This window comes from Myxine glutinosa, chromosome 4, assembly GCF_964187855.1.
Source record: "Myxine glutinosa chromosome 4, kmMyxGlut1.1, whole genome shotgun sequence".
Taxonomy (NCBI): domain Eukaryota; kingdom Metazoa; phylum Chordata; class Myxini; order Myxiniformes; family Myxinidae; genus Myxine; species Myxine glutinosa.
The window spans coordinates 98261942-98406120 of NC_136264.1; the positions used below are offsets into that span (position 1 = coordinate 98261942).

The 144179-nt window shown below is 42.4% G+C and overlaps 3 protein-coding genes across 3 annotated transcripts in view; all 3 read right to left on the minus strand.

The window, feature by feature from the left end:
* LOC144891632 (voltage-gated potassium channel subunit beta-2-like) overlaps positions 1–2718 on the minus strand; it is a 15713-nt gene extending 12995 nt beyond the window's left edge. Inside the window, 3 exon segments of the mRNA XM_078775282.1 lie at positions 2079–2266; positions 2424–2462; positions 2685–2718. Of these exon segments, the coding sequence (XP_078631408.1) occupies positions 2079–2266; positions 2424–2462; positions 2685–2718 (261 nt within the window).
* A 29459-nt stretch (positions 2719–32177) lies between these two features.
* LOC144891633 (voltage-gated potassium channel subunit beta-3-like) lies at positions 32178–73767 on the minus strand. The gene is given in 10 exon segments (XM_078775283.1): positions 32178–32267; positions 32461–32549; positions 32820–32940; positions 69555–69649; positions 69843–69963; positions 70151–70216; positions 72728–72915; positions 73077–73115; positions 73338–73440; positions 73699–73767. Coding segments are annotated over 10 exon segments (981 nt in total).
* A 35157-nt stretch (positions 73768–108924) lies between these two features.
* Positions 108925–121534, minus strand: LOC144891634 (voltage-gated potassium channel subunit beta-2-like). The gene is given in 7 exon segments (XM_078775284.1): positions 108925–109014; positions 109208–109296; positions 109567–109687; positions 120784–120878; positions 121072–121195; positions 121233–121282; positions 121471–121534. Coding segments are annotated over 7 exon segments (633 nt in total).
* Between the last annotated feature and the right edge of the window lie 22645 nt (positions 121535–144179).

Below are 144179 nucleotides of genomic sequence, written 5' to 3' on the forward strand. Positions count from 1 at the left end.
ATATATATATATATATATATATATATATATATATACTGTATATATATATATATGTATATATATATATATATATATATATATATATAATATATATATATATATACAGTATATATATATATATATATATATATATATATATATATATATATATATATATATATATATATATATATATATATATATATATATATATATATATATATATATATATATACAGACTTGGCATTTAATATGGAATTTTTTTTTCTTCTTGACTTGGGTTTAATTTCTGAACTCAGTATATCAATCTGGTGAGTTTCTTTTACGCTTCGGTGGTTTCTTTGTTGAAAGAACCATGTCACTGATTGTCTTTCGCAGCAAGAAGTCAATACAGGATTATATCACAGGTGGCGTGACAAAATGTACGGACAGGTACATTTGACGATTGGCTTCACAATCGGGTAAAAAAGGGTTGTTGTGTTCTGTATTAGTGGAAAACAACTGCTGCACGTCTACAAAAGTTATTGCCGCTTCCCCTGGAGATGGTCCGTCAACTCAACAATGCTGTTTGTCATGGAGTGGTGGCTTTACGAAATTACGGCATGAAACAGCGTGCTATTGCTTGGGGGTATGGCATCAATCAAGGTCAGGTGTCAAAGATCCTGAAACGAAATGCTCAGAGGGGTGTCCCTACTCCAATACCGAGGCCAGGACGTCCCCGCAGAAGCACAAGGAGGGATGATCGCCATCTGCACCGGTTAGTCCGCAATGGCCGTACCAAGTCAGCTAATCGGCTTGGGGCTGAGTGGCAGCAACTGACAAATGTGCCTGTATCCAGAAGGTTAGTCAACCAACGACTGGTTCAAGCAGGCTATCGTGCCAGGCGTCGCCTGAGAAAGCCACGACTGACCAGACAACACCACCAGCGCCGATTGCAGTGGGCAAGAGAGCACCGTTAATGGCAGCCAGGACACTGGAATCACGTGATCTTCAGCGACGAGTCTAGATTTCTGGTCTATCGTCAAGATGGCCGCGTCCGAGTGCGCAGACAAGTGCATGAAGCCTACAACGAAGATTGTATAGTGCCAAGAGTCAAAGCTGGAGGTGTTGGGGTGACCGTTGGGCTGCTTTTCATGCAGGAGGCAAAACTGACCTGGTTGTTCTGAATGGAAACCTGAACCAGTTCAAGTACAGGGCCATTCTGGACGAAACATTGCTTCCATTTGCTCGTGCAGCCTTTCGAGGAAACTTTGTCTTCCAAGATGACAATGCACGGCCTCATCGTGCTCGCATGATCCAACACTTTCTTGCTGACCGTGGTGTAGAGCATATGGAGTGGCCTGCCATGTCCCCGGATATGAATCCGATAGAGAACTTGTGGGCAGAATTAACGCGTCAAATCGACCACTTGGACCAGCAGCCTGCCTCTGTGCGTGAATTGCAGCAGGCTATTGTAACTGCATGGCAAGCGATTACTGTCCAAACCTTGGCAAATCTCATGAACAGCATGCCTCAACGTGTACGTGCTCTCCTGAATGCTCGTGGGGGTTACACGAAGTACTGAACTGTAATTTTACTGTCCGTAATCCCAGTCGTAATTTAACTTTTGTTTTTGTTAAAAAATATTTGGGCTAATGTGCAAAATAAAGAGATACTTCTGGAAAACGCAGAGAAGTTTAACACAGTACTGTCCGTGAATTGAGTTCGATATCAGTTTACATCACTTTCAAGGATCAATTTATTTGCTTCGAAATGTCAAATGTGGTTTTTGTTTCTTTGAAAGGTCACATTAACAAAATCTAGAATAATTTCAAGATAATTCCAATGAACTTTTGGTTCTAAGTCATCTTGAAAAAAGTAAGTTCACCCCCACAAAAAAAATATTCCATATTAAATGCCAAGTCTGTATATATATATTTGATATTGATATATATATAATATATATATATATATATATGTACATATATGGGTAAGTACACGATGTGTTCAAACCTCTTGTTTTATTTTACCTCTTGTTTACCAAAGATTTTAAAATGTTACGCGCTGCTTCCTTGCTTGACGTTCACTATTTATTAAAGGATAGAGCACTGACAAATAACCATAGGTTGGTAATTACAACGCAGGCTTTCTTCTCCCGATGGTCTCCTTCTGCGTCGAGGGTCCTTCATGTTCCTTGTTAGTCCCAGGATTAGAGTGAAGGAAGAGTGTTTCCAGGTCTCCACGACCTCCATCTCCACGACATCCATAAAGTTACGACACTCGACATGGATACCGTAGGGAAGGTGTTCTTTCAATTATACAGAAACTCATAATGTTTCATACATACTCCATCAATACACTTCAATATGAGCTCTGATTGTCGCTCGCAGGACCCCAACGCGGTGCACAACTCGGTGTCGGGAGAGACAAACGTACAAACAGATAGACGGGGCTGAAAACATAACCTCCATCCACCTTTTGTGGCAGGGCAACAATTCGGTGAACTGCAACGTATTTTGAATGTTTACAAAATGTTTAATTACGACAACGTGATTGAAAACAAATGCAGATCTACCTGTAAATCTGAAAACAAAAGGTTGACGTCTTGACGTTCCTGAGCTATTGTAGACGTTTCGTGGACCTTTTTTGTCGCTCAATTGATAAGAATATCTGTAAACAATCATTGATGCAAACGATCACGTGTAACCTTCGTGTTTAATCTGAACCGTTCAAAATACGTCGCAAGCGCCCTGAGGCCATTGGTGAACAAAGACCGTCACAGGTGGAACCGGTAAAAATAGACGCGAATCGATTAATTGACGGAAACACCTATTGATGACGTCACAAGGTGATTTCAGGCACAGGAGGCCACGTCAAATGGTCGATCACGAAGTAAGACTACTTTAACCATCAAATATTCACGACTTTAACAATAGTTCTGTAATTCAAGGCCACAGGTGTATTTTTTAATCAGATTTGTTTGCATTGGTAACCTGCATTCGTGTACAGGTAAACAGGTTATGGGCACTCATTCACAATTGTTGACAATTCATTAATTCCACTTTAACAATGTCAGGTGCACGATACCAGGTCCAAATGTTGAGAGTTTATGAAAAACTCTTTAATCGATACTTGATGTAACTGCTCAGTGAGCATCGCATTTGGTATTCGAACGAATTAAAAAAAATCAATGAAGAATTACATAAAGTGAGAGATAAGTCGGATATTATTAAATACTTTGTGGAAGAATAATGAAATTCCGCCCATTCACGTCCTCGATCAGATCGGTTGCTTTATGTGTTTGTTGGGATCAGTGAAACTAGAGGGAGAGGGAGAGGGGAGAGGGGAGGGGGAAGGGGGATGGGGGGTGAGGGGAGGGGGAGGGGGGAGGGGGAGGGGGGAGGGGGGAGAGGCGGTGGGAAGAGATGTGGTTATTCCAGAAAAGAATCAAAAATTCTGGGTTGTTTATCCACATTTATATCAACACCAGCACACCAGGATGGCCTCCATCCATTGAAGTCTGAGTAGAATCAGAATGTCAGATCAACTTGTGGTGCGGGAGTTATCGACCATTTGTCAGACAGACACACGAGCCCCGACCCTCGTGCTGCCCACACAGTCAATATTCAGGAATGCAGATGGATGTGCAGAGATTCAAACCCACGATAATCCAGATATCAAACTCACCATAATCCAGATATCAAACTCAACATAGTCCAGAGACGATAAAATATTTGAAAAGCGTTCACCTTTATTGGGCTCCACGTTATCATTATCCCGTTCTGAGTCCGTACATTGTGGACCCTCCTCTCCCCATATGATTAACACTTATAATGATCATATAAATCGAAACATCAACTCCCTTCGCTAATAACTTCCACAATCAGGTATACACAACGTCGCATTGTATTATTTCCAGGCTGTGGATTTATTGATCACCGCTCGTTTTTAATTATTTCAATTCACAGCTCGACTTGATCATCATCTCACACTTAGATGATTACGTCACAACTTCATCAACGTATCATAACGGGAGGGGTTCATTGGTTCCCTATTTGGGGGAATTACCCCTCCCAATGCACTTTGGGAAATGAAAACCTATTTAGGTGTCTACCTGTGATCATTCCACTTTATTGAAAGCCGGTATTCGGTACGAGCTGATCCAAGTGAACCCGTCTTCATGGAGAACCGAAGACCCGGTGGTGTCCCGAGATCCAGTGCCGGCGGACGCTTTCCATTCTATGACGACGACGGGGAATCCCCATCGGTCCTTCCTGACCCAGACGGCAGCGCGAGGTCATCCCATGTCCACCCTTGCCTTGCGACCATCTGGGAAGTTCCGGAGAAACGCATATGGTACGCGGACCCTGGAGGCGTCAACAATTTGGAGATCGAACGGACTCCTCAGCTCGGACTCAGAAATCGATCGAACTCAGAAAGACCTTCTGTGATAAGTGGATTCGGACCTTTCAGTGATTCTCCTTTTTACACACATTTTCTTGACGAAATGAGGTCGTATTGGAGCGAGGTCATGACCCCGTCGGGTGCACTCGGGTCAGAGGTGGCAGATTCAGAGGCAGCGCACACTCGTGGCAGATTCCCGATGGGATCAAACTCCTCGTCGCTTGTCAGAGCGGAGTCCCGTGGACCTCAAGCCGTCCCTTTCAACGCCGTGGACCCGAGAGGTCACCTGAAAACGTCGAGCTCCTCGGACCATCGGAGGTTCCACGCAAGCTACAGCAGGTCGTTGGAGAGGACCCCTCAACACAGCAGACCTCCGTGCGTCCTCTGTTTAAAGAACGGATCTGCGTACGAAACGTGCGAGGAACACGCGCTCAAGGATGTGTACGGCCGCGTCACGTGTCCCATCCTGCGTGCGTACACGTGTCCCACCTGTAACGCCACTGGGGACAACGCGCATACCGAGCATTACTGTCCGGCGCTCATGCAGATGGGAAGGTCCTCCAAACCGTTCCAGTGGTGCACCTCGTCGCGACGGTCCTCCAAACCGTTCCATGGTGCACCTCGTCGGGACGGTCCTCCAAACTGTTCCAGTGGTGCACCTCGACGTGATGGTCCTCCAAACCGTTCCAGTGGTACACATCGTCGGGAGGGTCCTCCAAACCGTTCCAGTGGTGCACCTCGTCGCGACGGTCCTCCAAACTGTTCCAGTGGTACACCTCGCTCGTCGGGACGGTCCTCCAAACCGTTCTAGTGGTACACCTCGTCGGGACATCCCCAATGAGTTTGCCATTCGTGGCAACAGGTGTGCGATCACCTGTGTTTGCAAAAAATAACTTTGTTTTACCTCTAAACGTGTTTGTTGTACCGTTTTCTATTTTACAAAAACTTTGATGAAAATGTTCTAATCGCAATTCCCCAAAATTACATTTGACTTTTCATATGTTGAAATGAACATGTTGTGATAATAAATTGTGAGAATCAATTTTTTTGGTGTTTTCAATATCGCAATCCAACTTGTAGTAACTCTTTGGGAGGTATCACGTATCGGAAAGGTGAACCAGGTACTCTCGGGATCTAAAGTATCCGTCATCATCTTACTATAATCCACCAAATGTCCGTCTGTCCGTTCGAAGGTACCGCAAAATCGGCTCAACCGATCGCGATATTTTCGGTGGATATTCCTGGGACCCCTGGGAGTAAAATAGGCTATATCGTATATTGTTTTTCCAATTTGACAGAAACTTCTCCCCCTTGTCGGGAGAGACGGACACAGAGTCCAGGAGCAGCTGGGTATGACTGGGTAAGGTGGGGTTGGGAGAGACAGGGAGAGATGGGGTTGGGACACAAGATTTTGAGGCAAACACAGAGTTGAGGCATTCGGCTTTTTCACATGCAGTATCAGCTGTGTAGCCATTTTAGACCATGGGCCAAGACTCAAAAATCCACTTTTCCGAAGTCCCCACTTGGGGGTACTGGATATTTGCAAGAGCAATAGATATTAGGTCATTAATTACTATTTTTAATGTTCCCATCACTAAAAACTGAGCATTTTTGAGAAATTTGCACGCAAAAATATACACTTCCCCAGCCAGAATCTAGCATGATGATGTCATACTGAATGCCTTGACAGACCAATCACAGATTCTGTATCTGCAAGTGTCACAGAATTGGCCAATCACAACCCTTGACCCATGCAGCTGAGCTACCTGGGCATAGCAACGGCATGTTGCATGCACATTATTACTGGTGCAAGAGAAAAGATTACTTTGTTTTCGGAAGTTAGTTGGCAAAAATTCATCACAAGTGTTCATCAGTGGAAATCTACAGATACCAGAGAAGTTGAAATTCCACAAAATGCAATCAATACTTTTGGATTGGAGCCGGTTAGAGCACCAGAAATACTCGATGCCGTTCCCTGTCAAGCCGGGTATCATCGCAAGTGCTACATGCGATACACTGACAAGTGCAAGATCGAGAGAGCGAGGAAGAAGCCTGCACTCGTGCCTCAAAGTAGTGACCAATGTAAGTAAATATATTCTGATATGTGATTGTGTTATATTTTCAATAAAATGAGCTTATCCAGCATTATATCACCACATTTTGCGTGTTGGTTTGTTTGGTCTACAAAATGCAAAAGCACAATCCACCCACATGCCCCATGTACTGAGATCTGTGTAGTGTTTATTTTGATCGTACAGTTCATATCAGTGCTACTGCTAGCCTAGATTATTTTGTTTTGCTGCCCCACTTACTTCTGTGCTAGTTTTTAAAATTCTCTTTCAGAAATATTTTGGTTCCTACCAAGATTTATGGGATATACCCTGGAGATTTTAATTTTAGTTCCTGTTACGTTTAAATTTCATGGCTAACTAGGTACGGCATAAGTTAAGCTAGAGAGTAGAGTTTACAGTTACCAGCCACCGTATCGTGAACATTCTATGGGTTACCAGCCACCTGAAAATTTGTTCAGCTTGTTCTCTTATTCCTCCATGTATGAAATCAACAATAGTCATATCAATTTGTATTTATAGAGAAGTTTATATCACATATTGTTGACATCATACATGCAGGAATAAAAGAACAAGCTGAACAAATTTTCAGGTGGCTGGTAACCCATAGAATGTTTACGGAGGCTGGTAACTGTCACCTCTATGTCTGACTGCAATGAAATATGAATTTTGTCACGAGTCATGTTAGGTAGCTCCACGGACCATCCTGTACACCTCATTATTCATACTGACAATATTATCTGGATACAGGACGCTTGTTTGCCTTAGATAATCTAGACCTGTAGATGTCAGAATTTCCTATCATACAACTAAAAATGATTTAATTATTTTTGAAGGGTGTGTAAAGTTGTAAACTGTGTATTTCTTTTTGTTTCTCATTCCTCATATTTTTCTTGTTTTCCCACTGCTCTCCCTACTGGTCCCCTTTCTTTAATGCAGCTGATGCATCTGCTGAACATGACCAGGGACAAGACGAAGTGGCTCCCAAGATCAGACTTCTGCGGTCAAAGACATCCCATTCCAGGGCGGCGGGCTCAAGATCCTCCCATCTACTGCCAGTATGCTGTCTCATTTGCAAGAAAGACAAGAACATTGTAGAACCACACAGCAGAAAAAGAAGAAAGGAACAGTTGGTTCATTGTGAGACTATAACAGCTGGTAAGCTGGTCACTGCAGCTGAGATGAGGAAAGATGAGGCCCTCCTCATTAACATCAGAGGGAAAGGCCTAGTAGCCATAGAAGCTAGGTATCATAAGAGCTGGTTTAACTCTTACACTAGATGCAAAAACAATGTGAAAAACCCCTAAGAGGTTTTTTTGTATGACAAGGGGTATAAATGTTTTTGCCAAAGAGTTGTTGAAGAGAGAATTGTCAAAAATAGAGGAATTTTGAGGTTAACAAAGTTAAATTACTTGTTCAAGAAGTGTGTAGAAGAAGAGGAGGGCATGAAAATCCCATCCTACAAGACATACAGCCTTAAAGGAAGATTACTACAGTCATATCCATTCCTCAAATTTGTCAAGTCATCAAAAAGTAATGAAAGTGATCTTGTGTTTGTTGAGGATCTTTCCACAGCAGAGATTGCAGGGGAAGCAGTGAACGACTCATCGGAAAGTGCTGACGATACAGACACTGACACTGATGTCAGAATGGGTGCTACAACCAGCAGGATTACAACTCAGATGAAATGTAGACCCCATGTACCACGCTGCTCTGGCACTGAAGAATTCCATTAAAGACAAATGTGATGCCATCCCCCTCCACTGAAGTGGCCACCAAGTTCCAAGGAATTGACTCTACAAGCAGCACACAACATAGTTCCAGATGAGCTGTTCAATATCCTGGCATGGACTACAGGCATCACAAGTGATTTCCCCCCACACGATTCGCGTGTAAATGTAGATGATTCCAGCAGTAAAAAAATTGTATCTGTGTGTCAGGATATCATCAATCTTGGAATGAAAGGAAAGCAATTAATGCCAAAACATTCAGCTTTGGCAATGTCTGTGCGTCATCTTACCGGTTCAGCTCAGTTAATTGGGCTGTTGAATGGCCTGGGACATTGTACCTCAAATTCAGCGGTCATAGAACACGATACAGCCCTTGCTGTGTTGCAGCTCAAACAAGGAGAGGAGTACATCCCACCGAAAATCAAACCCCACATACATACTACATTCGTTTGGGACAATAACGATTTTGGGGAGGAGACTTTGTCGGGAAAGGGCACTACTCATAATACCAATGGAATAATTATTCAGCATGGAAACCAGCCTGCTGCAGAAGAACCAGAACAGCATTCTCTAGCAAGATCGAGAAAGAGATCCCTTCAGCCACCCACTCCAAATATTGAATTGTACACTGGAGGACAGAGGGCAGGTCCAAAGCCGTATGGTGAGGGTGTATTGGTAGAGCTCACACATTATGTGCAGATGCAGGAAGATGCACGTACATTGGATGATGCCTACTTTCTTTGCAAGGTACCAGATTCCAATATTGACACCCTACCTGGATGGACAGGCTTTAATACCATTCTACAGAGAGATACTATCCCATCAATATCAAGCATTGGATTTCTTCCAGTAATCGATGCTAGTCCTACTAACCTCAGCACAGTGAATACAATTCTGCAACGAAGTATTAGCATCGCGAACAAGCTTGGCTTAGAGCAGATTGTCGTAGTCATGGACCAGGCAATTTACGCTAAAGCTCTGGAGATTCGTTGGCAAAATCCTGTCTTCATGCAAAGACTTGTACTTCGAATGGGAGAGTTTCATACAGCCATGACATTCATGGCCTGTATTGGGAAATGATTTTAACGATGCTGGTCTACAGGACATCCTCATTGAATCTGAGCTAGTTGCAGCAGGTTCTGTTAATGGAGTGTGCAGTGGCCATCACTACAATCGCAGTGTGAGGAGTCACAAGATCATTTGCGAGGCATTGCACAGATTACAATGGCAAGCTTTCATCGAAACTCTGCCAGATGAAGAGCAAGACCTTGTGTTTTGCAATGCTACAGAGCTGCAAGCTGCATTTCCGAGGGAGTTTGACACCGTTGTGAAGTCTGAAGGAATCAGTTGTCTCCTCCAGAGGTATGCAGATTTTGTGGAGAAGAACAGCAAACAGAACCTGACATTCCAGTACTGGAGTAGATACATTGACATGGTGCAACAACTACTACTGTTCATCAGAGCAACCAGAGTTGCTAGTTGGAATCTTCACCTATCGAGTGTTCGCTCTATGATGCCATGGTTTTTCTCCTATGACCACGTCAACTATGCACGGTATCTTTCTGCATATTGGCTTGAAATGAATAGCCTATGCGACGATCATCCAGACATTCATGGTGAGTTGCAGAATGGAAAGTTTGTGGTTCAGAGGCAACAGGAATATGGCTTTACTCAGGTTCCCTGTGACCAGGTGATAGAACAGACAGCCAACCGTGATTCCAAAACCAAAGAAGGTCTGACTGGATTTACTGTCAACAAGGGTGCCGCTCAAAGATGGACTTTGACCCAACATGAGAGAGCTGGAATTAGCAGGCAGTGTACAGAGATGGCTGGTCATAGAATGTCTGCAAGGACCCGTATTGACCTGGTAGTCAGGTTCACTATGTTAACAAATATAATTTCGTTCAAAATTTTGGTAGATTAGCCAAACTATACATTTTTGGAATATTCAGAGCATGAGGAATCCAAAAATTAATGTTGACATTTGCGTAGACACCTTTGCGAAAATGACACTCAGGACAGTGATGAAGATAGTCAGGTTCACTATGTTAACAAATATAATTTCTTTCAAAATTTTGGGATTAGCAAACCTGTACATTTTTGGAATCCTCAGAGCATGGAGAATCTGAAAATCAATGTTGGCATTTGCACAGACACCTGCATGGCCGCCATTTTGGATTTTGAAAATGGCCGCCATAAAATACATATTTTGCGTGATCTCGGCTTCTCGTCAACCTAGAGACTTAATTAAATATGCTAATCCTATGTTTTCTGGGTCAAGGAATCCAATAAAGGCCTCAAAATAGTGCTCAGGATTATAGAAAAGCAACAAACAAAGGTCATTGAAAACCATTGTCTTTATATTTGTGATATAACTGTATTACATTATACATGATTTTGCAAGTCCTTTGAAGATTTAGGTTGTTATAGGAAGTTATAGGTAGTATCAGATTGAACTATAAGTCCTATACACAGGATCTACGCGGTCTATACCGTTCAGGAATATGCTTTTACAGATCTTCATCACTGTCCTGAGTGTCATTTTCGCAAAGGTGTCTACGCAAATGTCAACATTAATTTTTGGATTCCTCATGCTCTGAATATTCCAAAAATGTATAGTTTTGCTAATCTACCAAAATTTTGAACGAAAAAACATAGTGAACCTGACTATGGATGAAACAAGGAAAATACGAGATGATAAAGATGTAAGAAGTGTCATGGATACTATTATTAACATGGTAAATTCCTTTGATACTTCTCTGGAATCTGATCAGCTATATCATATTACCTCAGGGAAGGTTGCATCAACCCAGGTGGTGAAAGATCTCCAAAAAGCCTATGAGAAAGGAGAAGAAGCATTTCAGACCTATTGTGAGAAACGACTTCAAGCCTCAGACATCAGCTTTCACGATCCCGTCAAGAAGATGAAATTGAAGACATTCAAAGACACAGGCAAGCCTACAGTATCAAACGTGAAGGGGAAGGAGATTGCTCTTAAGGCTGACAGGAATCTTTTTGCAAGGTTAATCGTGATTGGTACTGTTAGGAAGCTTGATATTGAGGAGATGCTAACTCATTCACTGGGCCCATGACCATTTCCTCTTGCGAACTATGATGGATCGCTCATCAACACCAACAAAGCAAAGCTCTTACACTTCATGGAGAAAGCAGTAGACCCACTTCCTACCATCAATGCTATCCCAAGTGGTTCAACATGGGTTTGGGATGCCATGGCACTGATTCAAGTTCTCAAGCCACCATCAATATTTGGCCAGTTTGCTGTTCAGGTACTTTCATGCCTCGTGAGACAAGCCAAAGTGTATAAGTCAAAAGTGGTGCACTTTGTCCCTGACAGATACCATACCAAAAGTATCAAATGTGGTGAGAGAAGTAGACGGTCAGTAGGAGGAACGCAAGTCATGAAAATTTTCTCTCCTGAACAGAAGATACCAAAACAATGGTCAAAGTTTTTGTCATGCGGTCAGAATAAGGAGAATCTGTTACAGTTCCTCTTTGAATACTGGTGCAAGAATGCAATGGAAGTCATCGATGATGTAAGACTCATTGTAGGACACGGGGGTGAATGCCACGCTCTTCGTCAGAATAAAAAGAAAACAGACCTCGAAGTTGTCGCCATTCAATTTCCCTTCACAAATCAAAAAGAAGCGGACACGCGACTTTTATTGCATAGTGCATTTGCAGCCAGATCAAGTGATCATGTGATCATCAACAGCCCAGAAACAGATGTGTTTGTGTTGTGCGTTGCATTCTGCCAAGATATTGATGCTAAGCTATATTTCCACACTGGAAAAGGAAAGAGCAAACGTACCATTGACATCCAGCAAATCTTCCATCACTTCCCCTTCTCTCCCCATCTTGTTTTCCGCTCCCTCTTTTTGTATATTTTGTTTGTCTGGTTGATTTGTTTGTGAAGTAAATGTTAGCTCTTTCACGAGCCTCGATTCAGTATACAAAAAAAGAAAAAAAAGAAAAAAGGAGGTGTGCTCTGCTCTTGTGGGATTTCACTGCTTTTCTGGATGCGACTCAGTGAGTGCCCTGTATGGTATGGGGAAAGTGAAGGCTGCCAAAATCTTAATAGCAAGTAAAGAGCACTGTTCCACATTTGAGAAGTTGGGAACAGCTTTTGAGATTCCTGAAACTCTCTATGCAGGACTTGAGATGTTCACTTGTGCACTCTATGGCCAGACTAACTGCAAAGATGTGAATCAGGCCAGGTGTCAGATGTTCAAGACAGAAGGATGTGTAGAGAAATGTTTGCCACCTAATAAGGATTCATTGCACAAACATATACAACGTGCAAACTATCAGGCAGCAATCCATATAGTGGGGCGGCTTAGCCCAAATATTCAAAAGAATTGTGCATTTTGTGAAACAAGCACCAAATTTGGCACAAATGTACATTAATATGTTGCGAACATTTTCAGATATTGGGCCACTTGAAATTCCGTAATTTTTTTTTTCAAATTTTTTCAAATTTCGTAATTTAAAATTTTTCGGGTGACACCGTCACAATTTCGGTCTTCGAGGCCGGCCGATAGGCAAAGTGTGACCGGAAGGGACGAGGTTCTCCTGACCACGTGGCCCTCGATCTGGGAAGCGAGAGGCGTTCCATTAGTGGACGCGCCCCTCACGCCCGACTTTTGGGCGGCCCCGGCAGGCCGTTTGTTTTGACGTTCCGTGACAGGCCCCGCACCCCCACCTCCGGGCCGACCGGAAGCTTGTGCTGAGTACATCATACCTGAACAACTCAGTGAGGCAGAACACAGCAGTGCACACCAGGGTGACCCCTTCAGTGCATAAACCAATTAACCTGTCCACTGCAGGGCATATAGAAATGAAGTTATTTTCTGCATATAATAATAATATAAGTTCAGTTCTATATAACAATTTCTGTTATCACCACTACCACTACAACTACCACTACTACAAGCTTTGTCTGGAATTTTGTGGACTAACAGACAAACAGACATACAGACAAGCTGGGATCAAAACATTACCTCCTTCCACCATTGAGTGTAGAGGTAAACATCATGGAAATTATATCATGCCCTAGATTTAATTCATGCTTACCCGTGTATTTGCTTCACTGGTTCACAAGGTCTTTTGCATACATGTAATTCAGACTCTCGTCTTCATTGCTGACCACACAATGTTCGCAACATATTAATGTACATTTGTGCCAAATTTGGTGCTTGTATCACAAAATGCACAATTCTTTTGAATATTTGGGCTAAGCCGCCCCACTATATCGGCCGGCCTCGAAGACCGAAATTGTGACGGTGTCACCCGAAAAATTTGAAATTACGAAATTTGAAAAAATTTGAAAAAAAAATTACGGAATTTCAAGTGGCCCAATATCTGAAAATGTTCGCAACATATTAATGTACATTTGTGCCAAATTTGGTGCTTGTATCACAAAATGCACAATTCTTTTGAATATTTGGGCTAAGCCGCCCCACTAGAAAGCTCTTGGAGCTTTTGATAATAAGAGGTTTATTTTAGAAAATGGAATTCATAGCCTCCCTTATGGTTATAAGTGTTAAGATAAATATAAGTGATAACCATAAGTGTTAAGATAAAAAGGGGGGGGGGGGGGGTTAGGAATTTTAACGGGCTACCACCACCTTTTTTTACTGATATATAAATGATAGAACCAAGCATTAACCAAACCAAAGAGTGGAGAAAACAACAACCTTGGTATTAAAATGGGGAACATCATGAATGTGAAAAATATCACAATCATGTTATTTCTTATAAGAAATAACGGGGGTAAAGGTAAATAAAACAAATAAGCGAAAAAATTTAAATACGAATAAGTTAGAGGCTCTTAGAGGCAACATCCTTGAGTAGACTGAAAACTTTGATGGTGCCAAGAAATCTATGGGAAAATAATTTACTATAATCTCAAAATGATATGTGGTTCGGGAAGGGGTTAGATGAGGTCGTTAAGAGAGGTTTATCGTTTCATATTATCTGAACAGCGACATCTAGAAGCAAATTCTAACATAATATTTATCAATATTTTAGATGGTGATTCTGCTTTTAAGAAAATTAAGCTATTACCTAAAAATTAAACACAAATATTCGTTGGGTCTCTGTACGAGTATAATGAAAAATGGGGAGAGTTAATAAGTTAAAAGAGGGAGAAAAAGGGTGTCATTTTTCAGGAGAGGGGGTTTGAGTCCATAAGTTTCCATAATGTTCCCCATTGACTTCAATGTTAAATTTAATGTGTCCTAGAACCCCGATTCTTCCTCTGCTAATGGATGGCATTAAGTGGGTGCCGGATGGTAAGATATATTGATGGAAGGCACCTCAATACTTTATCTCAGCAAGATGGTCATCAATGTATGATATATAAAAAAAACACTTTGGATTATACTCTGAGACAATGTCAGATGACTGAACTTAATATAGTATTTATAATTCGAAAAGTCTCTGTGTATTTGTTTGTGTGTCTGACTTTTATGCACTCCTGAACTGCTGGCTGGAATGGGTTTAAAAATGGTGGTTGTACTCAGTGCCTGAAAAGTTTTTAAGAGGAAACAAAAAAAATCATCGTCTGGCAGTTCAGGACCGCAATTCTCACGATGCAAATGTGTATTGTATAGCACCGCTCCTGGTGAAAGGTGGTATTACAAGTCATACAAAAATATGCTGATTCTCCATCTGAAAAACAAATTTATCTACATTTATTATCGTCTGGAAGTTTTTGCTGATATTCATCACAATTCATAATCAAGTTTACATGTTAAAAATTTAAAGTTGTGTTCATAAACAAAATCAAGTCAAATGCGACGACATTAAATAAGGCTAAATTTGTATGTACTAACCGTAGACCATCCATGCAATGTGAAATGTGACTACAAGTCCTTAACTCTCCCCACCCCAACCACCCCCATCCCATAATCCATAAACGTAACAATATATATTAATACCTATGTACAGTCACGTGAAAAATTAAGTTTACCCCATGTAAAGTTTTGACTTTTTCAACATATTTCAACATACAGCTATTTGATCTTCATTTAAACAGTATCTACAGATAAAGCTGATCTAACTGAACAAAAAACAATGACAAATTGACTTTGCAATAATTTATTCAACAAACAATTAACAGAGATGCCATTTCCTTCTGTGGAAAAAGTAAGTACACCCTTGCCCCTAATAGGTGGTATTGCCCCCTTTGGCAGAATCAACCTCAAGTAGGCGTTTCTTATAACTGTCTACCAGTCTCTGACATCGACTGGGAGAAATGTTTGCCCACTCCTCCATGCAGAATTCTTTCAGCTGTGTGATGTTTGAGGGGTTTCTTGCATGCACAGCTCGTTTCAAATCCCCCTACAACATCTCGACAGTATTTAGATCCGGGCTTTGACTTGGCCTTTCCAGAACCCTCCAATTTTATTTTTTCAGCCATTCCTTGGTGGATTTACTGGTATGTTTAGGGTCATTGTCATGTTGCAAAGTCCACTATCTGTTGAGCTTCAACTTTCCGACAGATGGCCTCACATTATCCTCAAGCACCCTCTGGTACAATTAAGAATTCATAGTGGATTATATGATGGTGAGATGCCCAGGCCCTGATGCAGCAAAGCTGCCCCAAACCATAATATTTCCACCACCATGCTTTACAGTTGGTATCAGGTTCTTGTGGTCAAATGCTGTCTTGGGTTTTCGCCAAACATGTCTTCTGGTACTGTGGCCAAATAGCTCTACCTTTGACTCATCTGTCTAGAGCACATTGTTCCAGAAGTGCTGGTCTTTGCCTCGGTGTTCATTGGCAAACTTTTGTCTTGCCCTGATGTTCTTTCTGGACAGCAAAGCTTTCCTCCTGGCACACCTCCCATGTAGATAAAATTTGTGCAGCCTCTTTCTTATGGTAGACTCGTGCACTTTGACATCAACAGTGGCAAGAGCTACCTGTAGGTCCCGTGATGACATTCTGGGGACTTCTTTCAGCATCTTGCGGTCTGCTCTCGGGCTGAACTTGCTGGGGCGGCCTGGCCTGAACAAGTTGGCAGTTGTTTGGAATCTTCTCCACTTGCAGATGATCTTCCGGACAGTCGAATGATTGATTTCAAATTGTTTGGAGATCTTTGAAAATCCCTTTCCAGACTCGTAGGCATCTATAACCTTCTTTCTGAAGGCCTCAGATAGCTCTTTTGATCGAGGCATGGTGACGCCACACACTTCAACAACAAAGAGCAAACCAAACTAAATGTCTGAGGTTTAAATAAGACAGGTTCCTCCAAGATATTCTCTAACGATGTTCTAATCATTTGCACCTGAGGTGGTGCACCTGATTCTAATTTTAGTTATTACAAGTAGTGATAAATGTAGGGGTGTACTTACTTTTTCCACATGCGAAATTTGCATTTATGTTTATTGAAATTATACAATGGACTACAAAATGTAAATGTTTCATGATATTTGTTATATTATATCACCGTTATCTATCAATATTGTTGAAATGAAGATCAAATAGCTGTATGTTGAAATATGTTGAAAAAGTCAACACTTTACATGGGGTATACTTACTTTTTCACGTGACTGTATATGATGAGATGAGATGTTATTTGTGTGGAGGTTTAGGAACGGTGCAGCATGCACTGAGTGCATGCTCAGTAGCATTGGCAGCAGGACGATACAGGTGGCGACATGATCAGGTGCTGGCGGTGGTGGTGCAGATGGTGCAACAAAAGGTGCTGAGGTCGAGAGAGAGAAGATGACTATATATATATATATATATATATATGTACACATGTAACCTCAACATCAAAATAAACTTATCAAATCTTTAGAAGGACACTCATTGAAATCCTCCACGCAAAAATGAAAAATATTTGAACACAGAGGTAAGTTCAGCAATCTTTACGAAACACATGTCAATAAGCAAGAGGTTGCCTCAATCACAAAGAAGCAAAAAGCATGAACATCACAAGGGGTGGTGCAACAAAAGTCACAGCACTGCAACACAAAGGCACGCACCTGAATACAGTCAAAACAAAATGACAGAGGAATGGACGCAACACTCCTAATAGGCAAGGACAGAATGACAGCAGTCCTCAATATCGTGTGTGTCCTCCCTGAGCTGTGATGCAGGCTGTACACCTCCGACGCATGATCTGTACCAGGCGTCTGATGCGGTCCTGGGGAAGTCCGTCCCACCAGTCCGCAATGTGAAATGTGACTACAAGTCGTCAACTCTCCCCACCCCACCCCCCAACCCCCCCACTCCCAAACCTCAAGTCCTCACACTCCCACTCTCAACCATAAGGTGTCCATACCCTCCCCACTCCAAGCCTTCAACCCCCCTCTCACCTCTTCACCATTACTCCTCAATCACCACCCCCCCCCCCACCACAACTGCAAAGCCTCGACCTCTCCCTCCCAACTCTGTCCTTTCTTCGCCCCCCCACCCCCCCTCCAACCTCAATACTGTCCTCCGCTCCTCACCCCACTCTTAAAAGCAAACGTGCATTCCCACATCGAAACAGTGGAATATTTAACGACCTCACCTCCACCCCCCACCCCTCCCCCTATTTCATGACATCACTGATGTCACAGAAAGCACGATTGGAATGGCTCATACGTGTTATGGCCCGTCACTGTCGCATGTCTAGTTCTCAATCCCACGAGAAGTGTGGAAACCTCATGGAATTGCAGCGGTCATGTGACAATGAGGCCCGAGACCAGTTATCTTCTTCGTGTTGCATACAGTCGTGGCCAAAAATATTGACACACCTGCACTTTTTTTCAAATAACTCACAATTTTCTCTAAAAATAAGTTGAAATTGTCTAAAGTATTTGGTCTCCACAATTCTTTATTTCACTGTTAATATTACAGAACCTTTGTTTTTGATTCAGAACTAAATATATCCTTTTAATCAGAAAATAAATAGAAATGGCATTGACAAAATGATTGACACCGTGGACTTAATATTTGGTAGCACATCCTTTGGACAAAATAACTGCAGTCAAGCACTTCCTCTGGCCATTAATGAGCTTTCGACAGCTCTCTACTGGCAGTTTTGCCCACTCTTCTTGTGCAAACTGCTCCAGTTCTCCCAGATTTGAAGGGAGCCTTCTCCCAACTGCTGTTTTCAGATCTCCCCACATGTGTTCAATGGGTTTAGATCTGGACTCATTTCTGGCCACTTCAGAACAGTCCAACGTTTTGACTTGAACCATTCCTGGGTGATTTTTGAAGTGTGTTTGGGGGTCATTGTCCTGCTGCAAGACTCATGACCTTCGACGGAGACCCAGATGTCTTACACTGGGTTGGTTGAACATTGCACTCCAAAATGCCTTGGTAATCTCCTGATTTCATGATGCCATGCACATATTCAAGGTACCCAGTGCCAGAGGCAGCACAGCAACTCCAAAACATCATTGAACCTCCTCCATGTTTAACTGTAGGGAAGGTGTTCTTTTCTTTGAAGGCTTCACTTTGTTTCCTGTAAACATAGAGATGATGTGCTTCACCAAAAAGCTCTAATTTGGTCTCATCTGTCCACAGGATATTCTCCCAGAAGGATTTTGGCTTGTTTAGGTGTGTTTTGGCAAACTCCAGTTTGGCTTTCTCAGCAGTGGGATCTTCCTGGGTCTCCTACTATAGAACCCCTTTCATTGAGTTGGCGACGGATAGTGTGAGTTGAAACTGTCGTACCTTGTGTCTGAAGGTCAGCTTGAATATGTTTGGCAGTTGATCGAGGTGCTTCCTCCAGCATTCGAACAATCCTTCGCTGCAATCTTCGATCAAGTTTTCTCTTGTGACCACGTCCAGCGAGGTTGGCTACAGTGCCATGGGCCTTAAACTTCCTGATAACATTGCATATGGTGGACACAGGAACATAAAGGTCTCTGGAGATGGACTTGTAGCCTTGCGATTGTCCCTTCTTGGCTACAATCTTGTGTCTGACTTCCTCAGACAATTCTCTGGTTTTCTTTCTTTTCTCCATGCTCTTTGCGGTACACACAGTGACACAAAATAGCAGAATGACTCCTTTACTCCATTCAAAATGGTTGAATGAGTGATTTTTATTTTGCAGGCACCTGCAACTCAGCATATGTGTGTTCAATCCCAAAGTAAAGGAGAATCACCTGCTTGAAATCTAATTATTTTTAACAACCTCTAAAAGATGGCAATAATATTGTCCGGGCCATTTTAGGATTCCTGTGCGGAATAAGCTAAGATTTAGTAATTTTTTCAGCTTTTTTGTTTTGTTCCACTGCAAACAAAGAAATACATATGTGGAGACCAAATATTTTTTTATTTCAACAATTTTCTGGAAGAAATGGTGCATTATTTGAAAAAAGTGCAAGGGTGCCAATAGTTTTAGCCACAACTTTATGCTGTGTACACATCTTTCCAAATAAATAACGACGGGTGTTTTCTTTCAAATTGTTGCGATATTCCCAGAATTCGTCAACAAATACCTTTATAATGACATGGGTTTTATAAATACTGATTAAGAAAAAATAGTTGGAAATAATAGCTAGGACCTGCGTAACCTCCACGGTAAAATCTCTGCTTGAAAGAATGCCACATAATTATTTGGGCAGTGTATAAACAACATACTGCTGCATCGATCGATGAGGCCTATCTTCACAAGGCCTGTGATGGTTTCGTCATGTTGTACAGTGCATTTGCGTTGTGCATGAAAATCCATTCTGGTACACTCATGGCGCCAGTTGGGTGAATTTCAGCAATTTCACATAAAATAGAAATTAAAATATTTTCACATGAAATAAAAACAAGTGCAGTACCTTTTTCAGGAGCCTCATCTGTTTATTTTGTATGTAATAACTTATTTAATACAGGCGCGTATGCTGCAGCAAAAATACAGCGCTCATGCTGAGTCAACAAAATCTCACAATCAATCTCTTCAATGCATAAATAAGAGTATAAACGATGTGTACAATCTACGTAATTTGTTTTCTCAAACTCCCACTCAAACTATGTCCATGGAGTCATTTTATCCAAAAACAAACAAACAACGACAAACAAAACTCCCAAACATATTTTCTAACAGAAGAACTACAATAATTCCCCCATGTGCCTGAAAATAAAATAAATAATACAGGTAAAACAACACCGATCAGAAATTATCAGTTGATACTTCTTTTCTCAGATAATAGATTTTGGTCGAAATTGCCCAAGCAGCGGTGAGGTGCTCTCTGTCTGATACTGCTATTCACAGTTGTCAGGGTTTATTATCATACTTTACAAGTACCTAACAACTTATGGCTTTGTCTGACTACATTTCTGATTGTCATTCATCATTTAGTGAAAACACAGACTCACATTACCTGTTGCAACATTGTTACATGATGTGGTCACTTACAATGATCAATCAACAACCTTGTTATTTTCTTAAAGGGCCTTCAATCTCCTAATGAATTAAATACACAAAATTGAACAAAAAAACTTAGAACTTTTAAATTTATAAAAACCAAATCACCTCCTTCTATAAGCACGGAAGGCTTTTGGTAGTCCAGTATCAACTTTTACTCATGTGGTCAAAACCCTATCATTTGGAGGTTCCGCAGTTGGATTCCTGGGTGACAATAAACTATGGACCAATCGGCAGCAACTGTGTAAAATTCCTCTCTGTGGCCACAGAGGCATAATAGTCCGGCAGAATAGGTGAAACCGTTGTGGGGTTTTTTAAAGTAGCAAATTTGACACAGTGGTTGACCACCGCATACTGATTAATTTTGGACATGGGGCCACTCAAAAAAATTCAAAATGGCAGCCATTTCCAAGATGGCAGCCATTGGTTTAAATTTCTGATATAGTGACATTATTTTGACAATGCAGCTTGCAGTTTTTCATTATATTTGCTTATTTACACATATTACACACAATTACGCAATTGGGGACATTTTGTAATATCAAAATAACCAATTAAACAAACCAACTTTATATAATTAGGCATGTTTGTTGACATGTAAAAGATATGATCAACAACTTGATTCTTCGAAGTTATTGATGACACTTTTTTATGATATAAATAACATTCCATTTTATCATCAAAATCCCCTGCAATGGTAAGACTGGCCATGAATATCATATGACAAAATGTGAATTTCTCTCAACACAGGTTAAACTCTTGTTATTTCCTTTGACTAACCTCTGTGAATTTTGCAAAAGATGATACAATTTAATTTGCAAAGAGTATAAATTTGTGATCATCTTTGGAGGACTCCATAATTCAAATAAATATGAATTAAGGATAAAGATAATAATAAAGATGAGTGGGTTCATCAAAAATGTAGTGGTCTGAGAGGGTCATTAACCAGTGTGGCAGCTACATTCAAATGTAAGGTGTGCACAGAGGGAGCTGCAGATGGAGGAAATGTTGAGTTGGATCTTGGAGACGGCGTGAAGCTGGAAGGTGTGAAAACATTTTGCTACCTTGGAGACATGCTGAATGGAGAAGGTGGATCAGACTCGGCAACGGTTGCTGGAGTGAGATGTGCATGGAAGAAGTTTCGGGAACTGAGTGGCGTGCTGACGAGGAGGGTAGTGTCGTTGAAGCTGAAGGGAAAGGTGTATGCTGCATGTGTGAGAAGTGTTATGATTTATGGGAGCGAGACATGAGTAATGAACGTAGAGCAGCAACGAAGGCTGGAAGGGGTGGAAATGTGAATGGTTCGGTGGATGTGCGGAGTATCGTTGAGAGAGAGGAAGACAAATGATGAATTGCAAAAGATGATGGGAATAGAGCCTGTGATTGATTATGTGAAGAGGAACAGGTTGAGATGGTTTGGTCATGTGTTGAGGAAGGATGAAAGTGACTGGTTGAGAAGAGTGATGGAAATGAATGTAGAAGGAAGTAGAGGATGGGGAAGACTGAAAAAGACTTGGCTAAAGATGGTGGAAGAAGAAATGCGGGCAAGGGGGTTAACAAGGGGAGATGCAGAAAATAGGGCAAAATGGAGAAGATTGTCATGGGGAACGCATGGCTAACCCCTGCTCTAGCAGGGAAAATGGCCTTAAATGCCTGTTGTAGAGGGGTCAATATATGGTTGAACCCCAAAGAAATTGATACAAAAGGTTTTTCAATGGATTCTGGTACCATTGGGCATGCTAAATAACATACTAAAAATCTAGTAACATCTGACCTCCGGAAAGGGGTCATTTTCAAGATGGCATCCAAGATGGCCGCCCGGAGCTTAAAATGGCCATATCTCAATTATTATTCAACCTACAAAGTTGGTTTTGGTGTCTAATCCTAGGTTTTAGGGCCCAAGGAATTCAATTGAATCAATAAAATTACCATCAGTTAATTATTTATTGACAAGTCCAAGATGGCATCCCAAGGTGACATCCTGATCCACTAAAATGGCTCTGTCGAATAGTAGTCAACCTCGAGAGATTTTTTCAGTGTGTATACCTAGGTTTAAGGCACCCAGGAAATCATCAAAATTACTTAAATAAGCACAAAATAATCAGGTAATCCAGTAAGCCAGGTTTACCAGCCCATTAGGTATTTGTTGTCTTATACAGTTAGTCGCTATTCATCGTCATCCTCCGACTCACCAGCTAATGAACCAAGTGTGTGTTTCAGATTGGAGATAAGAGTGTAATGTGTGGGGGGACTGAAAAATCTGACAAACAATTTATTTTCATCTCAAAAGGAATAAGTATATTATTTGGTACATGTATGCATAAACAAAATCCATATTTTTTAGACATTTCCAAAAGAAATGTACCCAACTTTTCCCAGCTATAGCCTGGGGGGGGGGGGGGGGGCACTCCATGTGTCCAGTGTAGTAGGACTGTGCCAGTGTGCCACCCAAAAGGGTGGCTTTTTGGCAATTTGAGTATATTCAAGGGTGTGGAAAATTCCATGTGTTGTATATTCAAATTTTGTCACAGTTAACTCTCAGTTAACTGTCAGTGGCATCTTCAGGAAACAAAAAGAATTTGGAAGTCAGAGTTTTGTACTAATTTTGGGGGGTTAGGTGGTTACTTTCCATATATTGACCATTCTAGAGGCTATTTGCATTTCGTTATGATTTTGTAAAGGCACTAATCATACGTGTATTAATTTCTTCTTTTTTTCTTCAAGGTACAAGATGAGTGCATCCTGCAGTGACCAGATCTGTCCCATTTGTCAAGGCAAATTGGAAGATGGAGGTGATGTAGGCAAGATTCGCCAAAAGGGTGCTGATGGGATCAATGAAGCTAGTGTTCGGAGAGGTGACACCATTGCTGTGACTGCTGGCTGTAAAGTGCATTTGAACTGTCGCAAAATGTACACAAACAGTATTGAAATTGATCTTCATTTAAAGAGGAAACAGAGTGGTGAATCCAGTACCACAAAAAGGAGTACTAGGGTTTCTGAAGGTCCGTTCAATAGCAAAACTGATTGCCTTTTCTGCGGCACTAGTGTTCAGGAAGGAAGTGCAGACTATAGTTATGTGAAAACTGATATCTTTGCAAAGAAAATATTGCTATGCTGTGATAACCGGCAAGATGAGTGGTCTTTCAAGGTCAAAGGTAGAATTGAATACGATCATGGGGATCTACACGCTGCAGACTGCGTGTATCATCAAGATTGTAGCAGCCATTTCAGGTGTGGCCGTCATATACCCCTGCAATTTCAGACAGATCCTGATCCAAAGCGGAGGAAATCTGGAAGGCCAAAATATGAGGACCAAGAACAAGCCATGTCAAAGATGTGTGCATACCTTGCAGCGAATGATGAAGAACAGCTGACTGTTTCTGACCTTAGGTGTAAAATGAAAGAGTATTTGTCTAAGGCCGATTCCCTCCCCTATGGTAATCAATACCTAAAAAGACAGCTGAAGGAACGGTATGGGAACTGCATATATATTGCAGAAGGAGAAGGTTTAGATGACATAGTGACAATGAGAGAGAAAACGTCACACATCCTCAGATCATACTTCAACAGCACAAACCAAGAAGGTGATGAAGAGTCGCAGAAGAGAGCAATACTTGAGACAGCTGCAAGGCTCATAAACAAGTCATAGACAAGTCCAAAGCTGATGGCAGTTTTAAAGTGTATGACATCAACCGTCTAAAAGAAATCCTCGGACATGACATGTGTTCTCAGTTGATATTCATCCATGCCATGACTGGTTGTGACACGACTTCTCGGATTTTTGGTGTTGGCAAAAAGACTGCTTTCCAGAAGCTTGTAAAAGGAGACCCTGTCCTTCGGTCTTGTGCCAACACATTCACCATCCCAAACCAGACCACAGAGGTGATCGATGACCTTGGATGCCGAGTAATGGCTATCCTCTTTGGTGGCAAGTGCAAAGATTCCCTTGCAACAATGCGATATAACACCTTCAGCAAGAAGGTTGTCTCTGCTTCGTCTTTTGTAACACCCGAACGTCTGCCCCCAACTGAATCTGCTACCAAACTTCACTGTCGTATAGCGTACTACCAGATCATGGTGTGGATGGGAAAAGAAGAGGGTATGGATGCCATGAAATGGGGGTGGAGCCTGCAGGATAATCAGTTTGTCCCACTTATGTCAAGAATGAACGCTGCTCCAGACAGTCTCTTGAAGGTCATTCATTGTAACTGCTCCACTGCCTGCAAGACACTCCGCTGCTCTTGTAGACGATATGGACTACCATGAACTACTGCCTGTGGACCGTGCCAACTTGAAGAATGTGACAATCCACATAACAAGTTTCTTCCAGAGGAGTCAGAGGATGACAATGAATAGCGACTAACTGTATAAGACAACAAATGCCTAATGGGCTGGTAAACCTGGCTTACTGGATTACCTGATTACTTTGTGCTTATTTAAGTAATTTTGATGATTTCCTGGGTGCCTTAAATCTAGGTATACACACTGAAAAAATCTCACTAGGTTGACTACTATTCGACAGAGCCATTTTAGTGGATCAGGATGTCACCTTGGGATGTCATCTTGGACTTGTCAATAAATAAATAACTGATGGTAATTTTATTGATTCATTTGGATTCCTTGGGCCCTAAAACCTAGGGTTAGACACCAAAACCACCTTTCTAGGTTGAATAATAGCCGGCGAAGCCGGTGTTGTCAATAAACGCGTACGTATTATGTCGAAAACCAGATTATGCCTTGGCTTGAGAATTCCGAAGCTCAATGGAGGCCGCCATCTTGCGGATGCGGAAGTATGCATAACAAATTGAAAAACGTTCAAAAGGAGTTTCTTTCACCCGTCTTTGTTTGATTCACAATCTTATGCACCTCTAATTTATAATTAAAATACTTTAAGACCAACCTCGGCCCGCACGGGCCTGGTTATCTTCAACGAAAAGCGTCACCAAACACCGGAACCAATGAGATTCGAGCATTTGAAAAATATTTTTCAAAAGCTTATTACGCGTTTCGGACGCTGAAAACAGCGTCAAATATTCTAAAATTGACGAAGAATTATTTTTTAGAAATCTCGCGGCCGTAGGGGATAGTTTTTCACGGCCAGAAATACGGTACAAGCGGTTTACATGAAGAAAGAAAGCTCGGTTTGATTAATGACAGTCACACATTGCCGTTGAAACGGCACAATCGTCTGATCTGTCGGCACTGATCTTACTGCAAGCTAACTTCTTCTGGTTGAGGAAGCCGCTGTGCCCGGAGGGAACCAGCCCTGACAGACTGAAGTTGGAAGACTACACACATACTGTGAAAACGTATGTTAAGCCCAGTTAAAATTTCCTAAAATAGGCCCCAAGCTAGCACATCGTATCGTTACTTCCTTAAGCTTCTTGTGACATTTATTGTATGTAGGTATTGGGGAGGACTGTCTGCTCTTCTCTTTTACCAAGTCTTACCAGGTACGGTACCTACACCGACCTACTATCAACTACCTAACCTACTGATGCCATCGTGATGGGTAAAATAGTGGCAAGAGGCTTTGGCTTCGCCGGCTCATTGCGGCTTTGCAGTCGGGTACTAGTAGCCGGCGCATCCGGTGTTGTCAATAAACGCGTACGTTTTATGTCGAAAACCAGATTATGCTGTATCCCTTAGCTTGAGAATTCCGAAGCGTAATGGAGACCGCCATCTTGCAGATGCGGAAGTATGCATAACAAATTGAAAAACGTTCAATAGGAGTTTCTTTCACCCGTCTTTGTTTGATTCACAATCTTATGCACCTCTAATTTATAATTAAAATACTTTAAGACCAACCTCGGCCCGCACGGGCCTGGTTATCTTCAACGAAAAGCGTCACCAAACACCGGAACCAATGAGATTCGAGCATTTCAAAAAATATTTCTAAAACCAAATCAAGCAATGGAGGCCGCCATCGACCGGATGCGGAAGTTTGCATGAAACAATTGCGAAAAAGTTCAATAGGAGTTTGTTTCACCCGTCTTTCTTTGATTCACAATCTAATGCACCTCTAATTTGTAATTAAAATACGTTAAGACCAACCTCGTTATCTTCAACGAAAATCGTCACCAAACATCACCAATGAGATTCGAACATTTGAAAAAAAATTTTTAAGCTTATTACGCGTTTCGGAGGGTGAAAACGGCGTCAAATAATCTAAAATTGACGAAGAATTATTTTTTAGAAATCTCGCGGCCGTCGGGGATAGTTTTTCACGGCCGGAAATATCAGAAGTTGAGATGGAATTCACCGAATTAATCAAGAAGTAAATTTTATCAATTTTAATCTCATCCAGAATGCAAATGGTACCTACTACACCTACTACACCTACCTACTACCAACTACCTAACCTACTGATGCCATAGTGATGGGTAAATTGTGGCAAGAGGCTTTGGCTTCGCCGGCTCATTGCGGCTTTGCAGTCGGGTACTAGTAATTGAGATATGGCCATTTAAGCTCCCGGCGGCCATCTTGGACGCCATCTTGAAAATGACCCCTTTCCGGAAGTCAGATGTTACTAGATTTTTAGTATGTTATTTAGCATGCCCAATGGTACCAGAATCCATTGAAAAACCTTTTGTATCAATTTTTGTGGGGTTAGGTGAGTTTTTTTCGTATATTGACCCTACTATTGTTGTTGTTGTTGTTGTTGTTTGGAGGACTCCATATAGAGATTACAGTATGAAAGACTATCAGTGACTCGATAGAAGACAGTGTATGGACCACAGCTACAACAGAAGTAGAATTCAACTTACTAGAAACAGGAGTTCGAGTATCCAGCTTCACGAACAAACCAAATCTGCTTATGGTACGTTCAGCGACATTATAACATCACTTTTTATTGTGATAGATAGAATGGGAGACCTTTTCTTGAAATAAAGCATGGACTTAATTGTACCTGTTACCAGAGACATTGCAGATGAAGAGGTGGCAGCAACATAGAAACATTGAAAGAGTAAGAACAGTTTGATGACTTTGTGGAAAGCAGAATAGTCAAGAGAACCGAAACACTCTTTGTCCCCTTAAAGAGAAACAAGTTTCCATTGATTAGTTGTCTTCCACCGAGAGTTGCAAAAAAGGAGAAGCAACAGATTGATTAATCCAGGGAAGAATTGTTCTCTCTTCTCTCATCTGTAGGTATCTCTTGCCAGGTACATGGGTGTGATCTCGCTTGAGTTATTTTGTCATAAGAATCAGTCATACGCACCAGCACTTTCACAATTTGGGACACTTAGATCAGGTGCCAAATAAAGTTTGGTTTCATGTCTGGAAAAGCTGGGTCCTAAGCCAAAAAACTCACCTGATGTTGAGGCCACAATTACAGACGGTGCAGCGATCATAAACATGTTCAAAGCAGGTGTTGCCAAAACATTTTGTGAGTCTGCCCAGACCATGTTCATGAAGGTTTTGGGAAGCAGGTTGCAAAATGTCAACAGAAGAAATATTGTGTGGGATGAATATATCAAAGACAGCCTGAAAGCAGCACCAAAGTGTAAATTAAACAAATGTGTCATGCGCTGTGTCGAGGCAACAACAAAGCTTCCGAGAAACTAGGAATAATTATTGTAGCTTTTTCTTCAGACAATAAATAGACCAAACTGCTCCTGTACCTTGCCTAACAGTCCATCACAATAGAGAGCAAGAATAAAGAAGTTGTACCTGGCTATGGGAACTTCATACTAAGTACCTAGCCACACGTGAATGTAATCTGGACTCCTATCCCCATGCACGCATGAAGAGGCAGATAATAGATTGGTAATTCATGCCGCTGATTGCGTCAGGGAAGGACATACTAGAATCTTGATGAGGATGGTGGACACAGATATAGTTGCCCTAGCCATAGCTATGTTCCAACAACAGAGTTTTGGCTAACATTCAGCATGGGAAAGCACTTCAGGTACATAGCTGTGCATGAAATAGAAACGTCTTTCGACCCTGAGAAATCCAAAGCACGACCATTATTCTACGCCTTGATAAGATGTGACCAAACATCTTTCTTTGTTGGCAGAGGGACGAATAGTGCAAGGGAGACATGGAAGATGTATGACAAAGTCACAACAGCATTTGTGGCACTTCGTGAGGAACTGGAGGCACAAGTCTTGGCTGATAAATCCCATGTGTTTGAACGCTTTGTTGTTCTCATGTATGATCATGCAAGTACCTGTATCAAAAAGGCACACGAAGAACGGTTCACCAAGAAAGCCAGATCCATGGAGGCATTACCTCCAATGTCAGCAGTTCTTATCCAACACACAAAGAGAGTGGCATACCAGGCTGGATACGTTTGGGGACATAACAGCAACTCTAAAACCTCGAGGTCCCAGTGATTTGGGATTGAAAGGGTCACCAACAAGAACATGGGGACCTCTCTGGACAAGTATTTCTGAGGCATAAAAGTCCGATCGACAGCTGATCAGATGTTCGTGTACTCCAGACAGAGGCTGCAGAGGACACTGGAAATATGTCAAAAGTAATTTACGGTATACTGCATACTGCATTATACAAGTGCGGTGCTGACTGTGAAAGAGTGTCATGGAATAGTTGGACTTTTCCACTTCGACTTATGGAGGTCCTTCATATGCTACTTCAAAAATTATTAAATAACATGTAGTAACCATGAAGACACACTTGAGTACTGTAAAGAGATAAAGGAATAATAACTATAAATTATTTGCAAACAGAATATCCACGTGTTTGTTTAATAAATAGACAAATACCAGTGAGGTATGAAAAAAGATACTGGTATTCAAACAAAAATATGCAAATAAGGCATCAAATTTCTGCTAAACAGGTATTATAAATTTTAAAACCTCAGTATTTTAGTTTTGTTTATGTAATTCATCATACATTGTGGACACAAGTCAGAAATATAAAAATGACAACAAAACAACTCATATCTGTTAAAATTATCATTTTCACTATGTAGCGGCCATCTTGAAAATGGCGGCCATCTTGGATTTTTTTCAAGTGGCCCCAGATCCAAAATTAATTCTCAGATTTTGCTCTATCACATGCCAAGTTATATGCATTTAACACAAAAAGCGCTATTCGGTTGATTTTATGCACCATTCCGCCAGACTATAAATTTCTCACAATCTCTGAAATTTTCGAAACAAAAAAAAGAAAAAGAAAATGCGATTTGCACAGCTTAGTCATGCTCTGCATTGATCTGAACTATCCATACAAAGATTCAAATACCCAATAAACCTTGTTTGGATCAATGGACTTTCACGCACGTCGAATCTCATGGTTTACCCCATGAGACTCAGGTGAACTTTTTTCATTTTTCGAGGACTCGTGGGCTGGAAGCACATTCTCATGGGTCTCACGCAATTGTAACCCCAAGTGATGCTAGCAGACAAATTCAGCCATCATTTAGCTTCTGACCATTCACAAATAGAGAGTTTGAGTGAGGCTTTATCGACCAGAAATCATTCGCGTCAGCAATTACTTCGACGCAAGAGCTCCGATGAGAGGCTTTCATCTCAGAAAGAACCATGAAATGGAAAAATGCATGAGCCTCCAGTGAAGCCTCAGAAATTTTATTTGTGCAAGTTTCTGTCACAGTGGACAAATCAGTTTGTTGCAACGTTCTAAAGCGGGGTTTTCACATTTTAAGTTTTTTCACATCTGAAGGTTTTTAAACGAATTTCAATGAATTGAAATATTTTCTTTTCTTCTGGAGACCACTTGTTTTAACAAGTATCCACAAAATAACTTGATATCATAAGTTCTGCATTATTTACAAATATTTTTTGTAATTCTCTAAGGCTCCTTGATGAGCTTATACCTCTACCATTTGTAGTACAGGTGTAACAAAGACGCGTCACAATGTATTTGTTCACCTTGAATCCAAGCATGCCACGCTTCTCCGCATTGGCCCTCATCCGTGCCTTTTAGGGGTCTTTCAAAAGTTCGTCAAGATAGGAAGCAAACCGTGAAAGATTATTGAGGTTGTTGCTTGCTTGAAAGTTGATAAATTGATTTAGTCCATAAAACCCAGAGATACCAAGAGGGAGAATTGCTTTGCAATACATGTCCCCAACCAATGTGATATTTTAGTTCATTGACAGTCAATATTTGCAAAAAAAATGTATTCCATAAACATTTGGTTTATTGCCAACAACCCAGTGTTAATTTTAGTAATACGCAAACTAATTCATCAAAAAAACAATATTATGAAAACGATATTATTAAGAAACGTAGACTAATAGGTTGTGGCTTGCTAGCAGTTATCAGAAGTGGTTTCTGAAATTATACATCGCTGAATTCTTATTGAGTCATGAATGTCCGCTGAATTTTAGTCACTGCAGTAAAGGCCGAACCAAACCTAACGCTCGACGTAACACCGTAATAATGTCCCAGACATAACACCGTCTTACTAAATCCGTCATACAGAAGGCGAGCTGGTGTCTGGCATTCAGCCCGTCTCCTATGGATATCAGGTAGAGTCACATCTATGGGTTATGTTGTTCAACTGCCATCAACAAAGCAATGGGACGGGTTGAGTGCTGGATGCCGGGATGACGTGCATGTCCGTAGAGGCCTAACCGGGAGCTAAACGTAACACGTGCATGGAAAAGGCCATGGCAGACGGACAGACTGACAAATCTGGCTACTTCACTATATAGATGAAACATATCCGTGTGAAGTACAAAGATAAATAAATGCACAGTATGGTGGGGATACACTATGATTGGCTGAGCCGAGGTGTTATATTTAGGCAAATCAGAATTGAAATCCCCATTGCACCGACCGACTTACTTATTGATACATTTTTTGGGCATTTGCCTTATTGAAATCATCTTATTGAGTATTTGTCCTAATGAAAGAACTGCACAAGCTATATAATCCATGGGCATTTCTTTATTAAGGTTAGAAAGGCTTTAAAAAGTAGGATTAATGATTCCAATTAAATACGTCACGAAAGTCTTCCACAGAGCATTTTAATGCTTTGAAACACCTCGTTTTCACCTCAAGACCGAAGCTCACTCGTAAAAACAAATTCGCTGACTTTGGTGGTGTGTAACAAATGTATGATCAACTTTGCAAGTGATTTTAATTCTGCAACTCCATTCTAGCCAATCAGTGACAAGTATACCACTGAGCCAAACACCTCTGGGCTTATTGGCTCCCGCTTGACCGCTTCAGAAGTAGTAGCTCAGCATGACATGCAAATCATGCTAACGTCACATATGTTCCTCGATGACCAATTACAACGTATTGTCGGAATGGTTCGCCAGCGAATGAGGAAAAGTAATTATTCCATTATCGCTTTGAAAGGAAGTTCATACTCTTTTTGTTGTTATTTTTTTCCTTGTGTATAACTGGAGCCAGGTAAAGCCAGGAAACTGTAGAAAAAGTACTAAAGATAAAAGGTACCTCCATGGTAAGTTTTCCTGGAAAATATGTTCATTTGTAAATATTCCGGGACCACTGTAGGTCACCCTTGACCTTGACTTGATGTTCATTCTTGTACACTTCCATTTTTTTAGCTATTGCTAAATTTCCTTGCCTTTCCCATTGGCTGAACATAATACATTTGGCCAACTTGGGTACCCAAGCCTGAGAGAAAGGGTGATGTGGAGCCAATGTTTCAGGAGACAAAGTCGAGAAAAACTTTCCTAAGGACGGCATTCCTTCCGTCCGGCTGGCTTGTTTCCAAGAATGTTGTCCATCTCCGCCACCAGCGCAGCTGTCAACTTAGGAAGCACCTGTGTAGGTCAATCAACAATTTTCAAGTTAACTTCCTGGAAGAAATTTAAATAATTGTGCATTTCGATATATTGGGGAAAATGTTGAGAGAATTGAACAGGAAATTGAAATTTACATCTTTAAATTTACAAATTGAACAAGCAGAATGAAAACAATACGTCTCAGGACCATAATATTTGGTTGATACGCTACCTGTATAGCTCCGAGGTTCTCGATGAGTTGCTCCACCTTGGTAGCCCTCAGGAGCACCGAACTCACACCTTCATTGTGAAGGCACCATGCTAATAGAACCAGACATTGAGCAGGCACCATGCTAATAGAACCAGACATTGAGCAGGCACCATGCTAATAGAACCAGACATTGAGCAGGCACCATGCCAATAGAACCAGACATTGAGCAGGCACCATGCAAATAGAACCAGACATTGAGCATCAGTTGAGACTTTTGACTTCGTGTAATTGTCGCACAATGTAATGATGGCTCTGCATGACATCTATAAAATGAGAACATCGCTTTACTATGGTAAAAAGTTGAGTCTCTGACATCATGCCCGAGGCCCATCATCACATTGTGCACTCCAGCCTTTCAGTGATGCTTTGTGGTTCCTTGAGACGTCCCTGCTGCCTCTTTCCCTCCTCACTGAGCACCTTTTCCTTGAGCCACTGATATCCCTGCATCGAGTGAAGAGTTTAAACGAACAGGTATGACGTATTCATGTCGAAAACCCAAATTCCCTTCAGCATCCTTTTTGTAAGTAATGGGAGAAGGTATAACCATTTCCTCTTATTTGCTGTACCAGATCAATAATACTTTTAATTGTACTGGATAGTTCATCACCACCATGCACATCAAGAGCGAGGCTCATGGAAGAGTAAGGATGAACTGACAGTTGGGTAGTGGGGGAACAATTGGGCACAAAAAGGAAGGGAATAAACACCCAGAAAAGGAAGAGAGACACAAGATGGGAGGAAACACTGACACGAACAAGTAAGAGGGGACAAATTTGAAAACACACTCTTTCATAGCAATGCTTCAGATAAAGTTTATCATGGTAGTGATTTCAACACCTAAAGGTGGTTATATGGTTGTGATTTCAAACTTTGCTAACAGTTTTCTGCATTCCCACAGTGATTCTCTTTAAAAATATGATATGTGTGAACCATTAAGTAGGTAAAGTGGTGGCTTTGTTGTGAGGACTCTGGGCTGATATCCCAGTGATTGTGGCTTGAACTCTGATTTAAGCAACATATAAAAAAATACTTTATACGCCTCATACCCATGTTCATGCAAGCCTGTAGTACATGGGCTTATGTTGGGAAACCAAAGTTTGTGGACCGTTTTGCTAGATTCTTTGCAACAAGGCTTAAATCACTCTAAATAGCATATAAAATAAAAAAATTGCTGTTGCCAAATTTTCACGACATCTTCATGGTGGCCATCTTTGATTTCAAGATGGCCACCATTTCGGACCTATTTTGCCTTATATCTCACTTATTAATCAAGGTATCAGCACAAGAATAGTGTCCTTACCCACATTTTCGGGGTCAAGGAAGACAATGGTGATAATCAAATTTCAGCTGGATGGCCAACATCTTTATAATTTCAAGATGGCCGCCATTTTTAATCAAAGTATGAGCAAACATAGCCTAGTGTCTTAGTCTGAGACAATTGATGAAGACTAGTTGTGGTGGCTAGCAACCATCATAGACTTAAGCCTTTTCTGAAAGCAATGCTACAGTTTGTTAATCAGTTTGTTTCATCAAACAACTCCTATCAAAAATCCAAACGACGGGCTCTCTACTGATCAAACACAATGTCATTCCCAATAGGCTGGGCATCAGTGTTGCAGCATTTCTCCAAATCAGCATCACAGTTACACAATTCGGTACAGACTACATTCCTAGCTTTGCATGAACACCTGCGTGAACACAATTTGCTAGGACTCTTTGCAGCTCGTCCACAGCCACAGCTAACAAGTTGGAGAATTGAGGCTGGAGCAATTGCAACCTGCGCCAGGACTGGTCTCAATTCGCCTCCAACAGTTTCCCATCCCAAGGTGTTTGGGTCGATCACAGTTGGATTTAGAGTTAGATCTTGTGCCCACGTGTGTGCTTGCAAATGAGCACGTTGGACATGCTCTTTCCAGGCACCAGCAGTTGGTGTTAGTTTCTCGACTCCCTGATCAGCCTTCAGCTGGCGGAATAGGTGCCATCGTAGTTCAGCAGCACTTCTTATTGTGACACCTTTCGGACATAAGAGGCGACAGAAATACTCTTCACATCCTTCTAGGACAGCATCAGATGGTTTATCACCCTCTCCAAGCTGAGCAATTGCTGACACTACTGTTTGACTACTTTCAGTGAATGCCTTGAAGCAAGTTGTTTTTCTCTTCCCCTGAATGTGGCCAGTGGTGTCACAGCCAGTGAGAGCATGCCAATTAACAAGTGCTTTTGCCCTCTGAGCACCAAGCTGTTCATAGATTGGCCTTAGTAAGATTTTCCGACGGTTTTTTCCAGTGCCCATGATAACTGCAGCATCACTTCCTAGGTCATCACTTCGACGTAGAGCAAGTAACAACACATCTGTGTCTGGGGAATAGATACTCACAATGAATCCTGTTTTCACAAGTTGCACTGCATGCAAAATCATGAGTGTGTCAGCTTCCTCCTGGCTACTGACCTCTTTAGCAATTTCACATTCAAAATTGCTCTGGACACTTCTCCTTGTCACTGTTACAATCTGCATGGAGGATCTACTGTTGATCAATCTATTTGCCAGGAAGAGTGTCAGTGAATCCTTTGTGACATTACTAGCAAGGAATGACTTGGTGTCCTTGATTTTGGTTTGCTCATCAACAATATAGTTTTTCACTGCCTTGGTCTTGCCTCTACGACGTTCCCTTGTTCCTTCCTTCAATGATGCATCAATTGTGTAATTGTCAAACACAACCCGAAGCTGATCATAAGCACGTCCTCTGCATTCGGCTAGCTGTACATACGCTGTGCCTAGCTCCTTGCAGTTCTGAAATTTCTTGACACTCATTAATTCTTGCAATAGCGCCATTCCATCAACAATTAAGCATGTCCTGGGTCTTTCTTGCACATTCTCAGGGTGTTCTGCAAGTTCTTCAGCATGGTCACTTGAGTTTGTGTCATCACTGGATTTCACAAGACCCTCCAGGAGTGATATGATCTTGCTCTTGTCGGTGGTGGGGTGGACCATTCCATTTGGCTGGAGAAGAGTTCTATTGGTATTGGACAGTTCATGTGCCCCTACCACTTCCTCTAGATCCACTGCTTCCCTCGATGACCTTGCAATGACTAGTAGTCGAGCAAACAGGGATGTCGTCACTTTCAGTGCCACTACCTCACTACCAGTTTTCACCAACAGGTCTTTGCCGACCGAATTCCAAGATGGCAATGTCAATTTGGTCATTGTCAACCACAGGTTTTGGTTTCCCTTTATTCTCTTTTCTACAAATGCACTTTAAGCCTCCTGTCCGAATTTCTCTGCATTAAGAATTCCTTCCTCCACAGCTTTAGGAATCACCTCAATTGCAGCATCTATTGCTGTCCTTCTTGCCTTTTTGCCATGAATGACAGAAGGTTTTTGGCCTTGACCATCGGTAATATCACAACAAATGTTCTCACGGATCTTCTTTAACAGCCTGCCCCTGGTGATGCTGTGATTCTGAATACCATAGTCCCTCATCATGTTACTGTAGACCTCATCAGCCTCAGGTGTTGAGACAAACTGTCCATCATCGATGCAATCCTGTAATTCAGCGAAGAACTCAATTTCAGCTGATACAAATCTCTCTCACTGTCCTAAGTCCCAATCACCACTTCGGTCACCTGCACAATTTTTGCGCTGTGGCATTTGCACGTAGCGACTCCAGTTGGAGGTCAAACAGCTCTTAAGGTAGTAGTAAGGGAAACATATGAAAATCTGTTAACTAAATTGTTACCAAAAAATTTCTTCACCAATATGTTTGTAAAGGTGTGTAATAACATGTGTTAAAATGTTGAAGTTCAACTCCCGTGGGAAACCCAGAAAAAAAGCTGTTGAATTCGGGTACCGAAAAATTATTTTCGAGAATTTTTATTTTTTTAATCGGCCCTTAAGTAACTTATGAGGGGTCAAATAAGGGTTTTTCATGATTCTGAGTTGATTGTTAACATTTATATTTCACCACAGACACTCCTTTGTGGAAAAATAATTTCTAAATATATATCATTTTCTACTTTGCAGGACATGGAGTCTAGCAATATGGATGAAGACGTTACTCCACCTGTGCTCAATTGCTTCATCTGTGCACGCTCGGATACACCAGCTGAAAGGCTCATACAGGCAACTCCAAAGGGATACTCAACTTTATTGAAACAAGCAGAAACTGTCGAAAATGTTACTGTTGTGGAACGTATGAAGGAGGCTCAAAAGGAAGGAAAACTGAGGTACCACCAGAAGTGTAAAAATGATCTGTACAACAACTTTGTTGCAACCACCAAGAAGTCAGCTCAAGCATCAAAGGCAGAGAAAGAGTCATCAAAGTTGAAGCGAAGACGCACTACTTGTGAGTTCAGTTCATCAACTGGCTGCAGTTCTAGAAGATCACAGTCAGTTGACCTCCTGTATAAGGATGTATGCATTCTTTGCAACCAACCAGCCCAGCTCTACAAAAATAATCCAGCACAAGCTAGAAAGAAATACAGAGTGCCAGATAATTTGACTGCAGATACACTGAAGGCAAGCTTGCTGAAGACAGCACGGAGTCGCGGGGATGACTGGGGCACTGAAGTCACTGCACGCCTGGAAGGGATCAACGACTTGGTAGCAGAAGAAACACTGTACCATTTGCGATGCAAACTTATGTTTGCGAGAGGTGACCGTTTGTCCAAGACTGATGAGGAAGGAAAAAGGAAGAGAGGACAGAGGACAGCATGAGGAGCGAGAGGCAGTTTTTATTGAATTCTGCGAATGGTTAGACTCAGAATTAGAGCATGGGGTAATGAACATGGACCAAGTCCATGAAAGGCTGCAGGAGTTTGATCAGTCACCAGAGAAGAGCCTTTCTTATTCAAAGCATTGGCTAAAGATAAAACTTCTAGAGAAATACGAAGACACCTTGTATTTCACACACAGGAAAGAAGGGCAGATGTACTCTGTCTCAAAGATGGCACCGACAATATTCTGCGAGTGCATCATGCTAATCTTGACCATGGAGATGAGAAGACTCAGATCATAAAGACGGCACTCAAGTTCATATCCAATGATATTGCCTTGATTGATTTAGGTCCAAAGTCATACCCCACCACACACAGTATGACTGACATCGATAGTCAGCTGACACTTGTTCCTGCAAGCCTTCAGATGTTCTTGAGACCGATTGTCAAGACAGATGAAAGAGTTGCCGTTTGGGGGCAGAATTTTATTAAGGCCTGTCGACCTCGGTCTGGAGTATTGCCACACCAAATGGGGCTTGCCATACAACTTGATCATAGATTTGGGTCAAAATGGATGCTCAACAAGTTCCACCGGCTGGGATACACTGAGTCTTACACGGAGACACAAAACTACAAATACTGCTTCCTTAATAGTAGGAGTGGAGATGATGTTCCAGATACTTCTGGCACTCTTGACACCATTGTGGAGGAAACCGATGAACAGATCAATGATGAGGTTGCGGTTGATGCTGCGCTTGAGGATCAATCAGTGATGACAGCCAAAGTGCCAGCCAGTGAAAGTGAATTGTCAAGTAATGATCAGGTGGTCTTTATGGAGGTTGGGGAAACAAACAATGCAGTCACTCAGTTTGTTGGAGACAATATAGATTTAAGCATTGTCTCTATTCACGGAAACACTCCCTTTCACTCAATGGGTTGGATCGAAGTCACCTCTCCGGCACCACCCTTGCCAGATCCACAGACAACAGCAGCTTTCCCCCAGGTGAAGTTGAAGGCACTCGACAAAGCTAAGATCCTGAGAGGAACCTGAGAGGAACTTTCTCCCCCATTTCCCCAGATAGTTTTCACTCATTAACCTTCAATGTTTACACTTTCCCCTCAAGTTATGTATTCCGTCATATTTTATAACACCTTTTTCTTCTTCTTCTTTAAAAGGCTGCTTTCGACTTGCTCACCAATTCAATTCATCCCAAAAAAAATATCCATCTCCTATAGTGCCTTTTTTCTACATTCCCTAAACTCTCCTGCACTCCATCCTCCATCCAGCGTCCTTAAACATATTTTTAACTCGAAGGTCACAAGAAACTCATTTTGCAATAAATGTTCGTTTCCCATAAATCGTACACTTTCAAAAATCCAATCTCACCCCTCCCCTCCAAATCTTCCCCATAACCCCTCCCCTCCAAATCTTCCCCATCACCCCTCCCCTCCAAATCTTCCCCATCACCCATCCCTTTCAAATCTCCCCCCTTGCCCCCTCCCTCCTAAACTACCCCCTCACCCCTCCCCGCCAAGACGCCCCCTCGCCCCTCCCCTCCTAGACTCCTGCCTCACCCCTCCCCTCCAAATCTCCCCCATATCCCATCCCTTTCAAATCCCTCCCCTTGTCCCTTCCCTCCCAAACTCCCCCCTCACCCCTCCCCTTCAAATCTCCCCACCCTCATTGCTTTTCAATTTCCCCCCTCTCACTCCCCCTCCTCAAAGCGTCCTCCCCGCTTCTTCCCCCTTCAAACTCTCACCTCCATCTCCCCCAACCTTCTGCCTCGCTCTTCCCCCTCCTCAAATAACACCTCATTGTGGCTCACCCAATCACCATCAAACCTTTTGTCCGCCCCATCCTTCCCTTTCTCCGAGCTATTCTGAAATCTCTGACACACCTTCAACAGCTCTCCCTACCTCTTCCACCTCTTCCACATCTTACCCTACCCCTCCTCCCCCCTGTTCTGTATCTGATGCTCCCCCTTCCTCTTCATTAACGGTATGGACCTCAAACATCCGGGGCCTTCGTTCAAACTTAACTGATCTCTCCTTACAGGTTGCTTCTGTCAAACCAGACGTGATCTGCTTAACAGAAACTTTCCTCCTTTATGATGTCTCTGATTCCATAGTATCTCTCCCGGGCTACTCCCTCCTCCGGTATGATAGACCTGAGCCTCGTCCTGGAGGCGGGGTTGCTAGCTTTATCAAAAACTCTCTTCCTCACTCGCCCTGCACTGCACTCTCTCCACCTCACCCCCAGGAATACCTCTGGCTACGGCTTCCCCTTCGCTCCCACCTCTTGTTCATATGTGTGTTGTACCGTCCACCAAACAGTGATGACTCCATCTACATCTCGCTGTCTGATGATATGGACCAACTTCTATCTACTCATCCCAACTCTCTCTTCCTCATATGTGGTGATTTCAACTGTCATCATGCCAGTTGGCTGGGTGTGGGTACCTATCTCACCAGCCATGGCTCCTCAGCAAAGGACTTCTGCGACTCACTGGGACTGACACAATCTGTCAATTTCCCGACCCGGATCTCAGTCAACGGAACATCTTCTCTTCTGGACTTGGTTATGACTAACTTCCCTGAAAATGTCTGCTGCTCTTCTTCTGCTCCGATCGGATCATCTGATCATGTCCTTGTTAAAGTGGACATCTCTCTGACCATCCTCAGGGAGCCTGCTCAGCGTCGACGAGTCTGGCATTTCACTCAGGCCAACTGGCACGGTCTTCAAGCAGCCATCAATCATCTGGACCGGTCTCCCATCTCTACCACCTCTGACATCAACTCATCCTGGGAATTCTTCCAAAGTAAATTGCTCTCTCTCATGCACAGATTTATCCCATCTCATCTTCAGTTGTCATACCCTTCCTCCCGTCCATGGTACACGGAATCTTGTGGTGAGGCTGTTGCCCAGAAACAACTTGCCTTCATCTCCTGGAAAACAAATCCAATGGAAGGAAATCTCATTTCCTTTCACAAAGCCCGAAACAAGTGTGTGTCCACCCTCAGGAGAGCCAGGAAACAATATCTCTCCGTTCTCAAGACCGAACTCTCTTATCTGTCTCCCTCTTCCAAATCCTGGTGGCGTCTGGTCAAATCCGTTTCTGGTGTTTGTTCCCCCTCCATCCCCTCCCTTACCTCAAACGGCTACACAGCTGACTCCGCACGTGAAAAAGCTGAATGCCTCAACTCTGTGTTTGCCTCTAAATCTTGTGTCCCAAACCCATCCCTCTCTGTACCAACCATACCCAGTCGTACCCTGCTGCTCCTGGACTCCGTGTCCTTTCCTCCTGACAAGGCGGAAAAGTTTCTGTCAACCCTCGACTCTGATTCTGCAACTGGACCCGACGGCATCAGCCCACGGGTCCTAAAATCCTGCTCTGCTGCTCTATCTCACCCTCTCTCTGTTCTCTTCACCCTCTCTTTTGCTCAAGGTCAACTGCCATCTGCTTGGAAATCAGCCAACATCACCGCTTTGCACAAAAAAGGTGCAAAAACAGATCCTAGCAACTACAGACCAATCAGCCTTCTCCCAATTATCAGCAAAGTCATGGAATCCATCATTGCTTCGGATATGAAATCTTTCCTCTTCTCCAATGGCTTGATCTCTGATCATCAATTTGGTTTCAGACCAGGTCACTCTACTCTGGACATGCTGCTTCTGCTGTCTCAACAATGGATGGAGGTCCTCAATGCCAAACAGGAATTTAGAGCTGTCTCCCTCGACATATCACGTGCCTTCGACACGGTCTGGCACCCCGCTCTGCTCACCAAACTCTCCTCCTTTGGTATCCATGGAAATCTCCACGCATGGCTGGCGGAATTCCTCTCTAGTCGTCGTCAACGTGTGGCCCTGAATGGGTTTCTCTCATCTCCTCTTCCTGTTCAGGCTGGAGTTCCCCAAGGCAGTGTTCTGGGCCCCGTGCTTTTTCTGGTCTTCATCAATGATCTCTCTGGCTCTCTCGAAAATCCTCTCTATCTCTTTGCTGATGACTCCACTCTCTGCCGCTCCATTCCTCTTCCCTCAGATCGGCAGTCTGCTGCCTCCTCACTCTCTGAAGACCTGGACAAAATCACAGACTGGTCAAACAAGTGGAACATGTCTTTCAATCCTGACAAATCTCACACTCTTACTATGTCTCTCCGAAAAGATCGACTGGACAACCCTCCCATCTACTTTCTCAACAATCCTCTCCAAGAAGTTCTGTCGCTCAAGATTTTGGGTCTCACTATCTGCCATGATCTTTCTTGGGAAAACCACATTTCCAAGCTGGCCTCCAAAGCCAGTCGCCGACTGGGCATCCTCTGTCGTGCGAAGTCCTTCCTCGGCACACCTGAGCTCCTCACCACATACAAGGCTTTCATCCGCAGCTCAATGGAATACTGTTCTCCCCTATGGGCCGGTGCTCCTGCCTCACACCTAGCTCGGCTACACGCTGTTGAAACCAAAGCTTTCAGAATTATTGGAATCTCCCGCGATGAAGCTATCTCTGAGGGCCTTTCACTCACTCACCGCAGGCAGGTAGGTGGTCTTTCTGTCTTCTACCGACTCCTCTCCGGCCTTGCACCCCCAGCTCTCTCTGTGCTCTGTCCCCCAAATATTCCTACAGGTCGCACAAGATCTGCCAGCAACCCTCTGATGGTTAAACTGCCGAAATCTCGGCTCTCTGCTCACCTTCACTCTTTCATTCCTCTTTTCTCCCGCCTCTGGAACAAACTCCCTCACTCCCTTCAATCCCACTCCTCCCTCCAGGTCTTTAAAACAGCTGTTCACCACCATCTCTTATCTTCCCCCATCCAAAATCTTGATCTTTTCTACCCCCGCTAATTCACCCCAGATCCACCTTGTTTGAAATTCCAACTTCTTTCCTGGAAGTCCTGGCAGTGTCCATATGTTTTATACCTCTCCCACCGCCCCCTTCCCACGCCCCCCCCCCCAAAGCCCTCGCCCTCTCTCAGATCTCTCGATGTCTCCATGTCTCTCGGTCCCTGCTCTCAAATGTTGTGTTTGTGTCCTTCCCCCTCTCTCCCCATCTTGTCTACCGCTCCCTATGTTATATGTTTTATGTGTCGGTTTGTCTTTCTGTGTGATTAATGTTCGCTCTTTCACGAGCCTCGATCTTGTATACAAAAAAAAAACAAAAAATAACTGAAGTAAAGATTATTCCATTTACGAACAGGAAACAGATAGGAACGAACGCGATCATGTTTCTCCCCCTCGCTGAGCTTTCCTCCTCCCTGGCTCATGATCAGCCACTCCTCACCCCAGGTGACACACTCTGGGCAGCGGGGTGGGTGATCAAAGCCAACGATCCTGAGTTCCCACACTCCAACTGGAATGGCTGGATGAAGAGAATCCATGCTAATGATGCAAAGCAGAGCACACAGATCGAGTTCCTCCCAGTTATTGAAGGAGACCCTAATGACCTCAACACCATCTTCACCACTCTGAAAGAGGATCCTTCTACAGAGCATGTCTCTGAACCCCAGTGACTATGGATGGACAATAGGTGTGCATGGGTATGAGCCAGTTCCAACACTGGACCCCACGGCTCCTGAGGAGCTATTGCAGTTCACGAGCTGTAATTGTCATGGAGATTGCAGCAACCGGCGATGCAGCTGCAAGAAGAATGGGGTCACGTGCATCTCGGCCTGTGGAGTCTGTAATGGCATTACATGCAGAAACTGCAGTCATGATGTTGTTGAGTCTGAAGAAGACATAGACAATGACTGTTGAAACTTCTGACATTGTGAATGAGAAATAACTCTTGAGTATTATATATGTATGTGAAATAAAAGCTACTTTGTGTGTAAATGTAAAAGTGAAAATATAAATGTTAACAATCAACTCAGAATCATGAAAAACCCTTATTTGACCCCTCATAAGTTACTTAAGGGCCGATTTAAAAAAATAAAAATTCTCGAAAATAATTTTTCGGTACCCGAATTCAACAGCTTTTTTTCTGGGTTTCCCACGGGAGTTGAACTTCAACATTTTAACACATGTTATTACACACCTTTACAAACATATTGGTGAAGAAATTTTTTGGTAACAATTTAGTTAACAGATTTGTGAAATATCTCATAAAATGCCCTTACTATAGGTTATGTCCCTTGCAAGAAAATCTCCCTCAACGAGAAAGTCCACAAGGTTGAGTTTCCAGACACTGTTGTCACTGTTTTCCACAATCTGTTTAACTGACCTACCAATATCTTTGCTTCTACACTCACAGCGTATCTCTTCTGTCCCGGTCTTTTTGTCCTGTTTCACAGTCTGACAGAAAAAGCACATATTCCGGCAGAATGATGGTACTGTCGACCGTGTCTGCCTTTCTGCTGGTGCTGAACAGGAGGCTTCCTCTGGAATAGGAGTTGTTGATGGTCTTCCTCGTTTCTTACCTCCGGTCAGAACACGAGTGTCCATTTGACTTGTGGCTTGTTCATATCGTCCTTTATCACGTTCAATATGCTGTATATGTGTCAGCATACCGTAACAGCTCCGATGCCATAATGCTTTTCTTGACATCAGATCACCAGCGGATAAGCCTTGCAGTCTCTGATTTATGGCCACATATGTCGGATTCCTGTATGTATCTCGTTTGGTGAGATTTCGCAAAAATGTCTCATATGTATCAGTATCTGCCTGTGGTGTGCTTAAAGGCTCAAGCACTTTCCTTTTTATGTATTTCTTCCCTTGGCATAGCAAACAAAGACTGAAGTCAATGGGCTTCTTTTTAGCAGCAGGTTCCTCTGGCGTGGTCATGATGCCGGCAGTCGTTCTTCCTCCACAGTTATCCAAGAATGCAACTTCTCAAGGTCGTCTGCTGCACATCTGAAAAGAATAAAGATTGTTAAAAAGTCATCCAACACAGTTTCAGGAATATTATTTGACTAAAACTAGATGTACGGTAGCTTGATTCTTTAGATAATATTTGGGTGTGGATCTGGCAGAAGAACTCCCCTGTCCCCCCACCTCCTATCCACCCCCTCCCAATCCAATCCTAACCATTATCTAAAAATGTAAGTACCTGTGAGTAAAAGTAAATAGATTCAATACCAGGACATTTATATTTAAACCTGATATACATGAAAACCTTTTAAAGTATGGCTTTGACCTGGAGTTTGGGCAAAACTAGCTTAAAAAATGGTGGCCATCTTGAAATTATAAAGATGTTGGCCATCCAGCTGAAATTTGATTATTACCATTGTCTTCCTTGACCCCGAAAATGTGGGTAAGGACACTATTCTTGTGCTGATACCTTGATTAATAAGTGAGATATAAGGCAAAATAGGTCCGAAATGGTGGCCATCTTGAAATCCAAGATGGCCGCCATGAAGATGTCGTGAAAATTTGGCAACAGCAATTTATTTTATTTTATATGCTATTTAGAGTGATTTAAGCCTAGTTGCCAAGAATCTAGCAAAACGGTCCACAAATATACATAAGCCCATGTACTACTGGTGTTGGCTTAGCGGTTAAGGTGCCGGCTTGGAGATCCTGGGCTCAAATCCCGGTCAGATCGCTGAGTTAATGCCAGGGGGGTTGACTCAGCCTATCATCTTTCCAAGGTTGACAAATTGAGTACCAGCTCACTGGTAATTCACTGTGTGTTGCAAGAAGTGAGTAACAGAGTTGGTGGCAGGAAGGGACTGATTTTTGCCTCTTATTTGCAATTGATAATAATATTTATTCATATAATATATGTTTATTATTTATTTATTTATAATTATTATTTATTATTTATATAATAATATTTTATTATTATTATAATACTTATATAATATATTATTATTATTATTATTATTATTATTATTTATTTATAATAATATTATTGTATTATTATTATTTATAATTATTGTTTATTTATTATTATATTGTTTATAATTATTATTTTATATTGTTTTATATTGTTATTTTATATTGTTTATAATTATTATTGTTTATTATTTATATAATATTTATTTATAATATATTATTGAGATAATAATATTGATAATAATATTTGCAATTTGCAATTTGCCTAATAGCGTACAGCAGGATATGCCTCCCAATGGTTTATGCCAGATGGCTGTAAAACATTGCTTCAAAAAGGGGACCATGGTGCCCAAAAAGGCCAGCCTGCTCTGTGGGGGGAAAATGGCCTCTAAAGACGGTTCCTATACGCATGTTCATTCAGGACAAGTATGAGGCAATCAAGGTGGTCAAAAAGAGAAAATGACCTTTCAAGCTCAGGCTCATTTATAAGCAGTTTGAGTAAGAGGAGGTGTAGACATGTAGACATGTGGACATCAATCTCACAGCACAAAAGCACCTCTGAAAGCATGCTTTTTAAGAATATCATGTAACATACGGAGGGGTCACAGATGACCCCCTCCCAAGACCACAAGCAACATTGTGTGGGAATCATGGTCACAGATGACCCCCTCCCAAGACCGCAAGCAACGTTGTGTCGGAATTGTGGTCACAGATGACCCCCTCCAAAGACCGCAAGCAATGTTGTGTGGGAATCATGGTCACAGACGACCCCCTCCCAAGACCGCAAGCAACGTTGTGTGGGAATCATGGTCACAGATGACCCCCTCCCAAGACCGCAAGCAATGTTGTGTGGGAATCGTGGTCAGAGATGACCCCCTCCCAAGACCGCAAGCAATGTTGTGTGGGAATCGTGGTCACAGATGACCCCCTCCCAAGACAGTGTGGAAGTGTAACTCAGTGTAACTTATTGATTAAAGACTGGTAACGATTTCGTAAATGGATGCCAAGAATGTGCACGCACATGGTAATCTCTTGTCCACCTGGTCACAGCCCCTGGCTGGAGCACCCCCTATCGTTTGGTAAACGGAACTCACAGCAGGAGGGGAGCGAGCTGATGCCAGGACTTGGTGCATGCATGACCTCGGGGCATTAGCGGAGAAAGGATTAACATTCAGCGGACAGGGGATTAACTCCAGTTTGTCCATATAAATCCGAGCAAACGTTGAGTCAAGGAGACTTGTGACCCCAAGCTCTGACCGACGGAACGGACGAGCACTCATCATCAGACCCTCTGCCCGACGGGAGTGGCGGAGGAACATCGGCCGAACGAGAAGGACCATGCGAAAAGAGTTAACCTGGTCCATTGAATTAAGCGGTATTATTTGGTAATGGAATGAAGTGAATAACCAGTTAATAAACCAGACCTTTTGTAAAACCTGTGTCCGGTCATTGGAGTCTTGAGTCTCAGCAACCAATTCCCTGACAATTTGGAGGCACCGCTGACATCAATTGTACACAAACAAGTCTTTAAAAGGTGAGTGTGTCTTGTTTTTGTCCAATATGATTTACGAACTTGGAAATAATTTTGTACATACATGGGGGAGGAGGTGGTCTGGGGCTTCCTTGCGCACCGATGCCGCGACATAGGATAAAGAATGGTACTTCGATAAACGATTGTAGCTATTATTCGTGTTTTTCTAAATGATTTCTGTAAATACGTATTTTTTGCGCTGTCTAAATAAAATGCACCAGGTCGGCGCTGGCCATTAAGGGCCTTGCTGTGACCTGGGAGCAAACGGAGCATGTGTGCACCATGCGACCGTTTGCTTCCAAGTCGTGTAAGGCCGGTACACTCGTTTACACACCCGTACACGTGTAAAGTAGTTTTTTTTTTTTGCACTTGTTCAAAGCACGCGACTTGCTCGGCGTGCGACAGGGAGCCGGGAAATGGAATTATATTTATATATATATATTTTTACCTCATTCCAATTTATGGTATTGCGACAAAACGGCTTATATCTTTGGAACGACTGGTCGGATTTAGACAAATTAAACGGAATTGTGTAGGACGAAAGCCGTGGGTCCAAAGTTAAAAAAAAAAAAAACAAAAAAAAAAAAAAAAGGGGTGGAGGAGAGAAAAATTTTTTTTTCAGTTTTCCCGCCATGTCTAAAACTCGTTCGATCAACAAATAAATTCATGACAGACAACCCCACCTCATGCCGGTCCAGAATTATTGTGAAAGATGGCGATTGGATGAAAATTGCATACCAACACTCCCTCACTGTCCCTCATTGTCCCTCATGTCCATTCCGGCACCCTGTCTCTTGCTCCCGCTCCTTCTCCCTCCCCTCCCTCTAGTTCCCATAGGCGGACGTTTTGCGAGAAGCAAAGCGTTTTGCAGGAAGCTTCCAGGAAGCTTCCAGGAAGCAAAGCCAGGGCTGTTGCTTTTTGTGTATTTTCTCTGCGCCCCATACTCGCAGATTTGGTTGGTACAAATATTTTATTGAAAGGTGAAAGATGCTTTTGTGGAAGAGCAATGGCAGACCACCCATTGTCACCACTTTCATGAGCTCAGAGAAATAAAAAATTCCAAATTCCACTCTGATGGCTCAGTGGAAATCGGCAGCAGAGTGGGAATCGGCAGACAATGGAACAGCTAGCGACGAGTGTTTGTGAGTAACAACCACCCTCTGGTCGAGGCTCATAGGAGGGGTGATGCTTACTGATTCGGCACGCTTACAATAGATATTAATGGCGAAGGTTGTGGTTGGTTCGATTTTGCGAAATGGACGTTCTTTGAACGGGTTAAATGAGAATTTTCATATTGGATGATAAAGCAACGAAGAGTTTTGTGGGATTATGGGGTCATATCGCGACATCATGGGAAAGCTGGTGTAAATGGTGGGATGTCAGAGGTAATGGTGTGGTTTAATGTTCACACTGTTTTGGAAAATAATGCTCGATGCAACATGATCCTAAAAAGAACCCATCCCTACATCTAAGGATCAGGAAGGGAAGGAATGGAAAATTTGAAGTATTAAAGTTACGGAACTCAAAATGTCTGGGTTTGGATGTAGTCATTAAAGGATTGAGTCATTCATTGGTTTGATGATGGTCCTAATATTTTGATAAATGTTTGATAATGGTCCTGGTAATTTTAGTCCTAGGAATAATATTGCTAGTGGTTTGTCTGAAGATTTTAATGGGATTTTAATAGGATTTTAATGGGATTTTAATGGGATTTAATGGGATTTTAATGGGATAAATTGGGAACATTCAAATGTTGGGTTGTGCTAACGTTTCCACAACGTCGCTACAACGTTTCACTTTCGTTGTTGCAACGTTTTGCTCCAACGTTTTGGGAACATTCAAATGTTGTGTTTTGCTAACGTTTCCACAACGTCGCTACAACGTTTCACTTTCGTTGTTGCAACGTTTTGCTCCAACGTTTTGGGAACATTCAAATGTTGTGTTTTGCTGACGTTTCCACAACGTCGCTACAACGTTTCACTTTCGTTGTTGCAACGTTTTGCTCCAACGTTTTGGGAACATTCAAATGTTGTGTTTTGCTGACGTTTCCACAACGTCGCTACAACGTTTCACTTTCGTTGTTGCAACGTTTTGCTCCAACGTTTTGGGGACACTCAAATGTTAAGTAAATCGGATAAGAATTCACGAGTTATTTAATTATTAGCGATTAATGAAGTACTTATTTAATTAATTACATTTCTTATTAAATTACAGTAATTACATTACAGTAATTACCTGAGGTAATTACAGTAATTACAGTTCCGGTAATTACAGTAATTACAGTAATCATTACAGTAATTGCAGTAATCTTATTACAGTAATTACATTACATTAACTCAGGCACCTTTTGAGTAAGGAAGCTGATATTTGGACATGACACTGACCAAGTGATGTGGCTGTCAAGGAAAATTTTGATTTATTGATTAATCATTTAATAAATTAACTCGTTGATTTATAAATGACTTATTTAATTAAAAGTCCTCAGAGATACATCTTCGGATGAAATACTTGCAGATTGGTTATGCTATGAGCCAATTGATTAAGGAAAATATTTTGTGATGGCCATATTGGCAATTTCGTGGCCATATTCGTGGCAACTCAGTTAGTGCCACTGCACCTTTAAAATGCATCCCTGCGTTCATTTTTCGATTGATTGAGTTGAAATTTTGAACAATCGGATCTGGACTGTCGTTGTTAACGACTCTAGCACGCACTCGTCCAATCAGGATGGAGCGGTATGGTCCCCGGATCATCACTGCCCGCAGTTTTTAATTAATTTTACTTTTTCTCTTGGTCATATAATTTTGAAGACATGCATGTCATGATAGAGGAAATGTTTGTTCTGTAAAACGGAATAAATGTTGTTTATTTGTGTGGGTGTGTATTTTTGTGTATTTTGGATATATTTTCACGACTAATTCCAGTTATCGTCCTGCAAAATGTCTGCTCGTTCTTTTTCCTTTGAGTCGTAAATTCCTGTTGAATTCTCATTAAAATGCGGAATTAAGTACGCTGTGTGATGATGGAGATCCTTGATGACGAATCAGGAATAGTGAATGAGCAAACAAATATCACGGATGGTACACCGGATAAGGAAAATGTAGATGAAACCCCTTTTGCTCAGGTGCTGTGCAGCGCTGCACAAAGATCCATATGAGTGGGGCCTGGGTGCTGTGTAATTAGTACACAAAGAACCAATTACTAGGGTGCTGAATAAACACAAAGATCCATTTTTTGAGCTGGTTCGCCCGGTGCTGTGATTTATTCAAAGAACCAAATTTTGTAAGAATTAAGATATGATTTTTCGACATTATAAATACTTTAATATATGTAACGATTTTTGTAACGATCGTCCTGCAAAAGGTCTGCTCGTTCTTTTTCCTTTGAGTCGTAAAATCCTGTTGAATTCTCATTAAAATGCGGAATTAAGTACGCTGTCTGATGATGGAGATCCTTGATGCGAATCAGGAAAAGTGAATGAGCGGACAAAATTTGGGAGAGGTCTTACACACGGGTTTATCTATTATTCGTGTTTTTTTTTTGTTTTTTTTCTCTAGCGATCTGTAAATAATGCATGTGTATGGAAGAAGTTGAATGATATGATTGGATATTCTTCACACTTATGGAAGAAGTTGAATGATATGATTGGATATTCTTGACAATCATGGAAGAAGTTGAATGATATGATTGGATATTCTTCACACTTATGGAAGAAGTTGAATGATATGATTGGATATTCTTCACACTTATGGAAGAAGTTGAATGATATGATTGGATATTCTTGACAATCATGGAAGAAGTTGAATGATATGATTGGATATTCTTCACACTTATGGAAGAAGTTGAATGATATGATTGGATATTCTTCACACTTATGGAAGAAGTTGAATAATATGATTGGATATTCTTGACAATCATGGAAGAAGTTGAATGATATGATTGGATATTCTTCACACTTATGGAAGAAGTTGAATGATATGATTGGATATTCTTCACACTTATGGAAGAAGTTGAATGATATGATTGGATATTCTTGACAATCATGGAAGAAGTTGAATGATATGATTGGATATTCTTCACACTTATGGAAGAAGTTGAATGATATTGTTACAGACACGACTTTGATGTTATGGTGGGCCGAGCGGAATGGCCGCCGTGTCCGCACAAGTTACCCGATTATACTCGAACCTTGGCCGAGCCGCGCTACGCTAGATCAATGAAGGAAAAGGACACAACGGCTGGGATTAAAATGACACGACACCAGGGATACGGTTCTCAAGACCTCCGGAGGAGGTTATAATATGGCGGAAGGTTAGATTACAGGAATGAGAGGGACAGCATAGAAAGATAGGCACTTAGACACACTTATCTTATTCCCGACAGACCACAGATAAACAGGACAAAACTGACTCACACGGGGATTGATGGCAAGGAAAGCGGGCAGTCGATGGCTCAAGGTGCACTCTTGGCTCAAGGACAGAATCGACCCGGTCCGGTCCAAAGATGCGGGGAGGTATCGTCGCGCTGGGGGTGGCGTCCTTTGCTCTCCGTAGTTCAGGCGCATCTGACCTCACATCCGGTTAGTCGTCGCGTATATCCGGCGGGGAGTGACACGCCCTCGGCTCGTTAGCTCCGCCCCAGATGGAATCGGCCCGTTGCTTCTCATTGGGTGCGGGGGGGTTACCGGCTCCGCCCTTGACGAGGGGCCGACAGGCAGCCCCTTCGTGGTAACCCCGTCGGCGCACATGGGTAATGGCGGCTAACCGAGCCGGAGTGAGGACGCACACTCCCCGCGCGCGCCGCCCCCCTCTGTTGTTGTAGTTGTTGTTGTAGTTGTTGTTGTTGTTGTTGTTGCATGGGGAAGATGGGAGGAGGTATGGGGAGGTCCTAAACTCACTATTGGTGCCATACAATCACATTCTGGTGCAACGAAGAGTCAGAATTAATGGAAACGAGTCCTTAACTGACATAGACTAAGAATAACTAGCAAGATGTCCGAAAGTTGTCTACGTGAGATGCGGTGGACCTGGGCACGACATTTAATGGGGGAAAAAGGGGAAGGTCGGTTCTACAGAGTGTTATTTACAGGCAATGGGACTAGGGAATGGGGGATTGGGGATAGTTGGGGAGTATTGGGGAAATAGGGGAATATTTACAAGCGGATATGGAGGCCAAATGCCATATCCGCAACATTGAACCCTTCTCTACCCTCGGGGCATCCCGACCCGATAAATTTTTACCTACTTTAGTGTGGCACTCAGATGTAGTTCCCTCTACTATTAACTCTACCCTGAGTGCGACAGTTTTACAGATGTTCACAAATGAGTAAATATGTCCCCCTGCGACGTTGCACCCTTCTCCTCACAGAAACACACCCACAGGATAACCGAATCACGGAAAGAATTCGCAAACTAAACATACAGCCGGTAGGGAGCATTATTTACAAGACTACGCTGATATTTACACTACGATCCAGGACCTGTTTTTGGAGGAACACATGCAGATGTTATGCATAGAGAGAGCACGCATGCCAGCATCGATACACCAACCCACGAGTGCTCTGTGGCCTTACGGCCTTTAATAATGTGCAGAGCACCCCTTCCAAGCACCAAAAGCACCACCCCATCACACAGTCAGCACCATCCGGTGCACCAATAAAGTGTCTATAAATCACGGTGTGGTGTCGCAGCCGGCCGATGGTCTGCCGCTGGTCTTGCCTTCGTGTGGTGCACTTGGCCTTCTTGCCTCTTTCAAAAAATAAAGAAAGGCGCCAACCGCGTCCATTTCTTTATTGTGGCCGTCAGGGGGCCAACTATAAGTGGTTCACCTGTATGGCATAGGTGCCACGTTGACCCATAGGTCCATCCACGGGTGGTGCTTGGCCGCATAAGAACTGCGGTCCATGGTGGGTGGCCACAAACATTGCGGTCCATATGGTGTATCGATCCAGGCAGCAAGCAGCGAAAGTGCAGGCCCACAACTGCGAAGCCAGCACCTCTCTCTCCTCTCTCTCTGCCCCAAAGCCAGATCCTCGGAGGTGGGAGACAAAAGAAGAAGACAAGTGAGTAAGGTGGTAAGGGCGCAAAAGTGCACGCAACACAAGGTAATGCACACTAGGGGCACATGGGAACCAGGTGAGACAGGTACGTTACTACCGTATGCTCCCCCCCCCCCCCCCCCACCAGGTAACCTACATGGCCCCTCCCTTACCCCTTACTGTATCCACAAAACACAACACTACCCATAAACATCTATTTTACTAATCAACAAACGTCCCTACTGTCTTCCCCGTTCCTCCCATAAACCAAATTCGTCTTCTCTCCCTCCTAACCAATCAAATTTGCTATTTCCAACTCTCATCAAAATTTGCCATCTTCAACTGAACATCAAAATTTGCCATTACCAATTCATCATCAGTCCCTCCTAAGGAGGGAGAGATGGAATCACCCCAATGTCTCATCCACGTCGTGATGCGTCTCACAAATCCACAGCAATCTCATTTCCTGCAACAAAACAAAGAAAACACAGGTGTGGAGTCATCATCACCACAGGTAAGTGGCTGCGTATGGTGCGACAGGTTCATCAATCCTAACTATTTCCTAAATGACTTTAACAACTTTACATTACCCGGGGTCTTTCTCCTGCCAAACCATTGGCCCTCTTACACTATGGGTTCTAAAAACCAATTCCCATTGGCCAAACTGTGGTGCTTTTCAATTTGGGGTCTCACTCCCCCGATTCATCTCCCGGTGCCCTCGCACAATTTCCGGGCTGTGACGTGTACCTCTCCCAGCGGGTCTACCCACTTGCACACCTCCACCACTGCAGTTGCCTCCGAGCTTACCTGCTCCTTACCCTAACCTAACTACCTGGGGAAGGCCCTCTGGCGCTCTCCCCACTCGGTGCCCTCTCTGGCACTGGGCTGCCCGATCCACACCCGGGATCCTCAAGCACCCACTCACAACTACCGGCTCCCAGAGCCCACCTGCGGCCTCACCTGGCCGACATCCTCACAGTGGTGGAGTGCCCAACCAACTACACACACTAACAGGCTACACGCCCAGCCATTTCCACAACACTAATGCACCCATCCACAATACCATTCTGTCACCCGCACCACAAATGCCAATATCCAACCACAATTTACCTATACCCTCTACCTAACACTTACACTACCCGCCCCGGGTACTCGTGAAAGGGGTCCACTCTTCCCCCATCCACACCTTCGCACCATGCACACCACTCCGTACCACTTACTCCAACTCTCTCCACACACCTGTACCTGCACACCTGTGCTCTCACACCTGGTGCCACCTGCACCCTTCTCTCCCCAAGCGCATTCGCGCTGATCCACAACACTCACTACTCATACACTGCTCCACACACCTGTCCAGCTCTCACACCTGTTCAATTCTCAACCACACGGCATCATCTCAGCTAACTACTCCCTTCTGAAACTTGCGCTTCCCAGTCGCCCCTTTAAACTATTGCGCTCCCTCGTCATTATCATCCATACTAATCTACCTGCGTCCCCACTACAGGTATCAGTCACTAACTAACCTTAACGTTACCTAATGTCATCTTCTAGGGCCCTATCAATATAACCTAACCCACCCGGGCTAGTTTTCACTGCCATCAACCCCATAAGCTATTGCTCCTTTGCCCCCACATGGGAAGGGCGGCAGGGATGCCAGCCTTACCCACCGGGCCCATCGCTCACTACCAATTTTGCACATCAAATTTCCACAAATCAAAAATTTGCCAATCACTACTCATCATCTGCCAATCACTACTGCCAATCCTTTGCCAATCATCAAATTTTGTTTTTCTCTAATTTTGGGGCCAAAACACTAACCTCATCACACAGTCTACTCACTAATGCCTCTCGGTGCGCCAATTCACTTCTAAAGCTCGGCTTTGTAAAGCCAAGCCATGAATGCGGGTTGTTCTGTGCCAGCGGCTGGATACGTCCCGCACTCGGGGCAGGGACGGGGGCTTACCCGGGCCGAGATCCCACGCACCATCTCGGCACGGAGCCATCCCATGGCTCGATCTCGACCTGCCGGAATGCCGCAACAAAAAGTGGTCGCCATGACGACCCTTCCTATCCAGCCGCCCGCTCCGCCTAGTGGAGCACGGACGCGGCCGTTCAAAGCGAGGCCCAGCACGCACCGAGGGCCCGATTCGGCTAAAAGTCGACCTAACCGCTGCTCCGTTTAACGTCGATGCTTCACCTGCATGCTTACACCCCGCAGCCCGTTCCTTGCTCACACATCCAGCCGTCTCCATGCTCCTCGTACCTCTCCTTACACACCTCGGTACCCTCATTCCACTCACAGCCTTGGTCACACACCTGACCACCGAACACTTTGGCACACATTCGTTGGTAGCACACCTCACCAACACACCTCTTCGCACCCCCTCCTCGGTCACCTCCTCTGTGACAATCACAGGTGTGCTCTCATTCGCACACCCAACCACGTGCCTCACTACCAATTCCAGCGTGCATTCCCACTCACGCTCTACCATTCCAGGTGTGCATCCTTTCTCACCTGTCACAACCAACTCACGCTCCTTGTCACTCTCACTACTCTCACCACCACTCTTGACAGCGCACTCACCCTTACTCTCGACAGCGCACTCTTTCCTCATGCACCTGTCCGTCACACACCTTTCTCGCGCACACTCTCCCGTTACACCCTCTGTAACACTCACCACAGGTGTGCATTCTTCCTTGCCTTTGACAGCGCACTCTTTCCCCATGCACCTGTCCGTCACACACCTTTCTCGCGCACACTCTCCCGTTACACCCTCCGCAACACTCACCACACCGCGCTTCCATGTGCTCCCTCGCACACGCGCTACGACCGACTCACTCTCGGCAGCACCCTCACTCCTTGGCACGCACTTTTTCCTCACACACCCCAAAGTCGGACTTTCTCGCACACCTCCTTTTTCGCACACCAGACCTGTCGCACTCTTCACCAACGGCCTCTCACGAACACCCGGGTCCATCTCGACCCCCAAGCTTCTTAAATCCCCTGGCGCATCATACGCACGACCATATTGGTCACCACTTACACCGGGTCCTCTTCCTCTTCGCTTCTCCTCCATCACCTGCGAATCCCTCATCCGGTTAATGAGCACATCATCACGATCCGAACACAGACTTTGGACCAATTATTTTACTTCCTCCTTTATCTCTTTCTTATCCTCTCTCCGTCGCTTCTTAATTTCGCTCACCCCTTCTTCCACTTCTTCTAATTTCTGCTTCACCTCCTTCATCTCTTCGTGCGCCCCTTTAAGTTCTTCCTCTAACTCCACTTTATTTTTTTCTATGTGCTCCCGCACCTCCCGCTCTTTAACCTCCATCACTTCTACCACCTTGTCCATTTTCCTCGTCAGGGCCTCATGTACCGTCTGACACTCTTTTTTAATTACCCCTACGTCCTTTTTCATCTCCTTCTGTGTCGATTTTAAACCCTCTATTACCGCTGTGTTCTTCTTTACCTGGTCCCCCAACTCCTTTTGTCCCACTGTCAGTTGTTCTACTCCCAGCGTCAACTCCTCTATACCCCCTTGCAATTTTACAGTCCCCTTTCTCACCTCCTTCTCCATGCGCTCCTTACAGTGCCTCACCTCCTCGCGCACTCCTCCGACCTCCTCACTCACTCCTCTTCTGATCTCCTCTCCCATCACTTGCATCTCCTGCCCAGATGCCACCCTCATCTGCTCCATTTCCTCCCTGTGAGCATCCAGTTTGGTTTCTACCCCCATTCTGACCCCCTCTATCTGCTGCCCCATTTGTTTAACTTCCCTTTCCGCTTGGTCCCTCATGTCCCTCAATTTGCCTTCCATACTGTTTTCTAACCCCTCTAACCCCTTTTTCATCCCTTCCATTTGATTCTCCTAAACGGCCATTCTGTTTTCTACCCCCGTTAACCCCTCCTGTATTTCCCCTAATCTATTGTCTAATCCCTCTATTCTACTCCCTAACCCATGTTTCACCCCTTCTATCCCATTGTCTAACCCCTCTAATTTCTTGTCTAATCCCTCACCGGTACCCCTCGCTTCGTCCCTCATTACCCCCATTTGGTTTCCCATTACCCCCAATTGGCCCTCCAATCGCTCACTCTGAGCCCTCATTTCCTCCCTCATTTGCTCGCTATTCTGGGCCATAAGGGCCTTCATTTGTATGAAAAAAAGGTCCAAATTTACCAGCGGCGCTACCACGGTCGCGGGCGTGGGCGCCGTGGCCATGTGCGAGGCGCTATTTCGCGCGTCTGCTACCCTCGCTGCTTCGCTCTCCTCACGTCCCTCAATTTGGTCCTGGATCGACCCTGCCTCACTCCCTACTACCGGAACCCAGCCGTCTTGGTCTGCCATAGCGCGACTTTCAAAATTCGGGTTTTTATATTTTGTAAAACACAATCAAATTTCGCTGTTATAATTTCGAGCGCGTAAAACGCGCTCCGGATCGAATTCTACTTCCCAACACCAAAATGTTACCCTAATGGTACACTTGGTGTTCCAAAATTTGGGCTAAATGAATTTAGTCCCAGGTCCGAATCCGACACTCCTGACACCAATTGTTACAGACACGACTTTGATGTTATGGTGGGCCGAGCGGAATGGCCGCCGTGTCCGCACAAGTTACCCGATTATACTCGAACCTTGGCCGAGCCGCGCTACGCTAGATCAATGAAGGAAAATGACACAACGGCTGGGATTAAAATGACACGACACCAGGGATACGGTTCTCAAGACCTCCGGAGGAGGTTATAATATGGCGGAAGGTTAGATTACAGGAATGAGAGGGACAGCATAGAAAGATAGGCACTTAGACACACTTATCTTATTCCCGACAGACCACAGATAAACAGGACAAAACTGACTCACACGGGGATTGATGGCAAGGAAAGCGGGCAGTCGATGGCTCAAGGTGCACTCTTGGCTCAAGGACAGAATCGACCCGGTCCGGTCCAAAGATGCGGGGAGGTATCGTCGCGCTGGGGGTGGCGTCCTTTGCTCTCCGTAGTTCAGGCGCATCTGACCTCACATCCGGTTAGTCGTCGCGTATATCCGGCGGGGAGTGACACGCCCTCGGCTCGTTAGCTCCGCCCCAGATGGAATCGGCCCGTTGCTTCTCATTGGGTGCGGGGGGGTTACCGGCTCCGCCCTTGACGAGGGGCCGACAGGCAGCCCCTTCGTGGTAACCCCGTCGGCGCACATGGGTAATGGCGGCTAACCGAGCCGGAGTGAGGACGCACACTCCCCGCGCGCGCCGCCCCCCTCTGTTGTTGTAGTTGTTGTTGTAGTTGTTGTTGTTGTTGTTGTTGTTGTTGTTGCATGGGGAAGATGGGAGGAGGTATGGGGAGGTCCTAAACTCACTATTGGTGCCATACAATCACATTCTGGTGCAACGAAGAGTCAGAATTAATGGAAACGAGTCCTTAACTGACATAGACTAAGAATAACTAGCAAGATGTCCGAAAGTTGTCTACGTGAGATGCGGTGGACCTGGGCACGACATTTAATGGGGGAAAAAGGGGAAGGTCGGTTCTACAGAGTGTTATTTACAGGCAATGGGACTAGGGAATGGGGGATTGGGGATAGTTGGGGAGTATTGGGGAAATAGGGGAATATTTACAAGCGGATATGGAGGCCAAATGCCATATCCGCAACAATATGATTGGATATTCTTGACAATTATGGAAGAAGTTGAATGATATGATTGGATATTCTTCACACTTATGGAAGAAGTTGAATGATATGATTGGATATTCTTGACAATCATGGAAGAAGTTGAATGATATGATTGGGTATTCTTCACACTTATGGAAGAAGTTGAATGATATGATTGGATATTCTTCACACTTATGGAAGAAGTTGAATAAGATGATTGGATATTCTTGACAATCATGGAAGAAGTTGAATGATATGATTGGATATTCTTCACACTTATGGAAGAAGTTGAATGATATGATTGGATATTCTTCACACTTATGGAAGAAGTTGAATGATATGATTGGATATTCTTGACAATCATGGAAGAAGTTGAATGATATGATTGGATATTCTTCACACTTATGGAAGAAGTTGAATGATATGATTGGATATTCTTCACACTTATGGAAGAAGTTGAATAATATGATTGGATATTCTTGACAATCATGGAAGAAGTTGAATGATATGATTGGATATTCTTCACACTTATGGAAGAAGTTGAATGATATGATTGGATATTCTTCACACTTCTGGAAGAAGTTGAATGATATGATTGGATATTCTTGACAATCATGGAAGAAGTTGAATGATATGATTGGATATTCTTCACACTTATGGAAGAAGTTGAATGATATGATTGGATATTCTTGACAATTATGGAAGAAGTTGAATGATATGATTGGATATTCTTCACACTTATGGAAGAAGTTGAATGATATGATTGGATATTCTTGACAATCATGGAAGAAGTTGAATGATATGATTGGATATTCTTCACACTTATGGAAGAAGTTGAATGATATGATTGGATATTCTTGACAATTATGGAAGAAGTTGAATGATATGATTGGATATTCTTCACACTTATGGAAGAAGTTGAATGATATGATTGGATATTCTTGACAATTATGGAAGAAGTTGAATGATATGATTGGATATTCTTCACACTTATGGAAGAAGTTGAATGATATGATTGGATATTCTTGACAATCATGGAAGAAGTTGAATGATATGATTGGATATTCTTCACACTTATGGAAGAAGTTGAATGATATGATTGGATATTCTTCACACTTATGGAAGAAGTTGAATAATATGATTGGATATTCTTGACAATCATGGAAGAAGTTGAATGATATGAATGGATATTCTTCACACTTATGGAAGAAGTTGAATGATATGTTTGGATATTCTTGACAATCATGGAAGAAGTTGAATGATATGATTGGATATTCTTCACACTTATGGAAGAAGTTGAATGATATGATTGGATATTCTTCACACTTATGGAAGAAGTTGAATAATATGATTGGATATTCTTGACAATCATGGAAGAAGTTGAATGATATGATTGGATATTCTTCACACTTATGGAAGAAGTTGAATGATATGATTGGATATTCTTCACACTTATGGAAGAAGTTGAATGATATGATTGGATATTCTTGACAATCATGGAAGAAGTTGAATGATATGATTGGATATTCTTCACACTTATGGAAGAAGTTGAATGATATGATTGGATATTCTTCACACTTATGGAAGAAGTTGAATAATATGATTGGATATTCTTGACAATCATGGAAGAAGTTGAATGATATGATTGGATATTCTTCACACTTATGGAAGAAGTTGAATGATATGATTGGATATTCTTGATTGATTGAATCTAATTGATTGAATTTAATTGAATAAATTTAACTGAATAAATTGAACTGAATAAATTGAATTGAATATATTGATTGTTTGACTGATGAAAATGCGGTCTCAAGAAAGAAGCTTTGATATCTTTGCGAGATATTATCAATGTGGAGACAACCTGGGAAAATTGAGCAAGGTGGTGAGTTTATATACAGATATATATGTGCGGTTACCATTGTGTGATTTCCCCGTCAACAGAGCGGACACCTGAGGATTCACCCATTTCATACTGACCCTCCGGCTCATCTGCAAATACTGATCTGTGAGATTGGATTGTGCAAAAGCCACAGCTGAGGGAGACTCTCTGGAAATCACCGTGTGAACAGGTGGAGAGATCCTTCCTGGAGGTACGAGTGAAGCTTTAGAAGAACCTGGAACAAGCTACAACACATCCAACGCTACTTTGATAAAAGGCAGAATGGGAAATGGAGCCTGCAAGAATACACAAGGACAACCAGAGATTCCACAAAAAGGTACTTGTACACATCATATGTACGACCGCTATGGTGCCGAAGCTATAAGGCAGGTCGAGAATTGGTATTTGTGGACAAAGGGACATGATGAGGAGTTTCCAAGAGATGGTACATTTGAGCGAAGTCGATTGGAAAGATTGGAACAAAGATTGAAAGCCAGGAAGAGACAGAATCTAACGGTAGACTGGCTTGCATTCCATCTTTGGGATGGTGAATCCAGACAACGGGAACAGCAAGAACGGATAACGGATCTAGAACTTAAAATAAAAAGGATACAGGATACAGTGGAGGAGACAAATGCACAACTGCCCTCGAAATTAGGAATGAAAGTGACAGTTGTCCCATCTGATTTCCAGTTGTCTCCCCAAAAAGGACGGTACAGAGAATTTTTTGGTGTTTCAGGAGATAACGAGAGATTGCAGTGGCAACTCAGGGATGTAGAGATGCAGCCCAGCAATACAAGTGCACAGGTGCACAGATCAGACAACGACAGAAACCGGTGTTTCAAGTGTGGAAAGATGGGACATTGGAGAAGAAGATGTCCGTATGTCAACAGGAAGACAAGTTAATAGGGTAAACCAAGATCAAGGGTACCAGTGCTGACCGATACCTCAGACAATGATTAGGCCTTCATTGCGACAAATCCCAAATGACGATTGGCCTCAACAAATTAGATTACTGGACAAACATGAATAACTGTCGATGATTCTTGGGTCTGAAAAGTTTTCGGAGCAAGAATTATTCATTTTTTTCTTTTGCTTGTAAGCAAATTAGTAATTCATTGATCACATGCCGAAATTGGATCTTTTATGTTGGGCACACAATTTTAAATTTACAAAGTTGGAACAATTGCTTTGCAAATTTTTGAAACCAAGTGACAAGGGTCACATGATGATCAGGTGGGAATTTTGGACTATTGTTTCGCATGATTGATAAGTCAGTGGTCGACTGACATGTAAATGGGTGTGTAGTCAAATTTGGATAAATTATTGTGGGAACTGAAAGGGTAATTTCAATGTGACATCATAGGGGTTTTCTAAGAATAAACTTTTTGGTCCATTTGTGTATTAGCATTTCTAAAATTGAAGGACAAATTTTATGAAATTGAAATAAAATTGACACCCATCTTGATCTGTAAATAATAGTTCCAACGCAAACAAATACGCATAATGCATGTGTGTGTGTATTTTTGTGTGTCAATGTTAGTGTTTTTTATTGTTTTGTGTATCAATCTTACAAGATTGTTGACACCGACAGTGTGCCTGTCTGGAAATGGATAGTTTTATGTGGATGGGATTGAATATGCAGAGAATCCATAAAATAAAATAGAAATATAATTTGATTATGAACATTATCTCTTTTGTCAAGGGAGATGGAATATAAAGATTTGATGTGCTGGGTTATGAGCAGCCATTAATTAATAGTAAAATTGTGAGTAATTTGGGGATTCCATTTTTGATAGAATTTATATGAGAATAACAGCTATTTATGGATATGAGCTTCATAAAAAGAAATGAGGGAGTACAAAATTAGCCAAATTTGGGAGAGGTCTTACACTGACTTCCCAGAATACCCTGCTCACGGATTTTTATATATATATATATATATATATATATATATATATATATATATATATATATATATATATATATATATATATATCTATCTATAATTCCAGCAATCTCTGTGTGTCTGTCTGTGTGTCTGTGTGTCTGTGTGTCTGTGTGTCTGTGTGTCTGTGTGTCTGTGTGTCTGTGTGTCTGTGACCGCTGTTTCTCGACAACCACGGGTCCGATATACTTGAAACTTGCCAGGTATATTGCTGGGGACCCGAGGATGTGCCTTTTCAAGGTTTCATATTAATCGGACAAGTACTTACCGAGATATGTCCAAAAAACGCTTCAACCAATCAGAGAGCAGCGAGCTATCACGTGTGCCGAACGTGGCGATCGGACTCTGCCTCGGACGGCACATTTGACAGCGTATTCATTTATTTCACGTTGGAAAACTATGTTGCCGTTAAACTATGTTTTAAAACGAATTCAAACTGCGATTAAATTAAAACGATTCATCCTAACTGCGATTTGCGAACTTCCGGACAGTGACGACTGTCCGGCAGCACGCTTTCCGGCAGCCAATCACAGAACGCTTTGTTGCGTAGGCGTGGCCGATGTGAGACGAGCACGAGCGGAGCTGAGCGCGTTACGAGCTGACCGCCATTACGGTACGTAATTCGATTTCTTATGCGCATTATTTCTCCCAATTCATTCATCTCCCAATTTCTCCCAATTCAATTCGTATCACTAATAAAAACGAATTTGCGATTCATTCGCTTTCCTGCGCGTTTGTGCACGCGATGGCGATTGCTTTACCAAACTCCGGAAGCCGTTCGCTTTGGACCAAACCATTGCATGAGGGGGGGGTTCTGTGGTCGTTGCGAATGGACCAAACCATTCATGTAAATAGAGGGGGGGGATTGTCACTGTACTCGCAAGCCGTTCGCCGTTCGCTTTGGCGTTGCGAATGAACCAAACCATTTCATGTAAATAGAGGGGGGGGGGGGATATAATTTTAGATAGATATATAGTACGGGCATATATATAGTACGGGCATGCCCTAGTATCTATAATTCCAGCAATCTCTGTGTGTATGTTTGTATGTTTGTATGTTTGTATGTTTGTATGTTTGTATGTTTGTATGTATGTTTGTCTGTGACCGCTGTTTCTCGACAACTACCGGTCCGATATACTTGAAACTTGCCAGGTATATTGCTGGGGACCCGAGGATGTGCCTTCTCAAGGTTTGAAATTAATCGGACAAGCAGTTACCGAGCTATGTCCAAAAAACGATTCAACCAATCAGAGAGCAGCGAGCTATCACGTGTGCCGAACGTGGCGAACAGACTCTGCCTCGGACGGCACATTTGAGAGCGTATTCATTTATTTCACGTTTGCAAACTATGTTGGCGCTATGTTGGCGTTAAACTATGTTTTAAAACTAATAAAAACTAATTTGCGATTCATCGTAACTGCGATATACGACCTTCCGGAGCTCCCGTGAGAGCGTGCGCCATTACGGATAGTAATTCAATTAAAAACATAAAAACATTGTCCCAATTCAGTCAGAGCGAAGGGCGTTGTTTTAAGCGAAGAGCGTTTTATTTTTCCCCTTAAATTCAGTCGCCGGACGGTGAAAGCTTTTTTTGGGGGGCAGCTACTGGCAGCGACGTACGGCCAATCACAGGACACGTTGTTGTGTCGACGTGCCGTGTTGTTTTCCCTCGCGGTTTGGAATGTTTTTCCTTTTCATTTCTTTTCTCTTCCTTACGGAAGTACGGGCATTTCCTTAAATTTGCGATTCTTTCGCTTTCCTGCGCGTTTGGGCACGCTATGGCGATTTCTTTACCAAACTCCGAAGCCGTTCGCTTTGGACCAAACCATTTCATGTAAATAGAGGGGGGGGATTGTCACCGTACTCGCAAGCCGTTCGCTTTGGACCAAACCATTTCATGTAAATAGAGGGGGGGGATATAATTTTAGATATAGATATAGTACGGGCATGCCCTAGTATATATAAACTTGAATTTTATCAGCATATAAATTGTGCTGTATGTATGGATGTGTATTAGGCATAGATGATATGGGAAAATAGTAAAGAAAATCTTGCTGATTTGAACTATTGTGAGTTTTAAAACGGAATGCATTGTGAATCTTAAACCAAGGGGCAGACATGAACGCGCTGTTACGTTATTTATACTCAGAACGCGATGTCACATGTACCTGCAACATATTTGTTAAACTCGCACACCTATATTGGCATACTGGTGTCAGTAGTACTCACTGGGTGCATAGAAATGGATGAGCAACAGTTAAGGGGGTTTAAAATAAAAACACTTACTTGGATATTTTCTACAAAAGTATGGGTTTCAATAAGTGGTAGCTGTACACATGGGATTCATCAAATTAAGTTTTGGAGTTCAAACAAAGTCACTGGTTAACAGATGGGAATGGATAGTAAATAAATTCTTCGATGCTGGGTAAATGAAGTGAGATATTACAAAGATTTATTAGAGCTATTGTTCTTCCTTGCAGCAGTGGGAGAAAATTTAGATCCAACATAATGAATCTATAAATGAATGTGATAGGGATAATATCCTCAATTTGTACTAATTATTTGATTGTGGGTAAAGGAATTAATTTATCGTAGTGGATTGTTAACAAGCAGCCTGAAATGTCCTGAGAGTGTGCATCCATGTAATCAGAAATCCCAGATTTGTTTTTTACAAACAACATTTTGGTAGAGGTCTTATGTGGATGAATACTTGCTTGGTAGATAAAAACGGTACTGCATGTTGGCAGCCACTTCGGTGGCCATTTAGGCCGAACAAATAGGGAGAAACTGTAATTGAATATGTAATTTACAGATGAGTATTTGGGAAGTAAAAAGGGAATTTATTGATTTGGGAGACATTTTTCGAAGGTTTATTAAAGTGTTGCAATATGACATTTGGCAAGGAAAATTATTGGATGGGAAAATTAGATCTGTTTATAAAATGAGTTTGTTGACCCATTGAAGTTAATTCTTTGAATTGTTGTTTAATTAGCATTTTGAGTTCAAATTGGAAATAGTTTGGTAGAGCTTTGGTTAAAACCTTTGGTTGCAGTGTTTTGGAACAAATTGATAAACCGTAGGAGGTTGATAAGAATAGAAACAAATATGGACCTAAAATAGAAAGATTGTTATGATGATATGAATAATACCGAGATTAAAAGAATGAATCAAGTGATGTTGCAAATGAATAGTGAATACAGTAGAATTTAGATAATGGCATAACGACAATGTTATGAGTTGTGTCAATTACAATATCAGTGAACTCATATCACCACGAGTGACACACTGTTAGGGGAAAAAAAAAGAGGGAAAAGAAAAAGTGGAGAGGAATTATGGTAATAATACGTTATGCTTAATTTGTTGGTTTGGGAAAATTGTTGTTGGGAATTAGGTATTCCCGTTTGTGATTGTAATCATATACAATTTATTTTCTTAGAGTAGTGCTAAAATACCTGCATGAGTTAATTTTTGAACTATATTAACCTGAAAGCAATTGTGGATGCTATTCTTAGTTTAGTAATAAAATACATACCTGATTGAATATTATTTGTGTGACGCATATAAATGAATATAACTTTTTGAATGTGTTAAGGAAAAACAACAAATTGTTGAATGTGAAACTGTCGGAAGATATACATGATTATGCTGATTTCATGGTAAGATGTACCCTATCTGATTCAGTGTGTGCGGAAAGCAGATTCAGATGTGACTGAGCATAAGGATAAGATGAGATCACATTTTGAAGGGAGTGCTAACGGAATTGGGAAGAAGTTCGAGAAAGAAAATTTGTGGCTAAAAATGAAGTTAATCATGGCATACACCCTCTTTCTCAAAGAATGATGAAGACATTCTCCCGTTTAACTTGGAGATGAATGCTTACCTTCACCAAGGAAATTTATGTGACCATTTGCCTGGATCACACTGCAACATATGAAAGAAAGGCGATCACTTACTCTTGTTCGAAGGCTTCGAACATTCATCACATCAGAAGTTGCAGGACAACGACATTTTACCTGCAACCTCTGTGAAATGCGGGGACATATGTTATTACTTCACCAACGTCCGGGGAACCAGCATGGAGCTGCAAACCAATGGCTGTGCCTTTTCACAACAGCTGTGCGCGATTCTGCGGGCCACTCCTGGTATGGACCATGGATGACCTGAACACCATGGTCCCAACATCATTGTGGATGCATCCGGCATCCCTGTTCCACATCTTGCTGGCCAATCAACGTCACACCAATACTTGCTGCCCACTCACAATGAGGGAGGAGGCAAGTCGACTACAACTGGGTGAAGGCCTTGTTCAGGAATTACAATGGTTTACAAAAAAAAGTGGCAAGAATGCTACAAGGAGAGCAGGGTCAGTCTATGACTCCACAATGTTACCACAACAGCGAAATCCTACACGAAGTAGTGCAGGAGCTATGAAGACATTAGGAGAAAATGTTTTATACCTGAATTCAAACACAAGTGATCAGCCCTTCCTTTCAAACAAAATCAACATTTGTGTGGAGGCAAACGTTTTTGCCAGATGGTGCAGATGCTTTACAAAACTTGAAAATGAAGTGAAATTGTTGTATCTTGGTGATGGTGAAGTGTTGTTTTGAAAATATATTTGTGATGCAAATGCAATAGATTGAACAATATGGAAGGAGTCAATGACCAACGAAATGTTTTGTGATTCTTGCAGGATGACGGTGTATGCCTAAGGGAATTTGATTACCAAAGTTATGATTATTTACTTATACTCGTAATGATGTTTACTTGCAGTGATTGATTATTTACTTATACTTGTAATGATGTTTACTTGTAGTGATTGACTGTTTACTTATATTGATGTTTAGATTAATGGTTAATATAAACAAAAACAAAAAGATGAGGGAATTGTGGAAGTGTAACTCAGTGTAACTTATTGATTAAAGACTGGTAACGATTTCGTAAATGGATGCCAAGAATGTGCACGCACATGGTAATCTCTTGTCCACCTGGTCACAGCCCCTGGCTGGAGCACCCCCCTATCGTTTGGTAAACGGAACTCACAGCAGGAGGGGAGCGAGCTGATGCCAGGACTTGGTGCATGCATGACCTCGGGGCATTAGCGGAGAAAGGATTAACATTCAGCGGACAGGGGATTAACTCCAGTTTGTCCATATAAATCCGAGCAAACGTTGAGTCAAGGAGACTTGTGACCAGAAGTTCTGACCGACGGAACGGACGAGCACTCATCATCAGACCCTCTGCCCGACGGGAGTGGCGGAGGAACATCGGCCGAACGAGAAGGACCATGCGAAAAGAGTTAACCTGGTCCATTGAATTAAGCGGTATTATTTGGTAATGGAATGAAGTGAATAACCAGTTAATAAACCAGACCTTTTGTAAAACCTGTGTCCGGTCATTGGAGTCTTGAGTCTCAGCAACCAATTCCCTGACAACAGCAAGCAATGTTGTGTGGGAATCGTGGTCACAGAAGACCCCCTCCCAAGAACGCAAGCAACGTTGTGTGGGAATCGTGGTCAGAGATGATCCCCTCCCAAGACCGCAAGCAATGTTGTGTGGGAATCATGGTCACAGACGACCCCCTCCCAAGACCGCAAGCAACGTTGTGTGGGAATCATGGTCACAGATGACCCCCTCCCAAGACCGCAAGCAATGTTGTGTGGGAATCGTGGTCACAGATGACCCCCTCCCAAGAACGCAAGCAACGTTGTGTGGGAATCGTGGTCAGAGATGACCCCCTCCCAAGACCGCAAGCAATGTTGTGTGGCAATCGTACATGCCGAGGTCATTCTCCTCGAACATGGCCGTCGAAGGCTGATTTTGACATGTAACACCGCAAGTCGAGTTTGTGCATGATGTAGCAAGCGTGTCTACCCATGTTCGTTATCAGGATTACAATGAACCCAATTTAATCCTCCAGGGACTACCAATCACCGAAACATTTTCGCAGGATGGATAGCAGGCAGATACACACAGGACTTAGGGGGGAAATAAAAACTTAGCACAAGACAGCACAAACGAAAATTGCGGACACAATGAACGAGACTCTAGAGAGTTCATGCGACACATTAACCCATGCAGTCTTGAGAAACTGAGAAACAAGGACATGTATGAGTTCTGCAAGCGGCAAATTTGATTGGTTGTGATGTGATGACCTAAAAAGCAGTAATATTTTCTCAAAATACTGCTGAACAGTACTTAGACAAATGAACAGCTTTTCACTTCATGGGGTGATAAATAGCTACACTTTACAGACAGTGAAACTCAAACCCCCGAAGGGACCATGTACACTAAAACCGGACGAGATAGAAAATGATTAGGCAGGCATGAAACTGCCACATCTCCAAAGTAGCAGCGGTGAGCGAACAGCAGGATATGCCTTGAGTTTTGCCAGCCACGCATACGACAGGAGAGCATCTCTCCTTCAGACTGTCTCACTCTGTGCTTCTCAGACTCAGCAGCGAGAGAGCACGCCACCTCATGCACCTCTTGCACCCCTGAAGGGATCCACGACATCCCTCCTTCCCGATCATGGGCTGCCTCACACCTCGTGACAGCATCGCGATCCAATCAGTGGAGTCGATCCTGACCCTATTGGTGCCGTGGACATTGAGTAGTGCAGTCCAATTGTGTGCCTCCTTTCTCGTTGCTAATCAAGAGTACTGAAGGTTAAAAACCGTCTTGCAGTGGCAGACAAAAAACAGGACGACTGTCCCTATCCACATGTCCTTAATACAAGGAGAAAAGTCCTATACTCTATGGGAATAAAAACGGTGGTCTATATCTCAATTCAAATAATGACCCGACCTTCCACACTATATGCGCAAGGTGTGTGAAGGGAATAAATTGGGGAGAAAATATTGCAGAAAAATAATGGAAGAGGGATGGACAAGGAAAAAAGATGCAGGATGTTAGGAGAAGATAGCTGTAAAAGGCAAGGTGGGAAGGTGGAGGTGTGGAAGCATGCGAGATGGGGGAAGGAGGGCAAGGCGGGGGAGACTAAAATCACGCCGATGGCAATAATGTTGTGTATTTGCTCCTGTGTGAAATAAATTGAGATATTTCTCAAATAAATATTATTAATACAATGGATTAATATTTAATAAGGATTCCCCTTTTGGGAAAAGTAGGTGAAAGATACTCTCTGTTCCCTCCAGAACACCCCCCCCCCCCCCAACCACCCTGTATGACCTCATTGGTCCTGATCACATGTTCCTGAATGTCTGCAGCAAAAGTCCCTCTGATTGATGGTTGTTAGCACTGTACATTCAATGAAATGAAAGAGGAGGATATATATATATATATATATATATATATATATATAGAAGGGTGACAGCTCGTCCCACCTTTCATGCCAGGGGCATTTGCCCCACCTTACTCTGAGCAAGAAAGAGCAGGAATACAAAGCCCTCTTTATCATTCATTTGTGCTTTTGGGTGGAATGGATATATTCATGGGGTTCCAAAGATGATTGCTCTCTTAAGGTTTTGGGTAAAGCAAAATAAAAACCAAAGGTTGTCCTCGGACGCACCTTGAGAGAAGCCCGGGAGTCTTCCGGTATGCGATGATCATATTTCCCTGTCAATAACCCACAGGCTAGTGGGGACCACGTGATGGCCCCGATGCCTGCACCAGGAAGTAAACAACCCTTTTCTCATTACCCAGGCAAGACTCGGTTCAAAAGGTACAATAAAGATTTAAATCAGTGCCATGAATACAAAAGAATCCCTTCATCAAGTTTACATTTTCAGTGTGCTTCTTTCCCTGATATCGTTTCTATTTTTCTTTCAACATGGCAGTCAGGCAAGTGTGACCTCACCGATTTTGTGGTAAAGTTCAGGCAGCTGCAACTCGACTTTGTCTCGATGGAATAGGTTGTACTCTGTTTGCTCGCACACAGGCGGGATCAGGCTGAACTGCTGTGCAACTGAGTAGGCCTCCTGCAAACAGCCAAGAAATCAAATCTGGGCACGTACGCACCACCTTGTGTGGCACACATCTGAGGAGGGAAGCGTTGCCGAGGACGGGACCTGCATTATGGAGTACAATTGAGGAAGTTATTTACAAAAAGAAAAAGTTGATGTGTGACAAACAAGTGTAAATATTTAACAATTTTTATCTAAGTACATCTGATGTGTTTTCTTCTCTCCTTCCCTTTGCCTCAGATGGATTGGCTCTAACAGAAGGCACGGCCTATAAACTCAACCTTTCCATCAACAAATGTAATAAAAGCAAATTATGGTCCGAAGCATGAAACCAAGAAGCTCCTCTGTATCCACCATGTCTTCCAAGAAAGACTGAATTATAAATCCACAACTAACGCAAAACAAGTCAGACTCTCCAGGGATGACTTTTCAACTTGAATGCAGCCGGTTCTGTCGGATCTCGGAAGTATAAGGAGAATCGAACTCGGCTATGACTGAGATGGGAGGCCCGGGTGTTGTCGTCAAATGCAGGATAGCTCAATTCGTAACCTGCTTATGTTGAGCTGTCTGATCTTGATTTTGAGGTTTGTGTGTTTGTGTGTGTGTGTGTGTGTGTGTGTGTGTGTGTATGTGTGTGTGTGTGTGTGTATATGTTTATATATTTCATATATATATATATATATATATACATATATATATATACATATATATATATATATATATATATATATATATATATATATATATATATATATATTATATATATATATATACTGTATATATATATATATATATATATATATATATATATATATATATATATATATATATATATATATATATATATATATATATATATATATATATATATATATATATATATATATATATATATATATATATATATATACAGACTTGGCATTTAATATGGAATTTTTTTTTCTTCTTGACTTGGGTTTAATTTCTGAACTCAGTATATCAATCTGGTGAGTTTCTTTTACGCTTCGGTGGTTTCTTTGTTGAAAGAACCATGTCACTGATTGTCTTTCGCAGCAAGAAGTCAATACAGGATTATATCACAGGTGGCGTGACAAAATGTACGGACAGGTACATTTGACGATTGGCTTCACAATCGGGTAAAAAAGGGTTGTTGTGTTCTGTATTAACGGAAAACAACTGCTGCACGTCTACAAAAGTTATTGCCGTTTCCCCTGGAGATGGTCCGTCAACTCAACAATGCTGTTTGTCATGGAGTGGTGGCTTTACGAAATTACGGCATGAAACAGTGTGCTATTGCTTGGGAGTATGGCATCAATCAAGGTCAGGTGTCAAAGATCCTGAAACGAAATGCTCAGAGGGGTGTCCCTACTCCAATACCGAGGCCAGGACGTCCCCGCAGAAGCACAAGGAGGGATGATCGCCATCTGCACCGGTTAGTCCGCAATGGCCGTACCAAGTCAGCTAATCGGCTTGGGGCTGAGTGGCAGCAACTGACAAATGTGCCTGTATCCAGAAGGCTAGTCAACCAACGACTGGTTCAAGCAGGCTATTGTGCCAGGCGTCGCCTGAGAAGCCACGTCTGACCAGACAACACCGCCAGCGCCGATTGCAGTGGGCCAGAGAGCACCGTCAATGGCAGCCAGGACACTGGAATCACGTGATCTTCAGCGACGAGTCTAGATTTCTGGTCTATCGTCAAGATGGCCGCGTCCGAGTGCGCAGACAAGTGCATGAAGCCTACAACGAAGATTGTATAGTGCCAAGAGTCAAAGCTGGAGGTGGTGGGGTGACCGTTGGGCTGCTTTTCATGCAGGGGGCAAAACTGACCTGGTTGTTCTGAATGGAAACCTGAACCAGTTCAAGTACAGGGCCATTCTGGACGAAACATTGCTTCCATTTGCTCGTGCAGCCTTTCGAGGAAACTTTGTCTTCCAAGATGACAATGCACGGCCTCATCGTGCTCGCATGATCCAACACTTTCTTGCTGACCGTGGTGTAGAGCATATGGAGTGGCCTGCCATGTCCCCGGATATGAATCCGATAGAGAACTTGTGGGCAGAATTAACGCGTCAAATCGACAACTTGGACCAGCAGCCTGCTTCTGTGCGTGAATTGCAGCAGGCTATTGTAACTGCATGGCAAGCGATTACTGTCCAAACCTTGGCAAATCTCGTGAACAGCATGCCTCAACGTGTACGTGCCCTCCTGAATGCTCGTGGGGGTTACACGAAGTACTGAACTGTAATTTTACTGTCCGTAATCCCAGTCGTAATTTAACTTTTGTTTTTGTTAAAAAAAATTTGGGCTAATGTGCAAAATAAAGAGATACTTCTGGAAAACGCAGAGAAGTTTAACACAGTACTGTCCGTGAATTGAGTTCGATATCAGTTTACATCACTTTCAAGGATCAATTTATTTGCTTCGAAATGTCAAATGTGGTTTTTGTTTCTTTGAAAGGTCACATGAACAAAATCTAGAATAATTTCAAGATAATTCCAATGAACTTTTGGTTCTAAGTCATCTTGAAAAAAGTAAGTTCACCCCCACAAAAAAAATATTCCATATTAAATGCCAAGTCTATATATATATATTTGATATCGATATATATATTTGATATCGATATATATATATATATATGTACATATATGGGTAAGTACACGATGTGTTCAAACCTCTTGTTTTATTTTACCTCTTTTTTCCCAAAGATTTTAAAATGTTACGCGCTGCTTCCTTGCTTGACGTTCACTATTTATTAAAGGATAGAGCACTGACAAATAACCATAGGTTGGTAATGACAACGCAGGCTTTCTTCTCCCGATGGTCTCCTTCTGCGTCGAGGGTCCTTCATGTTCCTTGTTAGTCCCAGGATTAGAGTGAAGGAAGAGTGTTTCCAGGTCTCCACGACCTCCATCTCCACGACATCCATAAAGTTACGACATTCGACATGGATACCGTAGGGAAGGTGTTCTTTCAATTATACAGAAATTCATAATGTTTCATACATACTTCATCAATACACTTCAATATGAGCTCTGATTGTCGCTCGCAGGACCCCAACGCGGTGCACAACTCGGTGTCGGGAGAGATATACAAACGGACAAACAGATAGACGGGGCTGAAAACATAACCTCCATCCACCTTTTGTGGCAGGGCAACAATTCGGTGAACTGCAACGTATTTTGAATGTTTACAAAATGTTTAATTACGACAACGTGATTGAAAACAAATGCAGATCTACCTGTAAATCTGAAAACAAAAGGTTGACGTCTTGACGTTCCTGAGCTATTGTAGACGTTTCGTGGACCTTTTTTGTCGCTCAATTGATAAGAATATCTGAAAACAATCATTGATGCAAACGATCACGTGTAACCTTCGTGTTTAATCTGAACCGTTCAAAATACGTCGCAAGCGCCCTGAGGCCATTGGTGAACAAAGACCGTCACAGGTGGAACCGGTAAAAATAGACGCGAATCGATTAATTGACGGAAACACCTATTGATGACGTCACAAGGTGATTTCAGGCACAGGAGGCCACGTCAAATGGTCGATCACGAAGTAAGACTACTTTAACCATCAAATATTCACGACTTTAACAATAGTTCTGTAATTCAAGGCCACAGGTGTATTTTTTAATCAGATTTGTTTGCATTGGTAACCTGCATTCGTGTACAGGTAAACAGGTTATGGGCACTCATTCACAATTGTTGACAATTCATTAATTCCACTTTAACAATGTCAGGTGCACGATACCAGGTCCAAATGTTGAGAGTTCATGCAAAACTCTTTAATCGATACTTGATGTAACTGCTCAGTGAGCATCGCATTTGGTATTCGAACGAATTAAAAAAAATGAATGAAGAATTACATAAAGTGAGAGATAAGTCGGATATTATTAAATACTTTGTGGAAGAATAATGAAATTCCGCCCATTCACGTCCTCGATCAGATCGGTTGCTTTATGTGTTTGTTGGGATCAGTGAAACTAGAGGGAGAGGGAGAGGGGAGAGGGGAGGGGGAAGGGGGAAGGTGGGTGAGGGGAGGGGGAGGAGGGAGGGAGGAGAGGCGGTGGGAAGAGATGTGGTTATTCCAGAAAAGAATCAAAAATTCTGGGTTGTTTATCCGCATTTATATCAACACCAGCACACCAGGATGGCCTCCATCCATTGAAGTCTGAGTAGAATCAGAATGTCAGATCAACTTGTGGTGCGGGAGTTATCGACCATTTGTCAGACAGACACACGAGCCCCGACCCTCGTGCTGCCCACACAGTCAATATTCAGGAATGCAGATGGATGTGCAGAGATTCAAACCCACGATAATCCAGATATCAATCTCACCATAATCCAGATATCAAACTCACCATAATCCAGATATCAAACCCACGATAATCCAGATATCAAACTCACCATAATCCAGATATCAAACTCAACATAGTCCAGATATCAAACTCACCATAATCCAGATATCAAACTCACCATAATCCAGATATCAAACTCAACATAGTCCAGAGACGATAAAATATTTGAAAAGCGTTCACCTTTATTGGGCTCCACGTTGTCATTATCCCGTTTTGAGTCCGTACATTGTGGACCCGCCTCTCCCCATATGATTAACACTTATAATGATCATATAAATCGAAACATCAACTCCCTTCGCTAATAACTTCCACAATCAGGTATACACAACGTCGCATTGTATTATTTCCAGGCTGTGGATTTATTGATCACCGCTCGTTTTTAATTATTTCAATTCACAGCTCGACTTGATCATCATCTCACACTTAGATGATTACGTCACAACTTCATCAACGTATCATAACGGGAGGGGTTCATTGGTTCCCTATTTGGGGGAATTACCCCTCCCAATGCACTTTGGGAAATGAAAACCTATTTAGGTGTCTACCTGTGATCATTCCACTTTATTGAAAGCCGGTATTCGGTACGAGCTGATCCAAGTGAACCCGTCTTCATGGAGAACCGAAGACCCGGTGGTGTCCCGAGATCCAGTGCCGGCGGACGCTTTCCATTCTATGACGATGACGGGGAATCCCCATCGGTCCTTCCTGACCCAGACGGCAGCGCGAGGTCATCCCATGTCCACCCTTGCCTTGCGACCATCCGGGAAGTTCCGGAGAAACGCACATGGTACGCGGACCCTGGAGGCGTCAACAATTTGGAGATCGAACGGACTCCTCAGCTCGGACTCAGAAATCGATCGAACTCAGAAAGACCTTCTGTGATAAGTGGATTCGGACCTTTCAGTGATTCTCCTTTTTACACACATTTTCTTGACGAAATGAGGTCGTTTTGGAGCGAGGTCATGACCCCGTCGGGTGCACTCGGGTCAGAGGTGGCAGATTCAGAGGCAGCGCACACTCGTGGCAGATTCCCGATGGGATCAAACTCCTCGTCGCTTGTCAGAGCGGAGTCCCGTGGACCTCAAGCCGTCCCTTTCAACGCCGTGGACCCGAGAGGTCACCTGGAAACGTCGAGCTCCTCGGACCATCGGAGGTTCCACGCAAGCTACAGCAGGTCGTTGGAGAGGACCCCTCAACACAGCAGACCTCCGTGCGTCCTCTGTTTAAAGAACGGATCTGCGTACGAAACGTGCGAGGAGCACGCGCTCAAGGATGTGTACGGCCGCGTCACGTGTCCCATCCTGCGTGCGTACACGTGTCCCACCTGTAACGCCACTGGGGACAACGCGCATACCGAGCATTACTGTCCGGCGCTCATGCAGATGGGAAGGTCCTCCAAACCGTTCCAGTGGTGCACCTCGTCGCGACGGTCCTCCAAACCGTTCCATGGTGCACCTCGTCGGGACGGTCCTCCAAACTGTTCCAGTGGTGCACCTCGACGTGATGGTCCTCCAAACCGTTCCAGTGGTACACATCGTCGGGAGGGTCCTCCAAACCGTTCCAGTGGTGCACCTCGTCGCGACGGTCCTCCAAACTGTTCCAGTGGTACACCTCGCTCGTCGGGACGGTCCTCCAAACCGTTCTAGTGGTACACCTCGTCGGGACATCCCCAATGAGTTTGCCATTCGTGGCAGCAGGTGTGCGATCACCTGTGTTTGCAAAAAATAACTTTGTTTTACCTCTAAACGTGTTTGTTGTACCGTTTTCTATTTTACAAAAACTTTGATGAAAATGTTCTAATCGCAATTCCCCAAAATTACATTTGACTTTTCATATGTTGAAATGAACATGTTGTGATAATAAATTGTGAGAATCAATTTTTTTGGTGTTTTCAATATCGCAATCCAACTTGTAGTAACTCTTTGGGAGGTATCACGGATCGGAAAGGTGAACCAGGTACTCTCGGGATCCAAAGTATCCGTCATCATCTTACTATAATCCACCAAATGTCCGTCTGTCCGTTCGAAGGTACCGCAAAATCGGCTCAACCGATCGCGATATTTTCGGTGGATATTCCTGGGACCCCTGGGAGTAAAATAGGCTATATCGTATATTGTTTTTCCAATTTGACAGAAACTTCTCCCCCTTGTCGGGAGAGACGGACACAGAGTCCAGGAGCAGCTGGGTATGACTGGGTAAGGTGGGGTTGGGAGAGACAGGGAGAGATGGGGTTGGGACACAAGATTTTGAGGCAAACACAGAGTTGAGGCATTCGGCTTTTTCACATGCAGTATCAGCTGTGTAGCCATTTTAGACCATGGGCCAAGACTCAAAAATCCACTTTTCCGTAGTCCCCACTTGGGGGTACTGGATATTTGCAAGAGCAATAGATATTAGGTCATTAATTACTATTTTTAATGTTCCCATCACTAAAAACTGAGCATTTTTGAGAAATTTGCACGCAAAAATATACACTTCCCCAGCCAGAATCTAGCATGATGATGTCATACTGAATGCCTTGACAGACCAATCACAGATGCTGTATCTGCAAGTGTCACAGAATTGGCCAATCACAGCCCTTGACCCATGCAGCTGAGCTACCTGGGCATAGCAATGGCATGTTGCATGCACATTATTACTGGTGCAAGAGAAAAGATTACTTTGTTTTCGGAAGTTAGTTGGCAAAAATTCATCACAAGTGTTCATCAGTGGAAATCTACAGATACCAGAGAAGTTGAAATTCCACAAAATGCAATCAATGCTTTTGGATTGGAGCTGGTTAGAGCACCAGAAATACTCGATGCCGTTCCCTGTCAAGCCGGGTATCATCGCAAGTGCTACATGCGATACACTGACAAGTGCAAGATCGAGAGAGCGAGGAAGAAGCCTGCACTCGTGCCTCAAAGTAGTGACCAATGTAAGTAAATATATTCTGATATGTGATTGTGTTATATTTTCAATAAAATGAGCTTATCCAGCATTATATCACCACATTTTGCGTGTTGGTTTGTTTGGTCTACAAAATGCAAAAGCACAATCCACCCACATGCCCCATGTACTGAGATCTGTGTAGTGTTTATTTTGATCGTACAGTTCATATCAGTGCTACTGCTAGCCTAGATTATTTAGTTTTGCTGCCCCACTTACTTCTGTGCTAGTTTTTAAAATTCTCTTTCAGAAATATTTTGGTTCCTACCAAGATTTATGGGATATACCCTGGAGATTTTAATTTTAGTTCCTATTACGTTTAAATTTCATGGCTAACTAGGTACGGCATAAGTTAAGCTAGAGAATAGAGTTTACAGTTACCAGCCACCGTATCGTGAACATTCTATGGGTTACCAGCCACCTGAAAATTTGTTCAGCTTGTTCTCTTATTCCTCCATGTATGAAGTCAACAATAGTCATATCAATTTGTATTTATAGAGAAGTTTATATCACATATTGTTGACATCATACATGCAGGAATAAAAGAACAAGCTGAACAAATTTTCAGGTGGCTGGTAACCCATAGAATGTTTACGGAGGCTGGTAACTGTCACCTCTATGTCTGACTGCAATGAAATATGAATTTTGTCACGAGTCATGTTAGGTAGCTCCACGGACCATCCTGTACACCTCATTATTCATACTGACAATATTATCTGGATACAGGACGCTTGTTTGCCTTAGATAATCTAGACCTGTAGATGTCAGAATTTCCTATCATACAACTAAAAATGATTTAATTATTTTTGAAGGGTGTGTAAAGTTGTAAACTGTGTATTTCTTTTTGTTTCTCATTCCTCATATTTTTCTTGTTTTCCCACTGCTCTCCCTACTGGTCCCCTTTCTTTAATGCAGCTGATGCATCTGCTGAACATGACCAAGGACAAGACGAAGTGGCTCCCAAGATCAGACTTCTGCGGTCAAAGACATCCCATTCCAGGGCGGCGGGCTCAAGATCCTCCCATCTACTGCCAGTATGCTGTCTCATTTGCAAGAAAGACAAGAACATTGTAGAACCACACAGCAGAAAAAGAAGAAAGGAACAGTTGGTTCATTGTGAGACTATAACAGCTGGTAAGCTGGTCACTGCAGCTGAGATGAGGAAAGATGAGGCCCTCCTCATTAACATCAGAGGGAAAGGCCTAGTAGCCATAGAAGCTAGGTATCATAAGAGCTGGTTTAAGTCTTACACTAGATGCAAAAACAATGTGAAAAACCCCTAAGAGGTTTTTTTGTATGACAAGGGGTATAAATGTTTTTGCCAAAGAGTTGTTGAAGAGAGAATTGTCAAAAATAGAGGAATTTTGAGGTTAACAAAGTTAAATTACTTGTTCAAGAAGTGTGTAGAAGAAGAGGAGGGCATGAAAATCCCATCCTACAAGACATACAGCCTTAAAGGAAGATTACTACAGTCATATCCATTCCTCAAATTTGTCAAGTCATCAAAAAGTAATGAAAGTGATCTTGTGTTTGTTGAGGATCCTTCCACAGCAGAGATTGTAGGGGAAGCAGTGAACGACTCACCGGAAAGTGCTGACGATACAGACACTGACACTGATGTCAGAATGGGTGCTACAACCAGCAGGATTACAACTCAGATGAAATGTAGACCCCATGTACCACGCTGCTCTGGCACTGAAGAATTCCATTAAAGACAAATGTGATACCACCCCTCCACTGAAGTGGCCACCACGTTCCAAGGAATTGACTCTACAGGCAGCACACAACATAGTTCCAGATGAGCTGTTCAATTTCCTGGCATGGACTACAGGCATCACAAGTGATTTCCCCCCACACGATTCACATGTAAATGTAGATGATTCCAGCAGTAAAAAAATTGTATCTGTGTGTCAGGATATCATCAATCTTGGAATGAAAGGAAAGCAATTAATGCCAAAACATTCAGCTTTGGCAATGTCTGTGCGTCATCTTACCGGTTCAGCTCAGTTAGATGGGCTGTTGAATGGCCTGGGACATTGTACCTCAAATTCAGCAGTCATAGAACACGATACAGCCCTTGCTGTGTTGCAGCTCAAACAAGGAGAGGAGTACATCCCACCGAAAATCAAACCCCACATACATACTACATTCGTTTGGGACAATAACGATTTTGGGGAGGAGACTTTGTCGGGAAAGGGCACTACTCATAATACCAATGGAATAATTATTCAGCATGGAAACCAGCCTGCTGCAGAAGAACCAGAACAGCATTCTCTAGCAAGATCGAGAAAGAGATCCCTTCAGCCACCCACTCCAAATATTGAATTGTACACTGGAGGACAGAGGGCAGGTCCAGAGCCGTATGGTGAGGGTGTATTGGTAGAGCTCACACATTATGTGCAGATGCAGGAAGATGCACGAACATTGGATGATGCCTACTTTCTTTGCAAGGTACCAGATTCCAATATTGACACCCTACCTGGATGGACAGGCTTTAATACCATTCTACAGAGAGATACTATCCCATCAATATCAAGCATTGGATTTCTTCCAGTAATCGATGCTAGTCCTACTAACCTCAGCACAGTGAATACAATTCTGCAACGAAGTATTAGCATCGCGAACAAGTTTGGCTTAGAGCAGATTGTCGTAGTCATGGACCAGGCAATTTACGCTAAAGCTCAGGAGATCCGTTGGCAAAATCCTGTCTTCCTGCAAAGACTTGTACTTCGAATGGGAGAGTTTCATACAGCCATGACATTCATGGCCTGTATTGGGAAATGATTTTAACGATGCTGGTCTACAGGACATCCTCATTGAATCTGAGCTAGTTGCAGCAGGTTCTGTTAATGGAGTGTGCAGTGGCCATCACTACAATCGCAGTGTGAGGAGTCACAAGATCATTTGCGAGGCATTGTACAGATTACGATGGCAAGCTTTCATCGAAATTCTGCCAGATGAAGAGCAAGACCTTGTGTTTTGCAATGCTACAGAGCTGCAAGCTGCATTTCCGAGGGAGTTTGACACCGTTGTGAAGTCTGAAGGAATCAGTTGTCTCCTCCAGAGGTATGCAGATTTTGTGGAGAAGAACAGCAAACAGAACCTGACATTCCAGTACTGGAGTAGATACATTGACATGGTGCAACAACTACTACTGTTCATCAGAGCAACCAGAGTTGCTAGTTGGAATCTTCACCTATCGAGTGTTCGCTCTATGATGCCATGGTTTTTCTCCTATGACCACGTCAAATATGCACGGTATCTTTCTGCATATTGGCTTGAAATGAATAGCCTATGCGACGATCATCCAGACATTCATGGTGAGTTGCAGAATGGAAAGTTTGTGGTTCAGAGGCAACAGGAATATGGCTTTGCTCAGGTTGCCTGCTACCAGGTGATAGAATAGACAGCCAACCGTGATTCCAAAACCAAAGAAGGTCTGACTGGATTTACTGTCAACAAGGGTGCCGCTCAAAGATGGACTTTGACCCAACATGAGAGAGCTGGAATTAGCAGGCAGTGTACAGAGATGGCTGGTCATAGAATGTCTGCAAGGACCCGTATTGACCTGGTAGTCAGGTTCACTATGTTAACAAATATAATTTCGTTCAAAATTTTGGTAGATTAGCCAAACTATACATTTTTGGAATATTCAGAGCATGAGGAATCCAAACATTAATGTTTACATTTGCGTAGAAACCTTTGCGAAAATGACACTCAGGACAGTGATGAAGATAGTCAGGTTCACTATGTTAACAAATATAATTTCTTTCAAAATTTTGGGATTAGCAAACCTGTACATTTTTGGAATCTTCAGAGCATGGAGAATCTGAAAATCAATGTTGGCATTTGCACAGACACCTGCATGGCCGCCATTTTGGATTTTGAAAATGGCCGCCATAAAATACATATTTTGCGCGATCTCGGCTTCTAGTCAACCTAGAGACTTAATTAAATATGCTAATCCTATGTTTTCTGGGTCAAGGAATCCAATAAAGGCCTCAAAATAGTGCTCAGGATTATAGAAAAGCAACAAACAAAGGTAATTGAAAACCATTGTCTTTATATTTGTGATATAACTGTATTACATTATACATGATTTTGCAAGTCCTTTGAAGATATAGGTTGTTATAGGAAGTTATAGGTAGTATCAGATTGAACTATAAGTCCTATACACAGGATCTACGAGGTCTATACCATTCAGGAATATGCTTTTACAGATCTTCATCACTGTCCTGAGTGTCATTTTCGCAAAGGTGTCTACGCAAATGTCAACATTAATTTTTGGATTCCTCATGCTCTGAATATTCCAAAAATGTATAGTTTTGCTAATCTACCAAAATTTTGAACGAAAAAACATAGTGAACCTGACTATGGATGAAACAAGGAAAATACGAGATGAGAAAGATGTAAGAAGTGTCATGGATACTATTATTAACATGGTAAATTCCTTTGATACTTCTCTGGAATCTGATCAGCTATATCATATTACCTCGGGGAAGGTTGCATCAACCCAGGTGGTGAAAGATCTCCAAAAGGCCTATGAGAAAGGAGAAGAAGCATTTCAGACCTTTTGTGAGAAACGACTTCAAGCCTCAGACATCAGCTTTCACGATCCCGTCAAGAAGATGAAATTGAAGACATTCAAAGACACAGGCAAGCCTACAGTATCAAACGTGAAGGGGAAGGAGATTGCTCTTAAGGCTGACAGGAATCTTTTTGCAAGGTTAATCGTGATTGGTACTGTTAGGAAGCTTGATATTGAGGAGATGCTAACTCATTCACTGGGCCCATTACCATTGCCTCTTGCGAACTATGATGGATCGCTCATCAACACCAACAAAGCAAAGCTCTTACACTTCATGGAGAAAGCAGTAGACCCACTTCCTACCATCAATGCTATCCCAAGTGGTTCAACATGGGTTTGGGATGCCATGGCACTGATTCAAGTTCTCAAGCCACCATCAACATTTGGCCAGTTTGCTGTTCAGGTACTTTCATGCCTAGTGAGACAAGCCAAAGTGTATAAGTCAAAAGTGGTGCACTTTGTCCCTGACAGATACCATACCAAAAGTATCAAATGTGGTGAGAGAAGTAGACGGTCAGTAGGAGGAACGCAAGTCATGAAAATTTTCTCTCCTGAACAGAAGATACCAAAACAATGGTCAAAGTTTTTGTCATGCGGTCAGAATAAGGAGAATCTGTTACAGTTCCTCTTTGAATACTGGTGCAAGAATGCAATGGAAGTCATCGATGATGTAAGACTCATTGTAGGACACGGGGGTGAATGCCATGCTCTTCGTCAGAATAAAAAGAAAACAGACCTCGAAGTTGTCGCCATTCAATTTCTCTTCACAAATCAAAAAGAAGCGGACACGCGACTTTTATTGCATAGTGCATTTGCAGCCAGATCAAGTGATCATGTGATCATCAACAGCCCAGAAACAGATGTGTTTGTGTTGTGCGTTGCATTCTGCCAAGATATTGATGCTAAGCTATATTTCCACACTGGAAAAGGAAAGAGCAAACGTAACATTGACATCCAGCAAATCTTCCATCACTTCCCCTTCTCTCCCCATCTTGTTTTCCGCTCCCTCTTTTTGTATATTTTGTTTGTCTGGTTGATTTGTTTGTGAAGTAAATGTTAGCTCTTTCACGAGCCTCGATTCAGTATACAAAAAAAAGAAAAAAAAGAAAAAAGGAGGTGTGCTCTGCTCTTGTGGGATTTCACTGCTTTTCTGGATGCGACTCAGTGAGTGCCCTGTATGGTATGGGGAAAGTGAAAGCTGCCAAAATCTTAATAGCAAGTAAAGAGCACTGTTCCACATTTGAGAAGTTGGGAACAGCTTTTGAGATTCCTGAAACTCTCTATGCAGGACTTGAGATGTTCACTTGTGCACTCTATGGCCAGACTAACTGCAAAGATGTGAATCAGGCCAGGTGTCAGATGTTCAAGACAGGAAGATGTGTAGAGAAATGTTTGCCACCTAATAAGGATTCATTGCACAAACATATACAACGTGCAAACTATCAGGCAGCAATCCATAAGCAATGTCTTGAGACCATGCCAAACATTCCATCTCCAAAAAATCATGGATGGAAAGCAGATGGTGATGAGCTAGTGGTCGATTGTATGAGGCTTCCCCCTGCACCTGCAAGTGTTATGGAGTTGTCACACTGCTCATGCAAGAAGATGCAGTGTTCACAACGGCGATGTTCTTGTTTGGCCAACAAGCTTCCTTGCACAGACCTTTGTTCTTGTGTAGGGTGTGAGAATGTTTCAGTTTCAGCAGAGGAACTTGAACACTATGAAACTGACACCCCTGACTCAGAGGATGAGATATAGTTTGTTTGATTTGTCTTCATCATCCTTCACCGTGCAATGACTGCTTTTGTTATTTTGTTTCGTTTTGTCTGAGGGAAAATAAATAAGGGAGGAAGGTGATTTAGCATAGCCCCATGTAGGTGTTTCCTTTTTGCTATTTTTAATAGAATATCAAAGTTAATACATACTGGTTGTTCCACACAAAATATGAATTATGCACATCATTTTTTTCTCAATTATTATTCATCATTTGATTTTGTACTATTCTATTGAAAACCTTGAAAAATGATATTCCTAGCAGTATATGATTTGTAACACTTTGTTCTGTGACCAACTTTGTACGCAATGTTTTTGTGGAAACATCTAAGCGACATGTACTATGTTAATGATTGGTAGAAACAAAAATAATAGACTTGTGTGATTGATTTCCTCGTAATAGTGTTAAATAGTGTATGTTAAATAAATGTGTATGTTATAGTGTTAAGTGTATGTTAACAAGTGTATTGTTACAGACACGACTTTGATGTTATGGTGGGCCGAGCGGAATGGCCGCCGTGTCCGCACAAGTTACCCGATTATACTCGAACCTTGTCCGAGTCGCGCTATGCTAGGTCAATGAAGGAAAAGGACACAACGGCTGGGTTAAAATGACACGACACCAAGGGTTCAGGTCTCAAGACCTCCGGAGGAGGTTATATTAGGGCGGAAGGTCAGATTACAACTACAAGAGGGACAGCATAGGAAGACAGGCACTTAGACACACTTATCTTATTCCCTGACAGACGACAGATAAACAGGACAAAAACTGACTCACACGGGGATTGATGGCAAGGAAAGCGGGCCGTCAATGGCTCAAGGTGCACCGTTCTCGGAGGGGGTGCACCGTTCTCGGAGGTACTGCAATACCGGGTCGATGCGTGGAGCTCGCTCAGCGCTTGGAGGTCGCGACTTGTCTTCTTCAGTCGGGGGCGCATCTCACGTCACGTCCGGTAAGTCGCTGCGTATATCCGGCGGGGAGTGACACGCCCTCGGCTCGTTAGCTCCGCCCCAGATGGAATCGGCCCGTTGCTTCTCATTGGGTGCGTGCGGGGGGGTTACCGGCTCCGCCCTTGACGAGGGGCTGACAAGGAGCCCCTTCGTGGTAACCCCGTCGGAGCGCATGGTCAATGGCGGCTAACCGAGCCGGTGTGAGGACGCACACTCCCCCGCGCCGCGCCGTTGTTGTAGTTGTTGTAGTTGTTGTTGTATGGGGAAGAAGATGGGAGGAGGTATGGGAAGGTCCTAAACTCACTACTGGTGCCATATAATCACATTCTGGTGCAACGAAGAGTCAGAATTAATGGAAACGAGTCCTTAACTGACATAGACTAAGAATAACTAGCAAGATGTCCTATAGTTGTCTACGTGAGATGCGGTGAACCTGGGCACGACATTTAATGGGGGAAAAAGGGGAAGGTCGGTTCTACAGAGTGTTATTTACAGGCAATGGGACTAGGGAATGGGGGATTGGGGATAGTTGGGGAGTATTGGGGAAATAGGGGAGTATTTACAAGCGGATATTGAGGCCAAATGCCATATCCGCAACAGTATGTTAAAATAGACCAATAGTGTTAAAAATTGTTTTAAGGGGTAAGACTTGAAGATCATTTCATCATTACTGGATTCATTTCATCATGACTTAATGAAATTGACAAAGATTGCTTCATTGCGTAAATGATGACCAGTTACAACCTAAACCTTGCTTTTAAATGTTCTGAGAAATATATAATGCCACATCATTATAAATACTTTGCAGGTTTTAACATAATATTATGATGTATGCTTCTTTTCAGTGATTGACATTATCACGAATTGATGATTTTTATAATGTCTTCAGCTTGTATTAAAGACACCAACCAAGACACAAGTTACTCATTGCACTGCACGCAGTTCGTTTGTAACATTACATGTACGAACACTTAGATGTGAGAGGAGAGTTACGGAGAGAAAGGACAAAAGGAAAAGAAAGAGAAAGAGGGCGGGGGGCGGGGGGGGGGGGGGGGAGAGGGAGTGGAAGGGAAAAGAAAGTGCCTGTGTACGAGGTATGAAATAGGAGAAACAAAATTTAGTAATTGAAAACTGTAAAAAGAGGGAAATATTTTGTAATAAAGTATGAGCACAAGCGAGGATGGTACTGGGTGTAAGTTTTTCAAGCAAACATTAAACTGGATGAACAGAGATATAAAATAAATAAGGGGTATGTTTTTTCTTCATTTAAACACGTGGTTGTGAGATGTTTGCATTTTAAACTATTCTGTTTGGTGAAAAGATGATGGCAGTGGTGTTCCAAGTTAGTTTACTACCCGCTATGAACTGTACTAATTTAGCCATTGATGTCTCCCGTAATTCATTGTGTAAGACACTACAAAGACCCTCTCATCAACATTTAACATCATGTTATGGATGTGTTTATATAAATGGAGTCTTTTACAAGTATTTCTTCTGCCCATTTGTTACATTTCTGTGCTCTAAACCCACAGAAAATGCCTATGTGTCACCGTTGCTAGGGTAAAATTACCTTAGCAACCATTTCTATGTATTTCTTTGTTTTTTTGTGAAATTCTCAGTAACACTCAATTTTCAAGCTTGGGAACATTTGATTTTGGGTTCAGGCACATATGAGGAATATATTAAGGAAGGTTTCAAGTAGTCCCCAGGAGGAGACTATGAAACTCAAAAACTAAGCAGAAAAATTAGGTTCGGCCCATGGTCTATTTGAGGTAAAGGAGAAGATGGAAGGGGAATAAACTCCAGAAACAGATTTGATCAGATGCCACCAGGATTTGCAGGAGGGAGACAGATTTGAGAGTTCAGTCTTGAGAGTGGAAAGACATTGTTTCCTGGCTCTCCTGAGGGTAGACACACTTGCTCTGAGCTTTGTGAAAGGAACTGAGATTACCTTCATTTGGATTTGCCTTCCATGAGTTGAAGGGAAGTTGTTTCAGGGCAACTACCTCACCACAAGATTCAGTGTACCATGGATGGTAGGACAGGAATGAAAACTGAAGACATGATGGGATAAATCTGTGCATGAGAGAGAGAGCAATTTACTTTGGAAAAATTCCCAGGATGAGTTGATGTCAGAGGCAGGAGAGATGGGAGACTAGTCCAGATATTTGAGGGCTGCTTGAAGACCATGCCAGTCCGCCTGAGTGATATACCAGACTCGTCGACACTTAGGAGGCTCTCTGAAAATGGCCAGAAAATTGTCCACTTTAACAAGCAAATGATCAAATTAACCGATTGGAGCAGATGAAGAACAGCAGACATTTGCAGGGATATATTTAATAATAAAAGGCAGTGTCCATCCGTCCATCTGTCAGTCTCCTCCGTAACTCCAAATCCATGAAACCTAGTGGCCCCAAACTTTGCGTGCATCCACCTGTACCTCTGACAGATTGCAATGATGAAACCTGGGTGTTTGGGTGTATTACAACACCCTTTTCGAAGATGATTAACAAGGTGCTCATAAGAAAAAACCTCAAAAAGCCTTACCAATATGGCGGCCCATCATCTTGGTCAGCCCACTGTCACTCACTGGGTTCTTAAGCCACCATTTTCTCGGCTTATTCAAACGTGCCTTGCCTTGGAAACACGATCGATTTACCATTACATATTTGAAGGTTATCATCAAAATCTGGATTCGGATATGAGGATTGGATCTTGTAAACTAAATAAATGTCCAAATCTGCAGTGAAATCTGACAAAATTTACCATATCTGGGGTTTTTTTATAACTAAGTGTATATATTGTTGTGTGACTACCCTGTGGTGAAAACCGCAGGGTGACATGGATGACTAAACGAGCTTTACTCCCAGGCATTCAATCCAAAATGACAGTATTTGTTACACGCGAGGGAAAGGAGGATGACGAGCTTACCTTCACGAGTCCACACGACGTCCTCGACCATGCAATAAATCAACTCAAACCAACACGGAATTAAAATTTACAAAAATACCGGATTTATTAAAGAAAATGCCGGTCACAAAATAATGCACGATAAAACTATCCGACTATAATTCACCAAATGTCCGTCTGTCTGTCCGTTCGAAGGTACCGCAAAAACGGCTGAACCGATCGCAGCGATATTTTGGGTGGGTAATGCTGGGATCTCCTGCAGTAAAATAGGGTATATTGTTTTTCCAATTTCAGCTTTGGCCCCCAGCATTTTCAGGTTTGGACTCCCGCATAACATTATTTTCCCAGGTGCTGCACAAACGGCTGCACCGATCGGCTGCCCCACTTGGCTGCACCGATCGGACTCGGTGACCTCGGACCGAGTTTTTGGTGAGGTTTTGGTGAGTTTACCTTTTATAAGGACATGGGTTGAATCCCTGCTTGGGAGAATGCCAACCCCCTCCCCGCCATCACGGTCATCTCTCCAACTCACAATCCCATGAGATATGCGTAAAGGACGACCCAAAACCAATTATCTTCTTTTTGATTCGCATATAAACATCATTAAAAGTAAATAATGACCTCGGCCAAAAGTTCAAACGACGTGAGTTTAATCTCGACATGAGAGAATTCCACATAGCTATTTGGGCGGTGTATACGCTAACAGATCGCTGTCTCCATCGATCTTGCCAAGGCCGGAACAACCTATCGGCTCAAAATCCTTTTAACTGTTGACTTGGTAGTTTTTACAATGAAGGAAACATTAACAATGTTGTGAAAAGTTTAATTTGTGATTGGAGTTGTGTTGTTTGGAATGAAAAAAGAGATATCGAGTTCAAGTAAATGACGACATGCCATGATGGTTTCTACTTTCTAAACGTGAACTTCGCGGATCGCCATATGCAGATTCGCCACCGAACCATGATCGATGTTTCTATACGTGAACGTACCCGTTTGTTTGCGAACGGGTACGTTTTTCATGGAAGTCCTTCACGAACTTGCTGTCCATGTCTGACGTGCGACTGAGGGTGCTTCAGGAATGTGGAATTTATTGGTTTCATGCTTTAGCATTCGCCGTATCTGCATTGCCTGTTTGCTTGTGGCCTCCCACCCATGCGTAGCATGGGTATCTCACTAGTATTTCTAATTGGAGTGCCCCCAGACAGACCTGAATACAGACAAAGGTAACTATAACTGGAAAATAATTATGTGTGATTTGTGGCACTTAGCTCTCAGCTGCTCTTGAACCTCGTCGGAAATCATCAAAACCCCTCGCGTCCTTGGTGGCAAAACCACAGGCTGCACTGCCATGGGGGCGAACTAAGCCTCGCGCACCCTTGTTCGCCCAGCCGAGCTAGTCTTCATCGTCCATGCACAGGAAACCGCAGTTCTCCGTCCGCAGTTCCTCCTCCTCATGATCACATGGAAGATGTCGGAACATGACTGTTCACCACCGGATTCAGCAACTGAGAGATACAAAATCGTGGCTGCTCCCAATGAATGTCCCTCGCTCAAGAGCACACTGTATATGTCCCCGCTCTTTAAGAATGTCCCTCACTCCGGAGCTCCCCAACACATGAGAGAAAGCCACGAGGAAAGCGAGAGAAGAAGAAAGACAAAATGTCGGGACACGACTGTTCGTGATGAATCTCCCTTGCGCAAGAGGAGAAAATGTCAGCCGAGTGTTCCTTTATAGTCAAGTCTCTGATGTCATCTCATGACGTCTCCGTGCCTGCTCCTATCAGCGAGTTCCATCTTACCAGTCCTTGCACCAATCAAATCCCGGACCAACCACCGCTCCTCGAGGCGTGGCCCCACGGACCCTGCCTGATTGAGGTGGTGATGTAGCGGCTGCGGCACCAGTGGTAGTGTTTGATGCCTGGTTTCCGGTTGGTTTTTATTTAACCTAATAATAATTTAGTTATTAGTACCGCAATTTGCGGTTTAGTACCGCAAAAATGGCTGAACCGATCGCAACGAAATTTTGGGTGGGTAATCCTGGGACCCCCTGGAGTAAAATTGGCTATATTGTTTTTCCAATTTTACCTATTTCCAATTTGTCCAATTTTCCAGTTTTTCCAAACATGATGGAATAATATTTACCGATATGAACAGTGATGTGGCTTTTATTGAAATTCTACAAATAGTTTAAATTTTGATGATTTGCATGTGATATTATTTGACGGATGTTATATAAATCGTTTAAAATAAAAAAAAACCTTCAATTTCTGATATTTTGCCTTTTCATTTGGGCCTCCCAATTGAAGACCCGCCCATAGGACGGGTACCGTTGCTAGTTATTATAATTGTTTAACTTTAAAGAAAGAAGAGTTTAGAAAAATGAATACGATAAGGAGTTAAAACATCAATTATATTCAGAAGAGGTAAATAAGAAAGCTCTTGGAGCTTTTGATAATAAGAGGTTTATTTTAGAAAATGGAATTCATAGCCTCCCTTATGGTTATAAGTGTTAAGATAAATATAAGTGATAACCATAAGTGTTAAGATAAAAAGGGGGGGGGGGGGTTAGGAATTTTAACGGGCTACCGCCACCTTTTTTTACTGATATATAAATGATAGAACCAAGCATTAACCAAACCAAAGAGTGGAGAAAACAACAACCTTGGTATTAAAATGGAGAACATCATGAATGTGAAAAATATCACATTCATGTTATTTCTTATAAGAAATAACGGGGGTAAAGGTAAATAAAACAAATAAGCGAAAAAATTTAAATACGAATAAGTTAGAGGCTCTTAGAGGCAACATCCTTGAGTAGACTGAAAACTTTGATGGTGCCAAGAAATCTATGGGAAAATAATTTACTATAATCTCAAAATGATATGTGGTTCGGGAAGGGGTTAGATGAGGTCGTTAAGAGAGGTTTATCGTTTCATATTATCTGAACAGCGACATCTAGAAGCAAATTCTAACATAATATTTATCAATATTTTAGATGGTGATTCTGCTTTTAAGAAAATTAAGCTATTACCTAAAAATTAAACACAAATATTCGTTGGGTCTCTGTACGAGTATAATGAAAAATGGGGAGAGTTAATAAGTTAAAAGAGGGAGAAAAAGGGTGTAATTTTTCAGGAGAGGGGGTTTGAGTCCATAAGTTTCCATAATGTTCCCCATTGACTTCAATGTTAAATTTAATGTGTCCTAGAACCCCGATTCTTCCTCTGCTAATGGATGGCATTAAGTGGGTGCCGGATGGTAAGATATATTGATGGAAGGCACCTCAATACTTTATCTTAGCAAGATGGTCATCAATGTATGATATATAAAAAAAACACTTTGGATTATACTCTGAGACAATGTCAGATGACTGAACTTAATATAGTATTTATAATTCGAAAAGTCTCTGTGTATTTGTTTGTGTGTCTGACTTTTATGCACTCCTGAACTGCTGGCTGGAATGGGTTTAAAAATGGTGGTTGTACTCAGTGCCTGAAAAGTTTTAAAGAGGAAACAAAAAAAATCATCGTCTGGCAGTTCAGGACCGCAATTCTCACGATGCAAATGTGTATTGTATAGCACCGCTCCTGGTGAAAGGTGGTATTACAAGTCATACAAAAATACGCTGATTCTCCATCTGAAAAACAAATTTATCTACATTTATTATCGTCTGGAAGTTTTTGCTGATATTCATCACAATTCATAATCAAGTTTACATGTTAAAAATTTAAAGTTGTGTTCATAAACAAAATCAAGTCAAATGCGACGACATTAAATAAGGCTAAATTTGTATGTACTAACTGTAGACCATCCATGCAACGTGAAATGTGACTACAAGTCCTTAACTTTCCCCACCCCAACCACCCCCATCCCATAATCCATAAACGTAACAATATATATTAATACCTATGTACAGTCACGTGAAAAATTAAGTTTACCCCATGTAAAGTTTTGACTTTTTCAACATATTTCAACATACAGCTATTTGATCTTCATTTAAACAGTATCTACAGATAAAGCTGATCTAATTGAACAAAAAACAATGACAAATTGACTTTGCAATAATTTATTCAACAAACAATTAACAGAGATGCCATTTCCTTCTGTGGAAAAAGTAAGTACACCTTTGCCCCTAATAGGTGGTATTGCCCCCTTTGGCAGAATCAACCTCAAGTAGGCGTTTCTTATAACTGTCTACCAGTCTCTGACATCGACTGGGAGAAATGTTTGCCCACTCCTCCATGCAGAATTCTTTCAGCTGTGTGATGTTTGAGGGGTTTCTTGCATGCACAGCTCGTTTCAAATCCCCCTACAACATCTCGACAGTATTTAGATCCGGGCTTTGACTTGGCCTTTCCAGAACCCTCCAATTTTATTTTTTCAGCCATTCCTTGGTGGATTTACTGGTATGTTTAGGATCATTGTCATGTTGCAAAGTCCACTATCTGTTGAGCTTCAACTTTCCGACAGATGGCCTCACATTATCCTCAAGCACCCTCTGGTACAATTAAGAATTCATAGTGGATTCTATGATGGTGAGATGCCCAGGCCCTGATGCAGCAAAGCTGCCCCAAACCATAATATTTCCACCACCATGCTTTACAGTTGGTATCAGGTTCTTGTGGTCAAATGCTGTCTTGGGTTTTCGCCAAACATGTCTTCTGGTACTGTGGCCAAATAGCTCTACCTTTGACTCATCTGTCCAGAGCACATTGTTCCAGAAGTGCTGGTCTTTGCCTCGGTGTTCATTGGCAAACTTTCGTCTTGCCCTGATGTTCTTTCTGGACAGCAAAGCTTTCCTCCTGGCACACCTCCCATGTAGATAAAATTTGTGCAGCCTCTTTCTTATGGTAGACTCGTGCACTTTGACATCAACAGTGGCAAGAGCTACCTGTAGGTCCCGTGATGACATTCTGGGGACTTCTTTCAGCATCTTGCGGTCTGCTCTCGGGCTGAACTTGCTGGGGCGGCCTGGCCTGAACAAGTTGGCAGTTGTTTGGAATCTTCTCCACTTGCAGATGATCTTCCGGACAGTCGAATGATTGATTTCAAATTGTTTGGAGATCTTTGAAAATCCCTTTCCAGACTCGTAGGCATCTATAACCTTCTTTCTGAAGGCCTCAGATAGCTCTTTTGATCGAGGCATGGTGACGCCACACACTTCAACAACAAAGAGCAAACCAAACTAAATGTCTGAGGTTTAAATAAGACAGGTTCCTCCAAGATATTCTCTAACGATGTTCTAATCATTTGCACCTGAGGTGGTGCACCTGATTCTAATTTTAGTTATTACAAGTAGTGATAAATGTAGGGGTGTACTTACTTTTTCCACATGCGAAATTTGCATTTATGTTTATTGAAATTATACAATGGACTACAAAATGTAAATGTCTCATGATATTTGTTATATTATATCACCGTTATCTATCAATATTGTTGAAATGAAGATCAAATAGCTGTATGTTGAAATATGTTGAAAAAGTCAACACTTTACATGGGGTATACTTACTTTTTCACGTGACTGTATATGATGAGATGAGATGTTATTTGTGTGGAGGTTTAGGAACGGTGCAGCATGCACTGAGTGCATGCTCAGTAGCATTGGCAGCAGGACGATACAGGTGGCGACATGATCAGGTGCTGGCGGTGGTGGTGCAGATGGTGCAACAAAAGGTGCTGAGGTCGAGAGAGAGAAGATGACTATATATATATATATATATATATATATATATATATATATATATATATATATATATATATGTATGTATATATATATATATATATATATATATATATATATATATATATATATATATATATATATATATATATATATATATATATATATATATATATATATATATGTACACATGTAAACTCAACATCAAAATAAACTTATCAAATCTTTAGAAGGACACTCATTGAAATCCTCCACGCAAAAATGAAAAATATTTGAACACAGAGGTAAGTTCAGCAATCTTTACGAAACACATGTCAATAAGCAAGAGGTTGCCTCAATCACAAAGAAGCAAAAAGCATGAACATCACAAGGGGTGGTGCAACAAAAGTCACAGCACTGCAACACAAAGGCACGCACCTGAATACAGTCAAAACAAAATGACAGAGGAATGGACGCAACACTCCTAATAGGCAAGGACAGAATGACAGCAGTCCTCAATATCGTGTGTGTCCTCCCTGAGCTGTGATGCAGGCTGTACACCTCCGACGCATGATCTGTACCAGGCGTCTGATGCGGTCCTGGGGAAGTCCGTCCCACCAGTCCGCAATGTGAAATGTGACTACAAGTCGTCAACTCTCCCCACCCCACCACCCAACCCCCCCACTCCCAAACCTCAAGTCCTCACACTCCCACTCTCAACCATAAGGTGTCCATACCCTCCCCACTCCTAGCCTTCAACCCCCCTCTCACCTCTTCACCATTACTCCTCAACGCACCCCCCCCTCCCCCCACTCTCCAACTCCCAAACCTCAAGTCCTCACACTCCCACTCTCAACGATAAGGTGTCAATACCCTCCCCACTCCAAGCCTTCAACCCCCCTCTCACCTCTTCACCATTACTCCTCAATCACCACCCCCCCCCCCACCACAACTGCAAAGCCTCGACCTCTCCCTCCCAACTCTGTCCTTTCTTCGCCCCCCCCCCCCCCTCCAATCTCAATACTGTCCTCCGCTCCTCACCCCACTCTTAAAAGCAAACGTGCATTCCCACATCGAAACAGTGGAATATTTAACGACCTCACCTCCACCCCCCACCCCTACCCCTATTTCATGACATCACTGATGTCACAGAAAGCACGATTGGAATGGCTCATACGTGTTATGGCCCGTCACTGTCGCATGTCTAGTTCTCAATCCCACGAGAAGTGTGGAAACCTCATGGAATTGCAGCGGTCATGTGACAATGAGGCCCGAGACCAGTTATCTTCTTCGTGTTGCATACAGTCGTGGCCAAAAATATTGGCACACTTGCACTTTTTTTCAAATAACTCACAATTTTCTCTAAAAATAAGTTGAAATTGTCTAAAGTATTTGGTCTCCACAATTCTTTATTTCACTGTTAATATTACAGAACCTTTGTTTTTGATTCAGAACTAAATATATCCTTTTAATCAGAAAATAAATAGAAATGGCATTGACAAAATGATTGACACCGTGGACTTAATATTTGGTAGCACATCCTTTGGACAAAATAACTGCAGTCAAGCACTTCCTCTGGCCATGAATGAGCTTTCGACAGCTCTCTACTGGCAGTTTTGCCCACTCTTCTTGTGCAAACTGCTCCAGTTCTCCCAGATTTGAAGGGAGCCTTCTCCCAACTGCTGTTTTCAGATCTCCCCACATGTGTTCAATGGGTTTAGATCTGGACTCATTTCTGGCCACTTCAGAACAGTCCAACGTTTTGACTTGAACCATTCCTGGGTGATTTTTGAAGTGTGTTTGGGGGTCATTGTCCTGCTGCAAGACTCATGACCTTCGACGGAGACCCAGATGTCTTTCACTGGGTTGGTTGAACATTGCACTCCAAAATGCCTTGGTAATCTCCTGATTTCATGATGCCATGCACATATTCAAGGTACCCAGTGCCAGAGGCAGCACAGCAACTCCAAAACATCACTGAACCTCCTCCATGTTTAACTGTAGGGAAGGTGTTCTTTTCTTTGAAGGCTTCACTTTGTTTCCTGTAAACATAGAGATGATGTGCTTCACCAAAAAGCTCTAATTTGGTCTCATCTGTCCACAGGATATTCTCCCAGAAGGATTTTGGCTTGTTTAGGTGTGTTTTGGCAAACTCCAGTTTGGCTTTCTCAGCAGTGGGATCTTCCTGGGTCTCCTACTATAGAACCCCTTTCATTGAGTTGGCGACGGATAGTGTGAGTTGAAACTGTCGTACCTTGTGTCTGAAGGTCAGCTTGAATATGTTTGGCAGTTGATCGAGGTGCTTCCTCCAGCATTCGAACAATCCTTCGCTGCAATCTTCGATCAAGTTTTCTCTTGCGACCACGTCCAGCGAGGTTGGCTACAGTGCCATGGGCCTTAAACTTCCTGATAACATTGCATATGGTGGACACAGGAACATAAAGGTCTCTGGAGATGGACTTGTAGCCTTGCGATTGTCCCTTCTTGGCTACAATCTTGTGTCTGACTTCCTCAGACAATTCTCTGGTTTTCTTTCTTTTCTCCATGCTCTTTGCGGTACACACAGTGACACAAAATAGCAGAATGACTCTTTTACTCCATTCAAACTGGTTGAATGAGTGATTTTTATTTTGCAGGCACCTGCAACTCAGCATATGTGTGTTCAATCCCAAAGTAAAGGAGAATCACCTGCTTGAAATCTAATTATTTTTAACAACCTCTAAAAGATGGCAATAATATTGTCCGGGCCATTTTAGGATTCCTGTGCGGAATAAGCTAAGATTTAGTAATTTTTTCAGCTTTTTTGTTTTGTTCCACTGCAAACAAAGAAATACATATGTGGAGACCAAATATTTTTTTATTTCAACAATTTTCTGGAAGAAATGGTGCATTATTTGAAAAAAGTGCAAGGGTGCCAATAGTTTTAGCCACAACTTTATGCTGTGTACACATCTTTCCAAATAAATAACGACGGGTGTTTTCTTTCAAATTGTCGCGATATTCCCAGAATTCGTCAACAAATACCTTTATAATGACATGGGTTTTATAAATACTGATTAAGAAAAAATAGTCGGAAATAATAGCTAGGACCTGCGTAACCTCCACGGTAAAATCTCTGCTTGAAAGAATGCCACATAATTATTTGGGCAGTGTATAAACAACATACTGCTGCATCGATCGATGAGGCCTATCTTCACAAGGCCTGTGATGGTTTCGTCATGTTGTACAGTGCATTTGCGTTGTGCATGAAAATCCATTCTGGTACACTCATGGTGCCAGTTGGGTGAATTTCAGCAATTTCACATAAAATAGAAATTAAAATATTTTCACATGAAATAAAAACAAGTGCAGTACCTTTTTCAGGAGCCTCATCTGTTTATTTTGTATGTAATGACTTATTTAATACAGGCTGTGTGGCGCGTACGCTGCAGCAAAAATACAGTGCTCATGTTGAGTCAACAAAATCTCACAATCAATCTCTTCAATGCATAAATAAGAGTATAAACGATGTGTACAATCGACGTAATTTGTTTTCTCAAACTCCCACTCAAACTATGTCCATGGAGTCATTTTATCCAAAAACAAACAAACAACGACAAACAAAACTCCCAAACATATTTTCTAACAGAAGAACTACAATAATTCCCCCATGTGCCTGAAAATAAAATAAATAATACAGGTAAAACAACACTGATCAGAAATTATCAGTTGATACTTCTTTTCTCAGATAATAGATTTTGGTCGAAATTGCCCAAGCAGCGGTGAGGTGCTCTCTGTCTGATACTGCTATTCACAGTTGTCAGGGTTTATTATCATACTTTACAAGTACCTGACAACTTATGGCTTTGTCTGACTACATTTCTGATTGTCATTCATCATTTAGTGAAAACACAGACTCACATTACCTGTTGCAACATTGTTACATGATGTGGTCACTTACAATGATCAATCAACAACCTTGTTATTTTCTTAAAGGGCCTTCAATCTCCTAATGAATTAATACACAAAATTGAACAAAAAAACTTAGAACTTTTAAATTTATAAAAACCAAAACACCTCCTTCTTTAAGCACGGAAGGCTTTTGGTAGTCCAATATAAACTTTTACTCATGTGGTCAAAACCCTATCATTTGGAGGTTCCGCAGTTGGATTCCTGGGTGACAATAAACTATGGACCAATCGGCAGCAACTGTGGAAAATTCCTCTCTGTGGCCACAGAGGCATAATAGTCCGGCAGAATAGGTGAAACCGTTGTGGGGTTTTTTTAAAGTAGCAAATTTGACACAGTGGTTGACCACCGCATACTGATTAATTTTGGACATGGGGCCACTCAAAAAAATTCAAAATGGCAGCCATTTCCAAGATGGCAGCCATTGGTTTAAATTTCTGATATAGTGACATTATATTGACAATGCAGCTTGCAGTTTTTCATTATATTTGCTTATTTACACATATTACACAAAATTACGCAATTGGGGACATTTTGTAATATCAAAATAACCAATTAAACAAACCAACTTTATATAATTAGGCATGTTTGTTGACATGTAAAAGATATGATCAACAACTTGATTCTTCGAAGTTATTGATGACACTTTTTTATGATATAAATAACATTCCATTTTATCATCAAAATCCCCTGCAATGGTAAGACTGGCCATGAATATCATATGACAAAATGTGAATTTCTCTCAACACAGGTTAAACTCTTGTTATTTCCTTTGACTAACCTCTGTGAATTCTGCAAAAGATGATACAATTTAATTTGCAAAGAGTATAAATTTGTGATCATCTTTGGAGGACTCCATAATTCAAATAAATATGAATTAAGGATAAAGATAATAATAAAGATGAGTGGGTTCATCAAAAATGTAGTGGTCTGACAGGGTCATTAACCAGTGTGGCAGCTACATTCAAATGTAAGGTGTGCACAGAGGGAGCTGCAGATGGAGGAAATGTTGAGTTGGATCTTGGAGACGGCGTGAAGCTGGAAGATGTGAAAACATTTTGCTACCTCGGAGACATGCTGAATGGAGAAGGTGGATCAGACTCGGCAACGGTTGCTGGAGTGAGATGTGCATGGAAGAAGTTTCGGGAACTGAGTGGCATGCTGATGAGGGGAGTGTCGTTGAAGCTGAAGGGAAAGGTGTATGCTGCATGTGTGAGAAGTGTTATGATTTATGGGAGCGAGACATGAGTAATGAACGTAAAGCAGCAACGAAGGCTGGAAGGGGTGGAAATGTGAATGGTTTGGTGGATGTGCGGAGTATCGTTGAGAGAGAGGAAGACAAATGATGAATTGCAAAAGATGATGGGAATAGAGCCTGTGATTGATTATGTGAAGAGGAACAGGTTGAGATGGTTTGGTCATGTGTTGAGGAAGGATGAAAGTGACTGGTTGAGAAGAGTGATGGAAATGAATGTAGAAGGAAGTAGAGGATGGGGAAGACTGAAAAAGACTTGGCTAAAGATGGTGGAAGAAGAAATGCGGGCAAGGGGGTTAACAAGGGGAGATGCAGAAAATAGGGCAAAATGGAGAAGATTGTCATGGGGACCGCAAGGCTAACCCCTGCTCTAGCAGGGAAAATGGCCTTAAATGCCTGTTGTAGAGGGGTCAATATATGGTTGAACCCCAAAGAAATTGATACAAAAGGTTTTTCAATGGATTCTGGTACCATTGGGCATGCTAAATAACATACTAAAAATCTAGTAACATCTGACCTCCGGAAAGGGGTCATTTTCAAGATGGCATCCAAGATGGCCACCCGGAGCTTAAAATGGCCATATCTCAATTATTATTCAACCTACAAAGTTGGTTTTGGTGTCTAACCCTAGGTTTTAGGGCCCAAGGAATTCAATTGAATCAATAAAATTACCATCAGTTAATTATTTATTGACAAGTCCAAGATGGCATCCCAAGGTGACATCCTGATCCACTAAAATGGCTCTGTCGAATAGTAGTCAACCTAGAGAGATTTTTTCAGTGTGTATACCTAGGTTTAAGGCACCCAGGAAATCATCAAAATTACTTAAATAAGCACAAAGTAATCAGGTAATCCAGTAAGCCAGGTTTACCAGCCCATTAGGTATTTGTTGTCTTATACATTTAGTCGCTATTCATCGTCATCCTCCGACTCACCAGCTAATGAACCAAGTGTGTGTTTCAGATTGGAGATAAGAGTGTAATGTGTGGGGGGACTGAAAAATCTGACAAACAATTTATTTTCATCTCAAAAGGAATAAGTATATTATTTGGTACATGTATGCATAAACAAAATCCATATTTTTTAGACATTTCCAAAAGAAATGTACACAACTTTTCCCAGCTATAGCCTGGGGGGGGGGGGGGGGCACTCCATGTGTCCAGGGTAGTAGGACTGTGCCAGTGTGCCACCCAAAAGGGTGGCTTTTTGGCAATTTGAGTATATTCAAGGGTGTGGAAAATTCCATGTGTTGTATATTCAAATTTTGTCACAGTTAACTCTCAGTTAACTGTCAGTGGCATCTTCAGGAAACAAAAAGAATTTGGAAGTCAGAGTTTTGTACTAATTTTGGGGGGTTAGGTGGTTACTTTCCATATATTGACCATTCTAGAGGCTATTTGCATTTCGTTATGATTTTGTAAAGGCACTAATCATACGTGTATTAATTTCTTCTTTTTTTCTTCAAGGTACAAGATGAGTGCATCCTGCAGTGACCAGATCTGTCCCATTTGTCAAGGCAAATTGGAAGATGGAGGTGATGTAGGCAAGATTCGCCAAAAGGGTGCTGATGGGATCAATGAAGCTAGTGTTCGGAGAGGTGACACCATTGCTGTGACTGCTGGCTGTAAAGTGCGTTTGAACTGTCGCAAAATGTACACAAACAGTATTGAAATAGATCTTCATTTAAAGAGGAAACAGAGTGGTGAATCCAGTACCACAAAAAGGAGTACTAGGGTTTCTGAAGGTCCGTTCAATAGCAAAACTGATTGCCTTTTCTGCGGCACTAGTGTTCAGGAAGGGAGTGCAGACTATAGTTATGTGAAAACTGATATCTTTGCAAAGAAAATATTGCTATGCTGTGATAACCGGCAAGATGAGTGGTCTTTCAAGGTCAAAGGTAGAATTGAATACGATCATGGGGATCTACACGCTGCAGACTGCGTGTATCATCAAGATTGTAGCAGCCATTTCAGGTGTGGCCGTCATATACCCCTGCAATTTCAGACAGATCCTGATCCAAAGCGGAGGAAATCTGGAAGGCCAAAATATGAGGACCAAGAACAAGCCACGTCAAAGATGTGTGCATACCTTGCAGCGAATGATGAAGAACAGCTGACTGTTTCTGACCTTAGGTGTAAAATGAAAGAGTATTTGTCTAAGGCCGATTCCCTCCCCTATGGTAATCAATACCTAAAAAGACAGCTGAAGGAACGGTATGGGAACTGCATATATATTGCAGAAGGAGAAGGTTTAGATGACATAGTGACAATGAGAGAGAAAACGTCACACATCCTCAGATCATACTTCAACAGCACAAACCAAGAAGGTGATGAAGAGTCGCAGAAGAGAGCAATACTTGAGACAGCTGCAAGGCTCATAAACAAGTCATAGACAAGTCCAAAGCTGATGGCAGTTTTAAAGTGTATGACATCAACCGTCTAAAAGAAATCCTCGGACATGACATGTGTTCTCAGTTGATATTCATCCATGCCATGACTGGTTGTGACACGACTTCTCGGATTTTTGGTGTTGGCAAAAAGACTGCTTTCCAGAAGCTTGTAAAAGGAGACCCTGTCCTTCGGTCTTGTGCCAACACATTCACCATCCCAAACCAGACCACAGAGGTGATCGATGACCTTGGATGCCGAGTAATGGCTATCCTCTTTGGTGGCAAGTGCAAAGATTCCCTTGCAACAATGCGATATAACACCTTCAGCAAGAAGGTTGTCTCTGCTTCGTCTTTTGTAACACCCGAACGTCTGCCCCCAACTGAATCTGCTACCAAACTTCACTGTCGTATAGCGTACTACCAGATCATGGTGTGGATGGGAAAAGAAGAGGGTATGGATGCCATGAAATGGGGGTGGAGCCTGCAGGATAATCAGTTTGTCCCACTTATGTCAAGAATGAACGCTGCTCCAGACAGTCTCTTGAAGGTCATTCATTGTAACTGCTCCACTGCCTGCAAGACACTCCGCTGCTCTTGTAGACGATATGGACTACCATGTACTACTGCCTGTGGACCGTGCCAACTTGAAGAATGTGACAATCCACATAACAAGTTTCTTCCAGAGGAGTCGGAGGATGACAATGAATAGCGACTAACTGTATAAGACAACAAATGCCTAATGGGCTGGTAAACCTGGCTTACTGGATTACCTGATTACTTTGTGCTTATTTAAGTAATTTTGATGATTTCCTGGGTGCCTTAAATCTAGGTATACACACTGAAAAAATCTCTCTAGGTTGACTACTATTCGACAGAGCCATTTTAGTGGATCAGGATGTCACCTTGGGATGTCATCTTGGACTTGTCAATAAATAAATAACTGATGGTAATTTTATTGATTCATTTGGATTCCTTGGGCCCTAAAACCTAGGGTTAGACACCAAAACCACCTTTCTAGGTTGAATAATAGCCGGCGAAGCCGGTGTTGTCAATAAACGCGTACGTATTATGTCGAAAACCAGATTATGCCTTGGCTTGAGAATTCCGAAGCTCAATGGAGGCCGCCATCTTGCGGATGCGGAAGTATGCATAACAAATTGAAAAACGTTCAAAAGGAGTTTCTTTCACCCGTCTTTGTTTGATTCACAATCTTATGCACCTCTAATTTATAATTAAAATACTTTAAGACCAACCTCGGCCCGCACGGGCCTGGTTATCTTCAACGAAAAGCGTCACCAAACACCGGAACCAATGAGATTCGAGCATTTGAAAAAATATTTCTAAAACCAAATCATGCAATGGAGGCTGCCATCGACCGGATGCGGAAGTTTGCATAAAACAATTGCGAAAAAGTTCAAAAGGAGTTTGTTTCACCCGTCGTTCTTTGATTCACAATCTAATGCACCTCTAATTTGTAATTAAAATACGTTAAGACCAACCTCGTTATCTTCAACGAAAATCGTCACCAAACACCGGAACCAATGAGATTCGAGCATTTGAAAAATATTTTTCAAAAGCTTATTACGCGTTTCGGACGCTGAAAACAGCGTCAAATATTCTAAAATTGACGAAGAATTATTTTTTAGAAATCTCGCGGCCGTAGGGGATAGTTTTTCACGGCCAGAAATACGGTACAAGCGGTTTACATGAAGAAAGAAAGCTCGGTTTGATTAATGACAGTCACACATTGCCGTTGAAACGGCACAATCGTCTGATCTGTCGGCACTGATCTTACTGCAAGCTAACTTCTTCTGGTTGAGGAAGCCGCTGTGCCCGGAGGGAACCAGCCCTGACAGACTGAAGTTGGAAGACTACACACATACTGTGAAAACGTATGTTAAGCCCAGTTAAAATTTCCTAAAATAGGCCCCAAGCTAGCACATCGTATCGTTGCTTCCTTAAGCTTCTTGTGACATTTATTGTATGTAGGTATTGGGGAGGACTGTCTGCTCTTCTCTTTTACCAAGTCTTACCAGGTACGGTACCTACACCGACCTACTATCAACTACCTAACCTACTGATGCCATCGTGATGGGTAAAATAGTGGCAAGAGGCTTTGGCTTCGCCGGCTCATTGCGGCTTTGCAGTCGGGTACTAGTAGCCGGCGCATCCGGTGTTGTCAATAAACGCGTACGTTTTATGTCGAAAACCAGATTATGCTGTATCCCTTAGCTTGAGAATTCCGAAGCGTAATGGAGACCGCCATCTTGCAGATGCGGAAGTATGCATAACAAATTGAAAAACGTTCAATAGGAGTTTCTTTCACCCGTCTTTGTTTGATTCACAATCTTATGCACCTCTAATTTATAATTAAAATACTTTAAGACCAACCTCGGCCCGCACGGGCCTGGTTATCTTCAACGAAAAGCGTCACCAAACACCGGAACCAATGAGATTCGAGCATTTCAAAAAATATTTCTAAAACCAAATCAAGCAATGGAGGCCGCCATCGACCGGATGCGGAAGTTTGCATGAAACAATTGCGAAAAAGTTCAATAGGAGTTTGTTTCACCCGTCTTTCTTTGATTCACAATCTAATGCACCTCTAATTTGTAATTAAAATACGTTAAGACCAACCTCGTTATCTTCAACGAAAATCGTCACCAAACATCACCAATGAGATTCGAGCATTTGAAAAAAATTTTTTAAGCTTATTACGCGTTTCGGAGGGTGAAAACGGCGTCAAATAATCTAAAATTGACGAAGAATTATTTTTTAGAAATCTCGCGGCCGTCGGGGATAGTTTTTCACGGCCGGAAATATCAGAAGTTGAGATGGAATTCACCGAATTAATCAAGAAGTAAATTTTATCAATTTTAATCTCATCCAGAATGCAAATGGTACCTACTACACCTACTACACCTACCTACTACCAACTACCTAACCTACTGATGCCATAGTGATGGGTAAATTGTGGCAAGAGGCTTTGGCTTCGCCGGCTCATTGCGGCTTTGCAGTCGGGTACTAGTAATTGAGATATGGCCATTTAAGCTCCCGGCGGCCATCTTGGACGCCATCTTGAAAATGACCCCTTTCCGGAAGTCAGATGTTACTAGATTTTTAGTATGTTATTTAGCATGCCCAATGGTACCAGAATCCATTGAAAAACCTTTTGTATCAATTTTTGTGGGGTTAGGTGAGTTTTTTTCGTATATTGACCCTACTATTGTTGTTGTTGTTGTTGTTTGGAGGACTCCATATAGAGATTACAGTATGAAAGACTATCAGTGACTCGATAGAAGACAGTGTATGGACCACAGCTACAACAGAAGTAGAATTCAACTTACTAGAAACAGGAGTTCGAGTATCCAGCTTCACGAACAAACCAAATCTGCTTATGGTACGTTCAGCGACATTATAACATCACTTTTTATTGTGATAGATAGAATGGGAGACCTTTTCTTGAAATAAAGCATGGACTTAATTGTACCTGTTACCAGAGACATTGCAGATGAAGAGGTGGCAGCAACATAGAAACATTGAAAGAGTAAGAACAGTTTGATGACTTTGTGGAAAGCAGAATAGTCAAGAGAACCGAAACACTCTTTGTCCCCTTAAAGAGAAACAAGTTTCCATTGATTAGTTGTCTTCCACCGAGAGTTGCAAAAAAGGAGAAGCAACAGATTGATTAATCCAGGGAAGAATTGTTCTCTCTTCTCTCATCTGTAGGTATCTCTTGCCAGGTACATGGGTGTGATCTCGATGAGTTATTTTGTCATAAGAATCAGTCATACGCACCAGCACTTTCACAATTTGGGACACTTAGATCAGGTGCCAAATAAAGTTTGGTTTCATGTCTGGAAAAGCTGGGTCCTAAGCCAAAAAACTCACCTGATGTTGAGGCCACAATTACAGACGGTGCAGCGATCATAAACATGTTCAAAGCAGGTGTTGCCAAAACATTTTGTGAGTCTGCCCAGACCATGTTCATGAAGGTTTTGGGAACCAGGTTGCAAAATGTCAACAGAAGAAATATTGTGTAGGATGAATACATCAAAGACAGCCTGAAAGCAGCACCAAAGTGTAAATTAAACAAATGTGTCATGCGCTGTGTCGAGGCAACAACAAAGCTTCCGAGAAACTAGGAATAATTATTGTAGCTTTTTCTTCAGACAATAAATAGACCAAACAGCTCCTGTACCTTGCCTAACAGTCCATCACAATAGAGAGCAAGAATAAAGAAGTTGTACATGGCTATGGGAACTTCATACTAAGTAGCTAGCCACACGTGAATGTAATCTGGACTCCTATCCCCATGCACGCATGAAGAGGCAGATAATAGATTGGTAATTCATGCCGCTGATTGCGTCAGGGAAGGACATACTAGAATCTTGATGAGGATGGTGGACACAGATATAGTTGCCCTAGCCATAGCTATGTTCCAACAACAGAGTTTTGGCTAACATTCAGCATGGGAAAGCACTTCAGGTACATAGCTGTGCATGAAATAGAAACGTCTTTCGACCCTGAGAAATCCAAAGCACGACCATTATTCTACGCCTTGATAAGATGTGACCAAACATCTTTCTTTGTTGGCAGAGGGACGAATAGTGCAAGGGAGACATGGAAGATGTATGACAAAGTCACAACAGCATTTGTGGCACTTCGTGAGGAACTGGAGGCACAAGTCTTGGCTGATAAATCCCATGTGTTTGAACGCTTTGTTGTTCTCATGTATGATCATGCAAGTACCTGTATCAAAAAGGCACATGAAGAACGGTTCACCAAGAAAGCCAGATCCATGGAGGCATTACCTCCAATGTCAGCAGTTCTTATCCAACACACAAAGAGAGTGGCATACCAGGCTGGATACGTTTGGGGACATAACAGCAACTCTAAAACCTCGAGGTCCCAGTGATTTGGGATTGAAAGGGTCACCAACAAGAACATGGGGACCTCTCTGGACAAGTATTTCTGAGGCATAAAAGTCCGATCGACAGCTGATCAGATGTTCGTGTACTCCAGACAGAGGCTGCAGAGGACACTGGAAATATGTCAAAAGTAATTTACGGTATACTGCATACTGCATTATACAAGTGCGGTGCTGACTGTGAAAGAGTGTCATGGAATAGTTGGACTTTTCCACTTCGACTTATGGAGGTCCTTCATAAGCTACTTCAAAAATTATTAAATAACATGTAGTAACCATGAAGACACACTTGAGTACTGTAAAGAGATAAAGGAATAATAACTATAAATTATTTGCAAACAGAATATCCACGTGTTTGTTTAATAAATAGACAAATACCCGTGAGGTATGAAAAAAGATACTGGTATTCAAACAAAAATATGCAAATAAGGCATAAAATTTCTGCTAAACAGGTATTATAAATTTTAAAACTTCAGTATTTTAGTTTTGTTTATGTAATTCATCATTCATTGTGGACACAAGTCAGAAATATAAAAATGACAACAAAACAACTCATATCTGTTAAAATTATCATTTTCACGATGTAGCGGCCATCTTGAAAATGGCGGCCATCTTGGATTTTTTTCAAGTGGCCCCACATCCAAAATTAATTCTCAGATTTTGCTCTGTCGCCATGCCAAGTTATATGCATTTATCACAAAAAGCGCTATTCGGTTGATTTTATGCACCGCCATTCCGCCAGACTATAAATTTCTCACAATCTCTGAAATTTTCTAAAGAAAAAAAAGAAAAAGAAAATGCGATTTGCACAGCTTAGTCATGCTCTGCATTGATCTGAACTATCCATACAAAGATTCAAATACCCAATAAACCTTGTTTGGATCAATGGACTTTCACGCACGTCGAATCTCATGGTTTACCCCATGAGACTCAGGTGAACTTTTTTCATTTTTCGAGGACTCGTGGGCTGGAAGCACATTCTCATGGGTCTCACGCAATTGTAACCCCAAGTGATGCTAGCAGACAAATTCAGCCATCATTTAGCTTCTGACCATTCACAAATAGAGAGTTTGAGTGAGGCTTTATCGACCAGAAATCATTCGCGTCAGCAATTACTTCGACGCAAGAGCTCCGATGAGAGGCTTTCATCTCAGAAAGAACCATGAAATGGAAAAATGCATGAGCCTCCAGTGAAGCCTCAGAAATTTTATTTGTGCAAGTTTCTGTCACAGTGGACAAATCAGTTTGTTGCAACGTTCTAAAGCGGGGTTTTCACATTTTAAGTTTTTTCACATCTGAAGGTTTTTAAACGAATTTCAATGAATTGAAATATTTTCTTTTCTTCTGGAGACCACTTGTTTTAACAAGTATCCACAAAATAACTTGATATCATAAGTTCTGCATTATTTATAAAGATTTTTTGTAATTCTCTAAGGCTCCTTGATGAGCTTGTACCTCTACCATTTGTAGTACAGGTGTAACAAAGACGCGTCACAATGTATTTGTTCACCTTGAATCCAAGCATGCCACGCTTCTCCGCATTGGCCCTCATCCGTGCCTTTTAGGGGTCTTTCAAAAGTTCGTCAAGATAGGAAGCAAACCGTGAAAGATTTTGAGGTTGTTGCTTGCTTGAAAGTTGATAAATTGATTTAGTCCATAAAACCCAGAGATACCAAGAGGGAGAATTGCTTTGCAATACATGTCCCCAACTAATGTGATATTTTAGTTCATTGATAGTCAATATTTGCAAAAAAAATGTATTCCATAATCATTTGGTTTATTGCCAACAACCCAGTGTTAATTTTAGTAATACGCAAACTAATTCATCAAAAAAACAATATTATGAAAACGATATTATTAAGAAACGTAGACTAATAGGTTGTGGCTTGCTAGCAGTTATCAGAAGTGGTTTCTGAAATTATACATCGCTGAATTCTTATTGAGTCATGAATGTCCGCTGAATTTTAGTCACTGCAGTAAAGGCCGAACCAAACTTAACGCTCGACGTAACACCGTAATAATGTCCCAGACATAACACCGTCTTACTAAATCCGTTATACAGAAGGCGAGCTGGCGTCTGGCATTCAGCCCGTCTCCTATGGATATCAGGTAGAGTCACATCTATGGGTTATGTTGTTCAACTGCCATCAACAAAGCAATGGGACGGGTTGAGTGCTGGATGCCGGGATGACGTGCATGTCCGTAGAGGCCTAACCGGGAGCTAAACGTAACACGTGCATGGAAAAGGCCATGGCAGACGGACAGACTGACAAATCTGGCTACTTCACTATATAGATGAAACATATCCGTGTGAAGTACAAAGATAAATAAATGCACAGTATGGTGGGGATACACTATGATTGGCTGAGCCGAGGTGTTATATTTAGGCAAATCAGAATTGAAATCCCCATTACACCGACCGACTTACTTATTGATACATTTTTTGGGCATTTGCCTTATTGAAATCATCTTATTGAGTATTTGTCCTAATGAAAGAACTGCACAAGCTATATAATCCATGGGCATTTCTTTATTAAGGTTAGTAAGGCTTTAAAAAGTAGGATTAATGATTCCAATTAAATACGTCACGAAAGTCTTCCACAGAGCATTTTAATGCTTTGAAACACCTCGTTTTCACCTCAAGACCGAAGCTCACTCGTAAAAACAAATTCGCTGACTTTGGTGGTGTGTAACAAATGTATGATCAACTTTGCAAGTGATTTTAATTCTGCAACTCCATTCTAGCCAATCAGTGACAAGTATACCACTGAGCCAAACAACTCTGAGCTTATTGGCTCCCGCTTGACCGCTTCAGAAGTAGTAGCTCAGCATGACATGCAAATCATGCTAACGTCACATATGTTCCTCGATGACCAATTACAACGTATTGTCGGAATGATTCGCCAGCGAATGAGGAAAAGTAATTATTCCATTATCGCTTTGAAAGGAAGTTCATACTCTTTTTGTTGTTGTTTTTTTCCTTGTGTATAACTGGAGCCAGGTAATGCCAGGAAACTGTAGAAAAAGTACTACAGATAAAAGGTACCTCCATGGTAAGTTTTCCTGGAAAATATGTTCATTTGTAAATATTCCGGGACCACTGTAGGTCACCCTTGACCTTGACTTGATATTCATTCTTGTACACTTCCATTTTTTTAGCTATTGCTAAATTTCCTTGCCTTTCCCATTGGCTGAACATAATACATTTGGCCAACTTGGGTACCCAAGCCTGAGAGAAAGTGTGATGTGGAGCCAATGTTTCAGGAGACAAAGTCGAGAAAAACTTTCCTAAGGACGGCATTCCTTCCGTCCGGCTGGCTTGTTTCCAAGAATGTTGTCCATCTCCGCCACCAGCGCAGCTGTCAACTTAGGAAGCACCTGTGTAGGTCAATCAACAATTTTCAAGTTAACTTCCTGGAAGAAATTTAAATAATTGTGCATTTCGATATATTGGGGAAAATGTTGAGAGAATTGAACAGGAAATTGAAATTTACATCTTTAAATTTACAAATTGAACAAGCAGAATGAAAACAATACGTCTCAGGACCATAATATTTGGTTGATACGCTACCTGTATAGCTCCGAGGTTCTCGATGAGTTGCTCCACCTTGGTAGCCCTCAGGAGCACCGAACTCACACCTTCATTGTGAAGGCACCATGCTAATAGAACCAGACATTGAGCAGGCACCATGCTAATAGAACCAGACATTGAGCAGGCACCATGCTAATAGAACCAGACATTGAGCAGGCACCATGCCAATAGAACCAGACATTGAGCAGGCACCATGCAAATAGAACCAGACATTGAGCATCAGTTGAGACTTTTGACTTCGTGTAATTGTCGCACAATGTAATGATGGCTCTGCATGACATCCATAAAATGAGAACATCGCTTTACTATGGTAAAAAGTTGAGTCTCTGACATCATGCCCGAGGCCCATCATCACATTGTGCACTCCAGCCTTTCAGTGATGCTTTGTGGTTCCTTGAGACGTCCCTGCTGCCTCTTTCCCTCCTCACTGAGCACCTTTTCCTTGAGCCACTGATATCCCTGCATCGAGTGAAGAGTTTAAACGAACAGGTATGACGTATTCATGTCGAAACCCAAATTCCCTTCAGCATCCTTTTTGTAAGTAATGGGAGAAGGTATAACCATTTCCTCTTATTTGCTGTACCAGATCAATAATACTTTTAATTGTACTGGATAGTTCATCACCACCATGCACATCAAGAGCGAGGCTCATGGAAGAGTAAGGATGAACTGACAGTTGGGTAGTGGGGGAACAATTGGGCACAAAAAGGAAGGGAATAAACACCCAGAAAAGGAAGAGAGACACAAGATGGGAGGAAACACTGACACGAACAAGTAAGAGGGGACAAATTTGAAAACACACTCTTTCATAGCAATGCTTCAGATAAAGTTTATCATGGTTGTGATTTCAACACCTAAAGGTGGTTATATGGTTGTGATTTCAAACTTTGCTAACAGTTTTCTGCATTCCCACAGTGATTCTCTTTAAAAATATGATATGTGTGAACCATTAAGTAGGTAAAGTGGTGGCTTTGTTGTGAGGACTCTGGGCTGATATCCCAGTGATTGTGGCTTGAACTCTGATTTAAGCAACATATAAAAAAATACTTTATACGCCTCATACCCATGTTCATGCAAGCCTGTAGTACATGGGCTTATGTTGGGAAACCAAAGTTTGTGGACCGTTTTGCTAGATTCTTTGCAACAAGGCTTAAATCACTCTAAATAGCATATAAAATAAAAAAATTGCTGTTGCCAAATTTTCACGACATCTTCATGGTGGCCATCTTTGATTTCAAGATGGCCACCATTTCGGACCTATTTTGCCTTATATCTCACTTATTAATCAAGGTATCAGCACAAGAATAGTGTCCTTACCCACATTTTCGGGGTCAAGGAAGACAATGGTGATAATCAAATTTCAGCTGGATGGCCAACATCTTTATAATTTCAAGATGGCCGCCATTTTTAATCAAAGTATGAGCAAACATAGCCTAGTGTCTTAGTCTGAGACAATTGATGAAGACTAGTTGTGGTGGCTAGCATCCATCATAGACTTAAGCCTTTTCTGAAAGCAATGCTACAGTTTGTTAATCAGTTTGTTTCATCAAACAACTCCTATAAAAAATCCAAACGACGGGCTCTCTACTGATCAAACACAATGTCATTCCCAATAGGCTGGGCATCAGTGTTGCAGCATTTCTCCAAATCAGCATCACAGTTACACAATTCGGTACAGACTACATTCCTAGCTTTGCATGAACACCTGCGTGAACACAATTTGCTAGGACTCTTTGCAGCTCGTCCACAGCCACAGCGAACAAGTTGGAGAATTGAGGCTGGAGCAATTGCAACCTGCGCCAGGACTGGTCTCAATTCGCCTCCAACAGTTTCCCATCCCAAGGTGTTTGGGTCGATCACAGTTGGATTTAGAGTTAGATCTTGTGCCCACGTGTGTGCTTGCAAATGAGCACGCTGGACCTGCTCTTTCCAGGCACCACCAGTTGGTGTTAGTTTCTCGACTCCCTGATCAGCCTTCAGCTGGCGGAATAGGTGCCATCGTAGTTCAGCAGCACTTCTTATTGTGACACCTTTCGGACATAAGAGGCGACAGAAATACTCTTCACATCCTTCTTGGACAGCATCAGATGGTTTATCACCCTCTCCAAGCTGAGCAATTGCTGACACTACTGTTTGACTACTTTCAGTGAATGCCTTGAAGCAAGTTGTTTTACTCTTGCCCTGAATGTGGCCAGTGGTGTCACAGCCAGTGAGAGCATGCCAATTAACAAGTGCTTTTGCCCTCTGAGCACCAAGCTGTTCATAGATTGGCCTTAGTAAGATTTTCCGACGGTTTTTTCCAGTGCCCATGATAACTGCAGCATCACTTACTAGGTCATCACTTCGACGTAGAGCAAGTAACAACACATCTGTGTCTGGGGAATAGATACTCACAATGAATCCTGTTTTCACAAGTTGCACTGCATGCAAAATCATGAGTGTGTCAGCTTCCTCCTGGCTACTGACCTCTTTAGCAATTTCACATTCAAAATTGCTCTGGACACTTCTCCTTGTCACTGTTACAATCTGCATGGAGGATCTACTGTTGATCAATCTATTTGCCAGGAAGAGTGTCAGTGAATCCTTTGTGACATTACTAGCAAGGAATGACTTGGTGTCCTTGATTTTGGTTTGCTCATCAACAATATAGTTTTTCACTGCCTTGGTCTTGCCTCTACGACGTTCCCTTGTTCCTTCCTTCAATGATGCATCAATTGTGTAATTGTCAAACACAACCCGAAGCTGATCATAAGCACGTCCTCTGCATTCGGCTAGCTGTACATACGCTGTGCCTAGCTCCTTGCAGTTCTGAAATTTCTTGACACTCATTAATTCTTGCAATAGCGCCATTCCATCAACAATTAAGCATGTCCTGGGTCTTTCTTGCACATTCTCAGGGTGTTCTGCAAGTTCTTCAGCATGGTCACTTGAGTTTGTGTCATCACTGGATTTCACAAGACCCTCCAGGAGTGATATGATCTTGCTCTTGTCGGTGGTGGGGTGGACCATTCCATTTGGCTGGAGAAGAGTTCTATTGGTATTGGACAGTTCATGTGCCCCTACCACTTCCTCTAGATCCACTGCTTCCCTCGATGACCTTGCAATGACTAGTAGTCGAGCAAACAGGGATGTCGTCACTTTCAGTGCCACTACCTCACTACCAGTTTTCACCAACAGGTCTTTGCCGACCGAATTCCAAGATGGCAATGTCAATTTGGTCATTGTCGACCACAGGTTTTGGTTTCCCTTTATTCTCTTTTCTACAAATGCACTGTAAGCCTCCTGTCCGAATTTCTCTGCATTAAGAATTCCTTTCTCCACAGCTTTAGGAATCACCTCAATTGCAGCATCTATTGCTGTCCTTCTTGCCTTTTTGCCATGAATGACAGAAGGTTTTTGGCCTTGACCATCGGTAATATCACAACAAATGTTCTCACGGATCTTCTTTAACAGCCTGCCCCTGGTGATGCTGTGATTCTGAATACCATAGTCCCTCATCATGTTACTGTAGACCTCATCAGCCTCAGGTGTTGAGACAAACTGTCCATCATCGATGCAATCCTGTAATTCAGCGAAGAACTCAATTTCAGCTGATACAAATCTCTCTCACTGTCCTAAGTCCCAATCACCACTTCGGTCACCTGCACAATTTTTGCGCTGTGGCATTTGCACGTAGCGACTCCAGTTGGAGGTCAAACAGCTCTTAAGGTAGTAGTAAGGGAAACATATGAAAATCTGTTAACTAAATTGTTACCAAAAATTTTCTTCACCAATATGTTTGTAAAGGTGTGTAATAACATGTGTTAAAATGTTGAAGTTCAACTCCCGTGGGAAACCCAGAAAAAAAGCTGTTGAATTCGGGTACCGAAAAATTATTTTCGAGAATTTTTATTTTTTTTAATCGGCCCTTAAGTAACTTATGAGGGGTCAAATAAGGGTTTTTCATGATTCTGAGTTGATTGTTAACATTTATATTTCACCACAGACACTCCTTTGTGGAAAAATAATTTCTAAATATATCTCATTTTCTACTTTGCAGGACATGGAGTCTAGCAATATGGATGAAGACATTACTCCACCTGTGCTCAATTGCTTAATCTGTGCACGCTCGGATACACCAGCTGAAAGGCTCATACAGGCAACTCCAAAGGGATACTCAACTTTATTGAAACAAGCAGAAACTGTCGAAAATGTTACTGTTGTGGAACGTATGAAGGAGGCTCAAAAGGAAGGAAAACTGAGGTACCACCAGAAGTGTAAAAATGATCTGTACAACAACTTTGTTGCAACCACCAAGAAGTCAGCTCAAGCATCAAAGGCAGAGAAAGAGTCATCAAAGTTGAAGCGAAGACGCACTACTTGTGAGTTCAGTTCATCAACTGGCTGCAGTTCTAGAAGATCACAGTCAGTTGACCTCCTGTATAAGGATGTATGCATTCTTTGCAACCAACCAGCCCAGCTCTACAAAAATAATCCAGCACAAGCTAGAAAGAAATACAGAGTGCCAGATAATTTGACTGCAGATACACTGAAGGCAAGCTTGCTGAAGACAGCACGGAGTCACGGGGATGACTGGGGCACTGAAGTCACTGGACGCCTGGAAGGGATCAACGACTTGGTAGCAGAAGAAACACTGTACCATTTGCGATGCAAACTTATGTTTGCGAGAGGTGACCGTTTGTCCAAGACTGATGAGGAAGGAAAAAGGAAGAGAGGACAGAGGACAGCATGAGGAGCGAGAGGCAGTTTTTATTGAATTCTGCGAATGGTTAGACTCAGAATTAGAGCATGGGGTAATGAACATGGACCAAGTCCATGAAAGGCTGCAGGAGTTTGATCAGTCACCAGAGAAGAGCCTTTCTTATTCAAAGCATTGGCTAAAGATAAAACTTCTAGAGAAATACGAAGACACCTTGTATTTCACACACAGGAAAGAAGGGCAGATGTACTCTGTCTCAAAGATGGCACCGACAATATTCTGCGAGCCCATCATGCTAATCTTGACCATGGAGATGAGAAGACTCAGATCATAAAGACGGCACTCAAGTTCATATCCAATGATATTGCCTTGATTGATTTAGGTCCAAAGTCATACCCCACCACACACAGTATGACTGACATCGATAGTCAGCTGACACTTGTTCCTGCAAGCCTTCAGATGTTCTTGAGACCGATTGTCAAGACAGATGAAAGAGTTGCCGTTTGGGGGCAGAATTTTATTAAGGCCTGTCGACCTCGGTCTGGAATATTGCCACACCAAATGGGGCTTGCCATACAACTTGATCATAGATTTGGGTCAAAATGGATGCTCAACAAGTTCCACCGGTTGGGATACACTGAGTCTTACACGGAGACACAAAACTACAAATACTGCTTCCTTAATAGTAGGAGTGGAGATGATGTTCCAGATACTTCTGGCAATCTTGACACCATTGTGGAGGAAACCGATGAACAGATCAATGATGAGGTTGCGGTTGATGCTGCGCTTGAGGATCAATCAGTGATGACAGCCAAAGTGCCAGCCAGTGAAAGTGAATTGTCAAGTAATGATCAGGTGGTCTTTATGGAGGTTGGGGAAACAAACAATGCAGTCACTCAGTTTGTTGGAGACAATATAGATTTAAACATTGTCTCTATTCATGGAAACACTCCCTTTCACTCAATGGGTTGGATCGAAGTCACCTCTCCGGCACCAGCTTTGCCAGATCCACAGACAACAGCAGCTTTCCCCCGGGTGAAGTTGAAGGCACTCGACAAAGCTAAGATCCTGAGAGGAACTGAAGTAAAGATTATTCCATTTACGAACAGGAAACAGATAGGAACGAACGCGATCATGTTTCTCCCCCTCGCTGAGCTTTCCTCCTCCCTGGCTCATGATCAGCCACTCCTCACTCCAGGTGACACACTCTGGGCAGTGGGGTGGGTGATCAAAGCCAACGATCCTTAGTTCCCACACTCCAACTGGAATGGCTGGATGAAGAGAATCCATGCTAATGATGCAAAGCAGAGCACACAGATCGAGTTCCTCCCAGTTATTGAAGGAGACCCTAATGACCTCAACACCATCTTCACCACTCTGAAAGAGGATCCTTCTACAGAGCATGTCTCTGAACCCCAGTGACTATGGATGGACAATAGGTGTGCATGGGTATGAGCCAGTTCCAACACTGGACCCCACTGCTCCTGAGGAGCTATTGCAGTTCACGAGCTGTAATTGTCATGGAGATTGCAGCAACCGGCGATGCAGCTGCAAGAGGAATGGGGTCACGTGCATCTCGGCCTGTGGAGTCTGTAATGGCATTACATGCAGAAACTGCAGTCATGATGTTGTTGAGTCTGAAGAAGACATAGACAATGACTGTTGAAACTTCTGACATTGTGAATGAGAAATAACTCTTGAGTATTATATATGTATGTGAAATAAAAGCTACTTTGTGTGTAAATGTAAAAGTGAAAATATAAATGTTAACAATCAACTCAGAATCATGAAAAACCCTTATTTGACCCCTCATAAGTTACTTAAGGGCCGATTTTAAAAAATAAAAATTCTCGAAAATAATTTTTCGGTACCCGAATTCAACAGCTTTTTTTCTGGGTTTCCCACGGGAGTTGAACTTCAACATTTTAACACATGTTATTACACACCTTTACAAACATATTGGTGAAGAAATTTTTTGGTAACAATTTAGTTAACAGATTTGTGAAATATCTCATAAAATGCCCTTACTATAGGTTATGTCCCTTGCAAGAAAATCTCCCTCAACGAGAAAGTCCACAAGGTTGAGTTTCCAGACACTGTTGTCACTGTTTTCCACAATCTGTTTAACTGACCTACCAATATCTTTGCTTCTACACTCACAGCGTATCTCTTCTGTCCCGGTCTTTTTGTCCTGTTTCACAGTCTGACAGAAAAAGCACATATTCCGGCAGAATGATGGTACTGTCGACCGTGTCTGCCTTTCTGCTGGTGCTGAACAGGAGGCTTCCTCTGGAATAGGAGTTGTTGATGGTCTTCCTCGTTTCTTACCTCCGGTCAGAACACGAGTGTCCATTTGACTTGTGGCTTGTTCATATCGTCCTTTATCACGTTCAATATGCTGTATATGTGTCAGCATACCGTAACAGCTCCGATGCCATAATGCTTTTCTTGACATCAGATCACCAGCGGATAAGCCTTGCAGTCTCTGATTTATGGCCACATATGTCGGATTCCTGTATGTATCTCGTTTGGTGAGATTTCGCAAAAATGTCTCATATGTATCAGTATCTGCCTGTGGTGTGCTTAAAGGCTCAAGCACTTTCCTTTTTATGTATTTCTTCCCTTGGCATAGCAAACAAAGACTGAAGTCAATGGGCTTCTTTTTAGCAGCAGGTTCCTCTGGCGTGGTCATGATGCCGGCAGTCGTTCTTCCTCCACAGTTATCCAAGAATGCAACTTCTCAAGGTCGTCTGCTGCACATCTAAAAAGAATAAAGATTGTTAAAAAGTCATCCAACACAGTTTCAGGAATATTATTTGACTAAAACTAGATGTACGGTAGCTTGATTCTTTAGATAATATTTGGGTGTGGATCTGGCAGAAGAACTCCCCTGTCCCCCCACCTCCTATCCACCCCCTCCCAATCCAATCCTAACCATTATCTAAAAATGTAAGTACCTGTGAGTAAAAGTAAATAGATTCAATACCAGGACATTTATATTTAAACCTGATATACATGAAAACCTTTTAAAGTATGGCTTTGACCTGGAGTTTGGGCAAAACTAGCTTAAAAAATGGTGGCCATCTTGAAATTATAAAGATGTTGGCCATCCAGCTGAAATTTGATTATTACCATTGTCTTCCTTGACCCCGAAAATGTGGGTAAGGACACTATTCTTGTGCTGATACCTTGATTAATAAGTGAGATATAAGGCAAAATAGGTCCGAAATGGTGGCCATCTTGAAATCCAAGATGGCCGCCATGAAGATGTCGTGAAAATTTGGCAACAGCAATTTATTTTATTTTATATGCTATTTAGAGTGATTTAAGCCTAGTTGCCAAGAATCTAGCAAAACGGTCCACAAATATACATAAGCCCATGTACTACTGGTGTTGGCTTAGCGGTTAAGGTGCCGGCTTGGGATCCTGGGTTCAAATCCCAGTCGATCGCTGAGTTAATGCCAGGGGGGTTGACTCAGCCTATCATCTTTCCAAGGTTGACAAATTGAGTACCAGCTCACTGGTAATTCACTGTGTGTTGCAAGAAGTGAGTAACAGAGTTGGTGGCAGGAAGGGTCTGATTTTTGCCTCTTATTTGCAATTGATAATAATATTTATTCATATAATATATGTTTATTATTTATTTATTTATAATTATTATTTATTATTTATATAATAATATTTTATTATTATTATAATACTTATATAATATATTATTATTATTATTATTATTATTATTATTTATTTATAATAATATTATTGTATTATTATTATTTATAATTATTGTTTATTTATTATTATATTGTTTATAATTATTATTTTATATTGTTTTATATTGTTATTTTATATTGTTTATAATTATTATTGTTTATTATTTATATAATATTTATTTATAATATATTATTGAGATAATAATATTGATAATAATATTCTTATTTGCAATTTGCCTAATAGCGTACAGCAGGATATGCCTCCCAATGGTTTATGCCAGATGGCTGTAAAACATTGCTTCAAAAGGGGACCATGGTGCCCAAAAAGGCCAACCCCTGCTCTGTGGGGGAAAAATGGCCTCTAAAGACGGTTCCTATATGCATGTTCATTCAGGACAAGTATGAGGCAATCAAGGTGGTCAAAAAGAGAAAATGACCTTTCAAGCTCAGGCTCATTTATAAGCAGTTTGAGTAAGAGGAGGTGTAGACATGTAGACATGTGGACATCAATCTCACAGCACAAAAGCACCTCTGAAAGCATGCTTTTTAAGAATATCATGTAACATAAGGAGGGGTCACAGATGACCCCCTCCCAAGACCGCAAGCAACGTTGTGTCGGAATTGTGGTCACAGATGACCCCCTCCCAAGACCGCTAGCAATGTTGTGTGGGAATCATGGTCACAGACGACCCCCTCCCAAGACCGCAAGCAACGTTGTGTGGGAATCATGGTCACAGATGACCCCCTCCCAAGACCGCAAGCAATGTTGTGTGGGAATCGTGGTCAGAGATGACCCCCTCCCAAGACCGCAAGCAATGTTGTGTGGGAATCGTGGTCACAGATGACCCCCTCCCAAGAACGCAAGCAATGTTGTGTGGGAATCATGGTCACAGACGACCCCCTCCCAAGACCGCAAGCAACGTTGTGTGGGAATCATGGTCACAGATGACCCCCTCCCAAGACAGCAAGCAATGTTGTGTGGGAATCGTGGTCACAGATGACCCCCTCCCAAGAACGCAAGCAACGTTGTGTGGGAATCGTGGTCAGAGATGACCCCCTCCCAAGACCGCAAGCAATGTTGTGTGGGAATCCTGGTCACAGACGACCCCCTCCCAAGACCGCAAGCAACGTTGTGTGGAAATCATGGTCACAGATGACCCCCTCCCAAGACCGCAAGCAATGTTGTGTGGGAATCGTGGTCACAGATGACCCCCTCCCAAGAACGCAAGCAACGTTGTGTGGGAATCGTGGTCACAGATGACCCCCTCCCAAGAACGCAAGCAATGTTGTGTGGGAATCGTGGTCACAGATGACGCCCCTCCCAAGAACGCAAGCAACGTTGTGTGGGAATCGTGGTCAGAGATGACCCCCTCCCAAGACCGCAAGCAATGTTGTGTGGCAATCGTACATGCCGAGGTCATTCTCCTCGAACATGGCCGTCGAAGGCTGATTTTGACATGTAACACCGCAAGTCGAGTTTGTGCATGATGTAGCAAGCGTGTCTACCCATGTTCGTTATCAGGATTACAATGAACCCAATTTAATCCTCCAGGGACTACCAATCACCGAAACATTTTCGCAGGATGGATAGCAGGCAGCTCCACACAGGACTTAGGGGGGAAATAAAAACTTAGCACAAGACAGCACAAACGAAAATTGCGGACACAATGAACGAGACTCTAGAGAGTTCATGCGACACATTAACCCATGCAGTCTTGAGAAACTGAGAAACAAGGACATGTATGAGTTCTGGAAGCGGCAGATTTGATTGGTTGTGATGTGATGACCTAAAAAGCAGTAATATTTTCTCAAAATACTGCTGAACAGTACTTAGACAAATGAACAGCTTTTCACTTCATGGGGTGATAAATAGCTACACTTTACAGACAGTGAAACTCAAACCCCCTAAGGGACCATGTACACTAAAACCGGGCGAGATAGAAAATGATTAGGCAGGCATGAAACTGCCACGTCTCCAAAGTACCAGCAGCGAGCGAACAGCAGGATATGCCTTGAGTTTTGCCAGCCACGCATACGACAGGAGAGCATCTCTCCTTCAGACTGTCTCACTCTGTGCTTCTCAGACTCAGCAGCGAGAGAGCACGCCACCTCATGCACCTCTTGCACCCCTGAAGGGATCCACGACATCCCTCCTTACCGATCATGGGCTGCCTCACACCTAGTGACAGCATCGCGATCCAATCAGTGGAGTCGATCCTGACCCTATTGGTGCCGTGGACATTGAGTAGTGCAGTCCAATTCTGTGCCTCCTTTCTCGTTGCTAATCAAGAGTACTGAAGGTTAAAAACCGTCTTGCAGTGGCAGACAAAAAACAGGACGACTGTCCCTATCCACATGTCCTCAATACAAGGAGAAAAGTCCTATACTCTATGGGGTAAAAACGGTGGTCTATATCTCAATTCAAATATGACCCGACCTTCCACACTATATGCGCAAGGTGTGTGAAGGGAATAAATTGGGGAGAAAATATTGCAGAAAAATAATGGAAGAGGGATGGACAAGGAAAAAAGATGCAGGATGTTAGGAGAAGATAGCTGTAAAAGGCAAGGTGGGAAGGTGGAGGTGTGGAAGCATGCGAGATGGGGGAAGGAGGGCAAGGCGGGGGAGACTAAAATCACGCCGATGGCAATAATGTTGTGTATTTGCTCCTGTGCGAAATAAATTGAGATATTTCTCAAATAAATATTATTAATACAATGGATTAATATTTAATAAGGATTCCCCTTTTGGGAAAAGTAGGTGAAAGATACTCTCTGTTCCCTCCAGAACACCCCCCCCCCCCCCCAACCACCCTGTATGACCTCATTGGTCCTGATCACATGTTCCTGAATGTCTGCAGCAAAAGTCCCTCTGATTGATGGTTGTTAGCACAGTACATTCAATGAAATGAAAGAGGAGGATATATATAAATATATATAGAAGGGTGACAGCTCGTCCCACCTTTCATGCCAGGGGCATTTGCCCCACCTTACTCTGAGCAAGAAAGAGCAGGAATACAAAGCCCTCTTTATCATTCATTTGTGCTTTTGGGTGGAATGGATATATTCATGGGGTTCCAAAGATGATTGCTCTCTTAAGGTTTTGGGCAAAGCTAAATAAAAACCAAAGGTTGTCCTCGGACGCACCTTGAGAGAAGCCCGGGAGTCTTCCGGTATGCGATGATCATATTTCCCTGTCAATAACCCACAGGCTAGTGGGGACCACGTGATGGCCCCGATGCCTGCACCAGGAAGTAAACAACCCTTTTCTCATTACCCAGGCAAGACTCGGTTCAAAAGGTACAATAAAGATTTAAATCAGTGCCATGAATACAAAAGAATCCCTTCATCAAGTTTACATTTTCAGTGTGCTTCTTTCCCTGATATCGTTTCTATTTTTCTTTCAACATGGCAGTCAGGCAAGTGTGACCTCACCGATTTTGTGGTAAAGTTCAGGCAGCTGCAACTCGACTTTGTCTCGATGGAATAGGTTGTACTCTGTTTGCTCGCACACAGGCGGGATCAGGCTGAACTGCCGTGCAACTGAGTAGGCCTCCTGCTAACAGCCAAGAAATCAAATGTGGGCACGTACGCACCACCTTGTGTGGCACACATCTGAGGAGGGAAGCGTTGCCGAGGACGGGACCTGCATTATGGAGTACAATTGAGTAAGTTATTTACAAAAAGAAAAAGTTGATGTGTGACAAACAAGTGTAAATATTTAACAATTTTTATCTAAGTACATCTGATGTGTTTTCTTCTCTCCTTCCCTTTGCCTCAGATGGATTGGCTCTAACAGAAGGCACGGCCTATAAACTCAACCTTTCCATCAACAAATGTAATAAAAGCAAATTATGGTCCGAAGCATGAAACCAAGAAGCTCCTCTGTATCAACCATGTCTTCCAAGAAAGACTGAATTATAAATCCACAACTAACGCAAAACAAGTCAGACTCTCCAGGGATGACTTTTCAACTTGAATGCAGCCGGTTCTGTCGGATCTCGGAAGTTAAGGAGAATCGAACTCGGCTATTACTGAGATGGGAGCCCGGGTGTTGTCGTCAAATGCAGGATAGCTCAATTCGTAACCTGCTTATGTTGAGCTGTCTGATCTTGATTTTGAGGTGTGTGTGTGTGTGTGTGTGTGTGTGTGTGTGTGTGTGTGTGTGTGTATGTGTGTGTGTGTGTATATGTTTATATATTTCATATATATATATATATATATATATATATATATATATATATATATATATATATATATATATATATATATATATATATACAGACTTGGCATTTAATATGGAATTTTTTTTTCTTCTTGACGGGTTTAATTTCTGAACTCAGTATATCAATCTGGTGAGTTTCTTTTACGCTTCGGTGGTTTCTTTGTTGAAAGAACCATGTCACTGATTGTCTTTCGCAGCAAGAAGTCAATACAGGATTATATCACAGGTGGCGTGACAAAATGTACGGACAGGTACATTTGACGATTGGCTTCACAGTCGGGTAAAAAAGGGTTGTTGTGTTCTGTATTAGTGGAAAACAACTGCTGCACGTCTACAAAAGATATTGCCGCTTCCCCTGGAGATGGTCCGTCAACTCAACAATGCTGTTTGTCATGGAGTGGTGGCTTTACGAAATTACGGCATGAAACAGCGTGCTATTGCTTGGGAGTATGGCATCAATCAAGGTCAGGTGTCAAAGATCCTGAAACGAAATGCTCAGAGGGGTGTCCCTACTCCAATACCGAGGCCAGGACGTCCCCGCAGAAGCACAAGGAGGGATGATCGCCATCTGCACCGGTTAGTCCGCAATGGCCGTACCAAGTCAGCTAATCGGCTTGGGGATGAGTGGCAGCAACTGACAAATGTGCCTGTATCCAGAAGGCTAGTCAACCAACGACTGGTTCAAGCAGGCTATCGTGCCAGGCGTCGCCTGAGAAAGCCACGTCTGACCAGACAACACCGCCAGCGCCGATTGCAGTGGGCCAGAGAGCACCGTCAATGGCAGCCAGGACACTGGAATCACGTGATCTTCAGCGACGAGTCTAGATTTCTGGTCTATCGTCAAGATGGCCGCGTCCGAGTGCGCAGACAAGTGCATGAAGCCTACAACGAAGATTGTATAGTGCCAAGAGTCAAAGCTGGAGGTGGTGGGGTGACCGTTGGGCTGCTTTTCATGCAGGGGGCAAAACTGACCTGGTTGTTCTGAATGGAAACCTGAACCAGTTTAAGTACAGGGCCATTCTGGACGAAACATTGCTTCCATTTGCTCGTGCAGCCTTTCGAGGAAACTTTGTTTTCCAAGATGACAATGCACGGCCTCATCGTGCTCGCATGATCCAACACTTTCTTGCTGACCGTGGTGTAGAGCATATGGAGTGGCCTGCCATGTCCCCGGATATGAATCCGATAGAGAACTTGTAGGCAGAATTAACGCGTCAAATCGACAACTTGGACCAGCAGCCTGCCTCTGTGCGTGAATTGCAGCAGGCTATTGTAACTGCATGGCAAGCGATTACTGTCCAAACCTTGGCAAATCTCGTGAACAGCATGCCTCAACGTGTACGTGCCCTCCTGAATGCTCGTGGGGGTTACACGAAGTACTGAACTGTAATTTTACTGTCCGTAATTCCAGTCGTAATTTAACTTTTGTTTTTGTTAAAAAAAATTTGCGCTAATGTGCAAAATAAAGAGATACTTCTGGAAAACGCAGAGAAGTTTAACACAGTACTGTCCGTGAATTGAGTTCGATATCAGTTTACATCACTTTCAAGGATCAATTTATTTGCTTCGAAATGTCAAATGTGGTTTTTGTTTCTTTGAAAGGTCACATTAACAAAATCTAGAATAATTTCAACATAATTCCAATGAACTTTTGATTCTAAGTCATCTTGAAAAAAGTAAGTTCACCCCCACAAAAAAAATATTCCATATTAAATGCCAAGTCTGTATATATATATATATATATATATGTACATATATGGGTAAGTACACGATGTGTTCAAACCTCTTGTTTTATTTTACCTCTTGTTTACCAAAGATTTAAAAATGTTACGCGCTGCTTCCTTGCATGACGTTCACTATTTATTAAAGGATAGAGCACTGACAAATAACCATAGGTTGGTAATTACAACGCAGGCTTTCCTCTCCCGATGGTCTCCTTCTGCGTCGAGGGTCCTTCATGTTCCTTGTTAGTCCCAGGATTAGAGTGAAGGAAGAGTGTTTCCAGGTCTCCACGACCTCCATCTCCACGACATCCATAAAGTTACGACACTCGACATGGATACCGCAGGGAAGGTGTTCTTTCAATTATACAGAAACTCATAATGTTTCATACATACTCCATCAATACACTTCAATATGAGCTCTGATTGTCGCTCGCAGGACCCCAACGCGGTGCACAACTCGGTGTCGGGAGAGACAAACGTACAAACAGATAGACGGGGCTGAAAACATAACCTCCATCCACCTTTTGTGGCAGGGCAACAATTCGGTGAACTGCAACGTATTTTGAATGTTTACAAAATGTTTAATTACGAAAACGTGATTGATAACAAATGCAGATCTACCTGTAAATCTGAAAACAAAAGGTTGACGTCTTGACGTTCCTGAGCTATTGTAGACCTTTCGTGGACCTTTTTTGTCGCTCAATTGATAAGAATATCTGTAAACAATCATTGATGCAAACGATCACGTGTAACCTTCGTGTTTAATCTGAACCGTTCAAAATACGTCGCAAGCGCCCTGAGGCCATTGGTGAACAAAGACCGTCACAGGTGGAACCGGTAAAAATAGACGCGAATCGATTAATTGACGGAAACACCTATTGATGACGTCACAAGGTGATTTCAGGCACAGGAGGCCACGTCAAATGGTCGATCACGAAGTAAGACTACTTTAACCATCAAATATTCACGACTTTAACAATAGTTCTGTAATTCAAGGCCACAGGTGTATTTTTAAATCAGATTTGTTTGCATTGGTAACCTGCATTCGTGTACAGGTAAACAGGTTATGGGCACTCATTCACAATTGTTGACAATTCATTAATTCCACTTTAACAATGTCAGGTGCACGATACCAGGTCCAAATGTTGAGAGTTCATGCAAAACTCTTTAATCGAAACTTGATGTAACTGCTCAGTGAGCATCGCATTTGGTATTCGAACGAATTAAAAAAAATCAATGAAGAATTACATAAAGTGAGAGATAAGTCGGATATTATTAAATACTTTGTGGAAGAATAATGAAATTCCGCCCATTCACGTCCTCGATCAGATCGGTTGCTTTATGTGTTTGTTGGGATCAGTGAAACTAGAGGGAGAGGGAGAGGGGAGAGGGGAGGGGGAAGGGGGGTGAGGGGAGCGGGAGGGATGAGGGGGGAGAGGCGGTGGGAAGAGATGTGGTTATTCCAGAAAAGAATCAAAAATTCTGGGTTGTTTATCCGCATTTATATCAACACCAGCACACCAGGATGGCCTCCATCCATTGAAGTCTGAGTAGAATCAGAATGTCAGATCAACTTGTGGTGCGGGAGTTATCGACCATTTGTCAGACAGACACACGAGCCCCGACCCTCGTGCTGCCCACACAGTCAATATTCAGGAATGCAGATGGATGTGCAGAGATTCAAACCCACGATAATCCAGATATCAAACTCACCATAATCCAGATATCAAACTCACCATAATCCAGATATCAAACTCACCATAATCCAGATATCAAACTCAACATAGTCCAGAGACGATAAAATATTTGAAAAGCGTTCACCTTTATTGGGCTCCACGTTATCATTTTCCCGTTTTGAGTCCGTACATTGTGGACCCGCCTCTCCCCATATGATTAACACTTATAATGATCATATAAATCGAAACATCAACTCCCTTCGCTAATAACTTCCACAATCAGGTATACACAACGTCGCATTGTATTATTTCCAGGCTGTGGATTTATTGATCACCGCTCGTTTTTAATTATTTCAATTCACAGCTCGACTTGATCATCATCTCACACTTAGATGATTACGTCACAACTTCATCAACGTATCATAACGGGAGGGGTTCATTGGTTCCCTATTTGGGGGAATTACCCCTCCCAATGCACTTTGGGAAATGAAAACCTATTTAGGTGTCTACCTGTGATCATTCCACTTTATTGAAAGCCGGTATTCGGTACGAGCTGATCCAAGTGAACCCGTCTTCATGGAGAACCGAAGATCCGGTGGTGTCCCGAGATCCAGTGCCGGCGGACGCTTTCCATTCTATGACGACGACGGGGAATCCCCATCGGTCCTTCCTGACCCAGACGGCAGCGCGAGGTCATCCCATGTCCACCCTTGCCTTGCGACCATCCGGGAAGTTCCGGAGAAACGCACATGGTACGCGGACCCTGGAGGCGTCAACAATTTGGAGATCGAACGTACTCCTCAGCTCGGACTCAGAAATCGATCGAACTCAGAAAGACCTTCTGTGATAAGTGGATTCGGACCTTTCAGTGATTCTCCTTTTTACACACATTTTCTTGACGAAATGAGGTCGTTTTGGAGCGAGGTCATGACCCCGTCGGGTGCACTCGGGTCAGAGGTGGCAGATTCAGAGGCAGCGCACACTCGTGGCAGATTCCCGATGGGATCAAACTCCTCGTCGCTTGTCAGAGCGGAGTCCCGTGGACCTCAAGCCGTCCCTTTCAACGCCATGGACCCGAGAGGTCACCTGGAAACGTCGAGCTCCTCGGACCATCGGAGGTTCCACGCAAGCTACAGCAGGTCGTTGGAGAGGACCCCTCAACACAGCAGACCTCCGTGCGTCCTCTGTTTAAAGAACGGATCTGCGTACGAAACGTGCGAGGAGCACGCGCTCAAGGATGTGTACGGCCGCGTCACGTGTCCCATCCTGCGTGCGTACACGTGTCCCACCTGTAACGCCACTGGGGACAACGCGCATACCGAGCATTACTGTCCGGCGCTCATGCAGATGGGAAGGTCCTCCAAACCGTTCCAGTGGTGCACCTCGTCGCGACGGTCCTCCAAACCGTTCCATGGTGCACCTCGTCGGGACGGTCCTCCAAACTGTTCCAGTGGTGCACCTCGACGTGATGGTCCTCCAAACCGTTCCAGTGGTACACATCGTCGGGAGGGTCCTCCAAACCGTTCCAGTGGTGCACCTCGTCGCGACGGTCCTCCAAACTGTTCCAGTGGTACACCTCGCTCGTCGGGACGGTCCTCCAAACCGTTCTAGTGGTACACCTCGTCGGGACATCCCCAATGAGTTTGCCATTCGTGGCAACAGGTGTGCGATCACCTGTGTTTGCAAAAAATAACTTTGTTTTACCTCTAAACGTGTTTGTTGTACCGTTTTCTATTTTACAAAAACTTTGATGAAAATGTTCTAATCGCAATTCCCCAAAATTACATTTGACTTTTCATATGTTGAAATGAACATGTTGTGATAATAAATTGTGAGAATCAATTTTTTTGGTGTTTTCAAAATCGCAATCCAACTTGTAGTAACTCTTTGGGAGGTAGCTATATGGGTAAGTACACGATGTGTTCAAACCTCTTGTTTTATTTTACCTCTTGTTTACCAAAGATTTAAAAATGTTACGCGCTGCTTCCTTGCATGACGTTCACTATTTATTAAAGGATAGAGCACTGACAAATAACCATAGGTTGGTAATTACAACGCAGGCTTTCTTCTCCCGATGGTCTCCTTCTGCGTCGAGGGTCCTTCATGTTCCTTGTTAGTCCCAGGATTAGAGTGAAGGAAGAGTGTTTCCAGGTCTCCACGACCTCCATCTCCACGACATCCATAAAGTTACGACACTCGACATGGATACCGTAGGGAAGGTGTTCTTTCAATTATACAGAAACTCATAATGTTTCATACATACTCCATCAATACACTTCAATATGAGCTCTGATTGTCGCTCGCAGGACCCCAACGCGGTGCACAACTCGGTGTCGGGAGAGACAAACGGACAAACAGATAGACGGGACTGAAAACATAACCTCCATCCACCTTTTGTGGCAGGGCAACAATTCGGTGAACTGCAACGTATTTTGAATGTTTACAAAATGTTTAATTACGAAAACGTGATTGATAACAAATGCAGATCTACCTGTAAATCTGAAAACAAAAGGTTGACGTCTTGACGTTCCTGAGCTATTGTAGACGTTTCGTGGACCTTTTTCGTCGCTCAATTGATAAGAATATCTGTAAACAATCATTGATGCAAACGATCACGTGTAACCTTCGTGTTTAATCTGAACCGTTCAAAATACGTCGCAAGCGCCCTGAGGCCATTGGTGAACAAAGACCGTCACAGGTGGAACCGGTAAAAATAGACGCGAATCGATTAATTGACGGAAACACCTATTGATGACGTCACCAGGTGATTTCAGGCACAGGAGGCCACGTCAAATCGTCGATCACGAAGTAAGACTACTTTAACCATCAAATATTCACGAATTTAACAATAGTTCTGTAATTCAAGGCCACAGGTGTATTTTTAAATCAGATTTGTTTGCATTGGTAACCTGCATTCGTGTACAGGTAAACAGGTTATGGGCACTCATTCACAATTGTTGACAATTCATTAATTCCACTTTAACAATGTCAGGTGCACGATACCAGGTCCAAATGTTGAGAGTTCATGCAAAACTCTTTAATCGAAACTTGATGTAACTGCTCAGTGAGCATCGCATTTGGTATTCGAACGAATTAAAAAAAATCAATGAAGAATTACATAAAGTGAGAGATAAGTCGGATATTATTAAATACTTTGTGGAAGAATAATGAAATTCCGCCCATTCACGTCCTCGATCAGATCAGTTGCTTTATGTGTTTGTTGGGATCAGTGAAACTAGAGGGAGAGGGAGAGGGGAGAGGGGAGGGGGAAGGGGGAAGGGGGTTGAGGGGAGGGGCAGGGGGGAGGGGGGAGAGGCGGTGGGAAGAGATGTGGTTATTCCAGAAAAGAATCAAAAATTCTGGGTTGTTTATCCGCATTTATATCAACACCAGCACACCAGGATGGCCTCCATCCATTGAAGTCTGAGTAGAATCAGAATGTCAGATCAACTTGTGGTGCGGGAGTTATCGACCATTTGTCAGACAGACACACGAGCCCCGACCCTCGTGCTGCCCACACAGTCAATATTCAGGAATGCAGATGGATGTGCAGAGATTCAAACCCACGATAATCCAGATATCAAACTCACCATAATCCAGATATCAAACCCACGATAATCCAGATATCAAACTCACCATAGTCCAGATATCAAACTCAACATAGTCCAGAGACGATAAAATATTTGAAAAGCGTTCACCTTTATTGGGCTCCACGTTATCATTATCCCGTTCTGAGTCCGTACATTGTGGACCCTCCTCTCCCCATATGATTAACACTTATAATGATCATATAAATCGAAACATCAACTCCCTTCGCGAATAACTTCCACAATCAGGTATACACAACGTCGCATTGTATTATTTCCAGGCTGTGGATTTATTGATCACCGCTCGTTTTTAATTATTTCAATTCACAGCTCGACTTGATCATCATCTCACACTTAGATGATTACGTCACAACTTCATCAACGTATCATAACGGGAGGGGTTCATTGGTTCCCTATTTGGGGGAATTACCCCTCCCAATGCACTTTGGGAAATGAAAACCTATTTAGGTGTCTACCTGTGATCATTCCACTTTATTGAAAGCCGTTATTCGGTACGAGCTGATCCAAGTGAACCCGTCTTCATGGAGAACCGAAGACCTGGTGGTGTCCCGAGATCCAGTGCCGGCGGACGCTTTCCATTCTATGACGACGACGGGGAATCCCCATCGGTCCTTCCTGACCCAGACGGCAGCGCGAGGTCATCCCATGTCCACCCTTGCCTTGCGACCATCTGGGAAGTTCCGGAGAAACGCACATGGTACGCGGACCCTGGAGGCGTCAACAATTTGGAGATCGAACGGACTCCTCAGCTCGGACTCAGAAATCGATCGAACTCAGAAAGACCTTCTGTGATAAGTGGATTCGGACCTTTCAGTGATTCTCCTTTTTACACACATTTTCTTGACGAAATGAGGTCGTATTGGAGCGAGGTCATGACCCCGTCGGGTGCACTCGGGTCAGAGGTGGCAGATTCAGAGGCAGCGCACACTCGTGGCAGATTCCCGATGGGATCAAACTCCTCGTCGCTTGGCAGAGCGGAGTCCCGTGGACCTCAAGCCGTCCCTTTCAACGCCGTGGACCCGAGAGGTCACCTGAAAACGTCGAGCTCCTCGGACCATCGGAGGTTCCACGCAAGCTACAGCAGGTCGTTGGAGAGGACCCCTCAACACAGCAGACCTCCGTGCGTCCTCTGTTTAAAGAACGGATCTGCGTACGAAACGTGCGAGGAGCACGCGCTCAAGGATGTGTACGGCCGCGTCACGTGTCCCATCCTACGTGCGTACACGTGTCCCACCTGTAACGCCACTGGGGACAACGCGCATACCGAGCATTACTGTCCGGCGCTCATGCAGATGGGAAGGTCCTCCAAACCGTTCCAGTGGTGCACCTCGTCGCGACGGTCCTCCAAACCATTCCATGGTGCACCTCGTCGGGACGGTCCTCCTAACTGTTCCAGTGGTGCACCTCGACGTGATGGTCCTCCAAACCGTTCCAGTGGTACACATCGTCGGGAGGGTCCTCCAAACCGTTCCAGTGGTGCACCTCGTCGCGACGGTCCTCCAAACTGTTCCAGTGGTACACCTCGCTCGTCGGGACGGTCCTCCAAACCGTTCTAGTGGTACACCTCGTCGGGACATCCCCAATGAGTTTGCCATTCGTGGCAACAGGTGTGCGATCACCTGTGTTTGCAAAAAATAACTTTGTTTTACCTCTAAACGTGTTTGTTGTACCGTTTTCTATTTTACAAAAACTTTGATGAAAATGTTCTAATCGCAATTCCCCAAAATTACATTTGACTTTTCATATGTTGAAATGAACATGTTGTGATAATAAATTGTGAGAATCAATTTTTTTGGTGTTTTCAAAATCGCAATCCAACTTGTAGTAACTCTTTGGGAGGTATCACGTATCGGAAAGGTGAACCAGGTACTCTCGGGATCCAAAGTATCCGTCATCATCTTACTATAATCCACCAAATGTCCGTCTGTCCGTTCGAAGGTACCGCAAAATCGGCTCAACCGATCGCGATATTTTCGGTGGATATTCCTGGGACCCCTGGGAGTAAAATAGGCTATATCGTATATTGTTTTTCCAATTTGACAGAAACTTCTCCCCCTTGTCGGGAGAGACGGACACAGAGTCCAGGAGCAGCTGGGTATGACTGGGTAAGGTGGGGTTGGGAGAGACAGGGAGAGATGGGGTTGGGACACAAGATTTTGAGGCAAACACAGAGTTGAGGCATTCGGCTTTTTCACATGCAGTATCAGCTGTGTAGCCATTTTAGACCATGGGCCAAGACTCAAAAATCCACTTTTCCGTAGTCCCCACTTGGGGGTACTGGATATTTGCAAGAGCAATAGATATTAGGTCATTAATTACTATTTTTAATGTTCCCATCACTAAAAACTGAGCATTTTTGAGAAATTTGCACGCAAAAATATACACTTCCCCAGCCAGAATCTAGCATGATGATGTCATACTGAATGCCTTGACAGACCAATCACAGATGCTGTATCTGCAAGTGTCACAGAATTGGCCAATCACAGCCCTTGACCCATGCAGCTGAGCTACCTGGGCATAGCAATGGCATGTTGCATGCACATTATTACTGGTGCAAGAGAAAAGATTACTTTGTTTTCGGAAGTTAGTTGGCAAAAATTCATCACAAGTGTTCATCAGTGGAAATCTACAGATACCAGAGAAGCTGAAATTGCACAAAATGCAATCAATACTTTTGGATTGGAGCCGGTTAGAGCACCAGAAATACTCGATGCCGTTCCCTGTCAAGCCGGGTATCATCGCAAGTGCTACATGCCATACACTGACAAGTGCAAGATCGAGAGAGCGAGGAAGAAGCCTGCACTCGTGCCTCAAAGTAGTGACCAATGTAAGTAAATATATTCTGATATGTGATTGTGTTATATTTTCAATAAAATGAGCTTATCCAGCATTATATCACCACATTTTGCGTGTTGGTTTGTTTGGTCTACAAAATGCAAAAGCACAATCCACCCACATGCCCCATGTACTGAGATCTGTGTAGTGTTTATTTTGATCGTACAGTTCATATCGGTGCTACTGCTAGCCTAGATTATTTAGTTTTGCTGCCCCACTTACTTCTGTGCTAGTTTTTAAAATTCTCTTTCAGAAATATTTTGGTTCCTACCAAGATTTATGGGATATACCCTGGAGATTTTAATTTTAGTTCCTGTTACGTTTAAATTTCATGGCTAACTAGGTACGGCATAAGTTAAGCTAGAGAGTAGAGTTTACAGTTACCAGCCACCGTATCGTGAACATTCTATGGGTTACCAGCCACCTGAAAATTTGTTCAGCTTGTTCTCTTATTCCTCCATGTATGAAATCAACAATAGTCATATCAATTTGTATTTATAGAGAAGTTTATATCACATATTGTTGACATCATACATGCAGGAATAAAAGAACAAGCTGAACAAATTTTCAGGTGGCTGGTAACCCATAGAATGTTTACGGAGGCTGGTAACTGTCACCTCTATGTCTGACTGCAATGAAATATGAATTTTGTCACGAGTCATGTAAGGTAGCTCCATGGACCATCCTGTACACCTCATTATTCATACTGACAATATTATCTGGATACAGGACGCTTGTTTGCCTTAGATAATCTAGACCTGTAGATGTCAGAATTTCCTATCATACAACTAAAAATGATTTAATTATTTTTGAAGGGTGTGTAAAGTTGTAAACTGTGTATTTCTTTTTGTTTCTCATTCCTCATATTTTTCTTGTTTTCCCACTGCTCTCCCTACTGGTCCCCCTTTCTTTAATGCAGCTGATGCATCTGCTGAACATGACCAAGGACAAGACGAAGTGGCTCCCAAGATCAGACTTCTGCGGTCAAAGACATCCCATTCCAGGGCGGCGGGCTCAAGATCCTCCCATCTACTGCATAGAAGAAGGTATCATAAGAGCTGTTTTAAGTCTTACACTAGATTTCTAAGCAAAAACTATGTGAAAAACCCCGAAGAGGTTTTTTTGTATGACAAGGGGTATAAATGTTTTTGCCAAAGAGTTGTTGAAGAGAGAATTGTCAAAAATAGAGAAATTTTGAAGTTAACAAAGTTAAATTACTTGTTCAAGAAGTGTGTCGAAGAAGAGGAGAGCATGAAAATCCCATCCTACAAGACATACAGCCTTAAAAGAAGATTACTCCAGTCATATCCATTCCTCAAATTTGTCAAGTCATCAAAAAGTAATGAAAGTGATCTTGTGTTTGTTGAGGATCTTTCCACAGCAGAGATTGCAGGGGAAGCAGTGAACGACTCATCGGAAAGTGCTGACGATACAGACACTGACACTGATGTCAGAATGGGTGCTACAACCAGCAGGATTACAACTCAGATGAAATGTAGACCCTTGTACCACGCTGCTCTGGCACTGAAGAATTCCATTAAAGACAAATGTGATACCACCCCTCCACTGAAGTGGCCACCACGTTCCAAGGAATTGACTCTACAAGCAGCACACAACATAGTTCCAGATGAGCTGTTCAATTTCCTGGCATGGACTACAGGCATCACAAGTGATTTCCCCCCACACGATTCGCGTGTAAATGTAGATGATTCCAGCAGTAAAAAAATTGTATCTGTGTGTCAGGATATAATCAATCTTGGAATGAAAGGAAAGCGATTAATGCCAAAACATTCAGCTTTGGCAATGTCTGTGCGTCATCTTACCGGTTCAGCTCAGTTAATTGGGCTGTTGAATGGCCTGGGTCATTGTACCTCAAATTCAGCAGTCCTAGAACACGATACAGCCCTTGCTGAGTTGCAGCTCAAACGAGGAGAGGAGTACATCCCACCGAAAATCAAACCCCACATACATACTACATTAGTTTGGGACAATAACGATTTTGGGGAGGAGACTTTGTCGGGAAATATTTGTCGGAAAGGAAAGGAAAGGGCACTACTCATAATACCAATGGAATAATTATTCAGCATGGAAACCAGCCTGCTGCAGAAGAACCAGAACAGCATTCTCTAGCAAGATCGAGAAAGAGATCCCTTCAGCCACCCACTCCAAATATTGAATTGTACACTGGAGGACAGAGGGCAGGTCCAGAGCCGTATGGTGAGGGTGTATTGGTAGAGCTCACACATTATGTGCAGATGCAGGAAGATGCACGAACATTGGATGATGCCTACTTTCTTTGCAAGGTACCATATTCCAATATTGACACCCTACCTGGATGGACAGGCTTTAATACCATTCCACAGAGAGATACTATCCCATCAACATCAAGCATTGGATATCTTCCAGTAATCGATGCTAGTCCTATTAACCTCAGCACAGTGAATACAATTCTGCAACGAAGTATTAGCATCGCGAACAAGCTTGGCTTAGAGCAGATTGTCGTAGTCATGGACCAGGCAATTTACGCTAAAGCTCAGGAGATCCGTTGGCAAAATCCTGTCTTCATGCAAAGACTTGTACTTTGAATGGGAGAGTTTCATCCAGCCATGAATTCATGGCCTGTATTGGGAAACGATTAAACGATGCTGGTCTACAGGACATCCTCATTGAATCTGAGCTAGTTGCAGCAGGTTCTGTTAATGGAGTGTGCAGTGGCCATCACTACAATCGCAGTGTGAGGAGTCACAAGATCATTTGCGAGGCATTGCACAGATTACGATGGCAAGCTTTCATCGAAACTCTGCCAGATGAAGAGCAGGACCTTGTGTTTTGCAATGCTACAGAGCTGCAAGCTGCATTTCCGAGGGAGTTTGACACCGTTGTGAAGTCTGAAGGAATCAGTTGTCTCCTCCAGAGGTATGCAGATTTTGTGGAGAAGAACAGCAAACAGAACCTGACATTCCAGTACTGGAGTAGCTACATTGACATGGTGCAACAACTACGACTGTTCATCAGAGCAACCAGAGTTGCTAGTTGGAATATTCACCTATCGAGTGTTCGCTCTATGATGCCATGGTTTTTCTCCTATGACCGCGTCAACTATGCACGGTATCTTTCTGCATATTGGCTTGAAATGAATAGCCTATGCGACGATCATCCAGACATTTATGGTGAGTTGCAGAATGGAAAGTTTGTGGTTCAGAGGCAACAGGAATATGGCTTTGCTCAGGTTGCCTGTGACCAGGTGATAGAACAGACAGCCAACCGTGATTCCAAAACCAAAGGAGGTCTGACTGGATTTACTGTCAACAAGGGTGCCGCTCAAAGATGGACTTTGACCCAACATGAGAGAGCTGGAATTAGCAGGCAGTGTACAGAGATGGCTGGTCATAGAATGTCTGCAAGGACCCATATTGACCTGGATGAATCAAGGAAAATACGAGATGAGAAAGATGTAAGAAGTGTCATGGATACTATTATTAACATGGTAAATTCCTTTGATACTTCTCTGGAATCTGATCAGCTATATCATATTACCTCAGGGAAGGTTGCATCACCCCAGGTGGAGAAAGATCTCCAAAAAGCCTATGAGAAAGGAGAAGAAGCATTTCAGACCTTTTGTGAGAAACGACTTCAAGCCTCAGACATCAGCTTTCATGATCCCGTCAAGAAGATGAAATTGAAGACATTCAAAGACACAGGCAAGCCTACAGTATCAAACGTGAAGGGGAAGGAGATTGCTCTTAAGGCTGACAGGAATCTTTTTGCTAGGTTAATCGTGATTGGTACTGTTAGGAAGCTTGATATTGAGGAGATGCTTACTCATTCACTGGGCCCATTACCATTGCCTCTTGCGAACTATGATGGATCGCTCATCAACACCAACAAAGCAAAGCTCTTACACTTCATGGAGAAAGCAGTAGACCCACTTCCTACCATCAATGCTATCCCAAGTGGTTCAACATGGGTTTGGGATGCCATGGCACTGATTCAAGTTCTCAAGCCACCATCAACATTTGGCCAGTTTGCTGTTCAGGTACTTTCATGCCTAGTGAGACAAGCCAAAGTGTATCAGTCAAAAGTGGTGCACTTTGTCCCTGACAGATACCACACCAAAAGTATCAAATGTGGTGAGAGAAGTAGACGGTCAGTAGGAGGAACGCAAGTCATGAAAATTTTCTCTCCTGAACAGAAGATACCAAAACAATGGTCAAAGTTTTTGTCATGCGGTCAGAATAAGGAGAATCTGTTACAGTTACTCTTTGAATACTGGTGCAAGAATGCAATGGAAGTCATCGATGATGTAAGACTCATTGTAGGACATGGGGGTGAATGCCACGCTCTTCGTCAGAATAAAAAGAAAACAGACCTCGAAGTTGTCGCCATTCAATTTCTCTTCACAAATCAAGAAGAGGCGGACACGCGACTTTTATTGCATCGTGCATTTGCAGCCAGATCAAGTGATCATGTGATCATCAACAGCCCAGACACAGATGTGTTTGTGTTGTGCATTGCATTCTGCCAAGATATTGATGCTAAGCTATATTTCCACACTGGAAAAGGAAAGAGCAAACGTAACATTGACATCCAGCAAATCTTCCATCACTTTGGAAAGGAGGTGCGCTCTGCTCTTGTGGGATTTCACTGCTTTTCTGGATGCGACTCAGTGAGTGCCCTGTATGGTATGGGGAAAGTGAAGGCTGCCAAAATCTTAATAGCAAGTAAAGAGCACTGTTCCACATTTGAGAAGTTGGGAACAGCTTTTGAGATTCCTGAAACTCTCTATGCAGGACTTGAGATGTTCACTTGTGCACTCTATGGCCAGACTAACTGCAAAGATGTGAATCAGGCCAGGTATCAGATGTTCAAGACAGGAAGATGTGTAGAGAAATGTTTGCCACCTAATAAGGATTCATTGCACAAACATATACAACGTGCAAATTATCAGGCAGCAATCCATAAGCAATGTCTGGAGACCATGCCAAACATTCCATCTCCAAAAAATCATGGATGGAAAGCAGATGGTGATGAGCTAGTGGTCGATTGGATGGGGCTTCCCCCTGCACCTGCAAGTGTTATGGAGTTGTCACACTGCTCATGCAAGAAGATGCAGTGTTCACAACGGCGATGTTCTTGTTTTGCCAACAAGCTTCCTTGCACAGACCTTTGTTCCTGTGTAGGGTGTGAAAATGTTTCAGTTTCAGCAGAGGAACTTGAACACTATGAAACTGACACCCCTGACTCAGAGGATGAGATATAGTTTGTTTGATTTGTCTTCATCATCCTTCACCGTGCAATGACTGCTTTTGTTATTTTGTTTCGTTTTGTCTGAGGGAAAAGAAATAAGGGAGGAAGGTGATTTAGCATAGCCCCATGTAGGTGTTTCCTTTTTGCTATTTTTAATAGAATATCAAAGTTAATACATCCTGGTTGTTCCACACAAAATATGAATTATGCACATCATTTTTTTCTCAGTTATTATTCATCATTTGATTTTGTACTATTCTATTTAAAACCTTGAAAAATGATATTCCTAGCAGTATATGATTTGTAACACTTTGTTCTGTGACCAACTTTGTACGCAATGTTTTTGTGGAAACATTTAAGCGACATGTACTATGTTAATGATTGGTAGAAACAAAAATAATAGACTTGTGTGATTGATTACCTCGTAATAGTGTTAAATAGTGTATGTTAAATAAATGTGTATGTTATAGTGTTAAGTGTATGTTAACAAGTGTATGTTAAAATAGACCAATAGTGTTAAAAATTGTTTTAAGGGGTAAGACTTGAAGATCATTTCATCATTACTGGATTCATTTCATCATGACTTAATGAAATTGACAAAGATTGCTTCATTGCGTAAATGATGACCAGTTACAACCTAAACCTTGCTTTTAAATGTTCTGAGAAATATATAATGCCACATCATTATAAATACTTTGCAGGTTTTAACATAATATTATGATGTATGCTTCTTTTCAGTGATTGACATTATCACGAATTGATGATTTTTATAATGGCTTCAGCTTGTATTAAAGACACCAACCAAGACACAAGTTACTCATTGCACTGTACGCAGTTCGTTTGTAACATTACATGTACGAATACTTAGATGTGAGAGGAGAGTTACGGAGAGAAAGGACAAAAGGAAAAGGAAGAGAAAGAGGGGGGGGGGGGGGAGGGAGTGGAAGGGAAAAGAAAGTGCCTGTGTACGAGGTATGAAATAGGAGAAACAAAATTTAGTAATTGAAAACTGTAAAAAGAGGGAAATATTTTGTAATGAAGTATGAGCACAAGCGAGGATGGTACTGGGTGTAAGTTTTTCAAGCAAACATTAAACTGGATGAACAGAGATATAAAATAAATAAGGGGTATGTTTTTTCTTCATTTAAACACGTGGTTGTGAGATGTTTGCATTTTAAACTATTCTGTTTGGTGAAAAGATGATGGCAGTGGTGTTCCAAGTTAGTTTACTACCCGCTATGAACTGTACTAATTTAGCCATTGATGTCTCCCGTAATTCATTGTGTAAGACACTACAAAGACCCTCTCATCAACATTTAACATCATGTTATGGATGTGTTTATATAAATGGAGTCTTTTACAAGTATTTCTTCTGCCCATTTGTTACATTTCTGTGCTCTAAACCCACAGAAAATGCCTATGTGTCACCGTTGCTAGGGTAAAATTACCTTAGCAACCATTTCTATGTATTTCTTTGTTTTTTTGTGAAATTCTCAGTAACACTCAATTTTCAAGCTTGGGAACATTTGATTTTGGGTTCAGGCACATATGAGGAATATATTAAGGAAGGTTTCAAGTAGTCCCCAGGAGGAGACTATGAAACTCAAAAACTAAGCAGAAAAATTAGGTTCGGCCCATGGTCTATTTGAGGTAAAGGAGAAGATGGAAGGGGAATAAACTCCAGAAACAGATTTGATCAGACGCCACCAGGATTTGCAGGAGGGAGACAGATTTGAGAGTTCAGTCTTGAGAGTGGAAAGACATTGTTTCCTGGCTCTCCTGAGGGTAGACACACTTGCTCTGAGCTTTGTGAAAGGAACTGAGATTACCTTCATTTGGATTTGCCTTCCATGAGTTGAATGGAAGTTGTTTTAGGGCAACTGCCTCACCACAAGATTCAGTGTACCATGGATGGTAGGACAGGAATGAAAACTGAAGACATGATGGGATAAATCTGTGCATGAGAGAGAGAGCAATTTACTTTGGAAAAATTCCCAGGATGAGTTGATGTCAGAGGCAGGAGAGATGGGAGACTAGTCCAGATATTTGAGGGCTGCTTGAAGACCATGCCAGTCCGCCTGAGTGATATACCAGACTCGTCGACACTTAGGAGGCTCTCTGAGAATGGCCAGAAAATTGTCCACTTTAACAAGCAAATGATCAAATTAACCGATTGGAGCAGATGAAGAACAGCAGACATTTGCAGGGATATATTTAATAATAAAAGGCAGTGTCCATCCGTCCATCTGTCAATCTCCTCCGTAACTCCAAATCCATGAAACCTAATGGCCCCAAACTTTGCGTGCATCCACCTGTACCTCCGACAGATTGCAATGATGAAACCTGGGTGTTTGGGTGTATTACAACACCCTTTTCGAAGATGATTAACAAGGTGCTCATAAGAAAAAACCTCAAAAAGCCTTACCAATATGGCGGCCCATCATCTTGGTCAGCCCACTGTCACTCACTGGGTTCTTAAGCCACCATTTTCTCGGCTTATTCAAACGTGCCTTGCCTTGGAAACACGATCGATTTACCATTACATATTTGAAGGTTATCATCAAAATCTGGATTCGGATATGAGGATTGGATCTTGTAAACTAAATAAATGTCCAAATCTGCAGTGAAATCTGACAAAATTTACCATATCTAGAGATTTTTTATAACTAAGTGTATATATTGTTGTGTGACTACCCTGTGGTGAAAACCGCAGGGTGACATGGATGACTAAACGAGCTTTACTCCCAGGCATTCAATCCAAAATGACAGTATTTGTTACACGGGAGGGAAAGGAGGATGACGAGCTTACCTTCACGAGTCCACACGACGTCCTCGACCATGCAATAAATCAACTCAAACCAACACGGAATTAAAATTTACAAAAATACCGGATTTATTAAAGAAAATGCCGGTCACAAAATAATGCACGATAAAACTATCCGACTATAATTCACCAAATGTCCGTCTGTCTGTCCGTTCGAAGGTACCACAAAAACGGCTGAACCGATCGCAGCGATATTTTGGGTGGGTAATGCGGGGATCTCCTGCAGTAAAATAGGGTATATTGTTTTTCCAATTTCAGCTTTGGCCCCCAGCATTTTCAGGTTTGGACTCCCGCATAACATTATTTTCCCGGGTGCTGCACAAACGGCTGCACCGATCGGCTGCCCCACTTGGCTGCACCGATCGGACTCGGTGACCTCGGACCGAGTTTTTGGTGAGGTTTTGGTGAGTTTACCTTTTATAAGGACATGGGTTGAATCCCTGCTTGGGAGAATGCCAACCCCCTCCCCGCCATCACGGTCATCTCTCCAACTCACAATCCCATGAGATATGTGTAAAGGACGACCCAAAACCAATTATCTTCTTTTTGATTCGCATATAAACATCATTAAAAGTAAATAATGACCTCGGCCAAAAGTTCAAACGATGTGAGTTTAATCTCTAGATGAGAGAATTCCACATAGCTATTTGGGCGGTGTATACGCTAACAGATCGCTGTCTCCATCGATCTTGCCAAGGCCGGAACAACCTATCGGCTCAAAATCCTTTTAACTGTTGACTTGGTAGTTTTTACAATGAAGGAAACATTAACAATGTTGTGAAAAGTTTAATTTGTGATTGGAGTTGTGTTGTTTGGAATGAAAAAAGAGATATCGAGTTCAAGTAAATGACGACATGCCATGATGGTTTCTACTTTCTAAACGTGAACTTCGCGGATCGCCATATGCAGATTCGCCACCGAACCACGATCGATGTTTCTATACGTGAACGTACCCGTTTGTTTGCGAACGGGTACGTTTTTCATGGAAGTCCTTCACGAACTTGCTGTCCATGTCTGACGTGCGACTGAGGGTGCTTCAGGAATGTGGAATTTATTGGTTTCATGCTTTAGCATTCGCCGTATCTGCATTGCCTGTTTGCTTGTGGCCTCCCACCAATGCGTAGCATGGGTATCTCACTAGTATTTCTAATTGGAGTGCCCCCAGACAGACCTGAATACAGACAAAGGTAACTATAACTGGAAAATAATTATGTGTGATTTGTGGCACTTAGCTCTCAGCTGCTCTTGAACCTCGTCGGAAATCATCAAAACCTATCGCGTCCTTGGTGGCAAAACCACAGGCTGCACTGCCATGGGGGCGAACTAAGCCTCGCGCACCCTCGTTCGCCCAGCCGAGCTAGTCTTCATCGTCCATGCACAGGAAACCGCAGTTCTCCGTCCGCAGTTCCTCCTCCTCATGATCACGTGAAGATGTCGGAACATGACTGTTCACCACCGGATTCAGCAACTGAGAGATACAAAATCGTGGCTGCTCCCAATGAATGTCCCTCGCTCAAGAGCACACTGTATATGTCCCCGCTCTTTAAGAATGTCCCTCACTCCGGAGCTCCCCAACACATGAGAGAAAGCCACGAGGAAAGTGAGAGAAGAAGAAAGACAAAATGTCGGGACACGACTGTTCGTGATGAATCTCCCTTGCGCAAGAGGAGAAAATGTCAGCCGAGTGTTCCTTTATAGTCAAGTCTCTGATGTCATCTCATGACGTCTCCGTGCCTGCTCCTATCAGCGAGTTCCATCTTACCAGACCTTGCACCAATCAAATCCCGGACCAACCACCGCTCCTCGAGGCATGGCCCCACGGACCCTGCCTGATTGAGGTGGTGATGTAGCGGCTGCGGCATCAGCGGTAGTGTTCGATGCCTGGTTTCCGGTTGGTTTTTATTTAACCTAATAATAATTTAGTTATTAATACCGCAATTTGCGGTTTAGTACCGCAAAAATGGCTGAACCGATCGCAACGAAATTTTGGGTGGGTAATCCTGGGACCCCCTGGAGTAAAATTGGCTATATTGTTTTTCCAATTTTACCTATCTCCAATTTGTCCAATTTTCCAGTTTTTCCAAACATGATGGAATAATATTTACCGATATGAACAGTGATGTGGCTTTTATTGAAATTCTACAAATAGTTTAAATTTTGATGATTTGCATGTGATATTATTTAACGGATGTTATATAAATCGTTTAAAATAAAAAAAACCTTCAATTTCTGATATTTTGCCTTTTCATTTGGGCCTCCCAATTGAAGACCCACCCATAGGACGGGTACCGTTGCTAGTTATTATAATTGTTTAACTTTAAAGAAAGAAGAGTTTAGAAAAATGAATACGATAAGGAGTTAAAACATCAATTATATTCAGAAGAGGTAAATAAGAAAGCTCTTGGAGCTTTTGATAATAAGAGGTTTATTTTAGAAAATGGAATTCATAGCCTCCCTTATGGTTATAAGTGTTAAGATAAATATAAGTGATAACCATAAGTGTTAAGATAAAAAGGGGGGGGGGGGGTGTTAGGAATTTTAACGGGCTACCGCCACCTTTTTTTACTGATATATAAATGATAGAACCAAGCATTAACCAAACCAAAGAGTGGAGAAAACAACAACCTTGGTATTAAAATGGAGAACATCATGAATGTGAAAAATATCACATTCATGTTATTTCTTATAAGAAATAACGGGGGTAAAGGTAAATAAAACAAATAAGCGAAAAAATTTAAATACGAATAAGTTAGAGGCTCTTAGAGGCAACATCCTTGAGTATACTGAAAACTTTGATGGTGCCAAGAAATCTATGGGAAAATAATTTACTATAATCTCAAAATGATATGTGGTTCGGGAAGGGGTTAGATGAGGTCGTTAAGAGAGGTTTATCGTTTCATATTATCTGAACAGCGACATCTAGAAGCAAATTCTAACATAATATTTATCAATATTTTAGATGGTGATTCTGCTTTTAAGAAAATTAAGCTATTACCTAAAAATTAAACACAAATATTCGTTGGGTCTCTGTACGAATATAATGAAAAATGGGGAGAGTTAATAAGTTAAAAGAGGGAGAAAAAGGGTGTATTTTTTCAGGAGAGGGGGTTTGAGTCCATAAGTTTCCATAATGTTCCCCATTGACTTCAATGTTAAATTTAATGTGTCCTAGAACCCCGATTCTTCCTCTGCTAATGGATGGCATTAAGTGGGTGCCGGATGGTAAGATATATTGATGGAAGGCACCTCAATACTTTATCTTAGCAAGATGGTCATCAATGTATGATATATAAAAAAAACACTTTGGATTATACTCTGAGACAATGTCAGATGACTGAACTTAACATAGTATTTATAATTCGAAAAGTCTCTGTGTATTTGTTTGTGTGTCTGACTTTTATGCACTCCTGAACTGCTGGCTGGAATGGGTTTAAAAATGGTGGTTGTACTCAGTGCCTGAAAAGTTTTTAAGAGGAAACAAAAAAATCATCGTCTGGCAGTTCAGGACCGCAATTTTCACGATGCAAATGTGTATTGTATAGCACCGCTCCTGGTGAAAGGTGGTATTACAAGTCATACAAAAATACGCTGATTCTCCATCTGAAAAACAAATTTATCTACATTTATTATCGTCTGGAAGTTTTTGCTGATATTCATCACAATTCATAATCAAGTTTACATGTTAAAAATTTAAAGTTGTGTTCATAAACAAAATCAAGTCAAATGCGACGACATTAAATAAGGCTAAATTTGTATGTACTAACCGTAGACCATCCATGCAATGTGAAATGTGACTACAAGTCCTTAACTCTCCCCACCCCAACCACCCCCATCCCATAATCCATAAACGTAACAATATATATTAATACCTATGTACAGTCACATGAAAAATTAAGTTTACCCCATGTAAAGTTTTGACTTTTTCAACATATTTCAACATACAGCTATTTGATCTTCATTTAAACAGTATCTACAGATAAAGCTGATCTAATTGAACAAAAAACAATGACAAATTGACTTTGCAATAATTTATTCAACAAACAATTAACAGAGATGCCATTTCCTTCTGTGGAAAAAGTAAGTACACCCTTGCCCCTAATAGGTGGTATTGCCCCCTTTGGCAGAATCAACCTCAAGTAGGCGTTTCTTATAACTGTCTACCAGTCTCTGACATCGACTGGGAGAAATGTTTGCCCACTCCTCCATGCAGAATTCTTTCAGCTGTGTGATGTTTGAGGGGTTTCTTGCATGCACAGCTCGTTTCAAATCCCCCTACAACATCTCGACAGTATTTAGATCCGGGCTTTGACTTGGCCTTTCCAGAACCCTCCAATTTTATTTTTTCAGCCATTCCTTGGTGGATTTACTGGTATGTTTAGGGTCATTGTCATGTTGCAAAGTCCA